At 34.4% G+C, this 127,580-nt stretch overlaps 4 protein-coding genes and 2 pseudogenes across 7 annotated transcripts; 2 read left to right on the top strand and 4 right to left on the bottom strand.

Annotated features, from left to right (window-relative positions):
• Positions 1 to 47,307: 47,307 nt before the first annotated feature.
• On the top strand, positions 47,308 to 48,652 carry LOC115990951 (annotated as a pseudogene).
• A 446-nt stretch (positions 48,653 to 49,098) lies between these two features.
• LOC115991920 lies at positions 49,099 to 58,096 on the bottom strand (annotated as a pseudogene).
• Positions 58,097 to 73,604: 15,508 nt separating this feature from the next.
• LOC115990950 lies at positions 73,605 to 76,109 on the bottom strand. The gene is made up of 4 exons (XM_031114717.1): positions 75,900 to 76,109; positions 75,609 to 75,746; positions 73,972 to 74,141; positions 73,605 to 73,767 (listed from the first exon to the last, which is right to left on the bottom strand). Exons 1-4 carry the CDS (start codon positions 76,107 to 76,109, stop codon positions 73,605 to 73,607), a joined length of 681 nt encoding a protein of 226 aa, XP_030970577.1.
• An 812-nt stretch (positions 76,110 to 76,921) lies between these two features.
• Positions 76,922 to 77,371, bottom strand: LOC115990949. Its single transcript, XM_031114716.1, has one exon. It carries the CDS (start codon positions 77,369 to 77,371, stop codon positions 76,922 to 76,924), a length of 450 nt encoding a protein of 149 aa, XP_030970576.1.
• A 4,998-nt stretch (positions 77,372 to 82,369) lies between these two features.
• Positions 82,370 to 87,137, top strand: LOC115992605 (coatomer subunit epsilon-1-like). Its single transcript, XM_031116829.1, has 6 exons — positions 82,370 to 82,702; positions 82,777 to 82,928; positions 84,675 to 84,810; positions 84,888 to 85,043; positions 85,428 to 85,507; positions 86,814 to 87,137. Exons 1-6 carry the CDS (start codon positions 82,448 to 82,450, stop codon positions 86,905 to 86,907), a joined length of 873 nt encoding a protein of 290 aa, XP_030972689.1. The 5' UTR covers positions 82,370 to 82,447; the 3' UTR covers positions 86,908 to 87,137.
• Positions 87,138 to 90,203: 3,066 nt separating this feature from the next.
• On the bottom strand, positions 90,204 to 97,033 carry LOC115991512 (UDP-arabinose 4-epimerase 1-like). 4 transcript variants are annotated; one of them, XM_031115256.1, is made up of 12 exons: positions 96,684 to 96,879; positions 96,486 to 96,552; positions 95,697 to 95,868; positions 95,356 to 95,480; positions 93,991 to 94,104; positions 93,720 to 93,827; positions 93,479 to 93,570; positions 92,387 to 92,528; positions 92,022 to 92,116; positions 91,704 to 91,833; positions 91,037 to 91,181; positions 90,204 to 90,913 (listed from the first exon to the last, which is right to left on the bottom strand). In XM_031115256.1, exons 3-12 carry the CDS (start codon positions 95,755 to 95,757, stop codon positions 90,687 to 90,689), a joined length of 1,239 nt encoding a protein of 412 aa, XP_030971116.1. In that variant the 5' UTR covers positions 95,758 to 95,868; positions 96,486 to 96,552; positions 96,684 to 96,879; the 3' UTR covers positions 90,204 to 90,686. The 4 variants fall into 4 exon arrangements, with proteins under 4 accessions (XP_030971116.1, XP_030971117.1, XP_030971119.1 ...); XM_031115257.1 differs by having other exon boundaries at positions 96,490 to 96,552; XM_031115259.1 differs by lacking the exon at positions 96,486 to 96,552 and having other exon boundaries at positions 96,684 to 97,033.
• Between the last annotated feature and the right edge of the window lie 30,547 nt (positions 97,034 to 127,580).

The raw sequence follows: 127,580 nt of genomic DNA, 5'->3' as shown, positions 1-127,580 counted from the left end.
AGTCCATAAATGTCAAGATTGATGATGCCTTATCTAAGGTGGAGATGATTGATGATGGAGAAGGGCCGAGCACCAAAGAGCCTGATGTTGAGGTCGAAGCTCTTGATATAGAAGGTGAAGAACCTACACCAGAAGAAGAATCGACTCCCATCAACTCAAGAATGGAAACGAGATTGATGTCTAGAACATCAAGTCTTCTTACTCCTCCGGAAGTTCATCCTCCTATCTCTCGAAGTGATGAAGTCTCCACATCAAAGAAGCCATCTTCAAGAGTAATTAAAAACCATCCGAAAAGCAACATCATAGGGTCTCTAGATGAAGGTCTTCGCCTCAGAAAAGGAAACATCCTGTTAGCCAATCATGTAACATATCACTGCTATCTTGCGTAGTTTGAACCAAAAAGGGTTGAAGAGGCTCTTTAAGATGAGAATTGGGTTGAGTCAATGCATGAAGAGTTGAATCAGTTTATGAGGAATGATGTGTGGGAACTTGCTCCAAGGCCTGAAAACGTTCATGTTATAGGCACAAAATGGATTTTCAAAAATAAAACTGATGAAGATGGAGAGATAATTCGAAACAAATCTCGGTTAGTAGCTCAAGGATACACACAAGTAGAAGGAGTAGACTTTGATGAATCCTTCGCTCCTGTGGCAAGACTCGAGTCCATTCGAATCCTCATGTCCATTGCATGCACTTTAAATTTCAAACTCTATCAAATGGATGTAAAGTGTGCATTTCTGAATGGATATTTAAATGAAGAAGTGTTTGTTGAGCAACCAAAAAGATTTGAGGATCCTCACTTTCCAGATCATGTACTGAGATTGAAGAAAGCCCTTTATGGCTTAAAACAAGCGCCTAGAGCCTGGTACGATCGGCTTACACATTACCTTCTAGGTAGAGGATTCAAAAGGGGGTATGCCGACCGAACTCTGTTTGTCAAAAATGATGAAGACTATCTCCTTATGGCACAAGTTTATGTTGATGACATAGTGTTTGGGGCAACTATTGAAGATCGTGCTATTGAATTTTCTGAGGAGATGAAGAAGGAATTTGAGATGAGTATGGTGGGGGAACTCACATTTTTCTTGGGTCTTCAAGTTAAACAATAGAAGGAGGGTATATTTGTATCACAAGAGAAGTATGCTAGAAACATTGTCAAGAAGTTTGGACTAGACTCCAAAAAACATGCCTCCACTCCCATAAGCTCATCCACTAAATTGAATGTTGATTCTTCTGGAGTAGAAGTAAGTCTTACCTTATATAGGAGCATCATTGGGAGTTTACTCTATCTTACAGCTAGTAGACTGGACATTGCATTCAATGTTGGCGTTTGTGCCAGATACCAAGCTAATTCGAAGGAATCTCACCTGACTGCTGCTAAGCGAATCATTTGATATGTGAATGGTACTTCAAACTATGGTCTGTGGTATTCAAAAGACTCAAATGCTTGTCTTACCGGGTATTCAGATGTTGACTGGGTTGGCAGTGTAGACGATCGGAAAAGTACTTCAGGCGGCTATTTCTACCTTGGTAACAATCTTGTCTCGTGGATGAGCAAGAAACAAAATTCCGTGTCTCTATCTACTGCTGAAGCAGAATACATCGTCGTTGGAAGTTGCTGCACTCAACTTCTTTGGATGAAGAAATTACTTCATGACTATGGAATTCCTCAAGAGACGATGTGTGTCTTTTGTAACAACAGCAGTGCCATCAATCTTTCCAAGAATCCTGTCCAGCATTCAAAATCTAAACACAGAGATACGTTACCATTTCATTCGGGATCTGGTAGAGGAAAAAGTTGTGTGTCTTGAGTTCATACACACCGACAATCAAAAGGGGGACATCTTCACCAAGCCTCTCGATGGTCCACGGTTTGAATCACTCCGTAAGACCATTGGTGTTGGTACAATTCCTTGACTCTCTTGTGTGATGTGTGCTTCACATATTTATAATATGATAAGCTTGTTTGTGTTGGGGCACACACTACTTTGTTAGCTCTTTGTGCAGCTTGATTATTGTTTGTTTGTCTATTTATGAATACTGTTGCTCCTTCTTATGTTTGTTCAATCTTTTTCTTCTTTTATGTCAAAAATCCAAAAATCACATAAAAATTAGAAAATCAAAAAGTATGATTGACATTGTTGAGCTTTTGTCTCAAATCTTGTTTTGCCTTGTACCTTTGTGCTAATGGCTTTGTGCATTTTTGAGCATTGCTTGTCTCTTTGCACTCATATCACTGAGGGAGAAATCTTGAAATCTATGTGATTGTTGTAAATAGATCTTCAATCTTGTCATGAATGATTAGTGAATGGTTATGATGATCTTGAGACTTGCATAGACTTATGTTTATATATCTTCCCACTCTTTATTTTTGTTTTTGCTAAGAAGAGCTCACCAAATGTAAATCTCTAAATGAAAAGAGATTTTGAGCTACAAAAGCCTGTCGTACATTCTAGTATTCGACTAGGAAAAAGGCTAAACGACCTTATATTAAAGAGAATGTTTATTCAAAAAGCCAAAGACTTGTTCATTAAAGTGAAATATCAAATATCACTCTCACAATAAGAGGTGATTGCCTCAAAAGATCAAAATGATCAAATGTTATGATTGAAAGTGGAGTCAAATGTAAAACTCCAAGTTATGTTATCAAGTTTTGTGGGAGGTCATATATACATATTTCTATAATTGAGATGGGTTACATGATCTAGTGCTAATTGTGTATGCCTTGGTTGAATTGATCATTGAAGTTTCACATTAGACTAAGGACTATCTCATTGTTGATATCCACACACAACACACAAGTTTATGTTCAATAAATGCTATATTTATTTGTGTGATTGTACTTGATGAAATGTGTTTTCACATGCTCAATCTTTATTAATTTAAGTACAAAAAGATTTTTGAGTGTTTTAGGTGTTTTTGGAAAGTATTTTGTTTGAAAAATCTGAAATTTTCAAAAATCCAGTTTTGCCCTGTTTTGGCGACTTAGTCGCGGGTATGTCAAGTCGCGAGCCTCAGTCGTTTCTTTACGGGTCATTTTTGGCGACTTGTTCGCGAGTGGAAGGTCCAGTCGCGAGGGTTACTTAGAGATTTTCGTGGCTCAGCTCGCGACTCACTCGCGGGTAGACCTTCCAGTCGCGAAAAACACTTAGAATTTTTTTTTTCAAACTTGTGTCTTTGAGTGTTTTCGCGGCTTGAACTGGTGACTTTGTGGCGACTCATTTCAGTCGCGAAAAATGCGTGTTTTGGCAAAAATAGGGGTAGTTTTTAAATTTTTTTGTTTTCCCTCGATCTTTTTGTAACTACTCATTGTCTCTCTCAACTGCTCTTACCCATTCACACCGTGCCTCCAGTTTCGATCTCCATTTTTGCCTCTTTTCAGCTCAAAATCTTCAGGTAACAGGTATGGGTTTTCATTCTTGAACTCCTTTCTACTTGATTTTGTGTTATTCCCTCTTGATTTTTCGCATTTGTTTGTGATTTTGAGATGAGGTTTTAGCTCGGCTATTACTCTTTGTCCATGCTTAGCTTATGGAAGCTTTTGTTTCTGTTTTGAGCTATATTAAATTGTTGGTTTTGTTATTCATCATGTGCTTAGCTAGGGTTTGCTATTTGTTGGTTTCTCATCTTGCCTGATCCGCTGTTGATGTGTTAATTCAAAATGATCCTGTGTTGAATGTGTGTTTTTCTAAGCTAATTGTGTGGTTTTATTCTGACCCTCTCTACTGTGTAGCTACATTTGGGCCATTTTTGTCCCTCATTGCTATTTTCTGGTCATTTTCATCTAGCTATTAGGGTTTCTTCATTATCCTTAAAGTACCACTAACCCACTGCTAATAAAGTCTGTTGGATTGTGTTCTGTCATTTCCTCTATTCATGATTCAGACTAGACATGTCACGATTCAAGAAAGCAGCTGTGAAAGGAGGAAGTTCCAAAGGGAAGGAACCCATCATTAATGTTGATGATTACCCACCTCAAACAAAAGCGACTCGTTCTTCATCAAAGAGATTTGATCCCAACAAGTTCAAATCCTATGCAGCCTATCAGTCTCATGAGAATTATTTTCAAAATGCTACACCATTACTAGAAAGAACTGTGGATCAATCATCACTTCATGACACTGACATTCCGAAATGGTTTGCTCACAAGGACTGGAATTACCTTCTCTCTGATTTGGATGACGCATATGAAGATTTGGTAAAGGAATTTTATGCCAACGCGATTGTTGAAGAATATGAACTTAAGTGCTGGGTTAGGAAAAAGAGCTTTTTAGTCTCTCTTGCATATCTGGCAGAAATCTTTCACATCAACAGACCAATATTCCGACACTCACCGGTTTATGATGATCTTTGTCCTGATGAGGAGCTTCTCAAAGAAAGTCTTGGACAAGACTTGGAGTTCTCACCCAATGGAAAATCCATCAGTGTTTCTTCTCTTCCTCCAAAACTGAGAGTGCTTACAATTGTGATGTTTCACAATTTGTAGCCTTTATCAAGCAATGGGTATATGAACCTCGGACGTGCTTTGTTTCTTCATGATCTAATCTCTGATGTAGAAATTGACATCTGTGCTCATATCTTTCATGTTCTACGCAAAACAGTTCTACGAACTGAGTCTCGAACATGCATTCCTTTCTGCTGTCTCATTTCAAGGATCTTGAAGTTCAAGGGAATTTATCCAACGGCAGATGAATCTCCTCTCTCGAAACCGAGTCCAATCAACATGCGTACATTTAATGCAAGCATTGGACATAGTCGGAAGAGAGCCAAACCAGAAACTTCTGCATCTCACAGTGGCTCTCATTTCAGCACTCTCTCCCTTGATGAAAAACTTGATCACATTGTATCCTCTGTACATGAGTTGAATACAAAGATGTCCGGACTCACATCTACTCTACACCATCACAGCACTCGATGGGATATGAAGTTTACCTCCCTTCAAACTCAATTGGATCAAATTCAGAGAAAGCTGGAAGAGGATGCGTAGCCTATTCCATGACAAAAAGGGGGAGTGATAGGCCTGATCAGAGGGGGAGGATATTACCTAAGGGGAAGTGTCTTTGCATTCTTCTTTAGTTTAAGTTGATATATTGTGTTTTGTAAACTGTTATATTGTGTTTGTACCCATGTGCTTTTGTAAGCTTTTAGGGTTAATGTTTTTATGCATATTTTGTAGGCTTTATGGTTTGTACCTTGCTTATTGCAACCTTTTATGCTATGTTGAAATCAATACTTATATCTAAATGTCTTGCATTTTGATTTATGTTCTGTCACTCTTGTGCCCTTGTAGGATTGTTCCTAGATGCATATACTTTGTGTATTATGCATTGGTTGAGTGTTGAGCATACAAGTATCTTGTCTTGTGCTTGTTAGCTTGTATGTCCTTGTGTTCATTCCAAGTGTGAATGAAAACTGTGATCACTACCTTGTGGTGTTCACTTGGTTGATCAAGCCATGATTTGATTCTTCTCTTCATCTTTGCTTGATCACCTTTAGCTTGTTTCATATGCATTTCATGTTTTTCTACATTCAATGATCATGGTGTATTGTTGTGTTTCAGGAGTTTCATGTCCTTATGATTCAAGTGCTTCATAGCTTCTAGAGTTAGGTGTGAGTGAGTTTTGTTCAACTGTTCTCAACTCACATGTTAAGTCTAGAGTCTGTTTTAGGGTTTTGTCACGGAATAGCCAAAGGGGGAGATTGTAAGGTTGAATTTATTCAACCATCTAATTGGCTTTATTCCGTGCCAAATTTGCTTGTATTTCAGCATTTAGTAACCCTGTATTTAGGTAGGTTTGTTGTAAGGGTAGTGAGTGAGATAGAGTGAAGTTTGCTCAAGAGTGTGCAAGAAAACAGAGACTCGCGGCTTGGCCTCGCGGGTGACTCGCGGCTGCAAGCCGCTAAACGCAGCACACGTGCCAAGCATGTCGGAAGGTGAATAGTCATGCTAGTTGGAGCACTACAGGACAAAACAGGACAACTGGCCATACGGTTATCTTGCGACTGGATCTCGCGACTTAGTCAAGCCGTGAGGTCAAGCCGCGAGCCACCCCTGTTTTGTAAATCCTGACGTTTCACATTCCTCTCCCACTCCAGTATAAATACCCCTTTTACCTACAATTGTAAGAGAGCTTCTAGAGAGAATTTTGAGAGAGAAACCCTAAAGAAAAACAATATTGATTCACCCACAATCTATACATTAGAGTCTCTTCAAATTCCTCAACTCTCTTCCTCTCCATTGTCAAATCCTTGAGAGGCATTTTACCAAACCTTGTTCTCACCATTTTCATTAATGTGAGAGAGCTGTTTGGATTTCTGGGAAGTAGTTAGGAAGGAACCAATCTTCATTGGTTGATGCTATGGTCTAGTAGCGGAATCCGGGAAGCTAGAAAAGAAAAAGGTTCGGCGCAACCTCGTTGAATCAAGAAGCTTGGAGGGCTTAGGTGTAGTGGGTAGATTAGGCTTGGAGGGTCTATTGCTGTCCTTGTATCCCAACTATATTTTCTAGTGGATTGTTTACCGCTTGGAGGGCGGCGGAGAGGTTTTACGCCGAGGGCTTCGGTTTCCTCTTCGATAACACATCGCGTGTTGTCTTTGTGTTTGCATTTTCCTTTCCTTTTTATCTTTGCCTTTTTATTATCTACTGTGGGTTGTGATTTTAATTTGGCTTAGATAGTCTTACCAATTCCATATTATAGCTTATGTTAATTTTCCGCACACTAGTTGTTTGACATAATGCTTGAATTGGTTAAGTTGTAATTTGGGGGTCTAAACGTTTAAGGGTGTTTATACACATATTTGAACTTTCATATACGTAGTGAATGTACTACAAATATGAAAGTCTTAAAACTATTGCGGTACATGGTATTACTTAACCATATATAATAAGCCATAATATTGTAGAAAATCAAAATCATAGTCTAAAGTGTTTATGGTATTTATAAGTTGCATGAGGCAGTGAGCTCGGTTGCTGCACAAGGGCCCAAGTCGTTTTGGCAACGAGTCTCCCAGTATATATAGGGTAACTCTTTTACTGACAAGTGAAACCCCATCCCCATGTGATTCATAACTTATGAGTGGGGGCAGATTTAAAGAATGCAATGTTGCACGGCAGTGAGTGAACTTGGCAATAGTGAATCCTCTCTAAGTTTTCATACTCTCAGCATGAAATGATATTGTTTGGACGTAAGCTATATCAATTTACCCAAAGTTTTGTATAATATGTAAACCTATAAGAGGTTTACTAGATTACTAGCTTCAGATATGCAAAGAGCAAAAATTCCAATTTTTCTAAAGAGATGTCATAATTTGAAGATGAAAAACCCTTAAGAAGAAAATGGAATATAGCTAAAAGTTGTGAAAATTCTATCTATATCACCAATGCTGAGTTTAACTCCTGTAAATTATGGAGTCAATATAAATCTAACAAGAAAGAGCTCTATAAGTAAGAGTTCAATAACGAAGAGATCGTCAAGAAGATCCCAACAATAAAAAGATCGAGGTATGTGATAAAATAATGTCATCATCGGTAAGACATTTATTTATTTCTTTTTGATATTCGTCTATAAAACTTACACGTAATAAGGTTTCATGCAAAAATGTATGCACTATTAGATGAATTACAAAAGAGATAAAGCTCTAGGATTACAAGAAAGTAATTGGTCTGATTAGAATTTTGGCCCAATAAGAAAAGGACCCAACCAGGCCATTGGTAACTTATTATTCATGTATGAATTTTTCTAAAATTCTTGTTCAACCGAATTTTGGCCAGCCCACGTGCTACATAATGCAAATAACAAAGTCTCAAGAAGGTTCAAAACAACATAGCATCAAGGAATCTTTCCAGCAACAAATAATACAAATTCCTCAAATGAGAATGTAAATCATACAATGAGCAAAGGAATCTTTTTAGCAACAAATGATACAAATTCTCCACATAGGAATATAAATCATATGATAAGAAAAATGATACAAGTTCCCCAAGTGGGAATATAAATCATACAACGTGTACAATGATACAAATTCTCCCAAAGAGAATGTGAATCATATAAAGGCTCAAAAAGGCCAATAAAGGAAAAGGCCCATTAAAGGCAAAGGCCCAAAACTTATCCATAGGATCGCCAGTCTACTTAAGAAGTAACCATCCAAAAAAAGATCCACGTGATCCTTAGTCTACTCAAGAAACAACCATCCAAAAAATCATCCAAGTGATCATCATCCAAAGAGGTCACTAAACCTCGTCCAAAATCAATCTAAGTGCTTGTCGTTTAAAGAGGCCAATGAACTTCACTCAAAAAGACCAACTTAAAACAATGGGCACTCAAAAAGACTCACATTTTCAGTAGAGGGCATCTAGATTGCTTGTTCTCAAAAAAAAAAAAATCATTAGCTTGCTCACCAGATTAAGCAATGATCCTCCGAATGTCCATAAGATCCTTGAAAATGCATACACTATGAAGTCGTCATAGATAAACCACCATCCTTGAAGAAGAAATTGTAAAGTTGTGACTTGCAACTATTTTGTGTTAGCTGTAATTCCGTACCAAATTTGATTGTAATTTTGTTCAATCTTATGTACCCTATATTTTATGTGGGATTTCATTATATGGGCTACGTGTGAGAGAGTGTGTGAAGACTCAAGACAAAATTGAAGATCAAAGGAGTTTTTACGGTAGCTCACAAGAAGACTTCCCGCAAAGTGAAGCCATGTGCTTAGCATATGACTGGAATGCGAAGAGTTATGAAAAATGGTGACAGCTGGTTTTCGAGAGTATTTCGCGGGTAAGGCCTTCCCTCGAGATACCCGCTTACTCGTGAAACATTCTGTTTTTCTATTTTATCATATCTGATACACCATGTCTTTACCCATACTATGAGGGTGTTTGGGCTCTGCATCTCACGTCTGCATTTTCTCAAAGCTCGTTTTCTCCTCTCTTTTTTTTTGGCCCGCATTTGTTGACTTTGGGAGACAAATTTTACTGTTATGAACAGCGTATGCACTGTTCACGCACTGTGCATACACTGTTCACGTATTAAAAAAATATTAAAAATGGGTCCTACGGTACGATTTACACATTTAAAAATTATTTTGCTACAGTGTTTTCAATTTTCAGTTTTCAGTTTCAGCAATAATAAGTTCAATCCAAACGGACCCTATATATGTCCACATTACCCACATATTGAGAGGAGTGCTTTCAAAGAGAAAACCCTAACCAAAACCCTTGAAAGTTAGAGATTGTCATACCCACAATCCTCTACACAATCCATTATGGTTTTCCTCAACTCCTGTCTCTCTATATCCAAATCCTTGAGAGGTTGATAACTCAAACACTTACCACACCCATCCTGAGTGTAAAGTAAGGTTTTGGTGCGGCTGGGTAGCATTGGATGAAGCTATTTGTTTGGTGGATGCATTTGGACTGAATTGCGTGATCCGAAGAGCTAGAGAAGACAAGGTTTCGTCAAGTCAATTGGTGGCAAGAGCTTGGAGGGCTCAATTACATGGGGTAGACAAGGCTTAGAGAGACTTTTGTTATTCATGTACTCCAACTCATTCTTTAGCAGATCGATTTACTACTTGGAGGGCGGTGGATAGGTTTTTTGCTGAGTTCTTCGGTTTCCTCTTTGATAGCACATCAGGGTGTTATCTTGTGTTTGCATTCTTCTTCTCTACTCTTTGAGCTTTCATTTTATTGTTGATATTTGATGAATATAGCTTAGAGTAGTTATATTATTTGTTCACTCGCATTTACTCTATTTTGTACTTAGCTTAATTTAAAGTAAAATCAACCGAGTGGTAATTTTTAATTTAGGGGTCTAAACAGCTCTTGTGTTTTCACACAAATTCGAACTTTCAGAAATTAATTGAAAGACAAAGAAGTCCAAATCTAAAAAAGTCAAGAAAATTCCCTAAGGTAAGTCAAAAACTATTACAAAACTACTATCTATATATGAAAGATATAGGCTGATACGTCAAAAATTTCTATTAACTCTCTTTATCTTACAAATCCTACAAGATTGTCAAAAGCTTTGGATTGGATGAAGGACCCAACTAACGATTTTTTGCACCATCACTATCAATTTTGATTGTTAGAGCACCTTTGTCTTCGGAAAAATATTAGTAGCATTTGAGACATCACAATACGTAAAGACAAAATGGCGAGGAAACAGTCATATGGCTATTAATTTAGACGCGAGCAATGCTTTTAACAGAGGAGAGTATGGATACTCAACCAGATTTCATGCGGAAGATAGGTTTTCATTCAAGCAGGTAACTCTCATGATGAATTGCATCACCTTAGTTTCCTATTCTGTGATGATTAATGGTCTTCCCACGAGTTACATCAAGCATAGCAGAGAAATCTTGCAAGGGTTTTCACTTTCCTGTATATTTTTCTTTTATGAGCAAAATGCCTTACTGCTCTATTGAGACATATTGTACGAGGGAGGGAAATACATGAGGTTAGTATTTCTCCAGGTCGCCAAAATATTACACATCTACCTTTTGTAATGCTACCAGGGAAGATTGTCAAGCTATACGGGGGTATTTTACAAGTCCAACGATGCTTCAGGCCAAAAGCTAAATTGTTAAAAAAGCCTCCACCTTCCTCAGTACCAACAGTACTCCTAGGAATATATTCTGCTGTGTGCAGGACATCAGAAGAAGCATGGGAGCTATGTCCACAGACCCTTTTAAGAAATATTTGGGTCCTACCCCAATGACTGGTAGGGGAAAAAAGTTGGCAACATCAGTTGAGGATCATGGCAAAACTACATGGGTGGAAAGAAAAACTTATGTCTTAAACAAGATGGGAAGTATTAATTAATGGGAAGTATTAATTATTGTTCTAAGAACATAAATTAAAAAATAAATTACAATTCATAATTACAGAATAACAATTCATCTAATCATACACCACTAAGATTGTATTTACCATAAACATTATAAGCAACTTATTGTCATAACATTGTATCACTAAAATATTACATCAGTGGTACTTTAAAATCCTCTCATAACATTATAAACAACTTACTGTCAATTTCATGAGTTGTTAGGTGGTGAAGTTGAGGAACGGACTAAGACACTTTGTTGAGACGATACACTCTGTCTATAGAGTCTTTCAATGTAGTAGACTAACAACTTTGAGTGCCGCCCTTAGGGTACAACAAGCCCAACCACTTAGTTGTATATCCTTACAAGCCTACATCACTTGTAAGATGAGAAGCTCTCAATCATACTTTCTTTATCCAGAAAAATATTTTGTTGAAAGCATGGTTATATATATAAATAATATAATATAAAACCAAAATGATTAACTTTTTACTGACCACTTCTCATTGCACCATGTGGCTACATAAATTAATGCCATGTATACATTTAAAAATACCAAACAATTGTGCCTTTTTATTTTTCAACAAGTACCTTTTTGGTCAATAGCCATTTTGTATCCAAGAGTTAGGCCTTTTTGGATATGCACCATTGTAAGTTTCTTTAAAAACCTTCTCCCCTCTCCCCTTGTGTGTATGTTAAAAATACTTAGTATTCTCAAAAGAAAAAATAGTAGGTTAATCCCACGTTGGAAAATAAGTGTGAGTAAAAGAGGTTTAAAGCCTGTACTGTGTATCTAAGAGTTAGGCCCTTCTGGATATACACCACTGTAAGTTTCTTTAAAAAAACCTTTTCCCCTCTCCCCGTATGTGTGTGTTAAAAATACTTAGTATTCTAAAAAAAAAAAAAATAGCCATTTTGTAATTCAATAGACACCTTTTTAGTTAATAGACTCATTCAATAAGTGCCTTTTCGTTTTATAGGCATTTTTTCGAGACACATTTTCATTCAATAGGAACCTTTTTAGTCAATAAGCACATTTTCGTTCTATTGGCACTTTTCCGGTCAATAGGCACCTTTTTGTATATCCAATATTAAGGCTTATGACTTCTCAATAAACACCTTTTGGTATATCAAATTTGAAGGGTTATGACATTTCAATAGGCACCTTTTGACATATATAGTACAACCTATCTTATATATAACTATATATACAACATAAACTAAACTAGAGACTTAGCATTTTGTCTCTTATTCATTCCCACAAAAAAACTAACAAATAAAATAACATTACTTTCTTCTGCCTAACTAATAAAATTGTGTTATTTTTTTCAATATCATTTTTTTTTTTTAATTTCATGCATTTTTGCTTATTACTCCAACTCAAAAATAATGGTTTTTTTTCCCCTTAAACTCATTCAGTAACTATTCCTTTGCATCGCACGGGTTAACAACTATTGTGTGTGTATATATATATAGATCATTATATGATTATATATGTAAATATTTATTTTTAACAAAGTGGCTTGAGGAGCGGCTATTTTTTTTTTTTTTTAGAGAGTTTCAATTTATGGCATCTGCTCCTAATGATATCTTTTTATCATCAGACCAAGACACCAATCAGTTTTTGTTGTAAACGGGGATTAAACCCCAAATCTCTTATACAATCATCAGAGATTTTACCAATTAAACTAATTGGAACCTACGAGCAGCTATTGAGTATAAAGGAGATCGAAAAATGAATAAGTTCTCAGCACCATTTTCACACCATGGATATATATAGAGCTCATGGGTAGCCTTTTCATTTGATTCTAGATATCAAAATAATTTTCAAAACTTAATTACATAGAGCTGTAAAAAGGCATGGCTTCATGTATTAAAACGTTTGGCCAAAAGACAGTAATGTAGGGCTATTGAATTGCACATGAAAATCCGTTAAGTTACTAGTTTTTTGGACATTAGCAACGCACAGTTTCCAATATTATAGTTTGAAAAGTTTCAAACCTAAGCCATTTAAGTTTATGGTCAAAAACAATTTAAGTCATGTGTTATATGGGAACAAATTTAGGGTGGAGAGTGATTCACTGTCAAGACTTTTTGTTTTATCAATTTTTTAAATCAAAATACTTTCCACGTGGATCTTTCAAAGGCTCCCCTCATTCTTCATTTGAATGGTGAAGTGTTGCTCAAGGAAGAGATTTGTTGGCTAATGGCATCAAATGGAGGGTTGGTACGGGCACAAGAATTAGCATCTGGCATGACAATTGGGCTTCTTCCATTTTTCTTAGGAAAATTGTTTCCCCGGTGACTATTCTAAAGCTATAATAGTAAATTGATTGACTTCTTATCATTTCAACCAAGGTGGAAAGAATTTCTAGTTGTTTCAATTTTTCTTCCTTCTAAAACTTCTGCAAACAAGTCGATTCCATTAAGGGTCCCATAACTTATTCAGGGTTTAGCTTATTTTCAGTACTTTTTTTAACTGAACATGTTCTTTTGTTTTAAATATACAATAGTAAATCCTTCTAAAAAAATATATATACAATAGTAAATAGTAGTTGGTTTTAACCTTTACCTTTTATTTAGTTAATGGATAATGTGGTAGCTTCTCATTAAAAAAAAAAAAAAAGATTCTAATTAAAAAAGTATTGGAGGTAAACCAAACTCACCCACTCATATGGACAAGAACTCAATCAACTATGTTCTTTGTTCACAGTGCCTATAACATTTAGAGAAAGAGAGTGTTTGTTGCAAAGGATAACGGCGGTTCCACATTGAAATTGAGATAAGTATACTTACTTTGGAATACTTATTTTGGAATGGGGTGTGATCAACTAGGCTTCCCCAAAGATTAAGACTTTCAAATGGAAAGCCTACATAAAATGTTTATCAATGAGAATGCAGTTATTTGAGCTTAAAGCTCTCTTGTGCCAACTCTTGTGTATTTTGTCAAGACAAAGTTGAAATGATTTTGCATTTGTTCTCAGTACAACAAAAATGACTCTTAGCTTTAAAATAATATGTTGACAAAACAACATTTAAAAAAATTACTATTATCTTTCAAGGCTTATTAAATTTGTTCTTTTTTATGAATGTCTATATATATAAAAAATTAAATTTAAGTCACTAAGTTATATTTATTAATTTATCTTTTTTTTTTTTGTTTCAGTAAATTATTAATTGTTGTATTTTGTGTATTCTTTCAGGTATATGCATATGCATATATTTATGTTCATGTTTATTTATATTTATTTAGTAAAAATCACCATTTAAAACCATATATCTTTAATCTATCATTTATTCAAATTAATAGTTTCTTTAATAGAAACAATGATGTACATAATGTTGATTTTGATTGATGATTTCTTGCCAACATGTTTGGGGAAAAAAAACAATGCCTCATACTTCTTAGCCTTGTAAATAAATTATTTTTTTTAAAAGTAAGAAATGTGATTCATTAGTAATTCAACGCAAGTTGTTAAAATAGAGTAAGAAGGTATAAAAATTCATCATAAGCTTAGAATGAATGTAATAAAGTGTTCTAAAGTTGTGGACACAGATATTAAAAAAAAAAAAAAATGTTGGATATTGAAATTACAAATGTGGCCAACAAGAAAGGAAATGCCGCATTTGTTCTGCAATGAATGGTGAACTTGCTACCAACACCGTCTTCCTTCTTTTAGCGAATTATGTAAATTGACCTTGCGAAGAATTTACATTTATCAAAGTTACATTAGTTAGCAAATGGCTGCACCAGTCAGCGCTACCATACTTGCTATTAATATTATGGAGGATTCTGGCATTTTACCCCTAATTTTGAAAAAAATTAGCAACATGCTCCTGTTTGCAAACTATATAGGAGCGTGCCCCTGTTTTGATACTCGATTATCCTAAAATCGAGTTCAATTAAATACTCGATTTGTAGAAAATCGAGTTATGCCCGATCAAACTTAAAAAAAAATATTAAAAAAAAAAATTGCCATGGAACTCGAGTTTCAGGAAATCGAGTTCCATGCAAAAAAAATTTTTATAAGTGTGATTGCTCTATATTCAGGGAGACCTATAGTGGCGTTTTTAAGCCCTATAGTGACGTTTTAAAGCCCTATAGCGGCATTTTCCTGCAAATATTTTTAGAAGTGTGATTGGCCCATATTCACGGTGCCCTATAGTGGCGTTTTTAATCCCTATAGTGACGTTTTAAGGCCCTATAGCGGCGTTTTTCTGCAAAATTTTTTAAGTGTAATCGCTTTGTTCTGGGTGCCCTATAGTGATTTTTTAGGCCCTATAGTGACGTTTTTAAGCCCTATAGTGACGTTTTAGATCCCTATAGCAGCGTTTTCCTGCAAAAAATTTTTATAAGTCCCCATACCAAGTTCAAGGGGCCCTATAGTGGCGTTTTTAAGTCCTATAGTGACGTTTTAAAGCTCTATGGCGGCGTTTTGGAACTCGACTTCCCTAAAATCGAGTTCTATGATTTTTTTTTTTTTTTTTAGTTTTATTTGAAATAACTCGATTTTCTACGAATCGAGTATTTTAATGAAACTCGATTTTAAAGTAATCGAGTATCGAAACAGGGGCATATCCCTATATAGTTTCGAAAAAGGGGCATATTGCTAATTTTTTTAAAAATTAAGGGCAAAAGGCTAGAATCTCCTAATATTATGTCGTTCTGTATCTTATCAACAAACAGATGCGAGTTAAAATGTAAGATAAAAACCATAATATATAAAAAATGAAATGTGACATTCTAGGACAAAAAAATTATATATGTATAAATATTAGTATTTTAAAAGTACAAGCATGTATTATTTATCACTTATTTTTGGAATTCATGTACAAACGTGTATTAGTTGTTATATAACTATATAATATTTGAAAATAAATACGCACATTGTACACTACTTTTATCAATTTAAACTATTAAATCAATAGTAAAACTATATAATGATGGAAAAAAATTATTTTTAATTGATAAACCAACGTGACCACAAAAACGAGTTGACAAAGTGACATTAAAAAAATACTATTATCTTTCAAGACTCATTAAATTTATTCCTCTTTATGAAATTTACCTTTTAGAATCATATCCTCACCTTGTCAAAGATTGAAATTTGATGCTTTTGTTAATAGAAACAATGAAGTTCATAATGTTGATTTTGATTACTGATTTCTTGCCAATGTGTTTAGGAAAAAAAAAGCAATGCCTCGTACATCTTAGCACTGTAAATAATTAATAAAAGGTTAGAAATGTTATTCTTTAGTAATTTCATGCAAGTTGTAAAATAGAGTATGGAGGTACAAAAATTTATCTTAAGCTTAGGATGTATGTATTAGAGTTTTAAAGTTGTCAACACCCACATTAAAAAAAAAAATTATAAAATAATATATATATATATATATATATATATATATATATATAAAAAGGGAAATTGGATATCACAACTTACAAATGTGGCCAAAAAGAAAGGAAAGGTCGTCACTTTGAATTTTGCAATGAAAAGCAAATCTGCCAAAATTGACCCAATGGCTGCCCCAATTAACGCTGCCATGCTTGCTATCATGGCAATGCAATTTTTCAGCCAATCAATAAAAACATGTGCCCTAATAAAATTAAAATAAAAACATGTGAATGACAAAGTAAAATAAAGACAGTAATATTTAAAAAAAATTATATATGTATAAACATTTATTATTTAGGGTAATCTACATATTTGGTCCTTATTCTTTACAACATATTTCAGTTTGGTTTTTAATCTTTTAATTGTGTTAATTTGGTTCCTAACTTTTCAGTGTCATGTCAATTTAGTCCCTGTTGTTATATCTTAGATGAAAATTGATGACATGTCAAATGGCCAAAATAAAATTTTAATATATTGTCACATCAATGAAAGCTAATTTTTTATTTTGTCCATTAGACGTGTCATCAATTTTCATCCAAAAATTAACAATAAAGACTAAATTGATATGGTAATGAAATATTAAAGACCAAATTGACACAATTAAAAGGTTAGGAACCAAATTGAAATATAGTGTATAGGATAGGAACCAAATATGCAGTTTACCCTATTATTTATTATATATTTTTGAAATTTATTGCGTATAAAAGACTTTTTCTTAGATTTATAATTTTTAAAAATTCAATATGTAGAAACATGTATTAATTGCTATATTACTATTTATTATTCGATAATAAATACACACATTATTAACAGACAAATTTTACATTAATCAATTTAAACTAGTAATTTAATAGTAAAACTATATAATGAAAAAAAAATTATTTTTCATTGATAAAAAATCGTGACTGCAAAAACTAGTTGACAAGACAAATTATTTTTTTAAAAATACTATTATATTTCAAGACTCATAAAAACTGTTTTTCTTTAAGTAATTTTGTATATAAACAATTAAATTTAAGTCATTGAGTTATATAATTTTAATTTATCTATATTTTGTTTATGTAAATTATTAATTGTTGAATTAAGTTCTCTCTCTCTCTCTCTCTCTCTCTCACATATATTAGGTGAGGTTTCTTAGGTTGTCTAATTACATCACTACCTGTTGTCAATTTATCCACATTGGCATAAACAGTGTTAACCTCATTTTTAACCTAAAAACCCAGCTGTCTCTCTCATCTTCAACCTCCACTCTTTCTCATTCACTCACCACTCCAAGCTCCACCACACTACCCTAACACATCTTCCTCGCTGGTGAGTTCTAGGCAGTACAAGATCATGAGATTAACATCCTCCATACTACAGTAGACGTTGGAGTTGGAAAAGATGTTTCCGGAAAACCTCCTCCCTCTCACACTCACAAACCTTGGCTTTCATCCTTCAATGGCGTCAAGGCATCACTGATCCACTAGTCCACCACCCACTGGTCTCACAGAATCCCAAAACTTCTTCCCTACCACCCTCTCCTCCACCACTCACCACTCCTCCTCTGACTATGGATTTTACCTTTGTTTTGGGAAGAATTTTTAGTGGATTGATTTGTTTCTGAGTTTTGTCTCTCTCATTTTTTTCTTTTTTCTTTTTTTGATTGGATTTTAGTGTTGTAGGAAATTGTGGGTATTACTATTGGTATTTTGGTCTTAAAGGGAATGCTAAAGATGTTTTTGGCGAGGAAGGATGTTGGCGGAGTGGTGGAGCTTGTTTACATACTGTATTTTGTCTACCCTGGATTTGTGTGCCAAACCTCGAAAATTCCAAAAATGTCAATTTTTCACTAGGGGACCATGGGTTCATCTAGATTGACGTGGCGCAACCCATTTGAGCATCGAAGAACTCGAAGTGCCTTTTTAGGAGCAATTGACCAAAATGTCTCCAGTCAACCCAAAGTTGACTGAAAGTCAAAGATTGGTCAGAACTACTCCAAAACAACATTTTTTTATGTTTCTACATCAAACCAAAGTTACTTGGAGATTTTTGTCAGGTTTGACCTGAGGTTGACTCTTGGGGCACCAAAAACCTTAATTTTGATCCGACATCAAAATGAGTTGAGACCATTGTCATTGCAAAGTGCATCAAATTCCCTTTCCAACGACTACTCATGAGTCAAAATCAAAGTTAAAACGGTTGAGATATCTTGAAAACCGTGTGGAGTGCATCAGCATAATTTTTGTGGCTATAACTTTTGATCCGACTGTTGGAATTCCAATTATTTAGTGTTCTGGAAACTAGACATCTATACCATTATAGGGACATCAAGACCACCTCAATCGGAGTCGAGAAGGCCTTCAACTATGCTATAAAGTTGTAATTTACAACTATGTTTTTGTTAGCTTTTATTCTGTGCCAAATTTGATTGTAATTATATTCAATCGTTTGTACCCTGTATTTCATGTGGGTTTTATTTGTAAGGGTTGTGTGTGTGAGAGAGAGAGTGTGTGTGAAGATTCAAGGAAAATTGAAGACTGAAATGTTTTCACGGTAGCTCATGAGTAAGCATCCCGCGAAGTGATGCATGGGCCCTACACATAAATAGAATGAGAAGAGTCAGGACAGGATGGAGACAGCTGGTCTTCACGAGTGTTTTGCGGGTAAGGCCTTCCTACGAGACACCCGCGAAACATTCTTTTTTGCTGATGCAATCGAGTGTATTGCGAGATCCGGAGATTTAGACAAGACATGGTTCCGAGAAGTCTTGTTGGAGTAGGGGCTTGGAGGGCTTAGGTGCATCGAGTAGATTAGGCTTGGAGGGTCTCTTACTAACTCATGTATCCCAACTGATTATCTAATGGATCAATTACTGCTTGGAAGGCGGCGGAGAGGTTTTACACCCAGTACTTCGGTCTCCTCTTCGATAACACATCGGCGTGTTATCTTGTGTTTGCATTCTTCTTGAATGTTGAAATAGTATAAAAACACATATGAACGTTTAAACCCCCAATTTACAAATTACCAACATAAGCTTATAATCAAACAATGTATGTACGGAATATGATAATAAGCTAAAAAAAATTAGTAAAACAATGTAAACCATAATTAATCACAACCACAGCAGTAATTAAAAGGGAAAGATTAAAGGAAGAGAGATGCAAACACAAAGACAGCACAGCGATGTGTTATCGAAGAGGAAACCGAAGTTCTCGGCATAAAACCTTTCCGCCGCCTTCCAAGCGGTCAATAATCCACTAAAGAATAAAGTTGGGATACATGAATAGTAGAAGACCCTCCAAGCCTAATCTACCCAGTGCACCTAAGCCCTCCAAACTTCTTGCTCCAACAAGGTTACGTCAAACCTTGTCTTCTCTAGCTTTCTGGATCCTGCAATAGCCCATTGCATCAACCAAAATGAATTGGTCCCTTCTGAGCTGCTTCCCAAGCACCAAAATACTTTCTCACAGATATGGGTATGGTGAGATAAGGATTTGACTAAATGTACCTCTCAAGGATGTATCAATAGAGAGGGTAAGAGTAGAAGAATTTGGAAAATCAAAGGATGAAGATTGTGGATGAGTCAATCTTGTTTTCTCTAGGGTCTATGGGTATTTCTGAACCATATAAAAGTTCAGTCCAAACAGAAAATCCTCTTATAGATAGTATAAATAATGGAAGCGAATACCATTTTTTTAAATAAAATAAAATCCTGCTAGTTAGCAAAATATATATATATATATATATATATGCATGGATCCTATTAATATATGCCTTTTATAAAAATAAAAATAAATTAAAAATTAAAAATTAAAAAAAAACTGTAAAAAAGAGTAAGCTACCTTTTCATTTTTCCATAAAAAATTATAAAAATAGTTTATTAATGTATAGCATATGTTAATAAAACCCTATATTATATATTCATATATATATATATATATATACACACACCGAAATATTTTTATTAATTAGGACTAAATTAATTTAGGCCCATACTTATCCCAAGCAAAAAATATTAGGCCAACAAAGGCCCACAAAGTCAGCACAATTTAGAGAAAATATAACAATTTAGTGGCAGCACTTACCCACTAGTCTCTCTCTCTCTCTCTCTCTCTCTCTCCATAAAATGGCAACACCAGACCATTTGTTCAACCTTCGAAATAACTTCTACCTAGGAGCATACCAAGCAGCCATCAACAACAACAACGTCCCAAACTTCAATAAAATTAGATATGAGTAAAGTCTATGATAGGGTTTAATGGATTTTTCTTGAAAAGTTGATGGTTAAAATGAGTTTCTATGCATGATGGATTGGTTTGATTATGGAATGCATCAATTCTATTTCATACTCAATAGTAGTGAATGGTGAGCCTAGCGGCAACATCAAACCCTCCAGGGGAATTAGACAAAGTGACCCACTATCCCCCTATCTTTTCCTACTCTGTTCAGAAGACCTTAATGGGTCAATAAAAAAGGCAATGTATGAGGGAATGATGATGAGGGGTTTTTCTCTGTGCGAAAATGGTCCCCTAATATCTCGCTTATTCTTTGCAAATAATAGTTTGCTTTTTTACAAAGCTGAATTGGGTGGTGTGCAAACTATTCAAGATATCCTAACTCAGTATGAAGTAGCTTTTGGGCTAGCAAGTGAATGGAGAGAGGACTAATTTATTCTTTGGCAAATCTATGATGGAAGTATCAAGAAATGCTATTAAAGATTTCTTAGGGGTCCTAGAAATTAAGGAGTATGAGAAATACTCACGGCTGCAAGCAATTTTGGGAAAAAATAAAAGAGCAAGTCTCAATTATATAAAAGAGAGAGTATGGGGTAAGTTGCAAGAATGGAAGGAAATTTTTTTATCTCAAGCAGGATGGGAAGTTTTATTAAAAGTTGTGGTTCAAGTCATACCAACTTTGACTATAAGTTGTTTCAAGCTACCAATAAAGTTTTGCCACGATACTGAGGCTATGATTCGTAAGTTTTGGTGGGGACATTTGGGGGTGGGGGGGGGGGGGGGGATTGGAAAACTTTATGCCAATAAAAGGCTAAATGTGGCATGCATGGGCTTTAAAGAATTGGTAAAATTTAATGAGACTATGTTAGCTAAACAAGTTTAGAGACTAATTCATGATACCGATTCTTTGTTCTATAGAGCATTTAAGGCAAAGTATTTCAATGCAAAAGCAATATATTATTGGGGTCCTATGCTTGGAAGAGTATTCTTCAAGCTGACAAAGTAATTTCTATGGGTGCAAAGTGGAGAATTGGGAATGGATTTTCTACCCGAATATACAAGGACAGTTGGCTTCCTAGGGAGGGATGTGAAACAAAGGTGTTTATTTTTCAAGGATATGAGGAGAAATGTGCTTTTCTTTTTGGCCTTAGGTTTAAATTATTCAATACTGATGTAAAACCTGTTTACCTTGCATGGCAGAATAATGGAAAACACACAACTTCAAGGACAATTTCCAATTGCCCTATTCAGCTTACCCCTTCTACAGACTGTGTGAGTATCAGGCTATTAGCTTGTCTAAAGTAGCATTACACTCATTGCAATGGATGTTGAGAAATCCAAATTGAGGATAGTCTTTCAGGTACTTCCATCCACTTTCCTCCTCCACTCAATAAGAATTACAATATTTGGTGACACTTCAATTTCTCACATAATTGATAATCACATGGAATTATTATTATTATTATTTCTTTTTTGAGATCCAAGATAAAATATATATTACTGATTGAAAAGAGTGTTACAAGTAAAACTTCCAGCAGGTTACATAGCAGTTGACAAGGCTGGATATAGTTACAGTACACGTAAGCCTGTTACACTAGTTTTTAGTTACTAAATTGTAGGCCTGGTATCTCCTACATGGCGTTGTCTGTGAAGCTATGAGACGCTGAAAATCATTCAACATACTAATAGCTCCCTCCACAATGCCCAATGGTTGTAGCTGAGTTTTCTTGAAGTAAAACTTGTTTCGTGCCCCCCATATTGCCCACACCACCATGGCCCAGCTTTCAAGTTCTTGCTTACTCAACCTATTTGCCATACTCCGAAACAAGCTGAAGAAGTCAGACGTACCAGTTGGGCTTTTCTGGATTCTCCTACCCGCCACTGACCAGATATCCCTCGCAAAAGGACATTCCCATAAAACATGGCATGTTGTCTCAGGATGTTGGAGACATATTTCACACTTTGGGTCAATTTGTACCTTGCGACGCTGCAGATTTTCTCTTGTGGGCAGAATGTTTGAACAGGCCCGCCACAGCAAAGTCCTTACTTTTGGAGGAACATTTAATCTCCAAATCTTCCTCCACACACTCCCATCATGCCGTGCTTGTGAGTGTTCAGCTGGGTATTTGTTTTGAAGATCAAGCGCTACCCGATAAGCTGATTTGACGGTAAATTTCTAAGCAGCATTTTCCTTCCATGCCAACTCATCCTTGGAGGTCAGGTTGTCCAGGGGTACAGCTAGGATCTCCTGCTGGGTTGACGGGGCAAACAATGCCTGTAGTAATTACCATTAAGTCAATAATTGTTAGGCCATATACCTTGCATCTACCTATAAAAGCAATAGAAAAACCTGATAGTAGCACAACCATAAGAATTCTGTAGTCTACCAGTAATGCTCTCGTCCAAATATGACATGAAAGGAGTTAAATAACTTGGCAAATATTGCAATTTGTCTTTAGCCTAACCCTGATCACTTCTCTCATAGAGAATAAAATGAGTTTTGGGAAACAATCTTGATAAAAATTGTGCCAAAGGATTTGATGACTATATGCTGGGACTTTTGCCACCCAAAACCCTTTTCCTTTGTAACAATATCCATGCATTAGAATTCCACTTGCCAATCAATATAAGGGTTTAAATGTTTTAAGTGTACCTCATTGTTCAATTGCAAAATTGACATGCTAACATCTAGCTTGACATGCACCAATGAAGTATTTGTCACATTCTCATTCATGTGTCAGTACATATTGAACCACCCTGAAACCTCAAACAATGTTTTTGAAGTCAAAAGATATTGAATCCTAATTCATTTTTTTCTCTTAGTTGAAAACTAACATATTGTCTGGAGGGAAGTCAGGGATCATGTTAGATTGGATGAGGAAACTGTAAAGTTGTAATTTACAACTATGTGTTTGTTGGCTTTTATGCCGTGCCAAATTTGATTGTAATTTTATTCAATCTTTTATACCCTGTATTTATTACGGGATTTAATTGTAAGGGTTGTGTGATAGAGAGAGAGAGAGTGTGTAAAGACTCAAGCAATTGAAGACAGAAGAGTTTTCGCAGGTATCTCTCGACTAAGCATCCCGTGAAATGATGCATGTTCCCTGTATATGACTAGAATGTGAAGAGTCAGGACAGATGGAGACAGCTGTGTTTCACGAGTAGCTCGCGGGTAAGGCCTTCCTGTTAGACACTCACGAAACATTCTATTTTGCTAGATTGTGCTATCTGATACACACTTTCTGTACCCACACTATATTTATCCATATTACCCACAAAAAGTTAAGGAGTGCTTCAGAGAGAAAACCCTAGCCACAAACCTTGAGAGTTAGAGATTGTTATACTCATAATCCTTTACATAATTACTTGTGGATTTTCCTCAACTCTTACCTCTCTATTCCATTTTATTGAGAGGTTGATGGCCCAAACACTTACCACACCCTTTCAGAGTGTCAAGTGAGGTTTTGGTGTTGCTGGGAAGTATTGGAAGAAGCCAAAAATGGCAAATGCAACATGGAGCTTGTTGCGGGATCCGGAGAGTTAGACAAGACACGGTTCCGAGAAGCCTTGTTGGAGTAGGAGCTTGGAGGGCTTAGGTACATCAGGTAAATTAGGCTTGGAGGGTCTCTTACTAACCCATGTATCCCAACTGATTGTTTAGTGGATCGATTACCGCTTGGAGGGCGAAGGAGAGATTTTTTGCCGAGTTCTTCTGTTTCCTCTTTGATAACACATCGACGTGTTATCTTGTGTTTACATTCTTCTTCCCTACTCTTTTACCTTTTATTTTACTGTTATGTTATAATGTTTATGGGTTAGAGTAGCTTGTTTGTTTATCCGCTTGCATTTACTCTATTCTGCACTTAGTATCAAGTTAGAGTAAAATCAATCAAGCTAACTTTAATTTGGAGATCTAAATAACTCTTGTGTTTTCACACATTTTCGAGCATTTAGAGACTTAGAGTGGCCCTTGGTGCAGCCAGTGGTTTGGCCTATCTTAATAAATTTGCCAATCCACCTATTATACATAGGGACATAAAATCAAATAACATCCTCCTGGATGAGTCATTAAATGCTAAAGTTTCTGATTTTGGACTCTCTAAGCCAATTGTTGACAGCGAAGGAAGTTTTGTTATCACTCAAGTTAAAGGGACAATGGTTAGTTCAAAATCCTTTTACCTCTACTTCAACAAAAGTAATGCATTTGTTATGTTTTTTAATTGATAATATAAGCATAAGAATCTAGTCAATCTAGAAGCATTTGACAATGAAATTATTGGATCAAGTTTTGGACAGAAACTCAACCCAATGCTCTTTAGTCTTGTATAAAAGTATTACTGGATTGTACCAAATTTAGAAATAATTCTCATTCTTTAGCTAGGCATCTGCTCTAATAGTATATGGCTCACATTCAATGGATTGTCCTTGTGAAAAAACACATAAAATAATAAAAGGTAAGCAAAGAAATACATAAAATGTGACATGATTTGGCAAACTCCTTGTCTACATCCACAAGCAACACCAACAAAAAATATCCACTATTAATGATAATTACTAGGGATGGCAATTTATATCCGACCCGCGGATACTCAGCCTGGTCCAACCCTAATGGGCCGAATTTTACCTGGCCCGATAAAAAATAGGGTCAGGTATGGGTTTAAAAAAAAACCCGAACCGGGTTCAGGTTTTATCAAAACCTAGCCTCGAAACCCAGACCCAGTTACTCTGAAATTACAAAAAAAAAAAAAACCCCTTTTATATATATATATATATATATATATATATATATATAATGGTAAACCCTAACCTACCCACCTCTCATTTTAGCTCACGCCTCATATAAGAGCATGCTCATTCTCTCTGTCACTCACTCGGTCACTTAAGAGCAAGCACAAGAGCACTTTGTCACTCACCCTTAATCTCACAGCTCACACACTCACACGGCCTCCGTCTCACTCACTCTTAAGCACTGCCACGGCGCTGCCCAAGCTCTCTGCCTCTCACAGTCAATCCCGTCCCCAGCTATCACTATCGGTCTGTTCTTTGCTGTCACCGCCGATCCATTGATCCAATTTTGGCTGTATCAACGTTAGTAATCGACTTGCAAAATATTGTGTCAAGGGAGATAGACCCTTTAGATCCTCAAGTGCTAATTGTAATTTTATAGTTTGAACCCCCATGAAACGAAGTTGATCGTTTGGTTTACACTTTAGTCTACAATGGAGTTGAGTTTCGTCATGTAATTTATTAAAAAAAAATGTAATATTTTATTACAAAAATTTGTGTTTTTGAGCTGGATTTTACTATAGATTACTGTAATTAGCTCTTGAATAGGTTTGGTTTTGATAAATAGTGGGTTCTTTGAAGAAATTGGGTTTGATTCATACGATTTTCCGTCAAATCAAACTTACTTCGTAGATGCCTTGGTTTCTGACTAAATTTTTTTCATTGTTTTGTATAATTTACTTAGTGGGTAATCTTTATATTTGGTTAAGATTGCTTTTTGGATAATTATAACATGTACACAAAAAAAAAAAAAAAGCTTTAGGAGGTTAGTGGATTTTGATCACCTTGTGTTATTTAGCAACAATTTCAAGTTTTAAAGCATTTGGCTTTTTTAGCTGTTTGATTTGTGGTTTCTTTTGCCATAATCCAAGGAGGGACAGTGTTTAACATCATCCCAGAGCCTGCTACAATAGCTGAGACTTTTAGGGCTTTCAGCAAGAAAAGCTTCCTTTCTACTACCCAAATCTGGTTGGGCTAAACAGGGCTCGCGGAGCCTGGCAGGGCGGGTATGGGCCCCATAAAAAAATCCGTTTAATAATCGGGTAGGGTCCGGGTTGCAGGTCTAGACCCGCAAGTTGGGTCCGGGTATGCAAAAACCCGACCCGAACCCAGCTCGTTGCCATTCCTAATAATTACAAACACAGTCCAAACTCTCATAAACCTCACAAATATAAACTAACCTAAATCTCCAATACACCTAAAGGTTCTCTCACACTAATGTACTAGACAAAGCTTAGTTTCCAACTTTCTCTAGGCAAACTGTCTCATAATTAACTCTTATGTGCACAAGAAAAAAGGCTACGCCACAGCTCTATTTATAAGGACTATTGCACCTCCTTATTATTCTTCTAGCTAACATAGGATTCCGAAACCAACTTGGAAACCTCCAAAAATTTTCTTTCATCGGCTAGACTTAAATGTCCTAAATTTTGTAAACCCAAGAACAACAAAAAAGAGATCCCAAAAATATAAAATGAAAATCGACTTTAGTCAAGCATCTTTTCTAAAGTAAAAATAATAGCAAGATAAACAAGGTTAAAGGAACATTTTTGAAGATTTTTCAGGAATGATCAAGTTTAGTTTTTTGAAATTCTAGGTGGAGCTTCTAGGAATGTTTTAAGGAATGAAGTAGATAAATGTAAAGACAGCTACCTATTTTTTCCCTCTTTTACTGAAGTTTTAGGCCCAGCCATTGGCAAGGGATTTTTTCAAACTCACACACACATACTTCTACTAGTATTTGGAGGCCTTAAACTAATTAGGAAAACAAAGCAGCCGGTAGGAGCTGTTCACCACACCAACTATATATTGCACAAAAATTTATATAAGTGTTATAGGCAGGGCAAGCACTTCTTGCTACCTACTATTACTACCAGAACCACCATATATTTGGAGGGGAAGAGATTTTCATTTAATGATCCCACAATCTGCCATTGCAGAGTAGGGGTGGTTTCTGTTGGACCATAAGAGTACTAGTATGAGTTTGTGGTAGTTTAGGCATTCTTGATTTCCAATTACTTGAAAAAGAACTTAAGAAAAGAATTGATTTTTTTTTTTTTAAAGTTTCCATGGGTTTTATTTTTACAGAAAAAGGTTTGGATCCAAAAAACCAATGATTTTTATTGTTCTTAAAGAAAACTTGGTGTAGAAAAATTATTTCCTTTTTAAAACTTTACTCATTCAAGAGATTTGTTTACCTAAGTTTTTTTATTTTATGGCATCATTACACATGAGAAAGAATAGAGAGCGACAAGAATAAATAAAAGTGCTAAAAATTAAAAGGCAAGAAAGTAAGGTGCTTTAAAAGTAAAGGAAATTAAATACAAGACGTAAAAATAAATTGCTTCGAATTTAAAGGAATTTAAAGACAATGAAATAAATGCTTGGAATTAACAAAAAAAAAAGGCAAAGACAAGACAATAAATACAAATTGCTTGGAATTTAAAGGAATGTAAACACAAGACAATAAAAATAAAGTGCTTGGAATTTAAAGGAATGTAAAGACAAGAAAATAAAATAAATTGGAATTTAAAGGAATGTAAAGACAAGACAATAAAAGTAAAGTTTATTGGGAAATCATTTTTTAGGAAATTTATCCTAAATAAGTTTTAATCTTGCCACATCAAGCCTTATGGTTTCTTTACTAATAGAAGAAATGGGAGTACAAACCATCACCATTTTTTAGGCAACATACCCATATTGTGCTTAGGAACAAGGTTTAGTGCCCATTTAAGAACCCTTAACAACAAAGTTTTATGGCTAAGTTGATTTTAACACTAAACTAATCAATAGTCAAAGTGTAATTGACTTAGCAAATTTCCAAACAAACTAACTACACTACACAAGCATGGCAATACAGAAAGCTAGAAGAAATAAAGAGAGAAACAAGCAAACCAAACATAACACCAAAAGTGATATGGAAGAGGAAAACCTGAGCCCTGGGCGTAAAAACCTCTCCTTAGACCACCAGTTAGAAATCTCCACTGTGCAAGATAGTTGCAATACATTAGGACTCTATGAGTCCTCCAAGCTCCAGCTAGCAACTGACTTCTCCAAGTCCTTTCTCTTCCTAGCTTTCCAGGGAACCTCCATTGAAGCACCAATGGAAACACCACCAACTACACTACACAAGCATGGCAATATAGAAAGCTAAAGGAAATAAAGAGAGAAACAAGCAAACCACACATAAGACCAAAAGTGTTATGAAAGAGGAAAACCCGAGCCCCGGGGGTAAAAACCTGTCCCCAGACCACCAGTCAAAAATCTCCACTGTGCAAGATAGTTGCAATACATTAGGACTCTATGAGTCCTCCAAGCTCCAGCTAGCAACTGACTTCTTAGAGTCCTTTCTTTTCCTAACTTACTGGAGAACCTCCATTGAAGCAACAATGGAAACACCAACAATGAAGATTGGATTTTTGGATGTGGCTTTTCACGTTTCCTTAGCCATTCTCTCACTCACAGGTATGTGTTTGTGATTGAGGAATGTGTTTACAAAATCTCAATCAATGGAATGAAAGAGATGGAAAAGAGAGGTGGGAACTTGGTTTTTCTCTAAGGGAAAAAGCTCTCTCTTTTCATACAAATGATTGGCTTCACTCTCGCAACACCCTTAGGGTTTCTAGGGTTTGTTCAATACTTATCTGAAGCCTCTTGCCATGCCTCACAGTTGTGTATGTGTGTGTGCTAGCAAATTGGCAATGGTAGGTTCAATTGTAGAGTACAAAGATTGTGCAACTCACGACCTATTCGCCCCCTAAGGTTGCAAGGTGCACAATTGCACTCTCGGATAAAGACCTGCCATATGGATGTTAGGAACCCGGTGGTTCCTAATGGAGATTGATGGGAATTATTAGGAAATGGATGGGAATTGTAGGAAAATTGACTTAATTCAAGGTAGTCACCCTCCATAGAGAAATAGAGAGATTAAGAGAGAGAGAGAGATGCACTAATGCACTAAGAAATTGGTTTATTCTTCATTGATATTTAATGTTGAATTACAATCATGTATTTATTTGATACTAACTCTAATGTCATTAGCCCATATAGCTCAAGATAATTGACTAGTTAATTCAACATATGCTCTATGAATTAAGCCATGTGTTAAATGAGTTACATGTGTTCAAATCCTAACTAACTCATCCTAATCTCAACTAACTAACTAACTAACTAACTAGGGATTACAACAATTATTTCATATTCCTAACATTTCCCTCCCCTTGAAAACACCTTGCCCACAAGGTGTTGTTGTAGTTGACATCTTCATGAGCGGAGACCAGCCACTAAACCAATAATCCAAAGTATTCTCAACTTTGAACACACTGACTACAAAACAGTTAATCAAAGCCCATAAATTGAGCATAGCGATCTCATTCTTAACCGAATCAACAAAGGGACAATTCCAGTGGAACCTTGACTCTTGAATTTTTTGGACGATCAAACCCTTGCACCATGGAGCTTAATGGATTGTTATTTACATCTAGCACACAAGAATCTATGCTATGAATATAAGGGTTGGCAACTTCAATAGTACAATGACCAATAGGAGTGAAGAAATATATTGTCGAAAAGCCCTCAATATAATCTTGAGGATCTGGCCGCCAAAATGACTCCAAGCCATTAATTTCAAGGACAGGCATCAACTCCACTACGCTGATACTAGGCTCTAGAAGATATATTTTCTCAATCATACCAAGGTGGCTCCCACTTATCTTTGGATCCAACTCACTAGATTCATCATTTGACAATAGCAAAATATGGGAACCAAACCAGAGCACATCTCCAATAATATTGAAATCATTCATGTGTAGATAATAGGAGATCACAATACTGGAATTTATCGCACTACTGCCTCCAAGAAAACATTCTTAAGTAATTAGGATACCATCTACTAATATGAAGCCTTGGGAAGGAGAATTATAGGTGTCAGCTTCCATGAATGTAACCAAAGAACCTTCTTGGAATAGCAAATTGGGCTTGTCACCAAGACAGAACCTTAAAGAAGCTTGGTGGTACCCACGTATGATAGAAACTTGGCCACTATAAACGTGTCCAAGATAGCCACACATGAGATAAATTTGGCCATCAAAGCAATTGGCCAAGATCAACTTCAACTCCCTTACATGAAGCTAAGGAGATCCCACATATGATAGAAACTTGACCACTATAAACGTGTCCAAGATAGCCACGCATGAGATAAATTTGGTCTTGAACTAGACATGCAATTATAGTCTTTATTGGAGTTTGAGGTGTGCTATGAACCTGAACCTAAACCGCAATAGGGCCCTTGCATGGACCATTAAAACTCACTAATTCCTTTAAATCAAGAAACTCTTCAAGATCAGCCACATCTTCACTATTATTTGCATCTTCACTGTCAAGGATAGTTTTTGTTGATTCAACAACCTAAAACTTTTCACTTGTTCCTTCAAGAAGCTGTAACTCTTCTTCAAACATATTCTCAAGATCCTTCTGCACTCTTGAAAGTTCTTCCTTCATCCATGTTAGATTCAACCAGGGCCTTCATCATCTTTGAAATATCCTTGACTTCTTCTAAGGCTTTGTTCAACATTTGCTGTACTTCTTTCAAAAGTTTTCTTTCATCACAATTGCTCGTCTTAGGATCAACGGCTTTGATATCACTTGTTAGGAACCCGGTGGTTCCTAATGGAGATTGATGGGAATTATAGGGAAATGGATGGGAATTGTAGGGAAATTGACTTAATTCGAGGTAGTCTCCCTCCATAGAGAAATAGAGAGATTAAAAGAGAGAGAGAGAGAGAGAGAGAGAGAGAGAGATGCACTAATGCACTAAGAAATTGGTTTATTCTTCATTGATATTTAATGTTGAATTACAATCATGTATTTATATGGTACTAGCTCTAATGTCATTGGCCCATATGGCTCAAGATAATTGGTTAGTTAATTCAACATGTGTTCTATGAATTAAGCCATGTGTTAAATGAGCCACATGTGCTCAAATCCTAACTAACTCATCATAATCTCAACTAACTAACTAACTAGGGATTACAGCAATTATTTCATATTCCTAACAATGGACTTTGTGGGCAACTTAAGTCACGAGATGGCTGCCTCTAGGCTGCGAAATCTCTAGCTAATACAGCTTCTAGTCTTCAAGGAGAGGCTCAAGTACACTACCCCAATTTACATGAAAACCCAGAAAAAAAATACATCACCAATAAAGTGCATTACAAATAAAATTTTGTCACTGAATAAAGCCAACATAAAACATGACTTCTCAATCTCCCCTTTTGGCTATTCTGTGACAAAACACACCTATATAGACCCTAAACTTAATGTGAGTTGGAAACCTGAGGTCAACAAAGAACTCACTCTAAAGAATAAAATTAGAACCTTGAACTTAGAACCAATACCTAAAACACTTGTACAAGATAGGTTAGAACCTACTGTTTAAAACAAGTATAAAGGCAAGAATAAGAACAAGTATACTACCATCAAGTATGATATGAATGGTATGCATGAATGCAAATTTATCAAAAACTAAACAACCATAGAAATTATGGCTACAATGATCAACAACAAAAAGTTATGATCATCCGAACATGCAGGCAAGTAAGCACAACAAGCACAAGATAAATTCATGTCCAACAAACACAATACAATGTAATGGAAGCAAGTACACTAAATACCAACATAGATAATATAATAAATCCAAAGCACCATAAAAGTACATGACCTAAACACAATCATACAATACAATGCCAAAAGACATAAAGATAAGAGTATCAAAGTTATACTTAAAGCATAAATGCATAAAGTATAGGAAAAGGTATAAAACCCATCCATGGAAAACCCACATGCATATAGATATATAACAAGTAAATGAAACAATAAATATAATAAAGCATTATAACTAAAAAAATATGTAAAAAGCAATAAATAGATAGGGAAAGCAATATAAAAGATAGAACAAGGAATTAAAGTGCAAGAATATAAAGAGACAAATAAATAAAGATAGGCATTTTTATATATAGAATGTTATGATATTACAAGGAAAAGAAAAATGGAAAAAGGATATAATTATAAAGAAGCTATCTCATTTCTTACAACTTACCCACTTACCAAAAAGGTTTTTTTTTTTTTTTTTAATGAAAGGAGGAAGTGGCTGGAAATTTTGAGAGAGGTTTCCTAAGGAAAAACTAGAGAGAAAAAAAGGGAGAGAGAAAGAATTCTAGTGTAGAGAAATCTTTTAGAATTTTTGTGTCTTCACCAAAAAAAAAAGGGGGGGGGGGGGTATTTATAGTAGTGGGGATGCTAATGCAGCATCTCCCACATAGTTGCATGGTGTCATGCGGCTATGTGGGGTTGCTGTCTCATGATTTTTGCCCAAGCTGTCATATTTCATCTTTTTCTCAGTTCTAGTCAGATTTTTGTGCTGCTATTTGGAGGCATTTCTTCACTCCAATTTCTTCAAATTTGATATCCCTGGAAAGCTCTGGCTGTCTAGTTTCCATAGACTCTGACTTTGCTCAATTTAGAGTTATGATCTCCAAGATATCGCTTCTGGAAGAGAGGTGATGCAATGCAAAAAATTCTACAACACTTTTCTCAAAAAAAATCATTTCTCTCAATCATGGCAGATATCGTCAAGCTCTTTTTAGGAGAGGTCAATCCCTTTTTAGGAGAGGTAGTCAAGACATCATACTTCAATCTTGTTCAGATGGATTGCTCCAATTGTTGCTAAGTTGGTACAGTTTTTTTGCGAGAAAACAGCCCAAAAACCAATGTTATTGATTCTGTTCCGTTCCAGCCGGAACGGCCAGAATTTCTCATACCGGACTATAAACTGGAATGGGAACACCTTCGGTCCCACCTCGGATGAAATTCTGGCCAATTTCGGTCTGTTCTGGGCATTTCAATCTGTTTCAGGTAATTTTGGCCAAAATACAAATTTCGGCTAGTATGAATTTTGGCTTTCTTTTCCCTTACTGAACCTACCTATTTTGTCCTCTTGCTGGGTCTAAACTCAAAGCCACACTGTTTCTCCTTCAGTTGAGTCTAAACTCTAAACTCAAGGCCACTGTCTCTCCTTTAGCTTTATCCTTGTCTCTGGAAGTTTCTAGAAAAGAGATTAGCTCAAGCATTTTTTGAAGAGAATTCTACACAAGTAGAGGTACTCTTTGGAGCTGACTATAATGGGAGAGGAGAGAAAGATAGAGACCAGTAGCAGATTACCATCAGGAAGAAGAGAGAAGTCTAAACTATTTAGTAAAAGCGAAAAAGAAGAAGAGAACTTCAAAGAAAATTTTGAATATACGACTGGGATGGGATTCAGGAATTGGGATGTGGGAATATTGGGATTTGGTAGAGATAGGACTTAAGAGAAAAAGGAAGATAAGGGAATACGTAAGAAAGAGAAGATAGAGAAATACATAAGAGAATTGGTAGGTGGGGCCGGTTTTAGAGTGGAATGACTAAAGAGAGAATAATATATAAATATATATATATATATATATATATATATATATATATATTTATATGATGAGGAGGAGGAGGGTTAATACTCTGTTAAGTCTTATAAACCTTGTTATGAATAATGATTTGTTATAAATCTTTTTATGTAATGACTAAATACTTTGTATTATTTGATATTTATTTATTTGAATTGATAAGTTTATGTTGTATAAGAATATATATATTATTAATTTTTTTAGGAATTCCGAAACACCTTAAAACAGTACGCCGAAATATACCAATACCGAAATATTCCATTCCACTGGACAAACTGAAACGGGTTCCGAAACGGTATTCATAACACTGCCAAAAACAACTCTTTTTTACCTAAAAAAAATGAAACATTTAATCAAGGTTTTGGTATTTTATCGATATCTCATCCGTTTTAGCTTCGATTTTGGCCTATGAACTATCTTTTTGAAGGGAAAAATATTACCTACAAAATGGTCCAAAATTTAGCTTGATAGGACAATCGGATTAAAAAGTCAACTTTTTGACCATCTAGAGGTAGGGTTTTTGGTATTAATTCTTATCAGAAGTAACTAAAATGATTACAACTTTTTTGCTTCACCATCCAATCATGTTGCATTTATTTATTCTCCCCTTTGGGCTTTAAAAATCATGATTTTTAAGCATTATTTTGGTGCGTTAATCGAGGTTGGATGAAATATGGTATCAAAAAGTGGTCATGTTCGAAACACTTGTTCCTAGAAGAGTTGTTCAATTTATTCAAGAATTGGATCTTCACAACTCTACCTTTGAAGGAGACTAAAAAAGTTTTATCAATGTTCTGCAGAGTGGGAAGCTACTTTAGTCATCCTTCAATCATCTGGTTAAAGACACACTATGTTTTACTAGCTTTTTATAGAGTTGCTCTTTCTATCATACACCTCGGCAATGTAATGCGTTAGCTCATGCCTTAGCCAAGAGAGCAATATTTTCATTTCCTATTTTGGACTGAATGGAGTCTGTTCTTCCAGATCATTTTACTTGTCTTGTGGCAGCAACGGGCAAGGGCTTTGTATCTCAAATCCAGTGATAGTAATACCTGGTTTTTCCATAATAAAGCTTCTCAAAGATTTAGAAGCAATAGAATTGTGGGATTGCTTGATGAGTCCAACTCTTGGTGCATAGATAGCTCTCAGATTGAAGATATCATTGTTGGTTTTTATTCCAACTTGTTTACTTCTTCTAGACCAACCAATGCTCAGGCTATTATGGAGGTAATACAGCCTTTGGTCACTGAAGACATGAATACTAGCTTGACAAGGGAATTTACACGTCAAGAGGTTGACCTTGCCTTGAAGGATATGGCCCCACTTAAGGCTCCAGGTCCTGATGATATGCCCCCTCTTTTCTTTCAATCTTTTTGGCATTTGATTGGTGATGATGTTCAAAACTGTCTTAGATTGTTTAAATTCATGTCATATTCCTTAGGAGTTTAATTTCACTTATGTTACTCTCATACCCAAAGTGAAGAATCCTGAGAAAATATCTGAATTTCGACCTATAAGCCTTTGCAATGTCATATATGAGTTGATTTCCAAGGTGTTAGCAAATTGTTTGAAACCTTTGCTACCATCTATTATTTATGAGAATCAAAGTGCTTTCCAAGCTAACAAGGTGATTACAGATAATATACTTATGGCTTTTGAAACTTTACATTACATGAAAAACCACCAGACTGGTAATACAGGGTTTCTGGCTTTTAAGCTTGACATGAGCAAGGCTTATGATAGAGTCGAATGGTCCTTTGTTGAGTGTTTGTTGAGCAAAATGGGTTTTCACAGAAAATGGGTTGATCTTATGATGGAATGTATCACTACTATCTCGTACTCCATCCTGATTAATGGGGAGCCTTCAGACACCATTCACCCTAGTAAAGGACTGAGACAAGGGGATCCTTTATCTCCATATCTCTTCCTTCTTTGCACTGAAGGTTTGCATGGCTTACTTACTAAAGCAACGGCTTCTGGTGATATTGGAGGCATATCTATTTGCAGGAATGGACCAAGATTAACCCACTTATTTTTTGCAGATGATAACTTACTTTTCTGCAGAGCTTCGATTCAGGAATGTATGCACATCCAAGCCCTTCTCTCTACTTATGAAGAAGCTTCAAGGCAAAAGCTGAATAGAGACAAAACCACTCTATTTTTCAGTAAAAACACAGATAGTGAGATTCAAGATTCCATTAAAGACCTGCTAGGTGTTCCTAAAATTAAGCAATATGAAAAGTATTTAGGTTTACCGTCTTTTGTGGGAAGAAACAGAAAAGCAAGTTTGGCCTTAATCAAAGAACGAGTTTGGAAGAAGCTTCAAGGATGGAAGGAGAAACTCCTATCACAAGCTGGGAGGGAAGTTCTTTTAAAGGCGGTGGTGCAAGCCATCTCAACGTATTCTATGAGCTGCTTTAAGCTTCCTATTACACTATGCCATAAGATTGAGGCTATGGTTAGGAAGTTTTGGTGGGGTCAACGAGGTACTAGAAGGCGCATTCATTGGGTTAAATGGAGTACAATGTGTAGGCCTAAATCTCTTGGTGGCATGGGTTTTCGGGAGCTCCAAAAGTTCAATGATGCTACGCTAGGTAAGCAAGTGTGGCATCTATTGCATAATCAAGACTCTCTATTTTTTTTTTTTAAGTTCTTCAAAACAAAATTTTTCCCGCATGGGACCATTTTTTATGCCATGGAAAATAAAGGGTCTTTTGCTTGGAAAAGTATTTTAAAGGGAAGAGATGTCATTAGGCAAGGGTTAAAATGGAGGATAGGGAATGGTTCTAAGGTTCGTATTTTTAATGATGCTTGGCTGCCTGGACGTCGGCAAGGCAGACTTACTTCCCCTGTTGCAGATGGCCAAGCTGATGCAATAGTTTCTATGTTGATTAACCATAAAAGTAGGTGCTGGAAGGAAGATGAGATTGATAGGATTTTTATTCCCGAGGAAGCAGCAGCCATCAAGGCCATTCCCCTCAGTTTGTTCAGTCGGGAAGACCGTCCCTTTTGGTCCCACACTTGTGATGGGGTGTTCTTGGTCAGGTCCGCATACTGCCTACTGTTGGACCAAGCTGAAACAGAGGTTGAAGGCAGCTCAAATGTGGGGGGAAATCTGAAGGTGTGGAAGTGTATTTGGAGTCTACGAGTACCTAACCGGGTTAAATCCCTTATTTGGCGAGCTGGGACGAACTCCTTACCAACGCAGGTTAATCTGGTCAAAAGGAAAGTTTTAAATGATGCTTTATGTCAGGAATGCAAGCTTCATCCAGAGGATACCATGCACGCACTCTGGTCTTGTCCGAAACTGAACGATGCATGGAAAGTCCACTTTAATCAACTATAGGCAGCCACGGTACACACCACATCCTTCATCGAAATTATTGACAGCGCCTCACTTGAAAAATCATCCTTCAATCTTTTTGCCATGATGGTCTCTGTAATTTGGATGCGACACAATAAAGTCCGTGTGGGTGAAGCGGCAATTCCATTGGGGCAGATACCTCCTCGGCCTATAATGCTCTTCAGGAGTTTCATCAGTTGCATCCTACACATGCTACGATCCTGAGGACAACTTGTGTTGTGCGATGGAGGCCACCCCCTGCAACCTTTGTAAAAGCAAACTGCGACAGAGCGGTTTTCTCACAGGAAGGACTAGCTGGCATCGGCATCATAATCCGGAATGAACAAGGATAAGTTATGGCTGCTCTCTCACAATAAATTCCACTACCTACTTCGGTGGAGATGGTGGAAGTGGTAGCGGCTCGCCGGGCTTTGGTTTTTGCTAAGGAACTCGGTTTTGACAGGGTGATTGTGGAAGGAGATTCTGCAAGCACTATTTCCACCATTTATGGTGGTCACATGGATCACTCGGCTTTGGGACATGTACTGTTGGATATCAAAAGTTTATTTTCTAGCTTTTCTTGCATTTTAGTTCAGCATATTAATAGAGAAGGGAACTGTGTGGCACATAAGCTTGCGCGGCGGGCTGTACGGTTTCCTTTTCTAGTTTGGATGGAGTCTGTTCCACCGGACATTCTTGATGTGTACCAACTCGATTTACTGAGAATGCAATAATAAGATCTCTACCTCTAAGGGGATTTTTCTCAAAAAAAATATTTGTCTTGTAATTGATTCTCAACCTGTTAAATAAGAATGCTACATAGGTTGTTCCTAAAAAAAAAAAAAAAAAAAAGGAGAGGTTGTGAATATAATATATGAAATTAATGATATTGTAAATATGGAGTCAAAATATTTTCGCACATTCCTTTCTTCAAATTTCAATTTTAATCTAATGAAGACAATTATATATAGTATTTTTCCCATATATATTACTTATTCCTTTAATATATTCTAAAAATGGGCATGTTTTATCTAAGGGGTTTTACGAAATAAAATGAATTCACATTTTTCTTTAAAAAATGGAACATAAATAACTTAAAATAAAAGTAATTATATAATCCATATAATTTGACCATATAATTAGGTCGGGATATGACATAAACACTAATTCTTTACAATATTATCCACTCACCAAAAATAAATAAAAATACAATAGGATCCAAGCTTTTCGAGATTAATAAAATTCGATTGAGTGTCCGATGTATAAACATATGTATATATAATTATAAAAATTAGAATCCCACTTTCTTGAAATGAGAATGGCAAAGAAACTAGTAATGGAACTTCAATAACCAGTAGTAACACTTCCAACTTACCACATATTTAAGACAATTTAGCAAACATATGTAATATAAATAACAAATATATATTTTATTTATGTATGCCAAGGAACCCAAAACTACTGGATTACAAAGAGCAAGACACCTATTATCAATTTAGGGAAAAAATAAAAATAAATCTATTACTAACATGGAAAATAGTGTTTACCTCAAACAATATTGTTACTTATATGTTTATTAATATGTTTATATGTTTATTAATATGTTTAGTATAAGATAAAGTGAAAATTTTACTTTAAAGTTTAGGGATTAAGTTTTATGGAATCTATTCTTCTACATTATGCGTTACTGAATTTAATTTGATATCGAGCCAATTTGTAACAATATCACTATGCCACTATCAAAAGACCAACAATCCATATAAGAAAGTAGTTTTTTATGAAAAATATTTTGACCACTGTTATTGTTTGCAATCTTGTTCTTGTAGTAATGTAGTTATATTTCAACATATATTTAATAGAATACTAGCCACGAACCCGTGCGTTGTGCGTGATAATTATTTTTATGGTGGTTTTATTAAAAAAAAAAATTACAATCTAAACTAATCTAATAATGAGTAATGTATTTTGTAATTATAATTTTATTTATTATAGGAACAATCAAAATTGTAATATAGGAACAATCCAAAACACCAAAAAAACATAAACTAAAAAAAAAAATAATAAAACTTAACAATGATTAATTGAACCAATATTAGGATAAAATTTTATTTTTGATAATCTATTAAGGTTATTTTCTTTGTATAAATTATAATTTCGGCCACCCAAAACATATCATCAAATAAACAATTATTAGCAAAATCTAAGAATTAAATTTCTATACATGCATTGTTATAAAATAATAATAATAAAAATAAAATTGCAGAAGTTAAAATTTGTCACCTATCCAATTATTTTCGTTTGGCTAACCTTTGATTTTCTTTAAATAAATGGCATTATAGAGTACTTCTAATACAACTATTAAGAGTACTTTTTCCACCACAAAGGATTAGAAAATAAAAAAAAATTAGTAAAGTCTCATAGTTTAACATCTAAATTGAGCACTATAAAAAATCATGCTATGTAATAGAATAAATACTAAATTATCCAAATCATACTATGTAATAGAATAATATTATATTTCTATATGCTATATTTAATTCTTTAGAATGCAATAGGATAACATTTAACAATAAAAAAAAATAAAAATAAAAAAACAACAACAACAACAACAATTTAAAAAACAAAACTAAATCGCATTAACCCAAAATAGAGTTTTAAAAAATATAAAAAAATTATCAACCTAAAAGTAGAGATGCAAGAAAAATAAAAATAAATCCACCAAAAAATTTAGAGAGAGAGGGAACCTTTTTTTTTTTTTGTGAGGGAAAACTATGAATAGAATAGAAGAAATAGTGACAAATTTATAGTAAGAGGGTGTGAATAGGAAGAGACAAAAATAAAGGAAGATGAAGGGAAAGAGGAAGAATGATATTAATGTGGAGGGTAGTGGGGAGATGAAAAGGTAAGGGAGGGAGAAAGATTAAAAAAGTAGTGGGGAGATGAAATAGTAAGGGAGAGAGAAAGGTTAGAGAAGTGTAAATATTTTTAAAAAAAAATGTTAAAAACAATTATAAGAAAATTGAAAAAAAAGAAATTCTTCCTTCCTTTAAACTGAAAAGGCTCACACAAAATCCTAAAACTGAATTAAAAAGGCTTTGGGTTGGGCTTGATAGTGGAACTAAATAAATAAGAGGTGGGTTGGATTTATTATAAGGTGATAGTGGAAGTAAATAAATAAGTAGTGGGCTACATTTATAGGGCTGAAAATTGTAAAAACCATTTTAAAATTGTAGGACAAATTATATTTTAAAAAGAAAAGAAAAAAAAGAATGGCATGGTAACTGATGTGGCGTAACGTGAAAGCAGCTGTATTAAACACTACGTTTCAGCTTTTAGTAATATATAGATTAGAATGAATCATATTCTTATTTGGGGGGGAATTGTTATGCTCGAGACCATTTAATTTTGACCAAAGACCATATATAATAATAATTCAAATCTGGTTATTGGCATTTTTCTCTTATAATTTCAAAAATTAAAATATATGCATGGCAGAAGATCGTGCATCATACAATGTAGGTTACCCCAATAGAACTAGAATGCTCAACTTTTTATTATAACATGTTTTGCTACCCTTAACTTTTGGATTTTAGTATCTAATGGGAAACAAACATTTTAAAGTAGTTAGAATTTACATGATTGCAATGATTGACTAACAGCATGTTTGTAGTAGTTCTACACATAATGAAAATTGCGAGTGCAATCACAGTTTGTGAAAACCGCAAGTAGTCGATCATTACAACTATGCCAACCTTAGCTTTTGAATTAATAATTAAGTTTTGGAGTTGTTTCAAGCACACAAAAAAAATAAAAATAAAAAAAAATAAAAACAAACAAAAAATAAAAAACAAAAACAAAAAAGCAAAAACAAAAACAAAAACCAAAAAAAAATAGTTTTTGAATTTGAAAAAAAAAATTGAATTCAAATGGATGAAAAATAAATAGGAAATGATCTTATTTGTTATGCCATTTTTTTAATGAATTAAGTATTATTACTAATGTAATATATGATTTTTTTTTTTTTAATCTTTTTCAATTTTGGGTAATCTTCTTTAATTAGGTAATATAAAATGTTGGAAAGCAATCAAACTCTTGGGCTCATAAACTTTTTAAAAGTGATTTGTAAAACTACATACACATATGCAAAAATAATGAGTACAAACATAACACATTTTATCTTCTTCTTTGATAACTATCAAACATCATAAAATTTCTTTTCAAATGAAAATATAATTCATTTAAATATTATGTCTAAATATATATTTATGTTTGGAATTATGTTCTAAATTCAATAGAGATTTACAAATAACAAAATGTGAGTAGCTACTTTTATTTATTTAAATTTATCTATATAAGTCCATTTATGAAGCATAACTTAAATTCATACATTCGAGTGTTAGTTTAAATAGTTACTTGACTTTAATGCTAGATTTGCGTTTATTGGCATACTTAACATAACAAATGGTGACACAATAGTTGAGCCTGAAATTAAGAGAATGTACCCAATCAAGATCATCTTCTTACATCCAAATTGGTCAATTAGGTAGGTGCCATATAATGCACTGAAAGTACCCCTACTTGTGGTGCATGCATTATGTGATCATAAGTGACATATGCACCACATGTTTAGGACACTTTAATGAATATATGTAACAACAACTTAAAATTATAGTAATTGTATAATCTCCATAATTTGATTATCTAGTTAGGTCAGGACAAAGACCACATCCTAATTCTAATCTACCGATGAGCAGTTCTTCTTAGATCAATTTTCTAGTTATGTTTATATAGCCAAAACACGAGTTGCATGCATCGATGATCCTCCACCTTGTTTTCATCAAAAAGCTCTCTTTCAAAGCCTAAACTTGGCCGAGCAACAACCTTCCCTGAATCCATATTAGTACATCTATAATACCATGCATCTCCATTATTACTACATTAACCATGTATATTAACATGGTTACTGTAGCTTTCTATTTGATTTTTTTTCTCTCCTATTTGATGCGATTCTTTCTCTACCTCCCCTATCTTTTCCTTAATCCAACAACATGCTCTGCAAATCTATACAAATCATCAAATTCTTCAAACTCATTCTGAATCTAGATCCCAAACTCATCAAACCCATATAAATAATCAAACTCAAATTGTAGAAGAAGAAGAAGAATAAATCAAACCCAAATTGCAGAAGAAGAAGAAGAAGATATCAAACCCAAATTGCAAAAGAGGAAGAAGAAGGAGAAGGAGAAGAAGAAGAAGAAAGAAGAAGGACAAGGAGAAGAAGAAGAAGAAGAAAGAGAGAGATAAAAGTGTTTAGAAAAAATAAATGATAGAGAGATATAAGAGTGTTCAGAAGAAAAAAAAAAGTGACAGAGTGTATTTAGGTTGGGTAGCTAAAATAATTTTAAAATTTGAGAAAATAATTATTTAAATAAAAAAGGATGTATTATTAATAATTTGATATAGGTGTTTTTGCAAAATGCTTGTGTAAGAGTATTAGCATTGGTGGTGCTAAAAAGTCATATTGCTATTTTTAGCGCCACAAACAACAAAATAGAGCAACATTGGTGGAGCTATTGCTAAATCTTTTAGCAACAGAGCTATAGTAAACTACCAAAACTGGTTGTCCACTATAGCTCAATTGCTAAAAAAATAATAATTGTTTATTATTTCTCTCTCTTACTTTTCCCTCTTTCTCTTTCTTCTCCCACTTTTTCTTTTTTCTTTCTTTCTCTGGTTTGTTTGGTCTGAATATCTCCTATCTTCACCTCTTTTCTTTTTTTAATTTTTCTTTCTTCTCTATTGCTTCACCTCTCTTTCTCCCTTTCTTTTTTTCTTTGTTCACCATTTACCCCTTCTCTCTTTTCTTTTTCATTCTTCACCAGTTCTTTCTTTCTCTCACTTCTTTTTCATATTTTCTCTATCTCTCCTTCTCTATGGGTTGGTGGATTTTGGTTGTGATGGTGGTGGTGATTGATTTTGGTTGTGGCTATGAGTTTTGTGAGTTTGGCCATGGGTTTAGTGGTGGTGATTGATTTTGGCTATGGTGGTGGTAGTGGTGGTTAAGTTTCAAGTAAATTAGTAGTACATGGTGGTATAGTTTGTGTCATTGATCGGTTTGTGTGGTGATTTTCAACAGCAGGTTGTACATGGTGGCAGTCGGTGGCTATTGGGTGTGATTGGGTTTTGGTTGTGGTGGTTGTTGGTAGTTTGAGTTTTGGATGGCTAACTACAAGGTTGTCAAAATCGGGATCTTACGTAGGACCATGGGAGGTAGGTGGGATCGTGGATCGTAGGATTGGAAAGTGCATCGTAAGATCCTACATATTTTCAAATTTAAAGCAAAAAAAAAACATATTGATAATGACTTTGTATGTTGAATAATCACATAAGTTATGAATTCATCCATAAAAAACTAAGATTTGTATCATATGATGTAATTTGTATGTCATACATCACTACATCTATACTAATGAAATAAATATATTTATGTTTTGATCTAATGTATCTAAAAAGTTCAATAAATGTCTAATTAGCAACCAAATACAAAAATATTTATTAACACATACGGAAAATATTTTCCAAGTTTAAAACCTAAAATAAGTTAGCAAATGGAAACTAGTTAACTACAATTTGAAATCTAAAAGCAAAATGAATATTAATATGAAATGAACATTTAATTATTCTCATTCTAAGGCCCTTATAACTACCGTCCTAAATCATCTATGTAGACATTGTATATTTGTATATTAGAACTGCAAAAAACATCAAGATACAACTTCACACTCAACTATTCAATTTATACCACTCAGAAACAATTACAGAGCAAGCTCAAAAAAATCAATCAATCAATCAATATGTAAATACAAGCATAACTGATAAAATTATATATAAAAATACATTTTAGTAATATTAGAACACAGATTAGTATATTGATCAAACAAATTTAACAACATTATAGCTTAAAAGGCATCAAAACCAACATTAAATTCTTCATTTAGAAATGATGAAGCATTCCTTCATTTTGAATACAAGTGAACTAGAAACTAGAAAACATTTGCTTAGGTTAACATAATTTTACAAAAAAATAAATAAAAAGTCATATCATCACAATATGGAAAAATAAAAACCCTTGAAGATTCATCAAAACCAAAAATTTATCCCATAAAAAAAACTATAAATTTATGTTTTGGTAGGATTGGTGGGATTCCATACAATTCTACAATCCTACACGATCTTACTTACAATCCTACCATTTTTCGATCCTAGTGCGATCCTAAACATTTTGGTGAGATGGGATCGTAACATCATGCGATCCTACGATCCAAATTGCGATTTTGACAACCATGGCTAGCTGGTGTGGCAATGGTAGATTTGGGTTTTGTGGTTAGGTTGTGGTGGGTGGTGGCTAGCAAAAGATATGCATGGCTAGTTGGTGTGGTGGTGGCTGAGGGTGTTTTGTGGGTTTGCTGGGTTGCTTATTTTGTCTCTAAGAAGAGAGAGATGAAGAGGAAGAGAGAGAAAGAGATGACAAAGAATTAAAAAATAATAATATTTAAATGAAGTAGCTAAAAAAATAGAACCATTGATGCTAGGTGTGTTATAAAATGAAGTGTTAAAATAAATTAAATGGCTTTTAAGATGCTAAATAGTTAAATTTTTGCCTCCACCATTGTGAATGCTCTAAAATAGAAAAAATATGATGTTATGCTAAAATAGATGAAAAAATTTAGACAAACTAATGCAAATACTTTGAGATCAAGTAGCAATGGACAGAAGAAATGTGTAACTTACAAAGTTACAACGGCCAATGGGTAATTTGAATATAAATATATATATATATATATATATATATATATGTATGTATGTATGTATATATGTATGTATATGTAGGGGGAAATTAAACTTTGCTCACCTGTGGTTTGCTCGAAAAACACTTTCCTACCTGTGATTTAAAAATTGGCACTTTACCCACCTTTGATACTATCCATTAACATTCTGTTGCCCACCTATCAGCTTGCCATTACTCTAACACCTTTCAACTGAAAAACATATTACAAATTGAATCAAACACACTGAATTCAAGATCATCATGTGAAATCCATCCTCTTTTCTCTCTCTCTTTCCTTCTTTTTTTTTTTTTTTTTGGTATTCAGACTCTTTCGTTTCCTTATTGGGTTACTTTCCCATCTAAGATATTTCTCATTCCTTTAACCCAAAACACAATCTCTTTCTAGTTTTCAATTCTGGGTTACCTTGTTTTATTAGAGGATTTTGCATCCTCTACTTTTTCAACATAGACAAAGACAGAGATAGAGAGAAACCTCTGGATTTCCCCCCTTTTCTAATTAAATTTTCATGAATTAATTTTTCAAAAAAGGATTTTTATTTTTTATGATTTTTTTAATAGGGTTCTAGTGTGTTCCTCTATTTAACTTAAAATAATATTCTTGGCTTTTTCCTTGCTCCTTAATATGTCTTCATGTTTAACTGAAGGGGGTGGAGGAACCTATGCACTGGACATACAACGAAGCTACTCTTCACGGCCTATCCCAACATCTTCTCCATTGAAAACCTTACAGAACTAGAGAAACAAGCTGTGTTTCTAACATTTCCTACCTCAGCTTGTACAAATTCTTCAAATTATGAAAGAACCATATGATATGAACCACATTACCAATGCTCATTCTTAATTAAAAATTTGACATGGGATGGCATGGCAAAAAATATAATTAAAATCCAGGTGGTCAAGATCCAAAGAAAGTACAAGTTGACATTGAAATTGTCAACTTTGCATGTTAATTAGATTACTTGTAAAATCTGTAGCGTCCAAAACTGAACAAAATTTCCATAGAGAGAACCTTATGTTCTAAGCAAGGCGACTTTCTTCATTGTCTCAAATTCCTTCACTGTTGTTCTTACTTCTTACTCACTCTCACTCTCTCTCTCACAAAGGTTTGTTTTTTACTCTCTAAACTGAACTCAAAGAGTTCAGAGAGAATAGAAAATGGGAAGTGGAGTTGATCAAGACTACCAAAGCCAAAGAGAGCAGGCACATCAACAACAACAGTCCCATGACAAAAAGTAAAAGCTCAAGATGGTTTTGCTTGTTATAATCACCAATCTCCTTACCATATACATCTTCACTACTCCTTTCTACTTTGATAGGCCAAAAATGAATTGACCCCTTGTGATAAATTAACTAATTAATTTAGTCAAGTGAATTAATTAAGTTAATTAATCACGCAAACATGTGGTAGCACAAACAAATCACCAATAAACTAATTATGCAGCAGAAAATAAATAACATGGTGATTTGTTTACGAATGGAGAAAACCTAACGGCAAAAATCCCACCGGGTGATTTTCAGGTCACCAATCTTGAAATTCCACTATTATCACAACAAGCGGTTATAAGTAAAAGAATTCCAATACCTTATACCAACCTACAGTTGAACTTTTACCCTAATACCTAATTGGACTTGTTCTGTAGTGACAATTTCCTTTTCGATGCACGGCTCCCATGTACATGACTAACCAATGCGCGGATCTCAATACACGACTTCAATCACTAACTAGAGAAGGTTGTTGACTGCAAAGTTCTTCAATTCATCCCAACGATGAAGATCAAGAAGATGCTTGGCCACAAAACCCTATGGTGCACATACACAGCAACTTCTTCACAAGAATGATGAACTAGGGCAAAACTTTGTCTCCGGTTACAAATTGCTTAAACAAATTTTGCTCAACACTTGTGCAACTTGTGTACACTTTGACAGCCCTTAAAATAATATTTTTTTATGTATAGGGTTAGAAGAAAAGAAGGCCCAAACACATAATCACAGATTAGAGTCAATACAAAACTAGAATTCTGTTTTTTATAAAGCTCGACAGATAGCTGTTTGTCGAGGTGCTGTTGAGGAGCTGTCAGCTTCTTAAGCTCGAAGGATAGCTAGCTGTCGAGTTTCAATGAACAGCACTTCTTCAGCTTGAATCTTGGACAAACTTGCATGTCTTCAACACTTGATCTTGAAACATAGTTTCTTGAAGTATTAAATACATCCTAGATCTACCCAAATACAAGTAAAGTGCGTTTTGTCAAAGAATAAACCAATTACATAAAATAGTGACATATATTCCTAACAAGTGAATCACATATGTCCTAACATACTTCAACTTATCTGTCTACTCCTGCACCTTTTTACTCTCTAAACTGAACTCAAAGAGTTCAGAGAGAATAGAAAATGGGAAGTGGAGCTGATCAAGACTACCAAAGCCAAAGAGAGCAGGCACATCAACAACAACAGTCCCATGACAAAAAGTACAAGCTCAAGATGCTTCTGCTTGTTATAATCACCAATCTCTTTACCATATACATCTTCACTGCTCCTTTCTACTTCAACTTATCTGTCTACTCTTGCACCTCTCTCTTGCATGACCTTAACTCCACCAAATCCCAACTTGCTCCCAGTCACTCTCTAATTGCTAAGCTACACCAAAAACTCAGTTCCACTAACTTACTCAGCCAGGCCCTACTCATCGAACTTACCTGCCAACATGACGAGTTATCTAGTACTAATCAAGCACATGAGTCCATCAAACTTGTTTATGATATTGATTCGAGCATTCACACACCTGATGAGCTTATGCTTGCAATTGGCCTTCACAAGCTTCCACTGGGGTACTCACCACAAATTGGGTCTGATAAGGTTTACCCACCAGTTGGACTAGGTTGCTTTAAGTTTCCAGAGGAGTTGGTGCAATATATGACATATGACATTGGAGACTAGTGTCCAATAGATGATGTTTTAGTCCAAAGGCTCATGCTTAAAGGGTGTGAACCACTTCCACGTCGGAGATGTCATCCCAAGTCCCCGGCCAATTATGTAGGGCCAACACCATTGTCGGATAGCCTCTAGGCAACCCCACTTGACACAAGCATCATTTGGGATCCTTACACTTGTAAAAGTTACCAATGCCTCATAAAGTGCAAGAATGCACTAGGATACTTTGACTGCAAAGATTGCTTCGACTTGAAGGGTAGAGAGACAAGTCAATGGCTCTTTGACAATGAAGGGCTTGATTATGGGATTGATCATGTTCTCAACACAAAACCTCATGGGACAATCCGTATAGGACTTGATATAGAAGGCTGCCAGAATGAGAGAACAGAATGTCACAATCATCACTAGCCCATTGAATTTGGATGGTCCATTCAACAGCTTCATTGCCTCACGAGGATTGATCCCAATCCATGTTAGTGTCTCCCAAAGGCTTCCTTTCTTTGAGAACACACTTGATATTGTGCATTCCATGCATATTCTAAGCAACTGGATCCCAGAAACCATGCTTGAGTTCACACTCTATGACATATATAGGGTGTTGAGGCCGAGGGGGGGCCTTTTCTGGCTTGACCACTTCTTTTGCATGGGATCACAACTCAACACCACTTACATTCCAATGTTGGATCATATTGGATTCAAGAAACTAAGATGGAATGCTAACAGGAAGCTTGATCGTGGAATTCATAAGAATAAGTGGTACATTTTAGCTCTGTTGGAGAAACCAATGAAGGGAGCCTGCACCTAAGGTACATGTGTAATCTATTTGCTTTGCCAACACATTTTGTATGATAATCATTTTTTTTTTTTTTTTTTATAATCTTGACTGGTTTGGCAAGTGAAAATCTAAATAGATTTAAAGTCTTACTTTAAGAGGTGAGAAATATAAATAGATTAATCGAACAAAAAAGTATAGAGAAGCACCATAGTACTCGACAATTGATATGACTGAGGTTGCAATTTGTAGCCTATTTTGTTGCTCTTGTAAATTATGTAGAGTTGTGATTAAGCAAGGATACAAATTTAGAAGATTGATGAATAAGTTTCAGGGAAGGTCAACCACAACCATGTCCAAAGGATTACCAGGTTCAATCAATTTAGCAACCATGCTAAAGAGCAAAAAACAAAGTAGTAGTTTCAATACATGACCTTCAAAGACTCCGTCTACTACGCAACCAAAACAAAAAGAGTTAATTATGACAGCCAAAAAAACTATACAATTATCTCAACTGAAATAGGAAACTGTACATATTTTTTCTTTGCAAAAGTATTGTAGAATTGCATACATAGCATAGAAATCAAAAGAGCAATATAAGATGACTAGCCTCATATGGAATTCTACAAACTATTTTAAATTCTCATCTTTTTTGCTCTTCCCTTCGAATCTGTGCAAGGTTGATGGCCTAAGATTCTGTTTCAACCCCACCCTCCACACACAAATAAAAGAGTACCATCATAAAACACGGTTCTGGTAACTTACTATATGAACACAAGCATTAGGATATGCAATACTAACTGGATATTCTACACAAAGTAGATTAGAATATTTTATTCGAAGAAATGAAAATATAAATCTTGCTTTTACGATGTTTGGAAAAACCCCATTTCATTTCTTTATATTGGCAGTTGTGGATCATTTGATTGGAATGAAATTTGGAATAGGGCTCTATCTTGGAAGGTATAATCCACTATAAAACAAGTGCCTCAACTATAAGGATAGCCTGGATAAGGGGAATTCCCCTTACTTGTCTCCTCGTAACTTGCAGAAATGGATGTGGAATTTGCATCGAGATTTACACCAACGAGCTCCATAATGTTTTCAATCTCTTTAACCACCTCAACCATCATAGGCCTGTCAGATCCAGATTCTTTCACACACCACATTGCCAGATCCACAAACTTTTGTAAACCTTTCAGGGTTGTTCCCAAACCAATGGCTGGGTCAAGAAATTCATGAAGGTTGTATAAATCTTTTGTCTGATCCATTGTCTCTTGAACCTCTCTCACAATATATTTCCCATGCTCTATTGGCTTTCTTGCTGTTAACAGCTCCAACATTAGCACTCCAAAGCTATATACATCACTTTTCTCAGTCAACTTATGGGTCATGTAATATTCTGGATCCATGTAGCCCTACAATTGATCAAATCCATTCTTAGTGCTAGATTTTGATGTATTTTTGTGAAATTTAGATAATATTTAGACAAAAATTTTGAAACTTAAGCTTTTCTTCTTCAAGTAATTGGAAATCAAGAATGCCTAAACTACCACAAACTCATACTAGTACTCTTATGGTCCAACAGAAATCACCCCTGCTCTGTAATGGTAGATTGTGGGATCATTAAATGAAAATCTCTTCCCCTCCAAATATATGGTGGTTCTGGTAGTAATAGTAGGCAACAAGAAATGCTTGCCCTGCCTATAACACTTACATAAATTTTTGTGCAATATATAGTTGGTGTGGTGAACAGCTCTTATTGGCTGCTTTGTTTTCCTAATTAGTTTAAGGCCTCTAGGTACTAGTAGAAGTATGTGTGTGTGAGTTTGAAAAAATCCCTTGCCAATGGCTGGGCCTAAAACTTCAGTAAAAGAGGGAAAAAATAGGCAGCTATCTTTACATTTATCTACTTCATTGCTTGAAACATTCCCAGCAGCTCCACCTGGAATTTCAAAAAACTAAACTTGATCATTCCTAAAAAATCTTCAAAAATGTTCCTTAAACCATGTTTATCTTGCTATTACTTTTACTTTAGAAAAGATGCCTGACTAAAGTCGATTTTCATTTTATATTTTTGGGATCTCTTTTTTGTTGTTGTTGGGTTTGCAAAATTTAGGACATTTAAGTCCAGCCGATGAAAGAAAAATTTTGGAGGTTTCCAAGTTGGTTTTGGAATCCTATGTTAGCTAGAAGAATAAAAAGGAGGTGCAATAGTCCTTATAAATAGAGCTGTGGCGTAGCCTTTTTTTCTTGTGTGCGTAAGAGTTAATTATGAGACAATTTGCCTAGAGAAAGTTGGAAACTAAGCTTTGTCTAGTATGTTAGTGTGAGAGAACCTATAGGTGTATTGGGGATTTAGGTTAGTTTATATTTGTGAGGTTTATGAGAGTTTGGACTGTGGTTGTAATTATCATTGATAGTGGATATTTTTGGTTGGTGTTGCCAGTGGATGTAGACAAGGAGTTTGCCAAATCATGTCACATTTTATGTATTGCTTTGCTTACCTTTTATTATTTTATGTGTTTTTTCACAAGGACAATCCATTGAACGTGAGCCATATACTATTAAAGCAGATGCCTAGCTAAAGAATGAGAATCATTTCTAAATTTGGTACAATCCGGTAATACTTTTATACAAGACTAGAGAGCATTGGGTTGAGTTTCTGTCCAAAACCTGATCCAATAATTTCATTGTCAAATGCTTCTAGACTGACTAGATTCTTATGCTTATATTATCAATTAAAGAACATAACAAATGCATTACTTTTTTTGAAGTAGAGGTAAAAGATTCTGAACTAACCATTGTCCCTTTAACTTGAGTGATAACATAACTTCCTTCACTGTCAACAATTGGCTTGGAGAGTCCAAAATCAGAAACTTTAGCATTTAATGACTCATCCAGGAGGATGTTATTTGATTTTATGTCCCTATGTATAATAGGTGGATTGGCAAATTCATGAAGATAGGCCAAACCACTGGCTGCACCAAGGGCCACTCTAAGTCTCCTCATCCAATCTAACCTGATCCCTGACTTCCCTGTAGACAATATGTTAGTTTTCAACTAAGAGAAAAAAATGAATTAGGATTCAATATCTTTTGACTTCAAAAAAATTGTTTAAGGTTTCAGGGTGGTTCATTATGTACTGACACACAAATGAGAATCTGACAAATACTTCACTGGTGCATGTCAAGCTAGATGTCAGCATGTCAATTTTGCAATTGGACAATCAGGTACACTTAAAACATTTAAACCCTTATATTGACTGGCAAGTGGAATTCTAATGCATGGATATTGTTACAAAGGAAAAGGGTTTTGGGTGGCAAAATTCCCAACATATAGTCATCAAATCCTTTGGCACAATTTTTATCAGGATTGTTTACCAGAACTCATTTTATTCTCTATGAGAGAAGTGATCAGGGTCAAGCTAAAGACAAATTGCAATATTTGCCAAGTTATCTAATTCCTCTCATGTCATATTTGGACGAAAGCATTACTGGTAGACTACAGAATTCTTATGGTTGTGCTACTATTAGGTTTTTCTATTGCTTTTGTAGGTAGATGCAAGGTGTATGGCCTAACAATTATTGACTTAATGGTAATTACTACAAATGCCAGTGAATTGAATAATTCCATGTGATTATCAATTACGTGAGAAATTGAAGTGTCAACAAATACTGTAATTCTTATTAAGTGGAGGAGGAAAGTGGATGGAAGTACCTGAAAGACTATCCTTTAGACTACCATTTGAAACATACTCATACACTAGAATTTGTTCACCTTTCTCAAAACAAAACCCCATAAGGCTGACAAGATTCTTATGATGGACCCTTGATAAAAGTTCAATCTCAGTTTTGAACTCAAGCCCTCCTTGCATAGATTCTTTTTTAGCCCGTTTAACGGCAATCAATTGCCCGGTAGGAAGAGAACCTTGATAAACCTATATAAATGTTGACAAACAAGACATTTAGTGACAGCAATTGTTTGGAAAATTAGCAACAAGGTTCAAAAGCTGGTCTTAAATAAAATTAAAATTTTAAAAATAAAGGAAGTATTACAAGTGGCAAAAAGCAATACAAATTTGAAATTTGAAAACAATTTTCATATTTTTACCCCTGGAATATAAAAGATTGGTCATGCATATCGACATACATTTATATGATATACTACTGAGGGACAATCAAAACTAACCTTCCCATAACCGCCAGATCCAATCTCATTGGCTATTGAAAAATGATTGGTGCATTTCTCAAGCTCTTTAAGGGAAAACCATCCCACACCTTTTACCTTAATAATAGTACCCTACTGCTCTGGTCTAATTGTGCTGCTTTATTTGACATGAATTAGAAAAATAAACCTACAAATCCCATATGGTTAGCCAAAAAGTGTAAAATATAAACAAAAACCCATCTTACAAAAGTGACTGGTGTGTTCAATTGCTCTTTTTGCTCTTTTCTTTGTGTGGAGAACATAAACCCCTGCAAGGAGTACTACCAACAGCAGAATGGAACCGCCAACTACAACTTCAATCACAATACTACTTCTTGATGACTTTTTTGATTCTGTTGGCATGAGGAGAGATGCATCAAGATAATTACTAAAAAACGCAGAAATTATTATCATTTTAACACAGAATTACCTGTATATTTCTCATACTTATCACCGAGAAAATTGAAAGGTCCAAAAACTTTTGGTGGCTTGAAAGTTTGGTTGCTAAGCATGAACCCAATACTAGAAATTCCCGTTCGATTGAAACTAACTGGACCATAAGGAAAGACTTCTAGCTTCACTTCCAGGTTCTCAGATGAAGCCTTAATGGGATTACTTAGAGTTAGAGAGATTGAATCCACAGGAAGTTGATTGGAGTGAAAAGAATCCATGAGAGATTCCTTAAGAATGTTGTAGTAAGTATTGTTCCCCAAGTCTGAGAAGGACACAGTTTTGAAGACGAGGGTTCCTGTGTATGGATATGCACACCTACAGTAGGGGCTTGAAATCTGATCTGAACTGCAGGGAACAGGCTCGCAATTAACTTTTTGTGTCGAATATGAGGCATTGGAGAGGGAAACTGTGCAGTAACTATTTAGATTTCCTGTCACCTTACAGATTGGGTTGTCCTCCAGTCTGTAGAAGATAATACAATGTTACCACAATAATGAGACATAACTATTATAGGCTATAAAACAATGAATACATTTTCCTGGAAATTTAACTTCCAAAAAAACTAGATGGTCCTTTTAATACTATAAAATAGAATGGGCCAAAGTTACTAGGAAATTCATCTTACTTCAATGTACCATTGTATGCTTCCTTTCCTTCTAAGTGAGAAATAAAATTGAACTGCAAATCGATGAGTTTGAGTTGGTTGCTATGGATGGTGCCAATAACCAAGGAGCCGTTGAGCTGGTTTTTCTTTAGTACCCTATTACGACATGTCAAAATAATTGCCTTATAATCAACATCCATTGCAATGAGTGTAATGCTACTTTGGACAAGCTGATAGCCTGATACTCACACAGTCTGTAGAAGGGGTAAGCTGAATAGGGCAACTGGAAATTGTCCTTGAAGTTGTGTGTTTTCCATTATTCTGCCATGCAAGGTAGACAGGTTTTACATCAGTACTGAATAATTTAAACCTAAGGCCAAAAAGAAAAGCACATTTCTCCTCATATCCTGGAAAAATAAACACCTTTGTTTCACACAAATGCATGTTTGAGCAGAGACACACACATTGAGAGAGAGAGAGAGAGAGAGAGGAGAATACAATGTTGTCAAAGACTGTAAGGTTGGGAACCATGGAGGAGCATCTGATCCATCAAAGGTATTATTGCTGATATCCCTGCCAAAATCATCCCAATCAACAAATGAAACTCAAAACCAAGAGAACTAGATATTGTTAGGCGACTGAGCATCTTCTTTGGTGGGCTATAAAGGCTTAAATAATCATTTTTGTGATAAGTCTAACAAACGATTTACTTAAGCCCACACTAACATTGATATTCATATGTTAAATGTCATTATTACTTACACGTAGCTGAGGGAGGTCATGCCAGTAAGGTTAGGCAGAGGACCAAACAGTTTATTGTTGGACAAGTACCTGAAAAAAAAAAAAACAAAACAAAACAAAAAACAAAAAACAAAAAAAAAAACAAAAAAAAAAAAAAAAAAAAAAAAAACAAAACAAAACAAAAAACAAAAAAAAAAAAAAAAAAAACTATATATTATCAAAAAGCATGCCTTATAAAGTTTCCACACCAGGTCATAATAACCTTTCTCAAGCAAATATATAGCTAAATTTGGCATGTCTCTTTCCTTCTTACATCTGATTAAGATTTGTAAGATTGTTCAAGTTTGAAGGCACAGGTCCACTTAATGCATTCCCATCAATGCGCCTATAGCAAAAACAAATATTCAACAACAATAACTTATCAGGAATCCATAACCAATAGAAATCTCAGGTGAATTTTCTGGAGTGTGTGACAGATACTCACAGCACCTCCAAGGCTTGCACAAGTCCAAGGGTGGAAGGAATACTGCCAATCAGTTGGTTGCCATCCAAAAGCCTGCAAGAAGAATCAATGAGTTGATAGAAAGTAATGTAGAAATTCCAAGATATTTTTTGTTGAAAAGCAAAAGATGATGCAAAATATGTACTCTGCATGCATGCGTGTGTGTGTTCTCTCCATCTAAGGGAGACTACTGCAAATAAAGAAAGCCATGGTTAACATTACCACAATAGATCAAGATGCAATTTTAGGAGACAATACCTATTCACTAAAAAAAAAAAAAAAAAAAAAAAAAAAAAAAAAAAAAAAAAGTCATGTAACTAAAAAAAAAGGGTGTAACATGTGAAAGAAGCTTTTAATGAATAATTATTAAACATGATATAGAAAAATAATGTAAGTTTAGTGGGGCTATTAGATATATATTATCTATATACATATGCATTTTAACTATATTGAAGTAACCGAATAATGCATTGATCTTCTCATGTAACTTGATTATACCAAGAGATTCCAGATATTAGAAGTATAACTAATCTTACACATGTATCAGGACCATTTTTGAGCTGAAAAGCCGAGGTGAAATCGTTCCTGAAAGTGTATTCTGTCCAAGATGATTGATGATAAGAGACAGAATCTTAGATGGTTGTTATACTTAGAGAAAATAAAGTCATAGGATGAAAAAAATTAAATCAAATTTGATAAATTATTGATTGTCCCCAAAGCTTAAAACTGTTATAAAATAGTGAATTCAATCATTTAACCATTATTCTAACACTCCCTACGCGTGTAGGCCCTAATTCCCCTTTTATGAGTCGAGCCCCATGTGGGGATTTTAACTTTTTAAATGAGAGGTAGAGCAGAGATGGAGTTTAAATTAAATATCTTTTGCTCTGATGCCATAATAAATTAATGATTCTCCCAAAAACTTAACTCGTTAGGAAATAGTGAATTTAATAACTTAATTGTTATTCTAACAAGCTCATTTCACAAAGAGAGTTGACATACAAGTGTCTGGCATTAAGTAGCATATCAAGACCAGGTGTGATCCCATCAGAGATTGGAATGGGTCCATTAAGCTTGTTATCAGTTAGATCAAGCCAAAGAAGACTGGATAGATTACCAATGGAAGGCGGAATCCGTCCACTAAAGTGATTAGAATTCAGAGATCTGCAGATGAAAGCAACAAAGTGTTTCAAATTTCACCGTATGTTATCCCTTTCATTATACTACACTATAAATTGAAACTCAGAGAGAATTACGTGTATATATTTACACACACATACATTACAGACAGAGATGGTAAATTTTCAGGACTTACTAGTAGACCTTTCATCTAAAGTTGTGTCATTTATTACATGGAAGATAGCATTCATAAGGAATTTGATTCATATTGTCCTTCGCGGTAAAACATTTGAATTACTGAAGAAATTACAGAGTCAGAATCCTTACAGATAGAGTAGCTGCTGTAGAGATCCTATTGTGTCAGGAATAGGACCTGAGAAGCTGCAACCAACTAGGATTCTGATATGCAAATAAGAAAGAAACATAGTAAATTAGGAAGATTTTTACCATCCAACTTGAGTTCCAGCACAGACTGTTAATAACAATCAATATTTTCTTACAAGTTCAATAGTTTCTTTAAATTCCCAATTGATTGTGGGATTGGTCCTGTCAGGCCCTTGTTGTAAGATAGATCCCTATATGAAAGAAGCTAGTCAGGAAGTTGTAAGATAGATCCTTATATGAAAGAAGCTAATCAGGAATGCATTACTAAACTTACTGATCAAGTTACTACCAAATAAGCATGAGGAACTGAGATTTTCATTTGATTTAGTTAGGGCATTTTAAAAGAAAGTAAAATCTCCAATCATTGTTTTTTGTGATATAATCGCCTAAATCGGCCACAGTGAGATCCACATCTCAATGACCATGAGGCTGGAGGCATGAGTAATACTCCCCATAACTTCCACAACCATTAAGTAGTGAATTTTTATATTTTTGAGCACTGCAGTTTCTTGTAGCTGAATGGTGGTTCAGGGATATCAGTTGGAAATTGAATCTGAAGACTTAAATAACAAAGTGAACATAGAAAACATACAGAATCTGTAATTCAGATAACAATTGGAAATCTCCAGACAGCGGGCCTGTCAAACCAATGCTTGATAACATTCTGAAATGATACAAAGTCAGCTTTATACCAAAATTTGGAATTGTAGTGAACAAGCAAACGTGCCAACAAAAACTAGAAAGCGAAAACCATGCAGAAAGCTTATATGGAGGTCACACGTGAATTTGTGCACCCAATTCCTTCCCATCCCTTGCCACAAGGATCCGGACCCACCCAACTGGGTGGTGTATTCTGCCATATATTCTTGAGAGAAAGCAAAGCAACATCTGCATACGGATATAAAAAACATCATAACTCAATCTCCAAATTATCAAACAAGACTATCTAATATATAGTTCAAAATAGATTGAAGATTCACGTAAATTGGAAGGACGTGTAACATTAGCTAAGGCCCTGTGATGGAATTATGGAAAAAATATATATATACATAAAGTGGTAAAAAAAAAAAAAAAAATTGATACCAAAATTTATGTTACTTCAGCAATCCAAATAGCCAAAATAAAGAACCTCTTTGTTGGTGATGCATCTTAGTGTTGACTAGGTATTTCCTAGAGTCAAGTGCTGCCGAATAATTAACCATACGATTTGTACTGCTCAGATTCCAGAAACTGACATGAATCTTGAGTAAAACAAATCGTTGTTCAAAGTACAAAAGCTTTGTCTCTCATATACTAACCAAACTAATAATATAACAGTTAAACAAACTAACAAGAAGACAGACATGAACTGAACTTACAGTCCTGATTTTCTGTCTCGGCTGCTATAGCTGAAAATATGATGAAAACAAGCAGTAGGAACAGCTGACTTCTTTGAACCATAACTAAACAAACCGAACTTATTACTCTGAGGACTTTATCATAGTCCATATATATATATATATATATATATATATATATATACACACCTAATGGGTAGTTCTAGTGCCACAACAAAAGGCATAACTTGTGTCATAACTCACTCACGTAACGAGTTGTGGTTAATAGAAGGGTGATAGTGGACCATAACTCGCCACATAGGTGAGTTATGGCATAAATTATATCTTTTGTTGTGTCACTAGACTTTTTCATACCTAATTTGGTGAATTCTGTCTAAATCTTTAAACGTTTCAGTTTCAACACCAACGACATGACCTTTCGACTTTTGCAGTTCAAAAAGTTTCATGGATTGTGTGTCTATTAAATACCTCTTATTACTAAAAATTTAAAACTGAAAACACTGTAACAAAATAATTTTTAAATGTATGAATAGTGTCGTATGACTCAATTTTGAAGTTGTTTTTCTAAAGAAAAAAAAATACTTATAGGTCTTATTAACAATACACACGACACCCACCATTATTTCAGCTAATTGCTGGAACACACGTGTATTCCAAACGCACACTTTGTCAACAGGTCCAGACCTGGCCAACCATAGTAATTAATGTTAAGATAAGATGTGATCTTCTGGTTGGGATTATTCAGTCAAATCCAAATTATGGGATTCAAAATCCCAATAAAATTGTAAGAGCAATTACATCAGTTGATGTAAAATTGTGTAAAATTGTGCAAAATGGAAAAAGGTGCATATTTTATACAATATGAGGAAAAAAAACACCCACATCAGTTTGGGTAAACTTGTGCATAAATGCAAGTTGCTACAGTACCCGTGCATATTTGCACGGGCACTGTAGCATGTGCATATATTTTTTTAACAATTTTCTCTCTCTCTCTCTCTCTCTCTCTCTGTACCTGACTCTCAGCTCCTTCTCTCTCTCCCTCTCAGGCGCACAACTCAATCTTTCTTCCTCTCATCAATCTTTCTTCCTCTTTCGTCGATCGCCACCGCCGCCGATCGCTCTTTCTTCCTTTATTTCTCGTTGTTTTCGGGTTGAATGGGCTTGATCAGTGGGTTTCGGGTTGAATGTCTCTCGCCATCGCCATCGCCATCGCCATCGCCACCGCTTGCCTTTGGAAGCGTCGATCTTGTTTCTCGTTCTCACCATCGCCACCGAAGGCGTCGATCTTGTTGCTCAAGGCGAGACGTCGATCCATTTTGCTTGGTTTGTTTTTCTGGTTTTCTGCCGGTGGGTTGTGTGGATTTCGGTGTGATACCGGTGTGGATTGTGGGTGTGGGTCGATGGCTGTGTGGGTAAAGAAATTTCTGCCGGTGGGTTGTGTGGATTTCAGTGTGATACCAGTGTGGATTGTCGGTGTGGGTCGGTGGCTGTGTGGGTAAAGAAATGAATATTTTATTTAAATAAATGTGTATAATAGACCAACTGATGTGAGTGTTTTGTAAAAATAAATGTAAAATAGAAAAAGTAGGTTTTAAAAGTATAAAATGGAAAAATTTATGTACAAACTGATGTAATTCCTCTAATACTTCTATTATAAAAAGCCAACATCGATATAATCTAAAAGCTCTCGTGAATTTACGTATTAGAATTTAGAAGCTTTGATTTGATCAAAGCAACTGTGTAGTCTTTAGTCTCTCGAGGGAGATCTATCATATTGAGAAATGGACCAGATTACCATTTGAATTGGTCGATTCCATTCACTTCGTACTCATAAAATTAAGAAAAGGAAGCTAAGGTCAGGAATTTATTATAATAATAATAATAATAATAATGCAAGAGCTCTCTCTGGCCCCACTAGTGTTGGACACCCTTGAAACAAGAAGTATCTTCTTGGATTTTGTGTTATGAATATACAGTAATAACTTCTTGAACATAAATTGTTTTCAAATGGACACATAATATATATATATATATATATATATATAATTTTGTTTTGCAAATAGCATATTGTAAAGAAGTTCTATTATTAGCTTTTTGGGTCTTAATACATTTCCCATTTTTATCTAGTTTAAATGGGGTTGTTCTTTTGAGCCAAAAAAAAAAAAAAAAGTGGTTGTTCTTTGTATATGCTAGGCCTAGGGGGCAAACCAAAGGCCTAAGGCCCCAATACAGAATGTTTCTTTCTTAAAAAAAAAAAAAAAAAAAAAAAAGGCTTCGTCCCTATTATAAAAGAAATCCATAATTTCATAATAATAATTTTTTTATAAATTATAAATTGCATCATTTAATTTAGTCATATTACTTTTATTAAGAATTACATTATGTATTTATGTATATGATAGAAATGACGTGAGTGGTGGATGCTTGATAATTTTCTTGTTTTGATGGATAAGAATAGATATTGATGCAAACAGATTTCATGTCATATATGCACTAAAACTAAGGTCGTCTATACCGCGTAGACCATGAATTTTTTTATTATGCACTAAAACTAAGGTCGTCTATACCGCGTAGACCATGAATTTTTTTATTATTATTATTAAAAAGTTTCAAATACAACAAGACCAAGAGCGACTTTTACCATTTTCTTTTATATAAGCTAATTTTATCTTTTAAAAAAGTTTCAAGCACTAAGATTAAGAGTGTGTTTAAATACCGCTTATTTTGTTGAAATTGAAAAAATTATTGTTAAAAGTATTGTATATAAATGTAAAAATTAGTTGAAATAATACAATGAAGCGCATGAATAGTAACAAAAATAAGCTGAATAGTGAAATAATTTTGAGCTTTCAAATTACAATTCTGCTTCTTTGTCATGTGAAGCAAGCAAGCATTACAGTATCTTCTAGCTAACTATCCAACACAATTAAAATCATATTATTGTGAGAGAGGAGAGGGCTGGAATCTGGAAAAGAATATTATTAAATTAAAACCAAAATGGATCCCACATCTCATTCTCAGAAAGAAAAGCTTCATTTTGGTATCACTCATGGTAATGACAGAAACTTCACTAGCTCTGCTAATCAATTAACTATTAATTATAATGGCCCTACGTTACATGCCTTCATCATCTTAATTAATTAATAATTTTGGCCCATCTATATATTTATCGCTGCAGAAAAGATCTCTTTATTTATCTCTATCTCTACTGGACTATTGGATTAGTCTAAGTAATGTATTACAATATAATTATATTTATGCATGCAATATTGTTTTGTGTTGTGTTGTGTGGACTAGTAACAAACAAGTAGACTAGTTTGAGACTTTGCATATATGGTTTGGGATACAACAAGTTGTCTTTGTCTTTGAAAACTAACTCCAAATTAATGGCATCCTACTTGAGCTATCCTAGCCTAGCTAGCTATATATCTTATCAGGAGGAGGAGGGAGTATTAATTAATTCCTCACAGCTAGATAAACCCCTTAAATTTAATAACTAAATAAAAGTGCATATATAATTTTAAGTTGACGATCTACTTATTATTCCACATGCCAAATTTACACGTTCCCATAAAAACTCTAACTAAAATCATATTTTGATACATGATTGGAGTTATAATTAATAACTTATATTTCTGAAATAATAAAATTGTTTTTTAATTTTAAAATGAGGTAATTACACTCATCTTTCTTAAGATTTTGGAGAATAACACTATGTACACTCCAAATTTGAAGAGAAAAGACACTCTCCTCTCTTAGAGTTTGATGAAACTAACACTCTCCCCTTTTTATTATATTAGTAACGAAATACTATAAATTTGTATAAAAATTTATTTACAAAAGTTTAAGCATGGTTAGTAAAAAAATAATTGATAAATTTAAAATAAAAAATGCAAAATTTATCAAGCACCAAAACACTTGCAACAACAAATATTTTCATAAATCCGTTGAAAAAAAAAATAATATGCAAAATTCATACTTAATATTTTAAAATGCAGTTTAATTAAAAATTTTATATAATGAATTTTAATTCTAAAATATAAGATAAGTTTTGAAACATGCCTTTAAGCAAAAGGCACGTTAGTACACGATATTTTTAATATTAATTGAACAAAGTTTAGTTAATCAAATGTTAATTAAAGAGGAATGTGTTTTTCCCTTAAAATTTAGGATGAAGTGTCTTTTTCTCAAACTTCAAGGGAGGGGAGTATCGTTACTCATTTTAAAATTATAACTAAAATTGTATTTTAAAACACGGTTTCAACTTTGTGTCTTGTAAATAGTAAACAGTATGAAACTATCACAACTCAACTTATAAGTTAATTATGGGTTCCAGTTAACGTAACTGATAAAGTCTTTGATAGTTAAATAAGAAATTTGGGGTTCAATCTCTGCCTACACTGATTGGTATCTTAGTCTGATGATAAGGAATTGTCATTAGGAGCGGACACCATAAATTGAAACTCTCTAAAAAATAATAATAATAAAAATAAAAAGTAAAAACTCATAAGTTAATTAGTGAAAGAAGTAGCTAGCTCTCAACACCCACCTAATTAATGTGGTTGTGGTGTGGAGTTACATATATGGGTGATTCTCATTTCCCAACAATTAATCGATAACACATACCCATAATTTTGTATGGTATAAAAAATTATAAAGGGAAATGTTAGAAAAATGCCCCAATGCATTGGTTTAGAAATATTTTATGGAAAAATGAGAAAATAATTAATTTTTTTATTAGCCTTTTATATTTTCCATAAAAATAATGTCAAAAATTTCATAATTTAGTTTCTAAGCAAAACACACCCTCTAAGTCCTATAAGTTTTAGTTTTGTCATTTCAATCCTCTAAATTTCATTCCTTATCAATTAAGTCCCGTTAATGTTCTGTTAGTTTATTCAATTAACTTTTATTTTTTTTTATTTAATTTAATTTTTTTTTATTTCTTAATTTTAGAAAAAATGTTGATTAAAAAAAAAAAACTCTCCGCTACCCTCCAAGCGGTGATCGATCTACTAAACAATCAGTTGGGATACATGGGTTAGGAAGAGACCCTCCAAGCCTAATCTACCCAATGTACCTAAGCCCTCCAAGCTTCTACTCCAACAAGGCTTCTCAAAACTATATCTTGTATAGCTCTCTGAACCCCAACAAGCTCCATATTGCATCTATCATCCTTGGCTTCTTCCAATACTTCCTAGTAGCACCAAAACCTTAGTGAACACTCTGAAAGGGTGTGATAAGTGTTTGGGCTATCAACCTCTCAATGATATGAAAATGAAGAAGTAGGAGTTGAGGAAAATCCACAAGCAATTGTGTAGAAGATTGTGGGTATAACAATCTCTAACTCTCAAAGTTTATGACTAGGATTTTCTATCAGAAGCACTCCTCAACATTTGTGGGTAATATGGTTATATATAGTGTGAGTATAGAAAGTATGTATCAAATAGGACAATCTGGCAAAACAAAATATTTTGCGAGTGTCTTGTGGGAAAGCCTTACCCGCGAGCTATTCGCGAAATACAGCAGTCTCCATCCTGTCTTGACTTTTCGCATTCCAGTCATGTACAAGGCACATGCATCATTTCGCGGGATGCTTAGTCGCGAGATACCCGCAAAAGCTCTTCAGCCTTCAATTTGCTTGAGTCTTCACACTCTCTCTCTCTTACACAACCCTTACAATTAAATCCCACAATAAATATAGGGTACAAAAGATTAAATAAAATTATAATCAAATTTGGCACGAAATTAAAGCCAACAAAACATATAGTTGTAAATTACAACATTACAAAATATATTGCTACAAAAAAGATCTCTTTATTTATGTATATCTCTATTGGACTATTGGATTAGTCTATGTAATGTAATAAAATATAATTATATTTATGCACGCAATATTGTTTTGTATTGTGTTGTGTGGACTAGTAACAAACAAGTAGACTAGTTTGAGACTTTGCATATATGGTTTGGGATACAACAAGTTGTCTTTGTCTTTGAAAACTAACTCCAAATTAATGGCATCCTACTTGAGCTATCCTAGCCTAGCTAGTTATATATCTTATTAGGAGGAGGGAGTATTAATTAATTCCTCACAGCTAGATAAACCATTTAAATTTAATAACTAAATAAAAGTGCATATATAATTTTAAGTGGACGATCTACTTATTATTCCACACGCCAAAGTTACACATTCCCATAAAAACTCTAAATAAAATCATATTTTGATACATGATTGGAGTTATTATTAATAACTTATATTTCTAAAATAATAAAATTGTTTTTTTAATTTTAAAATGAGGTAATTACACTCATCTTTCTTAAGATTTTGGATAATAACACTACACTCCAAATTTGAAGAGAAAAGACACACTCCTCTCTTAGAGTTTGAAGAAACTAACACTCTCCCCTTTTTATTATATTAGTAACGAAATACTATAAATTTGTATAAAAATTTATTTACAAAAGTTTAAGCATGGTTAGTAAAAAAATAACTGACAAATTTAAAATAAAAAATGCAAAATTTATCAAGCACCAAAACACTTGCAACAACAAATCTTTCCATAAATCTGTTGAAAAAAAAATAAAAAATAATATGCATAATTCATACTTAATATTTTAAAATGCAGTTTAATTAAAAATTTTAAATAATGAATTTTAATTCTAAAATATAAGATAAGTTTTCAAACATGCCTTTTAGCAAAAGGCACATTAGTACACAATATTTTTAATATTAATTGAACAAAGTTTAGTCAATCAAATGTTAAAGAGGAATGTGTTTTTCACTTAAAATTTAGGATGAAGTGTCTTTTTCTAAAACTTCATGAGAGGGGAGTATCGTTACTCATTTTTAAATTATAACTAAAATTGTATTTTAAAACACGGTTTCAACTTTGTGTCTTATAAATAGTAAACAGTATGTAACTATCACAACTCAACTTATAAGTTAATTATGGGTTCCAATTAACTTAACTGATAAAATCTTTGATAGTTAAATCAGAAATTTGGGGTTCAATCTTTGCCTATACTAAAAACCGATTGGTATCTTAGTCTGATGATAAGGAATTGTCATTAGGAGTGGACACCATAAATTGAAACTCTCTAAAAAAATAAAATAAAAATAAAAATAAAAAGTAAAAACTCATAAGTTAATTAGTGAAAGAAGTAGCTAGCTCTCAACACCCACCTAATTAATGTGGTTGTGGTGTGGAGTTACATATATGGGTGATTCCCATTTCCCAACAATTAATCGATAACACATAACCATAATTTTATATGGTATAAAAAATTATAAAGGGAAATATTAAAGAATGCCCCAATGCATTCGTTTAGAAATATTTTATGGAAAAATGAGAAAATAATTAATTTTGTTATTAGCCTTTTATATTTTCCATAAAAATAATGTCAAAAATTTCATGATTTAGTTTAGGCTAAAATGCAAAACACGCCCTCTAAGTTTTACCCTTTTTCATTTCAGTCCTATAAGTTTAAGTTTTGTCATTTCAATCCTCTAAATTTCATTCCTTATCAATTAAGTCCCATTAATGTTTTGTTAGTTTATGCAATTAACTTTTAATAGAAGGAGAAGAGCCACTAAATCCAATGAAACCCAAGTTGTGGCTTTCTATGTTGGTGTTGGTTTTGGTCTCAGTATGTTGTTACATTGTTGAATCCAATTGTAGTACAGGATGTGATTTGGCTTTAGCTTCATACTACGTCTGGCCTCGGTCAAATCTCACATTCATAGCTCAAGTTTTTCAATCTAACAAGCAAACGATATGCGAACCTAACCAAGTCTGAGTTGTTGCACAAGTATAATATCTATCTCCCAATAATTTACTTGATTCTAATTCTAATGCCAAGTTGAATGTAGCGGTCACATGTTCTTGTGGCAATAGCACGGTTTCGGAGGATTACGATTTGTTTATTACTTACCCACTTCAGCCAAAGGACACTACGGAATTGATTGCCTCAGTTGTGAATGCAAGAGTAGCGTTTCTGGAGAGTTAGAAACTGGGAGAGAATTTTACCCCACTCCAGGTGTACTCTAGTGAGATCAGCCGCCGAATGCTTGACATCGTTAAGATTCGCGAATTTTACCACATTCCAGGTGTACTCTCTTGGATTCTCAAATCAGGAATCGGGTGGGGTGGGGTGGGTTTTCTCTTCTTCTTTTTTTTTTTGTTTTTTTTTTTTTTTTAAGAAATAAATAAATAAAATAAATAAAGGTTATCAGTAGAAACTAACCAAATAATAATAGAAGAGTTAATTGGGAAAGAATGAAACTTAGAGTACTGAAATGACAAAACTAATACTTATAAGACTAAAATGAAAATTTGTGAAATTTAGAGGGTGTTTTTTACATTTTGGTCTTTAGTTTATTAATAATTGCCCTAAGGTCACCCGTTAACATGACCCAATTATAAGTACTAGAATTAATTAAGTGTGAACTTGCAGTCTAATCTGCCGACAAGTAGAAATTATATTAGTCCATTAATGGTTCTTTTTTTTTTTTTTTGGAGAAATTAGTCCATTAATGGTTTAGCCTTTTACTCTAGTGGGAAGGTCAACAACTACACGAACTCTATACCAAGTCATGAGCGATAGCAAAGCCAAGATTTTTGCCCAAGCTGTCATATTTTGCCTTTTTCTCGATTCTAGTCCGATTTTCATGCTACTATTTGGAGGCATTTTCGAGCCTCGATTTCTTGAAATTTGATATCCCTGAAAATTTGTGAAATTTAGAGGGTGTTTTTTACATTTTGGTCTTTAGTTTATTAATAATTGCCCTAAGGTCACCCGTTAACATGACCCAATTATAAATACTAGAATTAATTAAGTGCGAACTTGCAGTCTAGTCTGCCGATAAGTAGAAATTATATTAGTCCATTAATGGTTTTTTTTTTTTTTTGAGAAATTAGTCCATTAATGGTTTAGCCTTTTCTTCTAGTGGGAAGGTCAACAACTACATGAACTCTATACCAAGTCATGAGCGATAGCAAAGCCAAGATTTTTGCCCAAGCTGTCATATTTTGCCTTTTTCTCGATTCTAGTCCGATTTTCATGCTACTATTTGGAGGCATTTTCGAGCCCCGATTTCTTCAAATTTGATATCCTTGGAAAACTCTGGATGTCTAGTTTCCAGAGCTTAAAAGGTAGCAAAGCCAACATTAAATTCTTCATTTAGAAATGATGAAGCATTCCTTCATTTTGAATACAAGTAAACTAGAAACTAGAAAACATTTTCTTAGGTTAACATAATTTTACAAAAAAAATAAATAAATAAAAAGGCATACCATCACAATATGGAAAAATAAAAACCCTTAAAGATTCATCAAAACCAAAAATTTATTCCATAAAAAAACTATAAATTTATGTTTTGGTAGGGTCGTTGGGATTCCATACAATTCTACGATCCTACATGATCTTACTTACAATCCTACCATTTTTCGATCCTAGTGTGATCCTAAACATTTTGGTGAGATAGGATTGTAAAATCGTGCAATCCTACGATTCAGATTGCGATTTTGACAACCATGGCTAGCTGGTGTGGCAGTGGCTGATTTGGGTTTCGTGGTTAGGTTGTGGTGGGTGGTGGCTAGCAAGAGATGTGTATGGTTAGTTGTTGTGGTGGTGGCCGAGGGTGTTTTGTGGGTTTGCTAAGTTGCTTGCTTTGTCTTTGAGAAGAGAGAGATGAAGAGGAAGAGAGAGAAAGAGATGAGGAAGAATTAAAAAAATAATATTTAAATGAAATAGCTAAAAAAATAGAACCATTGATGCTAGGTGTGTTATAAAATGAAGTGTTAAAATAAATTAAATAGCTTTTAAGATGCTAAATAGTTAAATTTTTTCCTCCACCATTGCAAATGCTCTAAAATAGAAAAAATAGGTTGTTATGCTAAAATAGATGAAAATTTTTGGACAAACTAATGCAAATACTTTGAGATCTAGTAGCAATGGACAGAAGAAATGTGTAACTTACAAAGTTACAACAGCCAACGAGTAATTTGAATATATATATATATATATATATATATATATATATATATATAAGTAGTGGAAAATTACACTTTGCTCACTTGTGGTTTGCTCGAAAAAAACTTTGCCTACCTATGGTTTAAAGATTGGCACTTTACCCACCTATGGTCCTATTCATTAACATTCTGTTGCCCACCTATCCACTTGCCATTACTCTAACACCTTTCATCTGAAAGACATATTACAAGCTAAATCAAACACACTGAATTCAATATCATGATATGAAATCCATCCTCTTTTCTCGGTGCATTACACAAAATCCATCCTCCCTTATCCCTCTTTCTTTTTTCTTTTTTCTTTTTTCTTTTTCATTATTATTATTATTATTTTTTATTTTTTTTTTTTTTGTATTCAGACTCTTTCGTTTCATTATTGGGTTACTTTCCCATCTAAGATATTTCTCATTCCTTTAACCCAAAACACAATTGTAAGGACTGAATTTGGATTGAACCCAGTGTAGGATTGGGTTTAAGCCCAACAAGCCCAAATAATAAATTTATAGAGCGTGGGTGAAAGAACTAGTTCTACTCCAAAAGATGGACAATAAAAGTTGCTGAATTAAGATTATTGAACACAAGAAAATGAGAAAATCTATCCTCGGCACGGCTTGAGGAGCTTATGTTATAATATCTAGTCTTTTGACAAGGCTACAAGAGTTCACTATATTCTTATAAAGATTTCTTGATTTTTTCGATCCCCCTTTTAGGTCACCTTCCCGTGCTATATATTACAATTTTGGTGTTATCCCTAACATAAACGTGTAGGTTGGATTCTAGGAGCTCCTTCTTGTCCCATCTAACACCTCCCAGAACTATCAAATAGTAGCTGTAAGGCTGTTTGGTCACTATTCAGGTATCACCTCCACATTAATGCGGCTAGAGAGTTAGTTGGGAGGCATTTAATGTGAAGGTAGCAGCCTTTAAAGATATTTGTTGCCTCCCTTTACTTACCCCTTGTCCAACATCCAACTCCTAATTGTGATGTAACTTTGAAGAAGGTCTAGGGTGATATGACACTCTTACTGACCTCAGATTCTTGTTTCCGAGATGGCTTTTCTCCTCGGACGTGTGTTGGACTTATCTCATACTATTTTTATTTCTCTCTTTATACCATTCCCATTATAACCTCATTTGGCCATTCTCGGATTAGTTAATGTCCTCGGATTGGGTCGTAGGCCCAATCCATACAGCCTTAATAATACCTCCTGACTAACTGGCCCCCACAATAGCCCTTCAAAATCTTGTTTTTCGACTCCTTGGGGGGAAATGATGATTTTGATGTCCTCAGCCCATCTTGTTTATAGTTTTATCCTGTATTCCTGATTTCCTAAATGCCTTTTTACTTGCTCAAGGCACGCTCCTGATGCTTTGGCATCTAGAGCGTGCCATCATTAAATTTTGGCGGCACCTTTGTCCCCCACATTCAACGGTAGGATTAAATCTAACGGTGGAGGATTTTTCTAGTTTTACGAGCGGGAACTTTCCCGCTTGTAACTTCTGGGCCACTATAAATAGCTTTTCAAATCAATTTCTTATCCTACTTTCAACAATCATACAGTCCTAGAGCTCATACACTGAACCCGTCTCTCTCTCTCATCTCCTTGTGCTTCTACAAATACTAGAAATTTGTCCGAGGATCCCTTTTTTAAACCTATAAGTTTTCTTAACCCCTCTTAGTTTTCGTTTTAAACTTGTTAATTGTTCTTCAAAAACCTCTTTAAAAAATGGGTAAATTCAAACGTTTAGTTGAGTTCAAGGAAGGTATGGAAAGTTTTAGAGCTAAATATAGGATCCCACCAACAGTAGGCATGAGGTACGCTGCCCAGGGGGAACGGGTAGATGCTAGAAAAACAAGAGAGGTGGTCATTCCCATTATCGCCTTCATAGAGGGGGGAATGACCATTCCCATGGGTACCATCACTAAGAATTACCTCAAGTTCTTTAGACTATCTCCCACACAGTGCGCCCTAAATATGTTTAGGGTCTTGGGGAGTATAGAAGTTTTAAACGAAAGAATGAACCTAAATTTAACCCACCACGATGTGAATTGGGAATACAGTTTGCACCACCTGAAGGGGCAAGGATATTACCTTAAGTCGAGGCATCCCGAAGTAAGGTTAATCCAGTGTCTCCCCACTTCAAACAAAAACTTAAAGGAGGATTTCTTAATCTTTTCTGGGGAATGGCATGATGGCCTACCTTGTCCAACTAAGGAGGGAGAACCAAGTAGGGGTATAGCCGTAGATTTATGTGTCTTGGTTTGCATTTCTCTTTTGTTTCCTAACACCACTATCTCTGACGAAATTTTATTCTAATTCAATGATTTTGCAGATAAGAATTCTACTAAACCCAAGCTCAATTTGCAGGCTGAGGTGTACATAAACGAAGCTGATGGCCAACTGCGAGCGGCACACCTGATTCTCGGGTATACATCCCTTTCTCTTGCCTTCCAAGCCCCAAAGTACGTGATAAAAGCCAACGATCCTCAGCTCCATCATATCAGTGTTGCCTACCAAGGGTTCGTTGTTCTAGAGGGTATTCCACTTCCTGAAGGCACTCCCCATACTTAACCACTTTTTGTTGCCACTCCTTCAATAGGAGCATCATCCTCCCAACTCATTCTTGAAGAAGAGGAAGAAGAAAAAGAAGATTCTGAGGGGATTGTAGACATATCAGACTCCTCGGACGAATTCGAAGCGTTCAACCAGCCGTTATCCCCAAAAAGTACATCAGACAAAATGGGTATCTAGAGGAAATCCCAGAGGAGCCTGTTGGAATTAATAGAAGACCAACTCGGAAGAGGTGCATCAGGGAAGTCCACTCAATCTAAACTTCCCCCTCCTCCTCCCAAATCTCTTCTCCCTCCTCCTTAGCTATCTTTGCCCTCTAGGACTGAACTTGCTAATCCGAAGAGGAAGAGAGAGCAGAAAGGTAAAGACGTGGTAGAGACTGGGAGATCTCGTCCAACTCGTGAAGACGAGGCTCAATGAGCTGCGAAGCAGCAAAAAGTTAGCCACATGTCACAATGAGGCATGGAAAAGGCAGATACTCAACCTCCGAAGTCTCAGGCTTGGCTCCGAGCACCCATGCTCGGCGGTAAGCCTTTGAGAGATGATGCATCACTCAGGGACTTCAACGGGGGCATTGGATGCCACGTTGCTTCGGCCTTGGAGGAGGCTTTGTTACTTCCAAAAGATATAATTGAGTTGTGGAATATCAAGAAGAACGAGGTTTTCCTCAATTGTAAGAGATATTTGGGCATAGTATGATGCTAACCCCTTTTTTTTTACTTATAATTACTATATATATATATATATTTATATTTATATTATTTGTTATGTTACTAACCCTTTTCTTTTAGGCTGTCTAAGCCACTTTCAGGCTTGAGGAGATAACCAATTCTTGCTACCAACAACTGGAAGATGAGAGAAAAAGGCAGGTAGTGGCTATGCAGACACTCAACATTGCTAATCAAAGCAATGTTGAATTGAGGAAAAAGCTGGCTGATGAGGAGCATGCCCGCAAGAATGCTGACTCGGCTCTAGAGAGCACACAAAGACAAGCCGAGGATCAGAGGAAGCGCCTGCGTGAGGCCAATGATCAGTTGGCTGCTTCCAAGGAACAGATGGCAACCCTTAAGAAACAACTAGAAGAAGCCCAGAGGCTCAAAGATCAGGCCGAAAAAGCAAAGATCGAGGCGGAGAAAGCAAAAGTAGAGGCCGAGAAGGCAAGGGAAGAGGCTGAACAGCATGGCTACGACATCAACGTAGTTGAGACTGAGGATACGCTTTGGGCAGAGGTCTCTGCCGTATGCCGTGCCTATTGTGCTCAGACTTGGGAAGAAGCTCTCAACCGAATTGGGGTTGAGGGGTCTTCTAAGCTGAGAAGGCCAGAAAATGTTTATTTCCCCCCAGCCATACGAGCCTCGAACCTCCCTTCCAACCAAGAGAAGGCGGCCTTTATAGTTGCTGACCCCGCTGAGGAAGCCCAGACTCAGGATCATCTTCCTCCCAGTCAGCAGGAGCAATCCAAAGAGCCTGAAGCTCCTAAAGATACCTCTTCAGACAAGGCTTCAGAGGTTCCTTAGGATGAGGCAACTTCTCAAAGTTTCGAGCAGGCTTTAGCTTCAACTACCATACCTGTTGGAGAAGTCCCTAAGGAGAAAGAGAAATTTTTTCCTCCTAAAGCAGCTGATAAAACCTCCAAGAATAAGCTCCAAATAAAGTAAAAACCATAACTCTTTATTTTTATATAGGGTAGTTACAGTTAATGTAATGAAATTCTCTTTTTTCTTTTTAAGATAAGTTTTAATGAGATGTACACTTTACCTTTCCAAATTTACATGGGTTATTATTATTTTATCTTTTATTTATGCAATTTTCATTTTGTCTATTCTTTGTTCATACATAACCATATGCCATAGAAGAACGAAGTTTGCTGATATGAGGGAAAACACAGTTTTACATATTTTAACTGAGAATCCGAGTAGATCATGACTGTTAAATCCACAGCACTATCAAGACATGCTCTTAATTTATCAATTATAATAAGTTTCCAACTCTGAGAAAACATCCAAACGTTTAAATAACAGGCAAGTCCAGGATACTTCAAAATGTTTTAAGTGATGCTCATGGATTTTACTTTGGCTTACAAATTTGATCATAACTCAATTTAAGGAGTATTAATTTCCTCTAAGTTTGTGGTCCAAGGAACTTGACATAACTTAGTTTCTATTTAATACTTCAATAGATGTCAAGGGGTATTAATTTCCACTAAGTTTGTAGTTCGAGGAACCTGACATAACTTAGTTTCTATTTAATACTTCAATAGAAGTCATAGGGTATTAATTTCCACTAAGTTTGTGGTCCGAGAAACTTGACATAACTTAGTTTCTGTTTAATACTTCAATAGATGTCAAGGGGTATTAATTTCCACTAAGTTTGTGGTCCGCGAAACCAGACACAACTTAGTTTCTATTTAATACTTCAATAGAAGTCATAAGGTATTAATTTCCACTAAGTTTGTGGTCCAACGAACCTGACATAACTTAGTTTCTATTTAATACTTCAATAGATGTCAAAGGGTATTAATTTCCACTAAATTTATGGTCCGAGGAACCTGACATAACTTAGTTTCTGTTTAATACTTCAATAGAAGTCATAAGGTATTAATTTCCACTAAGTTTGTGGTCCGAGAAACCCGACATAACTTAGTTTCTGTTTAATACTTCAATAGATGTTATAAGGTATTAATTTCCACTAAATTTATGGTCCAAGGAACCTGACATAACTTAGTTTTTATTTAATACTTCAATAGATATCATAGGGTATTGATTTCTACTAAGTTTGTGGTCCGAAGAACCTCGTATAACTTAGTTTCTGTTTAATACTTCAATAGATAAGGAAACATATGATGCATAATTAGAGTAAATTAAAGAAAAAACTAAATAGGACTATTTTTATTAATAATAATACCTCTTTAGATTGTTTACATTCCAAGGGTGGAGTACAGTTTTTTCATCTAAGTCCTCCAAATAGTATGCACCTATTCCTGCCACCGAAGTTATCCGATACGGTCCTTCCCATTTAGGCCCCAATTTTCCCTAGGCTGGATTCTTGGTGGTTCCCAAAACTTTCCTCAATACCAGATCTCTTACAGCCAATGGCCTCAGCTTTACATTGGTATCATAACCTTGCTTAAGCTTATGCTGGTAGTAAGCCAGTTGAACCATTGCATTCTCCCTTCGCTCTTCAATCAAGTTCAGACTTTTTTCCAACAACCCATCATTACCGTCTGGGGTAAATGCATTTTTTCTCAACGTCGGGAAACCTATTTTTAGAGGGATTACAACCTCGACTCCATATGTCATTGAGAAAGGGATCTCCCCTGTTGACCGTCGAGGCGTTGTTCAATACGTCCAAAGGACATGTGGTAGTTCCTCTACCCATTTTCCCTTTGCCTCGTCTTACCTCTTTTTAAGTCCATTCACTATAACCTTGTTGATAGTTTCAGCTTGCCCATTTCCTTGCGAATAGGCTGGAGTGGAATACCTATTCTTTATTCCCAAATCAGAACAGTATTGCCTGAAGGCTTTGCTATCAAACTGAAGGCCATTATTTGAGATGAAGTATGGGGAACCCTGAATCGAGTAACGATATTCTTTCAGATAAATCTTTTGACATCTACACTTCTGATATGAGCCAAAGGTTCAGCTTCGACCCACTTGGTAAAATAATCTGTACTGACCAGCAGATACTTTTTATTTCCTAGTGCTTTAGGGAAAGGACCTACAATATCCAAACCCCATTGAGTAAAAGGCCAAGGGTTGGAAAGAGGATTAAGAACTCCTCCAAGCTGGTGAATGTTTGGCACGAATCTCTGACACTAATCACATTTTCTAACATATTCCTGTGCTTCTTTCTACATGTCTGGCCACCAGTATCCTTGAGTAATGGCTTGGTGAGATAGGGATCTTCCTCCCATATGACTTCTACAGATTTCTTCATGTAGTTCCTCTAGGAGTGACTCTGATGTCTTGGGATGTACACAAAGTAGATATGGCCTAGAAAAAGAACATTTATACAACTTTTTATCCTCGGACAACCAAAAGCGAGGAGCTTTCCTTCGTATTTTCTCAACTTCTGCTTTCTCATTAGGCAATATATCCCTTTCAAGGAACAACAATATAGGATCCATCCAGCTTGATCCTAACTTGACTTGATGGACCTGGAGCAAATCTCTCTTTGTTGAGGTAGGGGTGCATAAGTCTTCGACAAGTATCACTCAGGGCAAATCTTGTGCCAATGAAGTGGCAAGGGTAGCCAAAGAGTCTGCATGGGTATTTCCACTTCTAGGGATATGCGATAAATCAAAGAATTCAAATTTTGTTTGTATACACCTATCCTGACCCAAATATTCTTGCATTCTTGAATCCCGGGCTTCCAGTTCCCCTTTTACTTGGCCTACGACCAGTCTGGAATCTGAGAACATTTCCACTACCTTTCCACCCATTTTCTAGACCATCACCATTCCCATCAACAAAGTTTCATATCCCGCTTCATTGTTTATAGCCGAGAATCCCTACCTCAAGGACTTTTCAATGTTGATATTTTCGAGGGATACCAGAACTAGCCCCACTCCTGATCCCCGATGCTTTGCTACTCCATCCACATATACTTTCTAGGGTAAGGGGTATTGGGTGGAGATTAAGCCAACTGACTTTTCATCCATGCCATGCTGCTTCGCATCTATTTCTTCAGCAAACTCGGCCACTAGATCGGCGAGGACCTGGCCTTTTACAGAGGTACGAGGCATGTACTTGATGTCAAAAGATCCTAGAATCGTGCCCTATTTAGCAATCCTTGCCTCATTTAGCAATCCTCCCAGTATATTCTGTGCTCCGAAGTATTGATTTGAGCGGTAATTGAGTTAAAACAACCACGATGAGCACCTAAAAATAGTGGGGGAGTTTCCGTGTAGCATGCACTACTGCCAAAATGGCCTTCTCCAGTGATAAATACCGAACCTCGACTTCGTGAAGCAACTTACTTAGGTAATAGATTAGTCTTTGGATACCACCATCTACTCGTATCAACACAAAACTTACCGTGTGAGAGGCTACTGCCAGGTAAGCAAACAGAACCTCGTCCACCTCGAGACTGGACATGATGGGTGGCCAAGATAGGTACTCTTTAAGCTGTTGAAAGGCTAGAACGTACTCCTCAGTCCATTCAAATCCTTTCCACTTATGCAGTAAAAGGAAAAAGGGTCTGCACCTATCTACTGATCTGGATATAAATCGGTTCAAAGCAGTAGTCATCCCTGTCAGTTTCTGGACTTCCTTGGGATTTTAAGGTGCTTGCAAGCCATTAATGGCCTTAATCTGATCTAGGTTTACCTCAATTCCCCTATGAGTAACCATATAGCCCAAGAACTTTCCCGAGCCTACCCCAAACGAACACTTAAAAGCATTCAGGCGCAACTTATGCTTTCTTAGAATTCCAAAAATGTTCACAAGATCGCCCACATGCTCAAACACCACCCTACTCTTTACAACCATATCATCAATATAGACCTCAATGCTCCTGCCCAACGGTGATTCGAACATTTTAGTCATCATCCGCTGATAAGTAGATCCTGCGTTTTTCAGACTAAAAGGCATCACTTTGTAGTGATAGTTTCCAATAGGAGTGACAAAAGCTGTCTTTTCTTAATCGTCAGATGCTAATGGTATTTGGTGATATCCTTAAAAGGCATCTAAAAAACTCATCTGAGGATGCCCTACCGTTACATCCACCAATTGATTTATCCAAAGTATAGGGAAAGGATCTTTAGGACAAGCCTTATTGAGGTATGTAAAATCCACACACACATGCCATTTCCCAGTTTTCTTTCTCACCACCACTGTATTAGCTAACCATTGAGGATAGAAAACTTCCTTGATAGCCCCTGCTTGTTTGAGCTTGGTTACCTCATTCTTGACAGTTTCGGCATGCTCTTTTGTGGGACGCCAAGGTGGTTGTCTCTTCGAGGTGATGGAAGGGTTAACGTTCAGGTGGTGACAAATGAAACTCGGATCTATACCCGGGGCTTCATAAGTGCTCCATGCGAACACATCAACATTTTTTCGAAAGAATTCAACCAATTGTTCCCTTTCCGGTAGAGGCAATTGAGCTCTAACCTGAAGAACTTCTCCAGATCATCGCCAATAATGACCCTCTCTAGATCTTCACATTTCACCTCGTCGACTGGTCCATTAAAGGGCAATGTTGGAGTTTCTGACTGCTATAAGCCATTATCAGCGGTGGCTAAGGTCTCAGCCTCAGGCCGATGTTGGATAGCCGCTACTAGGCATTGTCTGGCTGTAAACTGATTTCCTACTATCTCCAAAACCTGGTCTCTGGATGGGTATTTCATCTTCTAGTGAAGAGTAGAAGAGACGGTCCCTAGGGTATGAAGCCAGGGTCTGCCCATAATGGCCGTGTAGGGAGAGAAAACATCCATGACAATGAAGTCCACTTCCACCACATCCGTGATGGTCTGCATAGGTAATCTGATCTGACCTTTCGAGACAACCATTTTACCCTCAAAACTCACCAGAGGAGAACTATAAGCTGTCAAGTTTTCATATTTCAAATTTAGCCCCCTATACAAGTCAAGGTACATTATGTCAGTAGCGCTGCCTTGGTCGATCATCACCCTTTTCACATCGTACTCACCAATTTTGAGCGTAACCACTAGAGCATCATCATGGGGCTGTATGGTTCCAACTTTTTCCTCATCTGAAAAACCTAACACTAACGGGATGCCCATCTTGGCTCTCTTAGGCATTGAACTAGACTCCTCAGCTGGATAACGGGATACCGACATCACCTTGGAAGGATAAGATCCGGTCCTCCCTAGGGCAGTAAAAATAACGTTTATTATGCCAAAGGGGAGTCTTAAAGAAGCATCTCCCCGAAGCTCCGAATCCGTTTGGATTCCCTGACCACTAGAATGATGCAAGAGTTGTTTCAACTTCCCTTCTCGGACTAACTGGTCCAGATTGTCCCACAAGTTTCTGCAATCCTCAGTAGTATGTCCATGATCCTAATGATATTGGCAATAAAGGTTCTGGTTGCGTCTCATAGGATCTCTTGCCATCTTGTTTGGCCATTTGAAGAACGGCTCATTCTTAATCTTCTACAGCACTTGTTACACTGGCTCTCGAAACACAGCGTTAACCACCTGGGTGTTGGTAGATCCTAGCTGCCCAACAAAGTCTTTCCGAGGTCGGTTATTACTGTATCGATCTGACCTGAAATCCCTCCTCTCTTAAGGGATCACCTTAGCCTTTCATTTTCCCTACAGTTGGTCTTCTTCTACCCTTCTGTATTTGTCAATCCAATCCATCAATTGACGTACACTAGTAACAGGTTTACCAGTTAGAGATTTCCTCAAATCATGCTTGGCTGGAAGATTAACCTTAAAAGTGCTAATGGCCACATCATCGTACTCTCATTCTATTTCATTAAACATCTCCCAGTATCTGTCTGAATAAGCCTTCAAAGTCTCACCCTCCCACATGGACATAGATAATATGATCCCAAAGGCCGAGGAACCTTGCTACAAGTAATAAAGCGAGCACCAAAGGCTCGAGTGAGTTTCTTAAAGGAGTTAATAGAGTTCGCCTTTAAACCGTTAAACCACCTCATCGCCACTGGGCCCAAGCTAGAGGGAAAGACCTTACACATCAAGGCCTCATCTTTGGAGTGAACGACCATCCTTTGACTGAAATGGCTGACATGTTCTACCAGATCTATTCGACCATTATAAATGGTGAACGTGGGTTGATGTAATCGCTAAGGAAGACTCGCACCTTCTATGTTTCGTGTGAAAGGTGATTTAGAAACTTGACTCAGTGCTTTGTTCATGACATTGTTCCCCAAGCTTTTGCAAGGCGGGCTTTTGTATATACGTCTATGGTGGTACTCCTTGTCATAAGAGAAGGTCTCGCTAGTCAGAGTTCTGGATCTTCGTCTATAACTAGCACCATCTGTCTCTTCAGAGGATGGCTCAGAGCTGGGTGACGAACGTATTCGCCGAGCGTGATACAATTCCCTTTTTAATTCATCGATTTCACGTTGCATGTCTCTGTCATCCTTTACATGGGAAACATGGCTCTTCCCTCAAGATTGACTTTTACTGGTATGAGTTGTGTGCACACTTCCCTCATGGCCTCCTCTTCATTCAACGCTCTTACGCAGATTGCTATGCTGAGAACCCCTTGATTCTGCTTAATGTAGATTAGCATCTACTTAGTGTGGTCCTGCTGCTGCCTGGTGTGAACCTGCTTCCTCCATCATGAACGTTGTACCCGAATCTCCTTCAGAATAGATCAAACTCTTCCCACAGACGGCGCCAATTATAAGGACTGAGTTTGGATTAGACCCAGTGTAGGATTGGGTTTAAGCCCAACAAGCCCAAACAATGAATTTATAGAGTGTGGATGAAAGAACTAGTTTTACTCCAAAAGATGGATAATAAAAGTTGCTGAATTAAGATTATTGAACACAAGTCAATGAGAAAATCTATCCTCGGCACGGCTTGAGGAGCTTATGTTATAATATCTAGTCTTTTGACAAAGTTACAAGAGTTCACGGTATTCTTACAAAGATTTCTTGATTTTTTTTATCCTCCTTTTAGGTCACCTTCCCATGCTATATATTGCAATCTTGGTGTTATCCCTAACATAAACGTGTAGGTTGGATTCTAGGAGCTCCTTCTTATCCCATCCAACACCTCCTAGAATCATCAAATAGTAGCTGTAAGGCTGCTTGGTCACCGTTCAGGTATCACCTCCACATTAATGCAGCTAGAGAATTAGTTGGGAGGCATTTAATGTGGAGGTAGCAGCCTTTGAAGATATTTGTTGCCTCCCTCTACTTACCCCTTGTCCAACGTCCAACTCCTAATTATGATGTAACTTTGAAGAAGGTCTAGGGTGATATGACACTCTTACTGACCTCGAATTCTTGTTTCCGAGATGGTTTTTCTCCTCGGATGTGTGTTGGACTTATCTCGTACTATTTTTATTTCTCTCTTTATACCATTCCCATTATAACCTCATTTGGCCATTCTTGGATTAGTTAATGTCCTCATATTGGGCCTACGACCCAATCCGTACAGCCTTAATAATACCTCTTGACTAACTAGCCTCCACAACAATCTCTTTTTAGTTTTCAATTCTGGGTTACCTTGTTTTATTAGAGGATTTTGCATCCTCTGCTTTTTCAACATAGACAGAGACAGGGATAGAGAGAAACCTTTGGGTTTTTAGGTTTTTTTTTTTAGGCGAAAACTACATTTTCATCCCTACATTTTTACGCGATTCCTACTTTGGTCCTTATCTTTTATTTTCATCGCTTTTACTCCCTATCCTTAAAAAACGCGTCTCGTTTTTGTCCTTACCATTACATCAGAAACGGAAAATGCACATGTGGCAAACGGCAAAATTAAAAAATATTAAAATATTTTATTTTATTCTAAAATAAAATAAAATTTTAATTATCATTTAATTACTTAAATAATAATTTTTCTTCATGTTCTTCCCCTAGGAACATGGTTGCCCAAAAAATAAGAAATTCAAGATTTTCTTCTCTTTTCTTGCATTTTCTTAGCATCCAAACAAGTAAAAACATATATAAAACCATGATTAAACTCAAATGCTCTAACACAATCAACTAACAAAACCCAAAACACTTAATCAAAAAAAAAAAAAAAAAAAATTTAATAAAACATACAAAACCCAAAACATGGTCAAATAAAAAACAAAATACCAGAAATACCAAAACTCAAAGCCAATCCTCATCAATAAAATACACCAAAAAACAATCATGAACTAGTCAGATCAAACCACGGTGACCATCAAACCATGGTGACCATTTGGGTTTAGAGAGAGAGAAGATCAGATCTCGGTCAAGGTGGGTTTCAGCCATGGATCTTCAACCATGGGGTTTCGGCCATGGGTCTTCAGCCATGGATTTAGAGAAGATCAACATAAAATTTAAAACCTAGAAAATTTGAATTCAAACCCAGATTGGCTGAAACACAAAACTCACAACCATATTTCAAACCCTCACACCACCAAAGCATCAAACACAAAAATCAAACCCATATTTTTGGCCCCCAAATATTAAATCCAAACCCAGATTTTTGGCCCCCAAACACAAAACTCAAAACCCAAATTTTCTTATTTTCAGAGAAACCAAACAAAAACCTCAAATCCAAACCTTAGAGCCAAAACCAAACCATTTGCAACCTCAAATTCAAAACTATCAAATCCAAACAAAATCAACCTCAGACCAGCCAAAACGGAATCAACCTCAGATTCGTTGCTTTCTTCTTTCTCATGTTTGCCTGGGGTGTGGACTTGAGAGGGCAAGGGAGAGAGGAAAAGAGAGACAGAGAGGAATGGGATTACGTGGGTTTGGGATTGTGTGAGTTTTAATGAAAAGGAAAGACTGAAAAGGAAAATGTTGTTCTTGTATTTAAATCTAGGTTGGGTTTTTTTTTTTTTTAGAAACATCTGGGTTGATATTTTTGTTGTTCTTGTTCTAGATATACTTAAATCTTGATTCATGTGGTTTTTGGTTTTTAATTATGTTTTTAGTTTTTTTTTTTTAGTTTAAATTGATAAATTAGTTTTTTTAAATTTAGATGTTGATGTGGCATTTTTTAATGCCAAATAACATTTTTATTATTATTTTAATGGTCACGTCAGTTTTTAGTGTGTTAACAGTGCACTCTGTTTACCACGTGTGTATTTTTCTTCTCTAATGTAACAGTAGGGACAAAAACGAGACGCGTTTTTCAGGATAGGGAGTAAAAGCGGTGAAAATAAAAGATAGAGACCAAAGTGGGAATCGGGTGAAAATGTAGAGATGAAAATGTGGTTTTCGCCTTTTTTTAATTAAATTTTTATGAATTAATTTTTTTAAAAAGGATTTTTTAAATTTTATAATTTTTTAATAGGGTTCTAGTGTGTTCCTCTATTTAGCTTAAAATATAATTCTTGGCTTTTTCCTTGCTCCTTAATATGTCTTCGTGTTTAACCAAAGGGGGTGGAAGAACCTATGCACTGGACATACAACGAAGCTACAACAGTCCTCTCCACAGCCTATCCCAACATCTTTTCCATTGAAAACCTCACTAAACTAGAGAAACAAGCTATGTATCTAACATTTCCTACCTTAGCTTGTACAAATTCCTCAAATTTCATTTCGTAATCTATCATCAATTACTGCCATTTAAAAATAAAATAAAATAAAATCTAAGTTAGAGAAAGTACCTGGAATTTAGCTCCAGAGGGAACCTCAAAATCTATCATAAGGGTTTTGATCGAAATGGTAACCAAAAGTGATGATAGAAATTTCACATGATGATCTTAATAAAGTGTCTCAATCTAAGAGAGAGAGAGTGAAAGGGTGGCCTAAGGTTTGTTTCTCCAGGATTAACTATTTTTTATCTAGTTTGTAATATATTTTTCAATGTTAAAAGATGTTAGAGTAACGACAAGCAGATAGGTGGGCAACGAAATGTTAATGGATAGGGCTATAAGTGAGTAAAGTATCATTTTTGAAACCACAAGTGGGTAAAGTATTTTTCGTGCAAACCACAGGTACGTAAAGTGTAATTTCTCCTAAAAATAAGATAATATTCCCATAAAAAAAAAAAAAAAGTAATGATAAATCTAAAGGGTATGCATGAAATATTTTTATTAGGACTAAATTAATTTAGGCCCATACTTATCCCAAGCAAACAATACTAGGCCCACAAAGTCAGCCCATCACAGAGAAAATATAACCATTACTGATCTGATGTGTAAATAACAGTTTATAGCAGCAACACCCACCCAGTACCACTAGGCTCTCTCTCTTCGATCTGCACCAAAAAAAGAAAAAAAAAATGGCAGCGGCACCAGACCACTTGTTCAACCTTCGAAACAACTTCTACCTGGGAGCTTTCCAGGCAGCCATCAACAACAGCGACGTTCCAAACCTCTCCCCAGACGACGCCGTCGAGCGCGACTCCCTCGTCTACCGCTCCTACATCGCCCTCGGCAGCTACCAGCTCGTCGTTCACGAGATCGACGCTTCTGCTCCCACTCCTCTTCAGGCCGTCAAATTGCTCGCGCTCTACCTCTCTTCCCCCGAAAACAAGGTACCCCCCCTCATCTCTCTTTGTTGCAAATTCTCAGATCTCGTGGCTTAGATTTGTGAATTTCGATATTTCAGGAGTCGACGATCTCGAGTTTGAAGGAGTGGTTGGCGGATCCGGCGATCGGGAGCAACCCCATTCTGAGATTGATTGCTGGGATCGTGTTTACGCATGAGCAGGATTACAATGAGGCTCTTAAGCACACCAACGCTGGTGGCACTATGGAACTGTAAGTCTTAAATTTCTCTTCTTCTTTTTTCTTTTTTATTGTTGTTTAGTATTAGATCAGGAGAGTTATTGATGTAGTAATAAAAGACTAGAGTAGGAATAAATCAAAATTAGACATTTTTTTCAATGGATGCATCAGCACAATAAGGATAGTGCTTCACATTATTGTTGTAAGATATTGCATTTAATAAACTCAGGACCAGAATTTCGTTTGATACAGGCAGGGTTGTATTATCAGATCAAGAAAATTATTGATGTAAAAAAGTCTATATCAAGTTTGGGTTTAACTGTAGAAAGATTTTTAGACGAAGGTTAAACTAGCCAAGAAGATTCTGAGCTAGACGCATGAGAGCTTATTTTGTAGGTTGGAAAGAAGGGCTTACCTGAACATGTTTGTGTTGTTGATTTATGAAACAGAATTTGATTCACATTGATGGGAACTTCTTTGGTTTCTCTAAATAGTGAATCTGGTTTTTTAAGTTGCATTTGGGTTGTTGACGGGTTAGGTTATCCTTTGGATCCCTTTTTTATTTTTGCTTTTAATTTCATAGATCGGAACATAAGTTTGGAATCTTTGGGCTAAGTGATTCTATAATTGGTAGTATTGTAATCTGAGGGAAATCTATATTACAAATTGGTTTTGTTTTGTTTGTGGAAGGAAATTTTAGTGTGACGGATACGGGGTGTTGATTTCATTGTGTTTTATTTTGAAAGGCTTAGAATACATAGGATCACTGGAAGGGTTACTTTGCTCGCAGTTTTTTGGTGTATCTAGAAATGAAGGTGTAGAAGACCTGTTTGAAGTCGTGTTCTAGGCTTGTGCTTAGCAGGTTTTATATTTGTTGACATTTACAAATTTTATTATTGATTGGGCCTCTCTTGGCTTGGACTTCAAACACACCAAGTCTTTCATGAACAACTTGAAGCTCAGCTCGATAAGAGCTCTTTCGTGTTTATTTATTTATGTACTGAACAACCCTGAGCCTAATTTTTAAACTCATCTAATAATCAATCTGATCTTGAAAAACACTACCTCAATTTTATTATGACTCTTTTTAAGGGTTATAGATACTTATCATTAGAGCTGCAGATGATTGGAGCCTTTCTTAAAATCCTAAATTTTTTTTTTTTTTTTTTTGTCTAAAAGCTTAAGAAACCATGGTTGATGCCAATGCTTGATTTTTTGTGTTTTCTCTTCTTTCTTTTTTCTTTTCCCTTTTCTTTTTAAAGGTTTGAATCTAGTGAAACATGGTGATGACTCTGTTTAAGATGCCTTTGTACACTGGCAAATTTGAATTTCATGACTACCTGCCTAATTTTGTGTAACTTAAATTCTTATTCCAAGTTTTATTGCTCTCTGGCTCTTTAACTTTAAGTGTCATGTCTTATATACTTCTCATATCCTTGGATTGCATCCTACATATTTTACTTATAGAAAATGTAAGTGAACATAATTTTTTTTGCATGATGCACAATTTTAGTAGGTGGCTTATGTAATTTACTTTTGGTCTCCTGTTAATTAAAGGGTTACTTTATCTTTTGTGAAAATAGACTATCATTAACAAAAAAAGAAGAAGAAGATAAAAATAAAATATGTTATGGAGATGGCATTATGCAAATGATGGGTCATGTCACTAATGTTTTACAAAAAAAAGTCACACAAGTAGCTATAGAGTGGAGAAAAAAATTGCAGAGGATGTTTCTTATCATTTTTCCAAGCCTGATATATATTGTTATGCTTTTGCAGGCATGCCTTGAATGTCCAGATTTTCCTTAAAATGCATAGGTCAGATTATGCTGAGAGACAGCTTAGGGCCATGCAGCAGATTGAGGAGGACCACACACTAACTCAACTTGCTAATGCATGGTTAAATTTGGCAGTGGTATGTACATTTGTCTCTATTTCCTTGAGAATGAGAAACTGTCATTGTTTGTAATCTTACATTTTCCTCTGAATCAGGGTGGTTCCAAGATACAGGAAGCATATCTCATCTTCCAAGATTTCTCTGAGAAGTATCAGATGACAAGTTTGATCCTGAATGGGAAGGCTGTTTGCTGCATGCACATGGGAAACTTTGATGAAGCTGAAACTCTGCTGCTTGAAGCACTAAACAAGGCAAGTTTCTAACAAGTCAATGTTGGTTTTTTTGGGCTTCTTAATGAGAAAAGCAGAATTTATTTTTGGTCACTTGGAGAAATTGCAAATTTTATCAAATTCACAATATGTAAGTGATTTTAGCTGGTTTAATAGGAAACAAAAAAAAAAAACTGTTGAATTGATTTTGTGTGTTTCTTCTACATGTATCTCTTGTTACCTTTTTCTTTCAAATCCCTTTACTTTTGAATTAAGTCATAAATTTTAATTAGTTGTGGTGCCAAATAATTTACTATATCACTCTTAAATACTTATTGTAGAGGCTGAGTTGTATTAGCATTAGATAGTTGCGTGTTCATTTTACTTTATAGAGGTGTCAAAGAGCTGTGTGATGATTTGACACAGGATGCAAAGGATCCAGAAACTCTAGCCAATCTGGTTGTATGCTGTCTTCATCTTGGTAAAGCTTCTTCCCGGTTTCTCAGGTAAACTATCAGTTCATGCCCTCTGTTCTTTCTTATTGTCTCTTTCATTAAATTAGCATGTAATTAATGGAAAAAAACATGTCAAAATCCTATAAATACTGTTGCAAAAGCTGAAAGTAAGTGCAATTTGACAACTGGAGAAAAGAGACTAGAATGTTAGTGTATGCAAATCGGTGAGGTTTGAGGAATATAATACTACAGGGGGGTGTTAAAGTGTCATACATAAAGGCTTGTATGCATGGTGAATAGAGGGTGAGGTTGAGTTCAAAACCCACTCAATGTGGGTGTGTAATATACCAGTGAAAAGAATAAAAAGTTTTAAATTTCTTTTTCTAGCTTTTAAGTCTAAGTTGAAGTAAACAATCTTGCTATGTGAATTACACAAGGGCTTCGGCATGGCCTGTTAAACAATCTTGTGTATGTCAATGTGGTTTATGGCAATTATGCATCACTCATTATTACTGGCTTTTGGGCAGCTCTAATTTGAAATACATGGCTAGAATACAATAGCAGATGAAAAGTTTCAAGTTTGACCAAACTCCAAGGGAGCACCATAATTTGGAGACCACGTCTCATAAAATGGAGAACGCTGGTTTGAATCTCCCTGTCCCACTCCCTTGGACCAAACCTTACTGATAAAATATGAGAAATCTAAAGTATCAGGTCTTGTCCTAAAGGAGTGGACAGACATTATCCTCAGATCACTTGTCTGGTCATATTCAAGGATCAGTGCAGTTAGAGGGCACTAAAATGACATAATTCTGCATCATGCACAGAGGATGGTTAATCTCTTTTTATCTTTTAGCTTCTCTTCCTTGTAACAATTAGATTTAATGATCTTTTAAGTGGATTGGATTCTTGAAGTTTGATGTTTTACTTTTTGCTTGGAAATGGTACATGTCTAATTTTGCTCCAACATTTGCAATGGTTGAATATAACAAATGTCTTTTGGTTCTCATTTGGATTGGATCCTTCTTCTTAAACCCCACAAGGTTATTGTGCAAAGTTTCTAATAGTATGTATATTATAAATAAAATAATTTGATATATATGTATGGATCCTACCTCATTAGGCTTGTGTACAAATTCTAGGAAGTTAATTCTGTTTTATTTTTTTATATTTTTTTTTACATCACTATTTCAAATCTTAATTTAGTTGCTATGATAGAAAAACGAAATAATCTAAATTGAAGTGCTACAATTAATTAATTTTTTTAAAGAAAAACACACAGAGGAGAGATGGGAGATGAGAATTCTGGTGAAATTTGTTATTAGTGACTTACTGCTTTAAGACACTGATTTTGCAGCCAGTTGAAACTTTCACACCCAGACCATGTGCTTGTCAAACGTGCGTCAACCGCAGAGGAGAGCTTTGACCGGGCTGTTCAATCAGTTGCTTGATGAATTCATTTTAGGCAGAGAGGTGAATTCTGTTACTATATATATGGTGCTTTCACCATTCATGACGGCTATTCTCTATTGGTTTTGTAAGCGACAGGAACATATAAAATTGAATGGAACAGATTTATTTCGCGACTGAGTTTGAAATTCATAGTAATGTTTACTTTTCCTATGTCTAATTGTGTCTTCACATACTAATTTTTTGAGCAATTTAATTCATTTTGAGTTATGCATTTTGAGCAATTTATTTGTACAACATATTCGTTTTGATTTATAGATTGATTTGACAATCAAGCCACCCTCAAAACATCCTGATCCAAAAAGCTCAGGATATTGTAGAATACTAAAACTGTATTTTAGTGCGAGTCCTGATACATTGAATTTATATTTGATTAAAATTAAATAGAATTATTCTGAATAGTAATCTATATTTTGAATGTCATGTGTCTTTATATACGTTTATTATTTTAAAAAAGAAGAAATTGGAGGTTTTAAATGGGAGGGACATGTGGGTCCTACATGTGTAAGTTCTACATGGTGTGCAAGGGCGGTCTCATAAATGTGAGTGGAGGATCCTTTCTTCATAGAAATAAGTTTATGCTTCAAATGTATTTGGCTATAAACATTGAATTATTCCAAACCCATAAAATAATAACTTATGAATTAAATGACCTTGGTTGGAGCTTCTCCTAATGAGTGTCCCTTGGTCGCCCACTTCTCTCGATTTTGGGGATGGTTACTAGGTGATCATGCCCAATCACGAAGTCATTATAAGTCCAAAAAATAAAAAGGAAGAGAAGCGTAGATTAGTTCGATTAACAATAACTAGAGGTGTTACACTATGAAAGGAATCTTGAGCATTCTTGATTGTTTTAGCAGTTTGCAAATCAGACATTTGAAGAGGGACTTTAATAAGGTTGCGCATGAGCTTGCCCGCTATCCTAATTGTAATGAAACTAGTCAAGTCTGGGAAGGTTTTTCCCCTCCATTAGTGAGACGCCTGATCCACCAGGATTGCCTATTCTGATGTAGCACAAGCTTGCTTTATGTTGTACGTCAGTTCTTTGTTATTAATGGAAGTTTTCTCATCCAAAAAAAAAAAAAAGATTGAAAGTCAGTGAAAGACTGAAGCTCAAGCTTGAAGAATGAAGTGAGATATTTTGATAGGCTAACGATGATTTGATCCAAGGATTTTTTCTTTGTTTTAATAAATGTTTGTCACAAGTGACTAAATTTTTCAAACTCAAATTACCAATAAGTAATATCTTAAAATTATTTAACCTCAAGCTTTCATGGTAGGATCCTACCAATCTTAAAATTATTAAGCCCAAAGCTTAAATCTTACCAATTTTGCTCAAAGCTTACTCTTTAAACCCAAGCTTAGATGGTACACCAGATCCAATGTCGGCTAAACCTATAGGCCATTTAGGCCACCAACTAAGGCCCTCACTTGTAGGAGGGCCCCAATTGTACTAATATATTATATAATGTAGTGGGGAAAAAAAAAAAAAAAAAGTAAGACCCGCCCAAATTATTTAAGCCCTTAATTGAAAATTGAGAAGAAACAAGTTATTTCTAACCGTTTCTCACAATGCAAAAATGCTAAAAGGACATGAAGTCCAATCAAATCACCAAATCTTTAGCTTTCTCAGAAGAGAGAGAGAGAAAAATCCAAGTATCTTCTTAATCAAACCTTTGTACCACATTTCATTAAGAAAACTTATGTTTATTACTTGAAATGTAGAGATGGAAAGAGAGAGATTGATTTTCTCAATATACAAGTAACAAAATGCAGAAAAAAAGATAACAAAAGGCAAAAAAAAAGAAAGAAGAAAAAAACACTCACTCTTTCCATCTTGATTCTAAAAAAAAAAAAAAACTCTTTTTAGTTGGCTTACTCATCAATTGGTGTTGGCAATAGACTTGGTGTGTTCATAGATCTTCATTTTAGGTTCATTTTATGTTTTCTCTTCAGTCTTCCCTTTGCCTCTTTGGTCTTCTTCATGGTTTGCTACTAGGTTTTTATTCTCCTTTTCTACTTAACTTTTGTTGTACTCTTTAGTCTTTACTCTTTTTTGTTTTTACTAAAGAATCTTTAGTATTCTCTAGAAGACTATGGAATGGACCCACTTAAAGCATTGATCCTAGTCCTACATGTTTTGTTTTGTTTGTTTGGTTTTTTTTTTTTTTTTTTTTTTTTTTTTTTTTTTTTTTTTTGAAGAAATAAGATTTAGTGGTATGGATGGATAGTGGGCTGCTTATCAAGTTTAGTATTTTCTAGAAGGCTATGAATTTGTAATTAAATATAATAAAAGGCCCCCGTTTAAAGATTTCGCCTAAGGGCTCCAAATTCGTTGAGCCGATCCTGACCAAATCCTACCAATCTTACTCTTTAAACCCAAACTTAGATAGTAGATCTTACCAATCTTGCTCAAATCCTACTCCATTGATCCTTACACAATTTGGATCATTTGGATAAAGTAAGATCCATTGATTCTCATACAATTTGGATTTTTGAGAATTTGGATTGTTTGGACTAAAGTCGTACATACCTATGTATTCCACTAATTCCAACCCCACTGTTTTGTTCTATTCGGTCAATAATTAGAGATTGACAATACATTGATGGGGTCCTCTACAAAGGACAAAGTAACATCAAGATTAGAGGTGGCATATATAACAAAATTTGACCGCCATCACCCATCATTGGCGTCGGTGTCCATTTAAAGCGTGTGTGTATATATATATAAGCTGTATCTATGAGATTATTGAACAAAACTATCTACAAGAGACCATCTCATTTGATACTCTCTCAATGGGAGGGGTTCCTTTTTCCATGTAAATGAACTTATGCTTTTACACGTATTTGACTTTAGACATTGGGAGAAAATTATGAATTAAAAAATTTTGCTCATATCCAATCACAAATGGTCATTATAAGTGAAAAATAAAATGAATTTATGTACTAATATAGAAGAAAAGCATAGCTATAATTCAATCAATTAAAAATTTTAAACTAGAAGAGTTACACTATGGAAGTGAGACAGAAAAATTTGAAGAACGAATGTGAGATATTTTGCCTACATAATTAAAACCCAATAAGTAAAATCTAAAAATTAGCTTACACGCTAGGATCCTGCCAATCCTACTACTCTTTAGCCAGAGGCTTTAGATATTAGGATTATAGGATCCTGCTAATCCTGCTCATTTGGCCCAAGTAAGAGTCATTCATCCTCATACGATTTAGATTGTTTCAACCAAGTAAGATCAGACAAACCTACCATCCACACTACAAATTTGATAACCTTGCCACTATGTATTTCATTGATTCCAAACCCCCAGTTTTGTTCTACTCGGTTAGAAACAAGAGACTGACAATACATTGATGGGGTGCTCTACAAAAGTAACATTCAGATTAGAGGGGCATCTGTAACAAGATATGATCACCATCACCCTTCATTGGCACAGGTATCCATTCTAATCAATAAGGGCAAAAAAAAAATGTAAGAACAAAATAATCAATAAAAGCTATACCCGCGCCTAAGCATCATCATTATTGAACTATATTGTCTGTTCTAATACATGTAACAAATGAGCTTTGCTTGAATCCTACTACTACCCCATAATGATATATAATATATATATATAAAAAATTTGATCTCAATTTCAAACCCCTGTTCTAAAGAGAGCATTAGAACGCGGCCGAAATCAGCACTGCATGGGGTCTCTGCATAAATCTTCGGCTACGGAATGCTGTGATCCTTTCAGTAAGATGATGCTTAAATATTTTCATACCCACCATGGTGCGACTGCTGCCATCTCCATGCAGTCTGCAAACTCTCTTTAAGATCAGTATATCGTGCTGTCCAGTTCAGTTCACGCATGATCTTAGATGGGTCGCTATACACTTTAGCATAGTCACCAGGCCGGCGGGGTAGGTAATCAACATTGATTGGCTTTCCTGTAGCCTGCTTACATGCCTCCACAAACTCTTTTACCGATCTACCTGATTAAAGCAATCCAAAAAGAAGTCTTAGATTTCTATCAGAGGTATTACATGATTTACATCCCTCACACACAAGACAAGGAAATGCTATAAATTAAAATTATTATACTCTGTTTATCCTACCTTTTCCAGTGCCAACATTGTAGATTCCAACCTTTTTGGGCTCAGCCTTTTCAAGAGCTTTCACATGAGCATCAACCAGGTCAGTGACATCAATATAATCGCGTACACAAGTGCCATCAGGTGTATCATAGTCTGTTCCTTTAACCTGCAAAGTGCAAAACAACAAATTAGAACAAATCAGAGTAGACACAATTATTTTAAAACTGACGTGGAGAAGCTTCCCCATCATTTATAGCAAAGTATTATCACTAAAACCACATGGTTGTAAACTTGAGAGTTAAAAGTTTAAATGCTAATCATATTTATAGTCCTATCTCAGACAGATGATTTTTTTTTTTTTTTTAATGTCTCTAGACAGCTGACTTTAAGGGCCTGTTTGGATTGAGGGGGGAGGGAGGAAGAGTACAGTAAAATTGGCTGAAAATAGGCTAATTTTGGGCCAATTCTTATCTACTCTACTCTACTCCCCCTCCCTCTCCCTCAATCCAAACGGACCATAAGACAACCTCTCCACCGATTCTATTCACCAGGTCCAGGTCTCACAGACTTCTCAAATTATTCATTTAAATTTGAGGATAACTTGCTTTTGAAGAAATGAACTGGCCATGACTTAAGCAAGATCTTTGCAACGTCAAAGAGGGACTTGTCATGTAATAACTAAGCTTACCTTCAGTCCAGGCATAATACCACTAGCTGCATCAAAACAAGCACCAGAGATTCGTCCATGTTCACGTAGTTCAGGTTTTGGAGCTTCACCTAATCTGCCCTCTGGATCTGACCCAATCACATTGAAGTATCTAACAATTTCAAAAAGGAAAAACAGATCCATGACAATCAGGATAATTGATTCTGGTCTATCAGAGTTCTTATTTTATAAGAAAAAAGAGAGCAGAGAGGGTGAAGTCTGGCCATCCATTATTGTTGTCACATGTCAAAAAAGGAGTTAAACTGATTTAAATAAAATAAGAGTACAGCTAAACCAAACCTTAGGATCATGACTGCCATGTTTGAATTTTTAGAATAATCCAAGATGATATCTTCTGCCATTTTTTTAGCTTTTCCATATGGATTAATGGGGGCCTGAAATCATGCAACAAAGTTTGAGTCTTATAGCAATAAGACCACTTACACATATAATATAGTACTAGGCTACTAGCATGCCACCCCAAATTTTATTGCCTCATTAAAAAAAGGAAAACAAAACCAATAATCTTCTTCTTCTTTTTTTTTTTTCCTGTTAAGTCCGACAATAAATAAAAATAATAATATTGATGTCAATATAACCAATCTTTATCCAATTAACAATTAAATTTTCAAAAAAAAAAAAAAAAAAGGGTGTAGAACCCTCACCTGAGGAGTTACTTCTGTAATAGGCATCTTTTCAGGTTCCCCATATGTTGCACATGTACTAGAATATATCAATTTCTTCACACCATGTGCTGCCATGGCCTCTAATACTACCAAAGTATTTGATGTAATATTATGATAATACCTGTTGCAACAAGGTCAAAGATATAATTAGTAACACAATTTTACAAGTTTCCACAATATGAAGCACCAATTTACTTGCTGAAGGGGAATAAAGCAAATATAAAACAAAATAAACTTGAGCCAAGGAAAGTCACAAGATTAACTAGTTTCTCAAACATCACACGTGAAAGGATGTCGTGTACCCACTGTATACAGAAAACCCTCTCACAACACATGGGCCCCACACACTGGTGGGGCACCACATGTTGTGAGAGACCCACTGCATGCACCCAGCTCAAAATTACACTCAAATATCTTAGGCATAGCAAAACAAAGCATATACACTAGAACAAATTCCTATATGCAAAGCATGACTCATCCAAATCCAACCTGATAAAATGAATCCCAAATGGGCCAAACCCATCGATAGAGATTTCAACATTAGCAAGTTATCATCTCTCCACACCTCATTCCACATTGTGGATGGGCTTTAGCAATCAACTATGGTAAAGGAAAATGAATACATTTCAAAACATTATAGATTTAGTCACATTCCGTTTGGATATTATTACAACAAAACAAAAAAGGGTATAATCCCGCTATGAAATTTCACATTCATGTTAATTGGGCCAAAATTTCATAGTTTTAAATTTGCTTGAATTTGATCAAAGCAAACCTTACAATTTCATGCTATTGTTAGAAAGTTGCTGACATTGAGAAATATAGTCATAGCAAGTATCCTCCCAATCAGAGTGACTAACAAACTTTACATGCATCATTTACAATTTTTCTTATGTAAAACGTTTTAATGATAATCCCTGAGTTCTACATTCATGGTTTCCATAAAATTTAAACTTTTCAAGAAAGTTTGAATTCCTAAGATGCAAGAAATACAAGTCCCACAAGCGAGAACACTTTGTAATAGGCAAGGTTGACAGTTTAAATGTGCTAGATATCAAAAGCAATACTTACTTAAGTGGGAAAAGGGTGCTTTCCCCAACATATGCTACAGCTGCAAAATGCATAACAGCATCAAACGCATTCTCTGAGAATATTTTATTAACCTGAAAAATCTGTTAAGGTAAACTCCAGGTGTGGCTATTTATATTAAAGTAACAAGTCTTATATGAAGTTTATTTTATAAAGGGCACCTTCAACGTAAAAAAAAAATATATATATATATATATATATATAAAGGGCATAATAAGGATACAGCTTTTGCATCACCCAAGTCAGCGTAAATAAACTGAAGTCTTCCAGGTTCTGGAAACAATTCTTGGAGAACCCTCACAGCACCCAGGTTTCCCCGTGAGAGGTTGTCCTGTCAAAAGGGAAAATCTCAAAGGTATGTAATTAACTTTGAAATTGCAAAATAATTTGAAAATACAATTAAGAGGTCCTGTCGAAAGAGAGAATCACACAGATATGGAATTAAAATTGAAAATGCAGAAAATAAAATTACATTTATAAGGAAAAAGGCATACCACTATAGTTACACGGTATTTGTCCTTCAGAAGTCGTAAGGTAGCATGTGAACCAATGTAGCCAGCACCTCCCGTTACTAGGACATGCGTTACCCCGTCTTCCTGATGGGAGAACTGGAAGAAAAAAGAATGAAAAATGTTCAGACTTGGAAATGTTGAACTTCTTTCAATTGAAAAGCAGTCATACCCCAACAAGTCATTCTTATCCAAGTTCCTTATCTAATGTCTTCACAGGAATCAAAGTGAGAATTGGATTGGGGAGAAAGAAAAAGGGGAAGGGGAGGAGGGGATCGTCCACACAAACAATCGTTCTAATTAAGAAAAGGATCAAATAGGAGTCTCCAAACAGCATGACAACATTATTAAGATCTGTACCTCAATCAAAAGAAGCAAATAAATATTATAGTCATGCATAAATTTTAGTTTTGTATATAAATCTGATATGATCAAGTGAAAGGAAATTACAGATGTGCAAAACAATTTGATCAGACTTACAACTCTTTCACACAAAAGTTTGCAACATTGACCTTTTGCATCAAGTAGGTTGTCAACAACAGTTAATTAAATACAAGTTGGTGTTGACCATATGAAAATGATTAAGTGGACAGCTAAGATAAACTCAATCAGTATTAATAACACCTAAATATTACTTCTTGGTGGTCATGCTGTTGACCTTTTAAATTATGTCTGCCATAAGGCAGCACCATTCATAGAAATGGGTATAACAGAATACTATACCAACAGTAAACTGGGTCTTCAATGACTGAATTTGATCAAGATATCTGGAAATCAAGAACACCAGTTAAGGAAAACCCGGACAAAAAGAGTATGAATATGTGTGTCTTTGTATCTAAAGATTTATATATATAAGTCTGTCTTTGTATCTAAAGATACTTTAAAATTACATTTGTGCCTCCATTGCGTTTAAAGAATAGCAGAATTAACTTCCATGTTGTGGTCGAAATATAAAGCCAAAATATAAACAGAAAAGTATCCTACATCAACGCATATGAAGGGCATTAAGTAAGCATCCAAACCAGTGTATTTTACAGTTCAACAACACATTACTTATAGACAGGAATGTCTTACTGCAAGGATTAAACACTAAATCTTTAACTCCAAAGTAAAGGGAAAAACATTATATGATTTTATTGTTATATGCCAAGTCTAGATATTCAAAGTGATTATATTGAACAAATATTACAGATATATAACAGAAAAACACAAAAATCATGGGCCCCACTTTGCAGTAGATTCCTTTAACAAATGAGCTTCATTGGGGATGAGCCATAAGATTGTGTGTGTGTGTGTACAACTGAATAATTAAAATGAGAAGGTTATTTAAATATAAGACAAAGGAGTTACCGGGCTTGGAGAATTAAAACTTGGAGATTGCTTGAGCATAAGAATGCATAATGCTGTGAGGCCAGCAGCCAAAAGAATTTTGCCAACAAAGCTGCTCTTCTTTTTCGGGTCTGGGTAATCCATGCCTACAAGTATAACAGGACCACAAAACATCAAACATAAATATATAAATCCACTAAAACTTTGAAAGGAGATTAAAGAGAAACATAAAGTATAATTCAAGCATGAACATAACAAAATACCATATCATAATCAGAAAGCATCCAAAATAGACTTGAAAAAATAATTTTACATCGTAATGATTCAAATGAATTCAGACATAACAAGAAAGGAAATCCCACCTCCAAGTGACATAGATCGAGTGGACCTTGTTTGAGTTCTTCCCCTGCCAAAATTTAGCATTTGGCAACTACAAAAACAAAAACCCCTTCAATCCTAAGTTTAAGTTATTGTATAAGCAGGGCTCTTATCCTTTGCCTCAATGATCAAAGCAGATGTATTGTGCTGCAAAGCCTGCAATAAAAAAACAAACATGAATCATTAATTTTTTTTTAAAATATATATAAAATACAAGCAATTATAACTGGGGCTGGGGCCCTAACAAAGAAGAAAAAGTTAAAACATAAAGCTATGATGATAACAAAGATATCAAAAAGTTTAATACAACGAATAGCCAGAAATATAAACCCAGGAAAGTTGAGCACCCAATTTCAAAACTCCATAGATGGAGAAAGAGAAAGCTCTTCATTGATTCTAGATCCACAGACAGAGAGATCCAGAACCAGAAACTCATATGCTATTACAATTGAATTAGACCCCAAAAGTTTTCATCTTTCATATATTTTTTAAAATTTGGGTCTGAGCTGAGCGTACGAAAAGAGGCCTATGATTGTTTGTTCTGTCAGGACATGTCTGGCAAATAAATAAATAAAGAACCAATTTTTTTCAAACATGAAGGAAATCAAGCTAAACCCAGTAATTAACAGTTGAAAATCAAACATATAAGTAAGCAAACAATACAATGCAATACAAGATCCAAAGGTCCCATCAATCCAACCAAGATCAAATTTAAAAAAAAAAAAAAAACCAAACAAGGTCTAAGAGAGAGAAAGAGCAGAGAAAACCATTACCAACCCAATTAATTTTGAGAAAAGGTAACGAATAAGGATCTCTCTCTCTCTCTGTTAAGTCTCTCTCCTGAAAGAGAAAGAGAAACCCCCATGAAATCAAAATTTAAAGACTTTGACTTGTTACCATCCATGCATTCCTTAATCCCCACACAACAAAGTTAATTATTTTTAATGAAAGAAAAGGCAAAAGGGTGTTACCTTAAAATCTAAATTGAGTAGAACCCAAGACGATCGGAAACGTAAGAGAAGGAAAGAAACTTAAATAAAAACCTCAAGAAACGTAAAAAGATGACCAGACAGACAAGGCCCTTTGAATGAGCAAAAAATAAATAAAGGGTGTGTTTGTGTATGAAGAATTGAATTCTCCAAAATTGTGATTTTTGTTTGTATGTATGTATACCAGTACTAGCTTAGCTTTCCCTTTTCTATTTGTATTGTAATAGAAGGAGAATTCTCTGCCAACATGTCGTTGTTTATATCAATGTGTTGTGACAACCCAAGTGGAGGTGAAATTATAGAGTTTTTAATGTTTTTTTTTTTGGTTTTTGGTTTTCTATGGTTTATAGGGTATCTAATTTTTTGTTGTTGGTTTGAAAATTTATGGGAATCTTTTAGATTTTAATTTTAAGTGTATGGGAGTCACTGTCCAATAATTAAATGCCATTTGTGTTTCAATTTTGGTAGCGAAGAATGCGGGGTTTGAGACTTTGAGTCGGTCACGAATTGCATGCTCACCACTCCATAACACAAAACACAACACATCAACACACCAGCCACCCTTCATGACCAGACTTTGACAGCGTTATATCAAATTTTGGGGCCCACACCTTTTGTGGGACTCGTTAAACTAGGACACCTCGCCACAACACGTTTGACTTTCTTGTTTTTTGGTATGGGTCTGTGGATTTTTCAGATTTTTTTTTTCTGTGTGTCTATGGCTTTTTCTTGTGATTAGTTGCTATCTGCAAAGCTTATCTTCTTCAATATCTTCAATGTTATAAATGCATTTTTGCTAATAAATTAATGAGCTTAGTTATTAAACTCAAACCGGACTGTCAGGTGGTTGAACTTGTTTATTTGATTCTTTTATTTGATCATGCATATTCAACTAGTAAGCTACTAGCCAAAGTGCCTCGTAGTTGAATTAGCATCTCTTCATGCACAAAGTATTTGAGATTTAAGGGAGAAAGAGTTTAAGCTGCATGGTCAATAATATATTGTAATTATTTTTCAAAAAAAAAAAAAAAGACTAGTAAGCTTGATTAAACAAATAATTTGACTTTTAGACTGAATTATTGTTTGATTTTTGTTTAATAACTATGAAATTTATCCAAGGTTCATATCCCCTTATTCTTAATTATAACAATCCATGTTATGGCAAAAACTTTGGAAGTTTAAATATTAAAAATCGCTCATACTCTTTCACGGATTAGGATAATAGAGATAGAGTATGGATTGTAATATTTTTTTTTTTAATATGATTTCTTTTAATTATAGCTATCAATATTATCTCAAAAACTTTGGAAGTTTAAATTTTGAAAATTCTCCCATACTCTTTCACAGATTAGGATTATAGAGATAGAGTATGGATTGTAATAATTTTTTTAAATATGATATCTTTTAATTATAATTTAGAGATTTTATTGGATTAATAGGTTAAATTAAAAAATTAATGGTCCCTCTCATCACTAAAATTATATTTTGGTAACAGATTTAATACAAACTAGCATATAACTCATAAATACATATGGATACATTTAAAATTAAGCACAATTTTTATCATAAAAATATAAATAATTATTAAAATTATTTTTTAAAATAAACATAATTAGTCACATATTAAAATTATTACCTAAATTTAAAACTACTTATTATCATTTTTTTTCTAATTATTAATAAGATAAAATATGTGGTGATCTTTGTTGTGTGGTGATTTTTATTGAATATATGTGATTGGTTTTTATTGTTTATAATTTTATAGTTCATTAATATTAAACTGTTATTATTTTGCACTTATTAACTCACTTGGCACAAATATTAAAATACTTAAGTAGGCATATGACGCAAAATTAGCCCGCAATTGAATTCCAATTTAGAATCTAATTAAATTTTCTCTAAGTTTTTACTTTAATTTTGTACAACATTAGCTCACTTTGAACAAAATTTATAAATAAAAAATAAAAAAGTATATATATAAAATAAAATAAAAAACACGTGGCCCAAAATCAAACAATAATTGGAATCTAATTTAGAATTCAGTTGGGTTTTCTCTCAACTTTGACTTTAATTATATATATAATTTTGTGGGGCCCAACAATTCGTGGACCAGGCCCATTTATCCTTAGAGCGTCCGAAGGCCCAATCCGAGGAGAGCTGTGGCCCAAGCTCTACAACGCAGAGCACAAAACAATTTTTGGGAAGCAGCCGAGGACAGTTTAGTCCTCGGCAGATCCATAATCCCACCAGAATAAAGGGGCAAAACTGGTATAGGGACGAATTAGTAAGGAAATCCAGAATATCTTGGGGAAGTTATCCATACTACCCTTCTAGATAAGGCCCGACGCCTGACAGAGCCGTACTCTGCAGCTTTATCAAACCATCCCCAACAATTCCGGGATTGGACTGATGGGACAAATGTCAATGTTCGTAAAGATTGACCCTACACGTGGACGAAGGGCAATGAATGCAAGCTAGTATAAAATAAGGAAGTAAGTAGATCTGAGGGAGGCCCTTTTTTCCACCTCCGAAAAAAGAGAGACTACATGGGAAAACATCTCAGGAACACCGGACTTCATGGAAGAAAGTCCGTCGTTGGGCAACCGAGAGAAGACCTCAACAGGTCCTCGGATCAACTCCGAGGAGCTCCATCCCACGGGGTACGACGCCTTAGGGCTTAAATGTTCATACCCAATTCCCTTTTTCTACGTAGATTCCTCTAAAGCCATGACCGGACAACGCCACTTGACCAACGGCTAGCTTTTCAAGCCCACTCTCTACAAATCATATTGTGAGGGATCTTTCGTACGCGAGCCCAACATCCTTATTGGGCCGCCAGAGAATTGTATCCTTACAATTGGCGCCGTCTGTGGGAAAGCTTGCGCGTTGGCGCAGGTGGCGGTGGAGTCAGCTCTCTAGCAAGCAGAAATTTCCGGGATTTCCCCCGTCTCCGGCGGCATATAGTTGTTGCTCCGACGTAAGCCTCTGCTAGGGGCTACGCCTCGCAGTGCTAAGGGCGCGGGCGTCTCTAGGGGCTTCCAGCCTCAGGCCAACTATTCCCGCCTTGGTGAAGGGGCTGGTGGTTGAAAAATAAAACAAATAAGAGAAATCTTATAAGTTTTGGACAGAACCAAGGCCTTGCATAGTCCACGGACTCAAGCCTATGGGGAAACCAAGTACATAAAAGAAATCTTACAAGTTTTGGACAGAACCAAGGCCTTGCATGGTCCTCGGACCCAAGCCTATGGGGAAACCAAGTACATAAAAGAAATCTTACAAGTTTTGGACAGAACCAAGGCCTTGCATGGTCCTCGGACTCAAGCCTATGGGGAAACCAAGTACATAAAAGAAATCTTACAAGTTTTGGACAGAACCAAGGCCTTGCATGGTCCTCGGACTCAAGCCTATGGGGAAACCAAGTACATAAAAGAAATCTTACAAGTTTTGGACAGAACCAAGGCCTTGCATGGTCCTCGGACTCAAGCCTATGGGGAAACCAAGTACATAAAAAAGAAATCTTACAAGTTTTGGACAGAACCAAGGCCTTGCATGGTCCTCGGACTCAAGCCTATGGGGAAACCAAGTACATAAAAGAAATCTTACAAGTTTTGGACAGAACCAAGGCCTTGCATGGTCCTCGGACTCAAGCCTATGGGGAAACCAAGTACAAAAAAGAAATCTTACAAGTTTTGGACAGAACCAAGGCCTTGCAGTTTGGGGAAACCAAGTACAGAAATCCAAGTTTTGGACAGAACCAAGCCTTGCATGGTCCTCGGACTCAAGCCTATGGGGAAACCAAGTACAGAAAAGAAATCTTATAAGTTTTGGACAGAACCAAGGCCCATGGTGCTATCAAGTCCTCGCCTTGCATGGTCCTCAAGCCTATGGGGAAACCAAGTACAAAAAAGAAATCTTATAAGTTTTGGACAGAACCAAGGCCTTGCATGGTCCACGGACTCAAGCCTATGGGAAACCAAGTACATAAAAGAAATCTTACAAGTTTTGGACAGAACCAAGGCCTTGCATGGTCCTCGGACTCAAGCCTATGGGGAAACCAAGTACATAAAAGAAATCTTATAAGTTTTGGACAGAACCAAGGCCTTGCATGGTCCTCGGACTCAAGCCTATGGGGAAACCAAGTACACAAAATAAAAACTGTTACTAGAGCATTAAAATCCATCCGAAGAGGACTTCTCGTTAACAGTTGGGTCAGTCTTTAATTGCACGGGTTTCCCCGGTCTACCCGCAGATCCCCAGTGCCAAAGGGGCTAATACGATACGGCACAGTATGTTGTCCCAAGGGCACGATCCAAGTCCATCGCTGCTCGGCTGCTCTCTCGGATATTCGTCTAGCGTGCATCACGCAGCGCTCAGCAGCTATCTCGGTTAGTTCCATAAATTCAATCTATTAAGGATTACCATTGTTATACTTGATAATATTTGCGAGTTTAAACTAATAAGGGTTTGTATTAAAGTGTTCTTCCGTCCAGAATATTGTTAAAGGCATGTTTAGACTTAATATTCAGACCCAAAGTGGTTGTTGCAAAAAAAATAACATATGCATAAAGAAATAAACACATCTTTTATTAAGACAAAAGAACAGTACAGTGTACAATAAAAGCTGAAACCAGCTTACATTAGAGTTAACTGCGTAAGCAAAAGAAAAGCACAAAAGAGTAAAGATGATGCCGAGAAGATATCTCAGAGGAAAGGTTGGCTACTGTTCCAAGATGTCGTCTAAGGAAACTATTCCTCGACGCTTCTACATGCCCATAACTCAGGCAGCCAAAGAACCTGACCTCAGGCTAACACCATCTACAGCAAAGATGCAGGGAGCCGGCAGTTGGGAAGCCCCGCAGAAGTTTGCCTGCTACAAGGCAGACGGCGCTGATGGCGGAAATTCCTTCTTCGGGCATGCCAAAAATCTGGCATGACCAGAACCTGCTTCGGATTTTGACTAAAAGAAGGAGAAACATCCTTTCCCCTCTCTCGAATTGAGATATTCTCTTGAGTCTACACCTCCTTGGCCTGTACCTCACTATCTGGAGTCTCAGGAAGACACAACGCTTTTGTGGCGGAGAGAGCTCCTTTGCCCCAATCCTCGCCTCAAACATGATGTACTAAGAGATGAGACTGAAGAATTCATGTGAAAGTAAAGCAACCTCCTCTCCTATTTATTTAAAAGAAGAGGTGATGGCATTTAATTCACGCAGCGTCCCAAGGAACGCTACAGACAAAATGTCTCCGGCTCGATCTCCAATGCCGTCTGCAACCCTGAGATTAAAGGAGCCTCGTAAAGGCGCACCTCGAATACTGGGACGCCAAAAAGTACCGCGTGACCAAAGACTACGGAAATGCCTCTAAACCTGTGGGCCTAATAAATTCGCAGCCCAGGCCCGTTCTGCATGGAAGCCCACGGACTATGGCCCACACCAAGGAATAACCATTACCGAGGACAACTTCCTGCTCGGCAACTTATGAGACACCTGAGGAAAGACAGGTGCAAAAAGAAAAGGGGAGGGAATAAAGTTTTGGACAGAACCAAGGCCTTGTATGGTCCTCGGACTCAAGCCTATGGGGAAACCAAGTACAAAACATTATTATTATTAAAGTTTTGGACAGAACCAAGGCCTTGTATGGTCCTCGGACTCAAGCCTATGGGGAAACCAAGTACAAAAAATTATTATTATTAAAGTTTTGGACAGAACCAAGGCCTTGTATGGTCCTCGGACTCAAGCCTATGGGGAAACCAAGTACAAAACATTATTATTATTAAAGTTTTGGACAGAACCAAGGCCTTGCATGGTCCTCGGACCCAAGCCAGGGGGGTAAGTATTACTTTTTATTGGTCTGCCTTATCATGCCAGGCACTTCCATTAAAGTTATGGCAACATCTTTTTATTATTAAGTATTTTGGTCTTAGTCGTCATTGATTTAGATGCTATATGATTGTGCCGAGCGGCGCTTACAAATTTATAAAAAACAAAGAGACAGAACATGCAAAGTGAAATAGAAACAAGTTTTATTAATATGAAAAATTATTACAATATACAAAGAGAGGCTTCAACCAGCCTATACAAAGAGAGGCTTCAACCAGCCTATACAAAAGAGGGGCTGCCGAAGCAGTACTAACATCCACAGTACAGATAAGCAAACGGTCAAGCGCCTTTTTAAACTCGTCTTCAAGGTCCCTCCGATCTCTGCCTCATAGCTGCTCATACTAAGAGAAGAACTCACTTTAAAAAAAAAACGAAGAAGAAGGAAATAGTAAGGAAGAAATCAATGAAGAAGATGGAGAACATGAGTAAGGAAGGAGGAGAAGAAGAGAGAAGAGATAAAAAGAAAGAAAAGGAGCAAAAGAGGGAAAAGAGAAAGCACCAGAACGGAACTGGTGCTGGGAAGACTATAAGAAGAGGGCGGGGGAGGGCACCAGGGAGCAAAAGAGGGAGAAGCAGAAGCACTTAGCCCCTGCCTCAGCCCTGACTCCTAACACGCTGGTGCCATATTAGGTACGCTCGTGAGGAGCCGGGTGGTGCTGGTCTTGGTTGTTCTCGACTCAGTCACGCCGAGAATTCGACATGACGAGCCCCTGCTTCGGATTTTGGCTAAAAGAGAGGCGGAACAGATCTTAAGTCTGCGCCACCCTTGCCCTGACCGAGCCATTTCAAGTTTTGTCAGGATATGGTGTTTTGAGGAGGAGTGTGTCTCCTTCATCATTCGTTATGGAGGACGTGTACGGATATGATGTATAACAAACAGGCTAAGCAGACGCTAAAAGAGGCTACGGGTTTCAGATCTCAGAAGGAAGGGGAGGAGTCTGTACGAAAGTGATTGCCTCCTGCTTGCCTTCTTATAGGAAGAACCAAACAGAGGGAATTAAACGCATTCAAAGTTTCCAAAAGAATCTGAAGAAAAAGAGGCGTCCATTCCGCTTCCCCACCTTATCAGATGAGCCGCCGGACATAAATGAGCCTCGTAAAGGGGATTTACTAAAGGCGTGTCTGGGATAGTCAATCGGCAGGAGCAGATCACGAGCAGATTAAACGGACTCCCTTGAAAAACGGCTAACTTCGTGGACAGGCGGAAAACCGCTCACATAAATGCGGGGTCAAATTAAATGGGCCATATTGAGGGCCCGGGTTTGCCAAAACCCTCCTTTCCAACCCGGAAGTCGGACAGAAGGGTTTTGAGGGGCTATTGTGGGGCCCAACAATTCGTGGACCAGGCCCATTTATCCTTAGAGCGTCCGAAGGCCCAATCCGAGGAGAGCTGTGGCCCAAGCTCTACAACGCAGAGCACAAAACAATTTTTGGGAAGCAGCCGAGGACAGTTTAGTCCTCGGCAGATCCATAATCCCACCAGAATAAAGGGGCAAAACTGGAATAGGGACGAATTAGTAAGGAAATCCAGAATATCTTGGGGAAGTTATCCATACTACCCTTCTAGATAAGGCCCGACGCCTGACAGAGCCGTACTCTGCAGCTTTATCAAACCATCCCCAACAATTCCGGGATTGGACTGATGGGACAAATGTCAATGTTCGTAAAGATTGACCCTACACGTGGACGAAGGGCAATGAATGCAAGCTAGTATAAAATAAGGAAGTAAGTAGATCTGAGGGGAGGCCCTTTTTTCCACCTCCGAAAAAAGAGAGACTACATGGGAAAACATCTCAGGAACACCGGACTTCATGGAAGAAAGTTCGTCGTTGGGCAACCGAGAGAAGACCTCAACAAGTCCTCGGATCAACTCCGAGGAGCTCCATCCCACGGGGTACGACGCCTTAGGGCTTAAATGTTCATACCCAATTCCCTTTTTCTACGTAGATTCCTCTAAAGCCATGACCGGACAACGCCACTTGACCAACGGCTAGCTTTTCAAGCCCACTCTCTACAAATCATATTGTGAGGGATCTTTCGTACGCGAGCCCAACATCCTTATTGGGCCGCCAGAGAATTGTGTCCTTACAAATTTTTTTTACAATTTTTTTTATTGTTGAGTGTTGACTTTCACAATTATGATTTATGTAATCTGCCATTGAGCATATAACCTACAATTACAAATTCAAATTATTTTCTTTATAATTGCAACGTCCTACTAAAAGTGGACTATGATGATTAAAAAAAAAAACTGTCTCTTTATCAAATTTTCCGCTTAAGAATAATTAGTAAGAGGGAAAATAAAAATAGTAAACTCATAAACATATAACCTTTTTTATAAGAATAATATTCATGTAATATAATATAATATAATATATCTATCTGTAAAATGCTATGTTTTTTTTGTTGACTTCTTCTAATATTGTTATTTCTTGTAATGTTGTTATTGGAGGAACAACCTTTCTCCTAAACTTTTTTTGTTTTTGCTTTTGGTTTTAGGAAAGTTAAGAGAACCCACACTTCTAACTAAGTGACTCCGCAGGTAGCGTTGTAGTTCAATTAGTTTTTTCTGGTATTTCTAATAGAGATTTTTAAGGTTCAAATCATCTCTCTCTGTTGTAAATTATAAGTATCAAATTATAATTAAAAAAAATATAAGTGACTCCTTATTCAAAAATTTGAGAATCACATAAAACTCACAACTTTTACTATGATTATCCATATAACAAATTGTGAATAGTAGATTCACATAAAAGTAAAACAATCTTTAAGCCACGTAGAATAGTTGTGACTTATTATGTGAACTAGAATTACTCCTCCTTATTATATAGTTTAAACTTTAAATTTTTCTTTCAATAAAAAAATTAAATTAAATTAAAAAACTTTAAAACTTTCGTATATAATTTCAACTTTAAAGCTTCCCCTATATGGTCCAAAGACTCCAAACTGTAAAGCTTCCTTTAAAAAGAACAAATTAAATTAAAAAGTTTAAACACCCTCCCCCTCTTCTTACAACATAGTCTCCGTTACCTTATAAACTGTAAACCTTCCTTATATGATTTAAACCTTTTTTTTTTTTTTTAAGATTGAATTCTAATTTGCACCTTAAAGTTCAAAGTAATTTTGATTTTTGCCTCCCAAAACTTCAAAATTTGGACCCATACATTTAACATCACATATCATTTGGATTCAAGTCTTTTCGTCAATGCATGTGTTTGTTAAGTGGCAACCAAACTCATAACAACATCATTTTTTCATTCAAATCTATAATATTTTATCTAAAGTTTTCAAATTTTTTATTCATAAAACACATCATTTTCATATGAGGTGGCACTTAACATAGTCCTAATCATGGCTTATGGACAAAAGAACTAAAATCCGATCAATATAATAACATTAGAGGTACAAATTCAAATTTTTAACTTTATAGGGAGAATCAAAATTACACCAAGCTTTAAGGTGCAATTTACCTAAAAATCTTTTATCAAATAACACTATGCCAACAATGGCCGAGGGAAAAAAAAAAATAATAATAATATTTCACATTGTATTTTCATTTAAAATAAGAATAGGTAATAGGAACATAAAACTTTTCATAATTCGTTTCATAATTGCGAGGAAAAAAATAAATATCCCAACAGAAGAGTTTGCTAAAGGGTTACTAGCAAATTTTTATCTCTACAACTAAGTTAGAATTCTTTAAGTAACAATCTTGGAGAATTCTATGAATTTCTTTAATGGTGTAAAAACAATTGGTGAAAACCGTCCTTTTCAATATGGTGGTAACTGACCTATCTCCCACAACGGTAGCATGCACTTCACATGAGTTAATGAAGGTTGCCAACTTGCCATTGCTATCAAAAGACCTGAACAAAACGATTGCTCACCTATGCTAGATTGCTGGTGGTAATTATTGCTCGTAGACTAGCCTGACCAGGCACTACACAATAGTTAGATCTCTACCAATTTTTTTTAAAAGGCTATATAATTACACAGTAGAGAAGTATAATTAATTAGAAATGTCTCTCCTATACATAATTATTACACACGTTGTACACGTACATAGTTTTCTGAACTAAAATCGTGACCTCATGATATGTGTAAAAGTGGCGCAGCGTATGTGTTAGATATGTGTAATAGGTGTGCGTGTAATATACATTATCTCTAATTTATAACTAGTATCTTCCCAAAACAAAACATGCATTCTAATTTCCTCATTCAACTCATACCATGCACATATAGGAAGCTTTGGAGTATACATTATCTTTCCAAACTCTAATTTTCCTTCCTGCAATTCCATGCACATATATTTTTATTATTTTTACAAATTTTTTAATGAGTATAATTTTTTTTAAAAATACATTATTTTGGGCACTTAAAGACAATTATCTAATAGAATTAACCGGACAATTAAATTAAATAGGGTTAAGAGTTAGAGGACTAAATTGACCAAAATTTAAGTCATAGAATTGAATTCGTAAAATTAAAATGGTGTGATTTGTAGTTTAGCCTATAAAAAATTCTAATGCATATGTTTATGTGTATGTTAGTGTTTATGTTGATAAAGTTTTTATTTAAATATTGTATTTAAAACAAATGATTCTTAATTTTCTACATTCGTAACCCTTTAGGATTTTTAAATGTCATATTTTATTTACTTTTTTCATATGCAATGTTATCTTATTTTACATGTTTTGTCCTATAGTAAAATTCACATGTTTTGACTGTTTAATAGGTGCCATATTCATGGCAATGGATATTCCTAATAGCAGTAGCTCCTTTTATAGAACAATTCTTCTTGTTTAAGAAGTTAATTCAATGTTACCTAAAACAAAAATAATATATTCGAATCCATAGTTGACGTTACTTTCTTCTATGCTAAATTTATAAATTGGGTAAATTTATGTGTTGTTATTGAGAACCAAATAAACTATAAAGATGCAAGGTAACAAAAAGGTAAAGGGGTAAACCCTTACATTTATATATTTTTTATTTAGGAGAGATAATTTTAGAAATTAATTTGTATCATCTCTATTTGATTGAATAGGATACAATTTGCTTTTATCGGTCTAGAATGGAGACAAAACTAATAGGAAAATGAATATAAAATTGATTTGTTAGATCCTTATTAGTTATTGGCGTAGTCTTTACTGATTTCAATGCTATCAATATTTTTTATAGATTTACTACTCTTTCTACTATGTCATTAAGTCCATATGTATAATTCAACTGCCCTCCATATCCCGCTACAATGTACTAGCAATACTATTATAGGTATGATCTAAAAATGAATTGGGACCCAAAAAAAAAAATTTCTTCATATTTTTCATTTTTTTAGAAAATATATTTTTAATTTTCTTATGAATTTAATAATTTAAATTTTCTTAAATTTTCTATTTTTTTCTAAAAATTTATTATTATTGATTTTATGATTTTTTGTAGTGTAAGAAAATTATAAAAAAAAAAATGATGTATTTTTTTTATAAAAAAAAGTATATCATTTTAGGCGCTAAATGGTGATCATCTAACATCATTGGAAAAAAGTTAAAAATTAAAAGAACTCAATTGAACGAAATTAAAGTTACAAAACTTAATTGCATTTTAAGTAAACTTAGAGATTGTAATTTTAATTTAGCATATAAGAAATGCAATGTAAATTAATATGTATATGTATATGCATATGTTTATATTTATGTTTATGAAGTTTTTATTAAATATTGTATAAAAAAATGCTTCTTAATTTTCTATATTGTAATCCTTAAATTTTTTATTTTTATAAAACATAGAAATTCTACTCTAACCTAATCTAAGTGTATATGTGTGTAAAATTTCCTTCTGGAGACTTAAACATCGGCTTTCCCCTCAGGCCTCAACACTCTACAAGCACTTATACTTGTAGAGTGACTATCGTGTCAAGTGTACGTGGTGGTAAAATCTTTTAAATTGAATATAAAAAGTAAACATAATATGTTAAAATTAATTAAGCATCTTATGAAAAATTATAAATAAATAAAAAATTTACATATTGACAAATAAAAAGTAAATTCTTGAATTAATTTATTATATTTTTAAATTACAAAAGTAAATAGTTTAGTTTAAATGTCCAAGAAAACATATAGGGTTTTATAGTTAAGATCCTTTAGATTTCTTAAGATAATTTTATCATGAACTTCATACAATCCTATCCATACATTTTTAAATGAGTGAATTGAATATAACCATTTCATCAATAATTTAAACTAGTGGTTGACTTGTGCTTTGCATGTTTTTTTTTTTTTTTTTTTTTTTTTTTTTTTTTTTTGTATGTGTAAATATTAGAAATATGGTATTATCTAATGTTTGAATTTCTTTACTTAAAAAATGTTTACATTTGAACTAAATTAAATAATGACTAAGTTGACATTGTCCTTCTTAAGCACGTCCGCCTTCAATTAAATGTTCTTTATTCCGTTGTTATTTATTCAGATAGTTAGTGAACACTTTTAAACACATAAACAAATGTATGCTTATGCAATTTATATATAAATAATCAAACAAATATTTATGCACATTATTTAAATCTAATACATATGATGAACATATGGTTGAGCTGTGTCATTCCACCTCAAAACCAATTGGTGATGAAGAAGACACACATAAATCTTTTATAGCATTCAACATCACGCCCCACGGGCCTGCTTTTAGAGTGGTTGTAAGGAGTCGAATTATAGTCCCCCAACACTTTTAATCCAAAATCTTAGATTTTTCCATGATTAAAATCTATTTGCCAATTAATTGATATGAACAAAAGGAAATCAATGAGAGAGAGAGAGAGAGAGAGAGAGAGAGAGAGAGAGAGAGAGAGAGAGAGAGAGAGAGAGAGTTAAATATGAAAAGAAAAAAAGTAAAATAATTGGGTTTTTTCTTTTTACTTATTTCTCCTCATTTTTATGAAAAGTAATGTTAAGTACATGTTAAGACTATTTTTTTTTTTATATAGAAAAATGTTAAGAATGCTTTGGAGAGTATAAGAAAATGGATACCGGAGAGTTAATTAGATTTAAATAGTTAAATTATTAATTTGATCCTCCCATTTTCATAAGGCAGCATACCAAGATAGCGAAAATAAAAGGATGGATCAAAACATCGTTAGGTGCAAGCTTATGTAGTTTAGCAAATATATGAGCAAACATAAAATGAAAGTCTAAAACTTTCATAATTAGGTGACGATCTAACATGCACTAATATTGATTATTGTCACCAAGCATAGAGGAAGGTGGTTGATGATAAAGACCATGATATAAAGGGCATGATCCATCGAATATTAATTGTAACGATTTTGTCACACAAAAATTTATTAGATTAAATTAATTTCATTCTTTGATCTCCTCTCAATTAAAACATTAAAAACTTTTACTTTCTCAAACAAAACAAAAAAATTGTCTAACTTTTACTTAGACAAATGAAGCACACATCACATACGATTTTATAACCACACTTGTCAATGCCTTTATAAAGTTGAGGGATGATATTGAGATAATTAATATTTGAGGATCAAATTGAACTTTTTCTAATAGTTGAAGGACTAAATTAGTAATTCTTTTTTTTTTTTTTCCTTCCTGCAAGTCTATGCACATATATTTTTGCTGAGAAAGCCTCAAATTGGCATCTGAATTTTGATTCAATAATTTCTTCTGCTGAGTTTGCTTCCAAGAAGTGTGAAATTCTATCGTACTATCTTTTTTAAAAAATTTTGAATGTTTGAAGGACCCAATCTAAACAAATGTAGACTACTATATTAGACTAGATTCATCGCTCGCACTTTACGCGTGCAATAATTCTCTTTTTTATTATTATTATTTTTTTTTGGTTTAGTGTTATAATATTTAAAAGTGATATATAAATAACTATGTGTTTTCTATTTTTTAAAGAAAGAGGTAAGGTATCGTAAAATAATGTTTAAAAATGAGATAAAAATAGAATCTTAAGTTTTAGGCCGAAAAGAGAAAATAAAGGAAAAAACCTAAAACTTAGGAACAATAAATTACTCTTTTAACCAATTTGCGTTTTTTAATTTGAATTATTTAACTAAAAAATAAGGGTATTTTAGAGAGTTTATGAATTTGTGTGAGGGTATTTTAGTACGCAAAAAGTTGAAACCCAAACAAGAAATTAATCATGTTATTAATTGTATAGATATATCCTAAAGTTTTTCAACCCAATATGCTAAAAACTTTGAAGCCTATTCAAATTCACAATCTTAAAAATTCTATCTCAAGTGTTTTGATATATAGGTGATTTACACTCTTAACAACTTTAAGCTTTTACAAACGCTCACAATTTTTTCTTTTTTGTTCAGATATCTATATAGGCATTTATAAATAAATATATATATATATATATATATACACACACACACATACATTGATAGTTGGAAGAGGGAGAATTTGAACTCTGGATCTCCTGGGAAGACCAAGAGATGCCAACCAGTTAAGTTATAATTAATGACACTTTTTTTTATAATTATAATTAGTGACACTTAATTTGGTTTTTGAACAAGTTACAGTATTTCAAGATTTAAAACAAACTACTTTATAGCCATAAATAAAAGTGTAAAATCGAAAGAAAGTATGATTAGTTGATCAAAATAACTTAACATTTAAATAACGGATCGCTTGAATAAAATTGATCAGTTCGGTATTTTTATTTGAAAATAATTTGCCAGTTTTTCATTGATGCGGGAAGCAAAAGCGTCAAAAAATAGAACACATCTACTTATAGAAAACAAGAAACAAAACACATTTGTTTCTGAAAATAACCTTGAATTCACGAGAGTTCCTCAAATTCACGAGGATCCTTTAATCGACAAGGAGAATGGGTCTGGAATAAAAAACGTTTACAGACTTAGGGACATATTTAAGGGCTTCGTAAAACTTGACAAACAAAAAAATATATTTTAAAATAACTCATAATTAATACCTAACCATAACGGGGACCAAATTTGACCTATAAAAAATTAAAAGTATCTAAAAACAAGGAAATAAATGCCCTAAACCTAAAATAACGAAAATTACATAAAAATAACAAATATAACAAATTACATAAATTAATTTGAAGATTCTGTCCTACATCATTCACAATTTAATTATTTAATTATTTATTTTTTGCAAATATGGTATTTCTTTTGTAACAATCCACAATTTTGTATGATTCAACCATTGATTTTGTATAATTTTAATAACCAAGTCTATAGGTTAATATTCTTTTTAGGCCGAACTCTATAGGTAAATAAATGCAATAAGATAAATAAGATAGGAACAAAAATCGGGTAAGGGTGTGAGAGATTTCAGTTCCCATCCCCACCCCTACTTAAAGGGCAAAATTTGCCAAATAGTAGATTTTTAGAAAAAATTTTACTACATAGCATGCGGATGAAACATTTTAGTTAGTTGGACTGTTTTTGAAAATCGAGTTTAACAAACTCGAGTTCCAACTCATTTCCTCTTAGATGAAGCCTGGCATGGACCAAAAAAGAAAGAAAAAGAAAAAAGAAAGATGGAACTCGAGTCTAAGAAACTCGAGTTCCATTTGTACAGAACTCGAGTTTCCTAAACTCGAGTTCTATGTGAAAAAACTTGGAACTCGAGTTTCAGAAACTCGAGTTCCATTTTTTTTTTTTTTTAAAAACAATCTAACTAACTAAAATGTTTCCTCCACATGCTTTTTTGCTAATATTTTTCCAAAAAGATGCTTTTCTGCAAATTTTTCCCTACTTAAAGTCACTTCAAATTTCAAACCAACCCATACTTGAATGTTGAAACAATGCAATATATTTATCCTAAAACCTACCTACCTATATTAAGCTACCAATTTTGGCGGCCTCCCCCGCCTACCCCCATCAAGCCAATAATAAAAGCCAAGAAGAAACTACACTCATAGCTACCAAAGCCCAACAAATTCAAAAACAGAAAACTGATCATATATTACTTGAATATAAATTCATCGCCACCTCTTTCCTAACCTTGCATAAGTTTATGTCGTTCCCCATATTGCCACCTTAGAAATTTTTTTCACGACTTATTGATGTAGAAGATTATGATTAGTACAATATAACTTTCATTGGATCACCACTAACATTATTTTTAGTATATATCAATCACAACATTTAAAAAAAAAAAATATATATATATATATAGAGAGAGAGAGAGAGAGAGAGTTTTAATCTATAGCGTCTGCTTCTGATGATTGAGCTATTTATCATTATATCAAGACACCAATTGATTTTTGGTTTATGCGAGGATTGAACTCCAGATCTCTTATTCAACAATTGTTAAAAAATATTGTAGCTTAAGATTTCTTGAAAATGAAAACATTAATACTTGTTATATTCTTTTTCAACAAAAAAAAAAAAAATCATGATTATATAGTTTATTTTGTTGGTGTATTTTAATAAAAATAATTTAATTTTTTGTTGACAATTTTATTGTTACAAAATTTAAATATGAAATATAATACCCCATTAGTGTTGGGGAGATAACATCTTGGAGAACCTCTAAATTTTTTTTTATAGGAAAAAGACAGGAAGCTTTTACTAACATACAAGGACATCACTTAACCTAGATGCTTAAACTTACGAAAACTAACATATTGGGACATCACTTGACCTAAAAGTTTAAACGTATGAGTTTGAGCTCAATTATGTTATATTAACCACCATTTCATCATTGTTATTTAATGCGGGACTTCATTTACACATGTATACATAACAATCTTCCTCTCACGTGTGAGTCCTTACCTCTTTGTGGGTTTCAAGACCTTTTTGTGGGCCTGTGGGTATAAGCACCCGCAACAGGTCATCCTCCCTTGGGTGAGTATGTCTTGGCCTAGGGTAGACCATGGCAGGGGTATAAATGGAGTTGCAACCTAGTTTAGGTTTAAGAACCATAAATATAGAGCCCTTCATAGAAGGACTGATCTTTACAAAAGCACATGTTCAGAATTTAGGTATGGAGATGGAAAGTTGTTAGGCACCCAACCCCACCCTACCCGTGGGATAGCTTCCACTCATTGTGTTCCAAGTCTTAATCTCATTAAAGGCAAATTTAACATGTTATTCTAACTCACACACACACTAGCATGCATCTAAAGCAAGCAAACATGACAATATCATCCGTAAGCCATTCATCTATCTTCGCATTTAAGTATGTATTACTAAGGGAAGAAACATCACAAGGAAGATTCAAGCAAGCATGTCAAGATACCTAAACATCAAAAACAAAGGGATTCAACCAAGCATATCATGTTTATCAATAAAAACAAATGCATGTTTATATAATTACGCATGACTTACCCTACTTACCTCACTGCATCACTACACCTATGCATCAATGCATGGTCATGGCATGTGCATGTTCATGGTATTCAAACAAAACAAAACTCTAATAATCATGAAAGGAATAGAGTAAACAAAATAAAACAAAGCAAAAACAAAGGAATAGAAACTTAAAGATAGATAAAGTAGGTTAAACAAAGACTAAAACATGTAAAGAGAAACAAGGGAAAAACAAACAAAAAACGATTTAGGGTTTCTGGGCACGACTGTGCATGCACATGCATAGGGCATGCGTGCGTAGCCCAACAGTATGCGTACACATATCACGAGTATGCGTACGTATGCACACAACATGCGCATGCATACACGCAGTCCTACTAGCTCCCTATTGTTTATGGGAATTTCCTTCACCACCACTTCATCCATGGACCTCTCGTATGCCATCTATGGGAAACACATCGATGGGCCTCTCATATGCTGTCCATGAGAACCACATCGATCAACCTCTCGTACACCATCCATGGAAACCACATGTCAACCCACACTCACATCCATGGGAATCTGACCCACACTTCCTTGTTCATGAGAACCTTGTGCGTAACATTATCTAGTACCATTGGAATACTCCTTTGTTAGGTCTTTTTCTCAAATCATTTGTATAGTCTTCATGGGCTTGCACTTGTCCCCACTCCAATTGTGAAGAGGACCACGTCCCCGCTCCATCTATGAAAGGAACTAACCTTGCCACCTTGCCACACAACACTATGGGCTCTAATACCACTTGTTGGGGAGAGAAATATCTTAGGGAGACTCCTTGATTAGTTAATATAATATATAGAAACACCACTTGACCCAAAATCCTTAAGTCCAATGAGTATAAGCTTAAGCATGTTATATTAACTATTCACTCTTCCCATTAATATCCAATGTGAGACTCATTACTTGACCACATGAATATTCCAACAAATATCTTGTTGGGAAAAGAAATACCTTGAGGAGATAGTTATGAGTGTGTTGATCAAGTTGATTATATATTAACAACTATAAAAGAGATAGTTAATAAAACCCAAAAACAAACATAATTAATAATTTTGCATTTCAAAAAACAAAAGGATTGTTTTTTTTTTTTTTTTTTTTTTTAATGTTATGGTATAGAAATTTAAATAAATATTACTTATTGAATATTTAAAATTTTAAAAAATTTCCACTTAAAGTTATTGCCTTACGCCTTCAATTGTATTGAGCCAGCCCTGGAGATGTACACTATATATGCTCCTATGTTAGTGCGAAACATCTTAAAGATAAGGTATTTGTCCCTTAACTAATTAAGTATACACCAAAAATATTAATAGCTTAGGGTACAATTACACACAAACGGACACACACACTTTAATTCAAAACATTTTGAATTGAAATCGTGAAATTTTAATTCAAAAATGAAACGTGTGTACGTTCTTGTGTAACAAGATGTATGTAAAAGGATTTACCCAATATTGTATTTTTCTCACCAGTATATATTTATTAACAAAAATATGTTATTATTCATATGAATGACTTTAGAAAATAAGTAAAATATGCATATTATTTATAGTGAACTTGTTAAACTATTGATATATATATATATATATATATATATATATCAAAGCTAATTTTGTCAATAATAAATATTTAAATGCCAATATTGATCTTCTAATTTTGTATTTTTTATGGCTAAAAAATTAAGTCTAGTTTCTACATTTGCTTTGCTCTCACAGGGGCTCAACCTCACAGTGGTCCTTGTTGAGCCAATTTGGATTAAACGCCTTTTGCTTAACCTATTGTCAACTAAAAACCCTGCCAAGGTGCCCATGAAATCTAAAGCAGACACGAAAAATGTGATTATCAACCCAAGACTACTCTTCTTTCAATAGGGTGCTATGCAATACTTGGATGCTCATTTCAAAAAATTATTATTTTTATTAATTTTATAAAAAAAGTTTTAATGTAAGAAATTAAATTTAAACAAAAACAAAACAAACAATATTATTTTGGGCACTTAATGACAATTACCTAGCATAAATTAACATGAGGACTAAATTGAATGAAGTTAAAAGTTAGAGAACTAAACTAACCAAAATTTAATTCACAGAATTGAATTCAATTTTAGTAAAATTTAAATGGTTTGATTTGTAATTTAGCCTATAAAAAAATTCAAATGTATATGTATATGTTTATGTTTATAAAGTTTTTATTTAAGTACTGTATTTAAAACAAATGGTTCTTAATTTCTACAACCTTTTAGGATTTTTAAATTTGTATATAAAGTTTATATAACAACTTAAAAATCCTAAAAGGTTTGGTTTTCAACAAACTTCAATATTTAAATATCATTTTTTACTTACTTTTGTCATATCCAATGTTATCCTATTTTACATGTTTTGTCTTATCAAAAAAATTCACATGTTTGTTTGTTTTACCAGTGCCATATGCATGACAATGTATATTCCTAATAGTAGTAGATTCCCCTATAGCACAATTCTTCGTGATCAAGAAGTTGTTTGATTATCCACTAGTTGATCCAATTTTACCGGGAAAAAAAAATGATAATACATTTAAATTCATAGCCGACATTACTTTCTTCTATGATAAATTTATAAATTAGGTAATTTCTATGTTGGTATTGAGAATCGGATAAACTACAAAGATGCAAGATAACAAAAAGGGAAAGGGGTAAATCCTCATATTTATATATTTATTTAGGAGAGAGAATTTTATGAATGAATTTGCACTCTCTCTATTTTTTTTTTTTTTTTTTAGAAATAAATACAACATGCTGCTAACCCCGCAGCTCGAACCCTTTCCCCCCTAAACCCCTAAGCACTTTATACATGGGGAGGTGCCAATTCAGCTACAAGGCCTTTGGCAACTAGTTTTTATCTATTAAGAATTGGGATAAAATTAATAGAGAAATGAATGTGAAATAAATTTGGTATGCTGTAGGCTTGATGTTGTGTATGTACTTTCAATTATATTTTTTCACACATGTATTTTCTCTTTTTCATTAATAGCATTTGTCGTTATTTATAATATCTAACTGGACTTACACCTCTATAATACGATATAATGTACTAGCAATGCTATTTCAGGTATGGTCCAACAATGACTTAGGATTGAAAATATATATATATATATATATATATATATATATATATATATATCTCTGTGTGTGTATTTTTACATTTTTTATTAAATATTTTTATGAATTTAATTTTTTTTTTCAATTTTTTATTATTAGTTTTATGAATTTTAAGAGTAATAAATTAAAAAAACAAAACAAAACAAAAATACATTATGTTAGGTGCTTAATGGTGATCATCTAAAAACATTGAATAATGTTAAAAGTTTAAGGACTAAATTGAACAAAATTTAATTTACAGAACTTAATTGAATTTTAGGCAAAGTTGGAGGGTGTAATTTTAATATAGCCTATAACAAATATAATGTATATGTATATCCATATGTTTATATTTATGTTTATGTAGTTTTTTTTGTTAAATATTGTAATTAAAAGAAATGGTTCTTAATTTCCTAAATTATAACACTTTAGAATTTTTTAAATGGTATATGAAAGTAAACATGATTTGTTATAATTAATTAAGCATCTTATGAAAAATATATAAATACAAAAAATTTAAAGGGCAATGTTTTTTGTAACCTTCTTCTCCAAAAAAAAAAAAAAAAATGGTTGTACCTTTAAGGTTACAACTTCTCTCAATATCTTTTTATTTGATGTGAGTTTATATATCCATCATTTGATTACATTTTCTTCTTATATTCTTTGTGCTTGCAAAATTTTCAGAAATTTAAAGATCAATAGCTATGTCAACAATCCAATATTTAAAATTTAAGTTTATGTAGTTTAAATTTATGCATAAAAAAATAAGTTTATTGATCAAATAGTGAATAACATCTGATTGATATGAAATTTAACATCTCTGTTGATGAACATGTAGAAAATGCAATTCAACGATTAGATTTTTAAAATATGTAACCATGTTAATTTTTTAGTGGGAGTTATAATCTTGGACTACTACCAAGTTTGTAACCAAAATTTGTCCAAATATAAATATTAAAAAATAAAAAGTAAATTCTTGAATTAATTTTTTATATTTTTAAATTGGAAAAGTAATTAGCTTAGTTTAAATGTCCAGGAAAACATATAGAGTTTTTTAGTTAAGATCCTTTAGATTTCTTAAGATAACTTTATCATGTAGTTCATACAATGATACAATCCTATTCTTATCCATCTATTTTGAAATGAGTGAATTGAATATAATCATAATACCAATAAGTTGATAGTCAACTTTATGTATCATTCACAATGTGGTAAATTTCAATTCACTAAATTCAAAATGGATGGTTCAGTCATGAGTTCAATTAGGGCCGAGTCTTGAGGGTTGAGCTCTAGTGTCAATGCTAGTTTGGCCGTTTGCCCGTGCATTTTGCTCATATTGTACATTCTTGATTTTGAACTTGCTAAAGTTACCTCAAACCTTTTGAACTTCTCCACGTATTACTTCAATCATTCAGTCCTCCTTAGCCTCATAAGTCGCTTGTTCTTGCCCTATGGCCAACTACTAGTCATTATTGATAACGACCCGGTTAATCCCTACTAACTTCATGAGCTCTAGTCCAAATGTTAAGGCTTCCTATTTAGTCTTGTTGCTTGTAGTTGGGAACTCCAAACATATTGCTTAATTTGGTTTTGCCCCTCTAAGGGAAGTCAGCACCAACTATGATATGCCTACTTGGTGATTTGAAGACTCATTTACATCAATGACCTAATATTGGTCTTCACTTTGTTCTCTGTATTGGGAGTCTTTTGTACACTCTTGCTTTGTGTCCTCATGAAGTGTGAATTCTAGCACAAAGTTTGCTATGGCCTACATAATGTCAAAATTCACTTAATTCAACAGACCACTGAATGAGTCCTCTAGACATTCAGTCTGTGTAGGGATTTATTGAGGGGATAGAAAATCAATACAACAATTGTATGAGCTTAAAAGTAGTACCAGCATTTTCTTGTGATTTTCGCTAATGAAAAGTACTAAATTTCTCGAAATGCACGTTTGCACTCTCCATCCATTCAAATACATTTCTAAGCACTTTGAAAAATGGGAAATATTTTTCAGTTGCTCAAAATGCGATCTTGTTCAAATTTACTACTCATGCTATAAGGTTTTATGTTTTGATTAATTGCTAATTGCCTAATTCAAGTTCACCCCCAAAAAGAGAGCCAATGACTAAAAGGCAAACTCATCTATTCAGGGAGTAAACACCACCAAATCAAGAAACTTTCAGCATGTTATAAAATAATCAAAATTTAAAATAGAAGAGAAAAAAAAACGCATGACATACTGCAATTGTTAGAGCATAGAGAGCATAAAATAGAATAAAAGAAAAATGAGATGATTTATATTGGGTTATGTTACTTATATAAATATTATCTAGAACTGGAAACACTTATAATATCCAACATTCCTATCAACCATACACGTTCAGTTTAAATATCAAACAGAAAATACCACATGACTACATAAGGAGCTCCCCAATCGTTGTCAAGAACGTGTTACTTACTGGTTTTATACCCCAAATTAAAGCTGCATTCTCTACCAGCCTGGCTACATGCATTATATATATTTTCTAAAAAGACCATTGGCATATGCATAGTGGACATAAGTTCCTACAACTGTGGGACCAGTGATGATTAATCAAACATAAAACACAATGAAATAAGCAAGTAGCAATTAATCAAAACATAAAACCCAATGCACTCTCAATTAATCAATCAAACACAAAACCCAAATGAAGCCGCACTAGTCATGACCTAATATTACTTATCCATATGTTAGACTATTCCCATCAATTTGTGCATTTTTTTTTTTTACATACTCACTTTTCAAAAACACTTTAAATCAGATTATTTATTTTACACTATATTTTATTAAAATATCAACTTTTTTAAAAATTTTGAATTATTTATTTTTCTTCACACACAACTACTATTATCTATTTTCTTCATTCATCATCAGGATCCGTAAAAATGAATAATGTCAATATAAATTTACACAATTACTATAGCAACCATATATTTTTATACAATTTTGCATAGCTTAATGTGTGAGTGAATTTTAAACTTAATTGACTAAAATGTTATATATATATATATATATATATATATTTTTTTTTTTACACAAGCACAGTGATCCTCTTTTTATTTACAAGGTATATTATTGCCTTTTATGTATTTTCATGCATACTTTATACTTACAAAGAAAAACATTATTTCATACACAAATTTTTTTTTTTTTTTAGGAAATATTTCGTGCACAATTTAAATATTCGAAATATTCTCTATAAGATAATAGAGGGCTAGTTGTGTCAGTCTGAAGTAAAGCCGTCTGGATCCGGCAATTCGTAAAGTTCAGCTTTGATTCATTCAATTCAATGCTCGCCAAACTTGGTATTGACTTGTAATTTGCAGCCAATAAGCAGAATTAATTAGGCAGAATCAAAGAGAAATTGACATTGCCGTCACACTCAAAAATTAGTTTCAAGTGTCAAATCAAACATAAAAGACAAAACCCAAAGCATTTTCAATTTTCTTTTCTTTTCTTTTCCCCTTTTTCTGAGCAAGTAAGGTGCCGACTCTATCGTTCTAATTATCCTAGGGGGGACCATCTCTAATAAGGTTATTCCAAAAGAGCTAACCCAGCTGCTAGAGAAGGAATAGATGGTACGTAGTTGTTAAAGTATGGACTGTGGATTTAAGAGTTAGCCTAGTCAAGAAACATTCCAAAGATCTCACCCAATAAAAGGAAAAATTCTATGCTTTATTTGAGAAACAATATGGAAAATTTTCCAAGTAATGTATAAGAGGGGAGAGGATGGCTAAACAATGACATGACATGTACCCAAAAAAAAAAATAATTGTGAATTACCTTTAAAAGTGACATAACAAATAAGTCAAAAATCTTATAGCTCAACTGACATCACTTTGTACTTTTAACAGATATGACCAGAGTTTGAATCCCCTCACCTCATTATAATTATCAATTAAAAAAAAAAAACAGACATATATAAGGCCTACCACATTCAGCGAAAAAAAGCCTACCAATTATTCTCTTGAAAAAAGAAAATTAAAAGATTTAGCTAAGAGGATAACCAAAAACAAAGCCCCAGTGTAATTAGTGCATGGAGCTCATTGGAGTTTGTAAAAGTAGGTTTTACCACCAAAAAAAAAAAAAAAATTAAAGAGATTTGAATTTTTTGTTTTTAATAATCGTGCTAATAAAAAAAAAAATGATATGTCTACAATATTTCTACAACATTTTTACAACAAAACCTAAATAATAAGTTGTTACTAGTTGTTATTGTTGGGGCTAAAAAGTAATCTTAGTGTTAGTTTGAAATTTGAACCAATAACAATTAACCACCTGTGATTTGTTGTAAAATTGTTATAAAAATGTTGTAGGCGTAGCATCTCTAAAAAAAAACTTTTTTTTTTTTAATTAGCCTAAAACTTAGGAACAGTAAATTACTCTTTTAACAAGTTTGTGTTTTTTAATTTGAATTATATAATTAAAAAATAAGGGTATTTTAGAGAGTTTATGAATTTGTGTGAAAATATTTTAGTACACAAAAAGTTAAAATCCAAACAAGGAATCTTGTTATTAATAGTATAGATATATCCTAAAGTTTTTCAACCCAATATGCTAAAAACTTTGAAGCCTATTCAAATTCACAATCTTAAAAATTCTATCTCAAGTGTTTTGATATATGGGTGATTTCCACTCTTAACAACTTAAAGCTTTTACAAACTCTCACAATTTTTTTTTTTTTTTTGGTTCAGATATCTATATAGGCATTTATAAATATATATATACACACACACACACACACATTGATAGTTGTGGGAGAGGGAATTTGAACTTTGGATCTCCTGGGAAGACCAAGAGATGCTAATAAATTGAGTTATAATTAATGACATTTTTTTATAGTTATAATTAGTGACACTTAATTTGGTTTTTGAACAAGTTACAGTATTTCAAGATTTAAAACAAATTACTTTATAGCCATAAATAAAAGTGTAAGTATTGGGCCAATTATAGTTCGAAAGTGTAAGTGCGATGGTCACTCCACAAGTATAAGTGCTTGTGGGGTGTGGGGAGTAAGGGTCGAGATTCAAGTCTCTAGGAGTGAGCTTCACACACATATACACTTAAATTAGGTTAGAGTAGAATTTCTATCTTGTAAAAAAAAAAAAAAAAAAAAGTGTAAAATCGAAAGAAAGTATGATTAGTTGAACAAAATAACTTAACATTTAAATAACGAATTGCTTGAATAAAATTGAGCAATTCAGTATTTTTATTTGAAAATAATTTGCCAGTTTTTCACTGATACGAGAAGCAGAAGCGTCAAAAAACAGAACACATCTACTTATAGAAAACAAGAAACAAAACACGCATGAGGGTTCCTCGAATCCACGGGGGTCCTTTAATCCACAAGAAAAAGGGTCTGGAATAAAAAACATTTACAGACTTAGGGATCTATTTAAGGGCTCTGTAAAACTTGATAGACAAAAAAATATATTTTAAAATAACTTATAATTAATACCTAACCATAACGGGATCAAATTTGACCTAAAAAACATTAAAAATACCTAAAAACAAGGAAATAAATGCCCTAAATCTAAAATAACAAAAATTACATAAAAATACCAAATCATATTATTATTATTATATATATATAATAAAAGTTAGGTTTAGATGCCGTGGTTGTGCCAAGTGGCTTTACTATATTGCAGAAATTTTTACAGATTTTAAGAAAAAATAGATTTAGTTTTTCTTCTCCTATAATTTATAAGTTGATAAAAATCTTACTTTGATTACAATCCAAATTCTATCTTAATTTGATTACAATCCAAATTCTTCATCTAATCCTTTATTTATTTTTTATTTTATTTTTTTTTTAAAAAAGGCAACATGCTACACGTTTATTAAAAAATTTTAATTAAAAAAAAAAAAAACAGCAACATACTACACGTGCAGAAATTTATGGATAGAATTTTGTTATTATCAACTCTTCTTCTATGATTTTATCATTTTTTTTGGATAAAGTTAGATTAAGTTTAACTTCTTCTTCTTTGGATAACTTTAAACTTTTAAATTGATTATAACTTAAAAAAAAAAAATTAGAATAATAAAAGTTGGGCTTAGACATTGTGTTTGCGTCAAGTGACTTTACTATATTGCAGAAATTTTTATAGATTTTAAGAAAAAAATAGGTATAGTTTTTCTTCTCCTATAATTTCTAAGTTAATAAAAATCTTACTTTGATTACAATCCAAATTCTATCTTAATTTGATTACAATCCAAAATTTTCATCTAATCATTTTTTTTTTTAAATAGCAACATTACTCTTCTTCTATGATTTTATCATTTTTTTTTTTTTGGATAAAGTTAGATTAAGTTTAACTTCTTCTTCTTTGGATAACTTTAAACTTCTAAACTGATTATAACTTTTAAAAAAATTTAGAGAAGAAAAGAGTTTTGGAAAGAGCATGAAAAATTATTTGCAGGACCTAACTCACAGCAACAGGCTGTTTACAATGCTGTGATGGATTCAGTATTCAAAAAAAGGGGAGGGACTATTTTTTGTTTATGGACATGGAAGAACTGGAAAGACCTATCTCTACAAAACAATTATTGCCAGTCTACATTCAAAGAAACATAAAGTTTTGGTTGTTGCACCTTCAGGAATATCTGCACTCTTACTACCCAGAGGACGTACAGCTCACTCAAGATTTCAAATACCCATAAACCCTCTAGAGAATGCAACATGTGACATCAAACATGGTACACAACTTGCAGAGTTTAGGTCTTTATCAAATCTACCATCCAACCTATTGCAGGTATGTATTTCTCTTCTTTGTTTTTTTTTTTTTTTTTTTTTTTTTTTTTTTTTTTTTTTTTTTTTTTTTTTAAGGTTTTTCTTATGAGTCATAAATGCAATTTTAAATCCATGAAATCTATTATATAAACCTCTATAAATATTATTTAAGAATTATCAAATTTTGTATTCTTTCCTTCCATTTGTTTTTGTGATATGTTTATATGTGTGTTATTAGATTAAAAGTAAAATTTTTATGTTATTGTTTCTCATTTTTATTTTTGTTGCTAATGATATTATATGTGTGCGAAAGAAATTGTCTAACATTATGAGCATGTAACTTTTTTTTATTATTTTAAATTTCACTGTAATTAATTTTTATTTTGGTTTTTACAAATATCAATATCCATACCTATATTTATCACTCACAACAAATTTGAATAGTATTCATGAAATTATTTTTTTTAACATAGCATGTTATAAATATCAACAACATTTTCCTTCACAAGATTGCTATTAGCAAGTAATATTAAATCTACATTAGGAAAAGGAATTCACATCTTAATATGATCATGCAACTATTTGCTTGAACTAATAATTTTTTCTAACTCTCTAAAAATAATAATAATAATAATAATTTTTTCTAACAACTGTCTTTATCCTTTTTTATCAATTAAGACTCCTTTAATATTAAATCTTCATGACTCTCCACTCATTTTTTAGGAGATCCTCTTTAGATAAAAGAGGCCATTAGTGTATCAATATGTAACTCTAAATAAAGGTTTGAAAAACAAAATACCATGTAGTCCATACTTTTCAAGTGCATAACACATTTTAGATGTACTACAAATATTTTTGCAAATGAAAAACCTCTGGTTAAGTTTCCTTAGGTTTTTAATTATTAAATTTAGGATTTTTTTTTTCATATAACTATGTTGTGTGTTTGTTTGAATCCAAAGAACAATATTTTATATACAATTTATATGATCTAGACTCAAGTGATTATTAATTTATTATTTTTTAATAAAATTATTCCAAAAGTTTATAACCAAAACCGTGCAATGCCAAGTGGCTTCATGAAATTGCTGGAATTTGGTTACTTTAAAAAAAAAAAATATATATATATATATATATAAAAATATATGTATATATTGTCTTTATTTTCTTCTCCTATAATTTCTAAATTGATAAAAATTTTAATTTGATTACAATCCAAATTATAATCCTTTTATTATTATTTTTTTACTATTTTTTTACTTAATTTATTAATCTATTTTTTACTATTTTTTTTTTTTTTATTTACGAATAGTTCTTATAAAATTAGACTTCTAAAGTTCTATGACCCTAAGCATTATATATAAGGTTCCGAATAGATATACTTATTTTACTATTTTTACGAATACTACCTCGTATAAAATTAGACTATAAGGTTCCTAATAGATATATACTTAGTTTACTAAAAATGATGGCAATCTTATTAAGCTATAGACAAAATAAATCAAATGTTACAAAGTTGTTGAAATTATAGAAATGAAAATTTTAAACTACCATAAGAATTTAGAATTCTAATCCTTTTATTATTGCTTTATTTTTTACTTTTTTTACTTAAATTATATTACTACACGTAAAAAAAAAAAAAACAAAGTGTCATTTTTTTTCTTTGGATTTCCTCTTCTGACACGGTTACCTTTTTTTTTTTTTTTTTTTTTCCTTTGAATTTCCTCTTCACATGCTACTTATTTTTTAGATTTAGATTTCATCTTCATACTTCCACAAATTTATAGATAAAAACAATTTCTTATTTGTTCTTATCAACTATTGCTTTATCACTAATTTATAAATAAAAATAACAACAATTTTTTAGATACATGTAAATGCTATCTCACCAAATTTTAAAGTTATAAAAAAAAAAAAAACAACAACGTGCATAGTTAGGAAGAGTTAGACATGTGCATGAGTTGGAGAATTATATACTTATATCTATTTGATTATTGACATAAAACCAATCTTCATTGTGAATGAGTTATAGTATAATAGTAATTCCTAATTAGCATAAATGGGTAATCTATAATGTATATTTATATATATATATATATATATATATATATATATTGTGAGTACACAACTCGCCATTAAGCAGTTTTTGTCCACTTTGGAGAGCCAGTCCCTCACGGTTTTGTCACGAAGGGGTGGGAGCTAAGGATTTTTGCCGTGAGGTGATTGACACCTAGGCTCACCCCAGTCCCACATCGCCTAAGTAACCCTCCCACTCATGGTTTATAAGCTTCTGGAGCAACCATGAGTGTACCACTACTACACATGGTACACTCATGGTTGCTCCAGAAGCTTATAAACCATGAGTGGGAGGGTTACTTAGGCGATGTGGGACTGGGGTGAGCCTAGGTGTCAATCACCTCACGGCAAAAATCCTTAGCTCCCACCCCTTCGTGACAAAACCGTGAGGGACTGGCTCCCCAAAGCGGACAAAAACTGCTTAATGGTGAGTTGTGTACTCACATATATATATATATATATATATATATCAAATAATAAAAAATAAATCAATAATTGGATACACAGAATAGAATCTTGGGTGATATGTATATATGCTTACAAACTCATGCAATCAAGATAGGATGAAGAAGAGCACAAACTCCTAGGAGCTTAGCTAGCAAATCTTTGATAAGCAACTTCACAGGATGCAATCAAGCAAATTTACAAGATGTGATATGATGCAATAAGATACAACAAGAGCTTATGTGTTTATGATGCTATTCTGTTTAACATAAGTTAGGAGGAGATTCAGCATATAGGGAATAAATCTCAGGCCAAAACCTCTTTTGACTTCTAGCATGAATCCCGAGTTAGTTTCAATCGTGCTTATTTTCCTTTTCTTTTTCTAAATGTTATGTATGTTTTCAGACTCTTTTTTTTTTTTTTTTTTTAATTTAGATATAATTCCCACTCTTAAAGACAACCATTCAATTTCCATGTAATTAATTTTTTAAATAAAATTTTTCTCTATTTACTCTACTGATTATTTTCTAAATAATTTTTCCTTTAACGAAAATTGCTGTATATTCATTATATGATTAGTTATTCCATTCTAACATTTTTTCTTTCTTAAAGTAATCATTTTTATTTTCATATAATCATCATCTCAATGTATTAAATTTGTCCTTAGTTGTGTGTAGTGTTACTATCAAAGAGTTAAAATCTCCTTCATAAGTTCAAAATTTTTAATTTAATTTTTTTAAGATAAGTAATTTAATTATATTATTGAAATAAATTGTTTAATTTACATATACTTTTCTATTAAGCCGTGCATCGCACTGGCATAATACTAGTATAACAAATTACATAAATTAATTTGAAGATTCTGTCCTACATCATTCACGATTTAATTATTTAATTATTTACTTTTTTCAAATATGGTACTTCCTTCGTAACAATCCACAATTTGAAGATTCTATCCTACATCATTCACGATTTAACCATCGATTTTGTACAGTTTTATTAATAACCAAGTCTATAGGTTAACATTCTTTTTAGGCCGAACTCTATAGGTAAATAAATGCAATAAGATAAATAAGATAGGAACAAAAATCGGGTAAGGGTGTGAGAGTTTTCAGTCCCCATCCCCACCCCTACTTAAAGTCTCTTCAAATTTCAAACCAACCCATACTTGAATGTTGAAACAATGCAATATATTTATCCTAAAACCTACCTATCTATATTAAGCTACCAATTTTGGCAGCC

Source organism: Quercus lobata, chromosome 5, assembly GCF_001633185.2.
Source record: "Quercus lobata isolate SW786 chromosome 5, ValleyOak3.0 Primary Assembly, whole genome shotgun sequence".
Lineage (NCBI taxonomy): Eukaryota > Viridiplantae > Streptophyta > Magnoliopsida > Fagales > Fagaceae > Quercus > Quercus lobata.
This window is presented reverse-complemented; position numbering and strand designations above follow the sequence as displayed.

Excerpts from the sequence above, each read along its gene's own strand:
- LOC115990950 (XM_031114717.1), bottom strand. The coding sequence starts at position 76,109 with ATGTTCGAATCACCGTTGGGCAGGAGCATTGAGGTCTATATTGATGAT. Across the intron at positions 74,142-75,608 it reads TGGCAGTAGCCTCTCACACG|GGTTCCCCATACTTCATCTC; the intron begins GTAAGTTTTGTG and ends TACTCGATTCAG. Across the intron at positions 73,768-73,971 it reads GTGAATGGACTTAAAAAGAG|TCTGAACTTGATTGAAGAGC; the intron begins GTAAGACGAGGC and ends GTTGGAAAAAAG.
- LOC115990949 (XM_031114716.1), bottom strand. The coding sequence starts at position 77,371 with ATGTCGGTATCCCGTTATCCAGCTGAGGAGTCTAGTTCAATGCCTAAG.
- LOC115992605 (XM_031116829.1), top strand. The coding sequence starts at position 82,448 with ATGGCAGCGGCACCAGACCACTTGTTCAACCTTCGAAACAACTTCTAC. Across the intron at positions 82,703-82,776 it reads TCTCTTCCCCCGAAAACAAG|GAGTCGACGATCTCGAGTTT; the intron begins GTACCCCCCCTC and ends TCGATATTTCAG. Across the intron at positions 84,811-84,887 it reads CATGGTTAAATTTGGCAGTG|GGTGGTTCCAAGATACAGGA; the intron begins GTATGTACATTT and ends CCTCTGAATCAG.
- LOC115991512 (XM_031115259.1), bottom strand. The coding sequence starts at position 95,757 with ATGCTAAATTTTGGCAGGGGAAGAACTCAAACAAGGTCCACTCGATCT. Across the intron at positions 95,481-95,696 it reads TCGATCTATGTCACTTGGAG|GCATGGATTACCCAGACCCG; the intron begins GTGGGATTTCCT and ends TTATACTTGTAG. Across the intron at positions 92,529-93,478 it reads AGCACCCTTTTCCCACTTAA|GTATTATCATAATATTACAT; the intron begins GTAAGTATTGCT and ends TTGTTGCAACAG.